Genomic DNA, 144,179 nt, shown 5'->3' on the forward strand with positions numbered 1-144,179 from the left:
TGTTTTTGTAATAATTCAAAGCCAATAAAGTCGATTCATCATCTATTTATAGTGTAGGGGGAGGGATGTTTCAGATTCTAGAGAGCATCTGATTGGACAGGTAGTTTGATGAGAATCTGAAGTGCAGGGTGACCAGATTGGAGTAGACAAAGTTACATAATTTGCGGATGTATGTGCAAATAAATTTGAATACTGTTGTCAAAGACGCCATTTAAAGCTAAACACAGATGTATAAACTGACAGACTATAGATGAAACCTACTTTGATTACCCTACTTTTAAAGCATGAATTTGATTCAAACAATGTCAACATTCTATTCACATATGCAGTTCATAGGGGGGATGCTATATTAGCCCTGCAGTTGCACCATTAAATAGCCTACTATTAAACCAATAACATTGACCTATTTTATCTTTCCATTCTGACTTTTTTTTTTTTTTTTTTGCCTCAAATGCAAGTTTAAATCTCCTAGTTAGGATTCTAGTGAAATAGTGAAAGTCGTGACATTTGCTAAGTATGGTAACCCATACTCGGAATTTGTGCTCTGCATTTAACCCATCCAACTGCACACACACAGCAGTGAACACCCACACCGTGAACACACACCCGGAGCAGTGGGCAGCATGAGTTTATAATATATAGTTATATTATAAACTCATGATTCTGAGCTGAGGGGAAAAAAAAATGACGAGTTGATTTTTCTGATCGGAATTATGAGGAAAAAGGTCAGAATTTTCAAATATGAACCATGACCTTTTTCATTCTTTTATTCCATGGTTTCCATAGACTGCTACTTCTGCCACCAGATAGACTCCGCCCACAAAAAACATCATCAGCGTTTGCAAACACCGAAATTGGCGGAAATTAGAGACTGTAAGTTTTGAATGCTTACATCTTGTAAATTAGATTTTTGTTATTGTTTTGGAGCATACTAGCTTATAGATAACTTTAAAGGGGGGGTGAAATGCTCATTTTCACTCAATCTCCTGTTAATCTTGAGTACCTATAGAGTAGTACTGCATCCTTCATATCTCCAAAAAGTCTTTAGTTTTATTATATTTATAATAGAAAAATAGTTTGTGCCGATTTTTTTCGGAAAAACACGAGCGGCTGTAGGCGTGACGTGTGGGCGGAGCTAAAGAATCAAGAGCGCGAGTAGGCTTTTGCGTTGAGAGCGTTTGGAAGTTGTGACATTACCAAAAACCATCATCCAAAACAAACCATGGCTAACAGATTCAGCCGTTTATTTATGATCCAGAATCAGATCCCAGGCTGAAACTGAACGAGAGCAGCAGCAGCAACGACGTCTCTATGTAGTATGTATTGAAACTGTATATATTTGCTTAGCGGTTTTGGAAAATGACTAAGTTCCACTTTGTCGTCTTTTTTTTTTTTCTTTAAAGGTGTACAAGGTTTACTTGATGTTCTTACGCGCCGATAGCTTAGTTAACAACACAGAGATATTTGGAGCAGTTTTACTCACCGCCTGCGGTTCCAACACACGATCGTGACCCTTTTTCGTTGGGACTGCATTATCCTTAAGAAAAAACGATATGCAAATCCGGCGTCAAACTGGGCCTTGTTTGTAAAACAAGCATCTTCGAAATGCAGGGAACAAACAAAAACACTTGCACAACTCTGTCGATGCTCTCTAAAAATAAACTCCGTCCACTGGACCCTTAATGTTTTTTTTTGGTAATCTGTGCAGAGTTGTCTTACCCTCGCAACCAAAAACACACTTCTTTTGTGACATTTCGCTCTCTCGCTCTGATCAGTGAATGTCTCTGCTCTCAGTGCTCTGCTCTACGGGAGTGCGCGCTCTTCCGGGAGATTTTTTTTCCTGTTATCTCTATTAGAAACAATGTTCGCTTTAAAAGGGGGGGTGAAATGCTATTTCATGCATACTGAGTTTTTACACTGTTAAAGAGTTGGATAAGAGTGAATAAGTGAATACAGTGCAGTGAATAAGAGTTTATTTTTACAGAGCATCAACGGAGTTGTGCAAGTGTTTTTGTTTGTTCCCTGCATTTCGAAGATGCTTGTTTTACAAACAAGGCCCAGTTTGACGCCGGATTTGCACATCGTTTATTTCTTAAGGATAATGCAGTCCCAACGAAAAAGGGTCACGATCGTGTGTTGGAACCGCATGCGGTGAGTAAAACTGCTTCAAATATCTCTGTGTTGTTAACTTAGCTATCGGCGTGTAAGCACATCAAGTAAACAACATGCGATGTTGTCATCAAACTGCACTTTCCACATGTAAAGCTTAAAAAAAAAAAAAAAAAAAAAGACGACATAAAGTGGAACTTAGTCATTTTCCAAAACCGCTAAGCAAATATATACAGTTTCAGTACATACCACATAGAGACGTCATTGCTCAGTGGTGGACAGTAACGGAGTAGCTTTACTTCGTTACTGTACTTAAGTACATTTTTCAAGTATCTGTACTTTACTGGAGTAGTTTTATTTTGAGTAACTTTTACTTTTACTTCACAACATTCCAAAGCATAAGATCGTACTTTTAACTTCACTACATTTCATAAAACATATCGTTACTCCCTATAATATATCACGTGCTCCGACACGCAGAAGCGGTGTCTGATTCATCATGAACGAACTGAGTCTTTTCAAAATAAATTTTAATCAGATCGCGAATCGCACCAAACGATTCGTTTAGGAATTAGAATGATCCGATTGCAGCTGTTCTGGAGTCGACCACTCACTGATTCAAATGAACCATTTAGTGCGAGTCTCCAGAAGTAAGAACCGGCAGATCTTGTGAGCGTGCGTTTGTCTGATGTTGCTAAAAGTAAGTTATTAATGTCGAAATTTAGGATTAATTATTGTAACTGAAAATCATATTTAGGTCAAAATTGTCAGTTGTTTGGGAACTAAATCAGCTGTAAAGAGTTATCTGTTTAAGCCCACTGAAATGCTACAGTGCAAACGATGCAGACACATCAATCAGCGTCTCTGTGTTTTAGGTTAAAAAATAAAATAAAATAACCTTAAACTAACACAGATTAAATAAAATAACTCATGCATGTCCAAATGGTACTGTAATATTAAAAGTTTTATTAAAATGCTACCACGACGTCTGTTTTTATATTGTGTTTCAACAGTAACGTTATACATATGTATATTGTTTGGATTAACTAGACGAGTAACGTTAGACAGACATGAATGTTTATTCATAACCGTACTGAAAATAAGTAAATATTGTAGCTGATGCTAAATGTCTAGCTAACAAGCTTGCTGGTGCTAACTTGAGGTAATTTTTATAAATAAGTTTGTAGACAACCTACATGAACCACTGAGCCACTGCCGCCCCACATAAAATATTTAGTACTTTTGTACTTTCACTTGAGTAAAATTGAAAAAGGAGTACTTTTACTTTTACTGGAGTAATATTTTATTATACGTATCTGTACTTTTACTCAAGTTTATTAATTTAATTGTAACTTTTTATTCATCAAAGAATCCTGAAAAAAGTATCACAGATTCCAAAATATTATTTGGTATTAATAGTTCTAATAATAAATCATCATATTTTCATGATTTCTAAAGATCATGTGACACTGAAGACTGGAGGAATGATGCTGAAAATACAGCAAATAGGTTATATTTTAAAGGATATTAAAATAGAAACCATTATTTTATATATTTTATTTTGATAATTTAGAATTATTACTGAAATACAACCTTTTTTTTTGTTTCAAACAGTTCATTGAACAATAATAAATGAAGTACCTGAAGCTGACAATGAAGTAAATGTATAATAATTAGCAAAGATGATTAATTTAGCGCTGTCAACGCGCGTGTGAGGGGGACGCGCCGCGGAGCGTCAGATGCGCATGGGGACCAAACAGGGGCGTAGCACCAAATTTTGGGCCCTGGGTACAAACCATCTTGCTGGGCCCCCTTACCAAATACCATAGTGATACCAATGGGTGGGATATTTTGAAGGAAGTCGGTAACCAAACGACTGATGGAACCCATTGACTTCCATAGTAGGAAAAAAAATACTATGGAAGTCAATGAGGACCAGCAACTGTTTAATTGCCAACCTTCTTTAAATTATCTTCTTTTGTGTTTAGCAGGAGAAAGGAAACCATACATGTTTGGAACAACTTGAGGGAGAGTAAATGATGACAGAATTTTCATTTTTGGGTGAACTGCCCCTTTAAAGTTTAAATGTGTACAATAACAATGTACCCATTTTGCTTATTTCCTCTTAACGCTTAATTACTAAGTGTTAAAACAGGCAATTCCGCTAAAAGCTCACCTTGTCTCACTGTCACATCCACCTCACTGTCACTGCTTTCACCTGGCCATGATGAGGGGCCTGCTGCTGCAGGGTCTGGAACTGAAATATATGGCTTCAAATGGTTGCTAAAATATCCTTTACTGTCACAATACCTTTTTTAAAGTGTAGGCTAAGTACAAGTTAATTGCTGATTAATTGTCGGTTTAAAATAAATGCAGACTATAGAATCACAGGGTACACTAACCACCAAACTAGACATTCAGTCTTTACGTTTTAAAATAAGTAATTTTCAATCATTAAGATGTGCATTAAACTGATAACAATCATGAGCGTGCGCGAGCTAATTTGCATAACAATGCGCTAAAATAGGCGCTAACGATCTGTGTTTTCGCGGGTGTAAGATTTTGACAATGGAGGGAAATATACAGTGTTTTCATGTAAACTTCTGACTCTGGGGAGAACTCCTCCAAGAGTAGATATTTATGTTAAAACAATGTCAATGCTCGATTATGCATTTGGAGCTCACCTTTCTTTTCAAAAAACTGAGTGAGCAACTGCTTGCCCTCATTTGCCTTTCTCTCTTTAATCTTCGTTTCTTTTCGTTTTTGAGCCCCTGATTTTCCTTTCTTAAGGAAAGACTCTTCCCCTGTCTTCTTAGATCATATCACGGCTAACTCCAGCTCCTGTTTTATTTTACTGTCTATGCTCCTGTCTCATTAACTGATTCACCGCTGGTCCGCAGCTGAAGCACCTGAACTGCGGGTCGTACCATTTACATTGATTCGAGAGGGGTGGTGGGGCCCTGCACAGAATGAAAATGACTTTGTTATACCAAACCAGTGCCTAACTACAAGTTTAGTTTTGCACAGGAGCTTTTTTATTTGTACATAAATGCTATACAAATGTTAGTGCATGTATATGTATGTATAGAAAACTGACTTTTAAGGGCCCCCCCCCCTGCCTCGGGCCCTGGGTACTCGGTACCCTTTACCCCCCCAGTCCGACGCCCCTGGGACCAAACACAGCAGAACGGTAGGAAACTTCACTCCTCTTATTATTTCTCTTTTACTATAGCGATTTATTTTTAGATACGTGATCTGAGTCTTTCATAGATTTGTAGAGTTATTAGAGTATAGAGTTATTAGAGAAATGGAGTTATTTTTTACATTCTTTGGTCGAAGTTTTCAGATCGGCACTTCGGAGCCTGTTCGCGACTCCGTTGATTCAGATCGGGACTTCGGAGCCTGTTCGCGACTCGGTTGATTCAGATCGGGACTTCGGAGCCTGTTCGCGACTCGGTTGATTCAGATCGGGACTTCGGAGCATGTTCGCGACTCGGTTGATTCAGATCGGGACTTCGGAGCATGTTCGCGACTCGGTTGATTCAGATCGGGACTTCGGAGCCTGTTCGCGACTCGGTTGATTCAGATCGGGACTTCGGAGCATGTTCGCGACTCGGTTGATTCAGATCGGGACTTCGGAGCCTGTTCGCGACTCGGTTGATTCAGATCGGGACTTCGGAGCCTGTTCGCGACTCGGTTGATTCAGATCGGCACTTCGGAGCCTGTTCGCTACTCGGTTGATTCAGATCGGGACTTCGGAGCCTGTTCGCGACTCGGTTGATTCAGATCGGCACTTCGGAGCCTGTTCGCGACTCGATTGATTCAGATCGGCACTTCGGAGCATGTTCGCGACTCCGTTGATTCAGACCGGGACTTCGGAGCATGTTCGCGACTCGGTTGATTCAGACCGGGACTTCGGAGCCTGTTCGCGACTCGGTTGATTCAGACCGGGACTTCGGAGCATGTTCGCGACTCGGTTGATTCAGATCGGCACTTCGGAGCCTGTTCGCGACTCGGTTGATTCAGACCGGGACTTCGGAGCCTGTTCGCGACTCGGTTGATTCAGACCGGGACTTCGGAGCCTGTTCGCGACTCGGTTGATTCAGATCGGCACTTCGGAGCCTGTTCGCCACTCGGTTGATTCAGATCGCCACTTCGGAGCATGTTCGCGACTCGGTTGATTCAGATCGGGACATCGAAGCAGGAAGTGTTTGACAAACAGTTAATTGGTGATAAATGAATATTTGGACTTGAGGCTTTTTTTTTACTTTATCTATATATATAGATTACATCTGGGGAGAAAAGAAAGGATGTGATGTTCAGAACATGGTTACTACAGTAATTATCAAAGAGGGGAAGAGATGCACCCCGTTTGGCCAGGGGTGTTTTTACACCCCAGACAAGGTTTGAGAAGGAAAATATAATTATATTTTCCTTAAAATCTCCAGGCCTTATTATCATGTCATATATAACTGTGATGTTCTGTAAAACAACAAACTTTAAAATACTTTGTTCTTACTGGTGAAAATCAGATGGTCATCTCTGTTTTCTCTCAGGTATATCACAGTGTAAGCTTCACAGTGAACATTACTCTCGTCAGCGTAGTCCATATCAACAACAAAAATATATCTTGATTCCATAAAGTAGTTATTTTGGAAAAAATCCCAGGTATTTTGAGCAGTAGGATTATATAAAAAAAAAAAGTGCTAATATAAAATTAAATTAAACTGTATAAAATTGCAAACATCTATCTTTCAGTACTTTTTTACTTAAGTACATAAAAAATGGAGTACTTTTGTACTTTCACTTGAGTAAAATTGAAAAAGGAGTACTTTTACTTTTACTGGAGTAATATTTTATTATACGTATCTGTACTTTTACTCAAGTACTTGATTTGTGTACTTCGTCCAACACTGTCGTTGCTGATGCTGCTCTTGTTAAATTTCAGCCTCTGGATCTGATTCTGGATCATAAATATACGCTGAATCTGACTGTTAGCCATGGTTTGTTTTGGATGTTTTTTTCCTCACGGTAATGTCACAGCTTCCAAACGCTCTCAACGCAAAAGCTTACTTGCGCTCTTGATTCTTTAGCTCCGCCCACACGTCACGCCTCCAGTCACTCGTGTTTTTCCGGGAAAAATTGGTACAGACTATCTTTCTCTTATGAATATAATAAACTAAAGACTTTTTGGAGTTATGAAGGATGCAGTACTACTCTATAGGTACTCAAGATTAACAGAATATTGAGTGAAAACGAGCATTTCACCCCCCCTTTAAAAGGTCAGAATGTTCACAACTCCGTGTTCATGCAAATTAACATACAAACCAAAGCAAAATTCTTGTAGTTCCCACCCTTTATCTCCAGCTACTCTGAATGTGTCTCAAATGATAGCCCCATATTTATATTTGTTTCTCTGGTTTACGTTTTCCTCTAAATGTACCATCCATTATTGCCAAAATTTGCAGAGAGAGAGCGGCACAGGCAACAATGACAGAATGCTTTCGAACAATAGCAGCACACTTGCAACTTCCATAATGGCTGCACGTTTTCAACTACAAGATTGATGCATAGCTTGACAACCATGATGTTTCAGTCATGTTGCATTTTCCAGGGTGTTGCCATACGCTTGCTAATGTAATTGAATGGTTGCTAAGTGGTGGCCTGTCGGTCTAAGCCTGTTTACATTTTCTGTAGAAAATACAAGTGACTTGCCAATGAAAAACTGCCAAGATGTTTGGTGTTGCTATGTGCTTTCTAAGGTGTTTTGGGTGGTGGCCTACTGGTCAAATTTTGCATACACTCTCTGAAGAAATTTAGTTTTTGCAATGCAAAGCTTGATTTAAAATGATGTTACAGTCTTGTTCCTGTTGCCACGGTGTTGCTATGTGGCTAAAGAAATTTAGGTGAAATTGAAAAGTGAAAGTGACGTGACATTCAGCCAAGTATGGTGAACCATACTCAGAATTTGTGCTCTGCATTTAACCCATCTGAAGTGCGCACACACACACACACACAGAGCAGTGAACACACACACACACACACAATGTGAACACACACCCAGAGCAGTGGGCAGCCATTTATACTGCGGCACCCTGGGAGCAGTTGGGGGTTCAGTGCCTTGCTCAAGGGCACCTAAGTCATGGTATTGAGGGTGGAGAGAGCACTGTACATGTACTCCCCCCACCCACAATTCCTGCCAGCCCGAAACTCGACCTCACAACCCTTCGATTGCAAGTCTGACTCTCTAACCATTAGGCCACGACTTCCCCTAGGTGGTTGCCAGCCCATCTCTAGATATGGTTCAGCTCCGTCCTTCAATGCAAGCCTATATGGGATTTTTGTCCACTCCTGTTTAATGTCTGTTGCTAAAATGAAGTTCAATATCTAAAGTGAACAGACTCTAAACATGTGAAACAAAAGTAGTGATGCTTGACCTGGCAAACACCTCTAATTAGTGCAAATCTTTTGTATCTTAAATATAATAGCATGTCCTCCACTGATGGAGTTTTCATAATGCCATTCCTATCTGAGCTTGACATCTTTAATGTTGCAGGAGTGTTATTTCCAGTTTAAAGATTAGCCGTTTATTGCAAATTGCATAGCTGAATTGAATTGAGAAGTGAACCTGATTCTGAAAACAGTGCAGATCTGCATTCACAATAACATTAGGTAAGCCGTAGAGCAAACCAGGACAATGCTGCTGTGCTCTCTCTATTTACCCAGAAGCCCTGAGGCTGTAACAGGCCTGCATATTCTATAGCCTGTGCTGCTCTATGGCTACAACAATCTCTCTCGCCAGACCATCCTTTGAGCTTTTTTTGCCTCTCTTGTAATCCCTCCCCACCCCCTCACCGTCATTCTTTCTCTCACTCCTAACTGATTTCATACAGCATGCATGTCCCCCTTTTTGTACACATGCACACACATTCTCGCTTGTATGTGTGCCATACTTTGCTGCTATACTGACAAAGTTTATTTAATCTTTTTCATGCCTGTTCATTTCCGCTTTTCTCTCGTCTGTCTTTGTTTCGTTATCCCTGCCGGGCAGATGAGCTCAGCTGCCACTCTGCAAAGCGTGTGTGTTTGTGTTTACGGACATCCAGTTACCTTCCCTCAGCCATTGACAGTGATGGCTTTTGTGTGAGAGCAGCCACAATGTTCAGACTCATTTATCCTGTAATGCAGTATTCTCCTCTATGAAGAGCACTCACGCATTCAAGCTCTTCAAAGCTCAGCAACACTATATATTGAAATGCTTTAAACGTACCAGCAAGAAAAAAAAAAGCATGGAGAATCAAATCAGGAACATAATAGAAAAGTCAGACCAAGCTGCTCAAAAAAAAAAAAAGCAGTTACACAATTGCCAAGTTGTACTGGATATGCAGTTATGTAAGTGTGGTTGTAGTCATGTTGATGTAATAAACTGTTGGGCAATCGTTGTTTTAATGAATAATAAAACTTAACATTAATGTAAAATATTAAATAAAGATATTTGTATTTTAGTTATAAATTGTATATATATATATATATATATATATATATATATTTATATATACACACACACACACACACACACACACACACACATATATATATATATATATATATATATATATAGCCTATATACATTTTTATTTTGTCTCTGATATCAATAATGAACAAAATATTTTAAATTATAAATATAATAATTTAATAATAATTAACAATAATAGACATATAATAAAAACGTATAATGCATTTGACTTGATTTGAAATGGTTATGGCACAGATTTATTTAATACATATGTCAGATTCATCGTGTTTTGTTCGCACTGAGCGATGGCTGTTACACCAAGAACTACATTTTAAGTTTGTGTTATTTTATAGTTCCAGTGTGTTAAAGGAACAATGCCCTCTTTTATGTAAATATAATTGACTTCTCTGTCTCTGTGCTCTCTGTTCTAATGGGGGTAAATGAGGAACATTGTCTGACTCATCCGCTTTTACCCACAATCCATCCAAACCTGTTACTGTCCTCTGTTCTGTCCTATCCGGAGTAGTGCTGGGTATTTTGTCTCTAATATTACTGTCATGTTTCTGTCTCATTAGGATGAATCAGTTACTGCATTTCTCATTTGTGAGTTGATTTGGATAAAAGCATATGCTAAATGTAAATGAACTGAGTGTTCAAGCTTTAAGAAGAAGCCTTTTTTAGTTTATTCACAACAGCTGAACATGATAATATTTTGATAACAGAGAATTAGATGGTTTTTTTTTTTCTATTACCCAAATAAGCTAATTCAAAATGGGGTTTTGAAACGTATCAGGGTAAATCATTGCTGTTTCTTTGTGTAAATGGGTTAAAGATCAGCAGTTATGGATTTCTTTTTATATGCATATTGTCAAAACATACACATCATGTGAGTCACTTATATAATGGAAGTGAATGGAGCCAATTTGTAAGCATGTACAATACTAGAGCTTTAGTAATATTGCCACACGTAAACAATATTGTGTTATCACGATTTTAGTATGGAAAATTGCTAACTTTTTCTTTGTAAAGTTATATCAAAGTTTACAATTTGTTACCATGACAACGGAACACCGCAAACTCTAAAAAGACTGTAAAATGATGATGTAACAGCTCAAATAATGCATTTTAACAGGAACATGCTTTTATAAACTTATAAGTGTAATTAAAAAACAAAACAAAAAAATGGACCAATTTATGACCAATGTTTTTTTCCTAAGAAATTATTATCCACAATTTAAGTTATGCACAAATGCACAATTCAGAACAATTCATACTAAACCCAAATTTTCATTCTGAAATGAAAAAAATAAATATGCTAAATATGCTTTCATAATCTATGATGTCCTTTATTAATGCAAAGTCAGCACAAAAAAAACTTAAGGATTTATGCTGATAGTCCAAAAGCCTACTTTGCCTAGGACGTGTATATACTCAATTAATGAGAGAGAGAGAGAGAGAGAGAGAGAGAGAAAAGAAACCTTATCTAAATTTAAGTTTTATGGACAAATGAATAAACTTAAAGTGATGATAATTTGTCAGTTGTACATAAATGAAACAGTTCAGATTTCTGTAAAAGTACTAATAAACTGGAAGTGTTTTAAATACACAATTACCAGGTTTATATATTTAGTTTGTTTCAGTCCTACATATATTTGAACTAAATCAATATTGCTTGTTCCACAGCTAGCCATATTTTAACCATGTTCGTACTTTTTAACTGAATACATTTAATCGTTTTTTTCAGTAACCAAACAGTTTATGGTAGCCATTGACTCCATAGTATGAAAAAATATTCTGTGGAAGTCAATGGCTACCATCAACTATTTGTTTACTAGCACTGATCAAAATCTCTTATTATGTGTTCAGCACAAGAAAGAAAGAAATACAGGTTTGGAATGAGTCAATGCTGAGTAATTATTGACAGAATTTTCATTTTTAGGTGAACTATACCTTCAATAATAAACTTTATGCCATGATTTATTAATGTTTTCAAGTGCAGAAATCATGCCTGTTTTTGACTTCTTTGATTTCATACACTCTCAGGAAAAAAAGGTATAAAAGCTGCCACTGGGATGGTTCCTTTTTAAAAGGTACACCTTATTATATAGCTAAAGGTGCATATCAGTACCTTAAATGTACATATTAGTTCCCAAATGGTAAATATTTGTATACCTTTTTAAAAGGTACTGCTCTAGTGACAGCTTTTTTTCTGAAAGTGTATGTAACTGAGAAATATATATAATTTTTTATGCTAAAACTGTGTGTAGCAGTCGATTCTGTTCCCCTCGGAATGTCTGTTTCCCCTCGGGTTGCCAGTTCCGTGGAATAAACCCAACCAAATAGTTAATCAAACATTTTCCCAAAGTAGCCTAAATTCCGCGGATTTGGCAACATTCCCGCATGCAAATACACCAAACACACCTGGATGTAAAGAAAGCAAAAAGGGACAAATTTCTTGCTACACTGCATCATAGTAAAATGATTCTCACACTCGCGTTTATGTTCTTTTTTTTATCATTATTCATCTTGCAGTTGTTCCGTTATTTTTGTTTTATGTTTTTACATTTCAAGTTGAAAAACCTCTCGTCTTAAATTTATTTTCAAGTTTAAGATTTAGGACGGTATTTTGAACTATTTGACTTGCCATACATCCAGTCACGCTTCTTGCGCAATCTAGTTCTGATCGTACGTATAGTAACTCGGCAACTACGCAAGAATTGTAGTATGTTTGCGTAAAGGGGAACAGACATTCCGAGGGGAACAGAATCGACTGCTACACTGTGTAATCTGAATTTTTATTTGCAATTTAAACAAACAAATCTTAAATTTTGACCGAAATATTTATTTTTAAGTGTATTTTAAGGCCGCAATACTGAGGACGTCTCATTCTGTAAACTGCAAAGAAGCTCCTCAAATCTCAGATACCCAAACAATGTGTACTATATTACCCATCTGTCTGGTGGCAGTGGATTGAGCAATGTATAACAGAGCCTGAATGCCAGTGTAATGATGAACAGGGAACTTGCTGAAAGCTCAGGCTCTGAGGAGCGAATGCACATTTCTTATTTTGCCTGATTGATGTTTTGGCAGCATTTTCTACATACTGTTTGTAGTATAAATCAAGCGCTGGTGTCTATGGGTCACACAGTAGAGCAGACGGTTGGAGAAAGGCTGAGCAGGTTACTTTATGTTAATACCAACAAATTATTGAATAAATTAGTGGGAGATGTAGTAAATATACCGCTTGGTTTCCTCTGGAAATGTAGAAATAAACAAATAGAGCACAGATATAGGGACATGCAGGCTTTTATGCTCAAAGAGAGAGAGATAGCTGAATGTATGTGCTTTATTTATGCCTGAGGGGCAATATTCACATCCACATTCAGTCAGACACATTTCCATTTCAAAATATCTCTCTCTTTCATCTACAATCACATCCCCCTGGAAGCTAATTTCCTGAAACAAGGTTTCGCAATTTTCTTTATCCTGACATGAGATGAAATGTCACTGCCTCACCTTTTGTTTGCCGCTAATGATCTTTTACACTAAACACATGGTTTAGTAATTATAAAAGAGCATTACACGCTCACAACCTGAGAGATATGTGAACTAGCTACTGTAAAGCAAAAGGTTATTTTTTTTATTTGAGTGCTGGTGCATGATTTTGCGATTGAGGCCAGGTTCTCTCATATTTTCTCTCTTATTATTTTTATTACTCATACTCAGTAAACTGCAAAACTAGGCAAAAATGACCTTGCCCAATATATATTTAATTAAAATAAAAATTCTGTTTAATTTGATAGATTTTCAGATACTAATAAGAATGTAAAAGCTCTATTAAATGGAGCTCATGGCACATTACCATGTTGAAATCTATTCTGCAAAATTGCTCTGCAAATAAATAATAATAATAATAATAATAATTTCTTCTCATAATTTCTTGTATAATTTTGAGCTTAACTGATCCCACACAGTTTGTGTTGATGTTGGACTTGTTTCACTTGTATCTGCTATATGTTTTCATAGAAAAATAAATATTATGATAAAAAAATCATATCAGAAAACCATGAAATACACTGTTCAAATGTCCCAATACTTTTTTTCAGCATTAAGCACAATTGTTTTAGTATAATTGAGATATGTTTTGTCTAATTACTTCTATTTCTGTTATTTACGTGCAAGTTAAACTAAATTAAAATGAGAAATATTACTTTGGCAACTAAAGAAACAGAAACATCAGTAGTTTAACCATATGTTAAAGCGCCTGTTACGGCCCATTACCATTTCAAGGCTCGTGAATTCTAAGGACACAGGCCGAACATATAACAAAGAAGAATCACAACCCCTGATGTGAGTTCCAAGACGTCTCTATTTAATTAACAGAATTCAAATCAAACATTCACAAATGATATTTATAATAAAGAAAACAATCTAATGGATGATAAAGAGAACAATCAGTTCACGGGTAGGGAAGCTAAGAAAACAGTTCCCTAACTACACCTGTTCTCGGAGTAAAGTTCTTACCTGGCTACCGAAAAATAAAAAAACAGGTGAGTCTTCCGGACATCTGCTTCCCTCGCTCAGTTCTTACTAAATAAGCAAACGTGAACTAATAAATAAATACATACACTACCCGCAACTGAACAGTAAGAAATATACTAAATATCAAAACACAACTTTATACGTTAAACCTAAGCTTAACATAAAACAAACAAAACCGCCTCCAAGAGGCGATGAGAGACGCTGATGAATGGGAAGCGGAGAGAAAGAGAGCACCGCCATTGCCGTCTCGGAGCCTTTTATCCGGTATCCCCGATGACGTCACATAATTCTCGCATAAGAAATCCTCCCACAACGCCACCTACGGACTCAGAAATAATTAATCACACAGATACACATAACAGCGCCGATAATACTTTTTGTACATGAAGATAACAAAAAGAACGACTTTATTCAACAATTTGTCTCCTTTGTTGCTCTCCACATCACTGTAGCACCATTTTGCCGCGACAAAACGATATGTTTTCTACATACATTTACGCTTTGATTTGAAAGAAAACAGCGCATCCTTGTGTCGCGGCTGACACAGAAGAGTGTTCGCTGCCTGCTTTCAGCTCATATTCTCCAAAATGGCACTATGATGATGCTTTTTGTTTTCTTTGCATACAAAAAGTATTGTCATCACTTCATAACATTATGGTTGAACCACTGATGACAGATGGACTATTCTGATGACCTCTTTCATGCTTTTCTGGACCTTGACAGTGTAATTTACTTGGCAGTCTCAAGCCAAGTCACAAGCCTCCTGGTCTTCATCCAAAATATCTTAAATTGTGTTCGTAAGTTCAAAAGTTCCAATAAAACTTTATTGTTGCAAAAAAATGTATTGAAACTTTCTACTAATCAAAAATGTATCACAGTTTTCACAAAAAAAAATGCATGTTGGTTCATCATGTGATCATGTGACACTGCAGACTGGTGTAATTATGCATAAGACACACACACACACACACACACACCCTTAAAAATGTAAAACACTTATCTGTCATAAAACTTTGAACAGTAGTATAAATGGCCTAGCAACACCCTGGCAACCTTTTTTTTTATATATAACAAAAAGCTCTATACTGTATCCTTAACAGGTCTTCTTGTGTAAATGGGACAAATGAAGAGCTATAATGAATATATAAATGCCCATTATTCTACAGTGCAGATTATCTCTGAGCCTGCTGAGATGAATGGGTTCTGAAAGCAGCTCAGTGAATTTTGATGACAATTGTCTCAATAAGTGCAACTGTTAATTGGAGAAATGTATTAATCATGGAAAGCACCAGGGACGTTCTCAGCACATGCAGCATGTAGAGGAAGCTTCTCCTTGGCAACACGAGGCTATGTTTAGGCAGCGTCTGCCAGCGTTTGTTCTGGTGATGGTCGATTGATTTGGGTCTCACTGGAAGCAGGCAAGACAACAGTTTTTGTCCAGAATATTGTTTATGCAATGATGGATCATTAAGTGCTTGTTTTAGTGTCTTTAGAGGATAAATCAACTAAAAATTTTCTTGAATTTGCAAACTTCTTTCTCTCTGTGCTCTTCTGGAAATTCTTACACAATGAAAAGGAGAGTTCATCCAAACAAGAAAAATTGCTGTAAATTTACTCACCCTTAGGCCATCCAACATAGGTGACTTTTTTTCTTCAGTAGAAGAGTAAAGACAATTTTTAAGCTGAACTGTAGTCATTGGTGATTCATAAAATCAGTGGCTACTCATTTTTTTGAATTAAAAAAAGCATATTAGTGAACAAAATTAATATCCATGGCTCCTGACTTTATATTGAGGTCTTATGAAGTAAAATGATCAGCCGGTGCAAGAAACTAAGCATTATTAGCAACATATATTACCCGTAATCCAGAGCCTAAGGACAAATACACATACAGTGTGTAGAAAAATGGTTTTTCTATGGCATTGCTGCAAAAAAACTTTTGGATCTTTGAGTTTAATTGATCAGCTGTCTGCATTTATGTAAAAAAATAATAGTAAAAGCAATATTCAAGCAAATAATTCTGTTGCAGAAACATACATCCACTTGTGTGAGGGAGAATATTGAGTTGTAAGAAATGCAATTATTGTAAGAATTCCTGCTGACTGGCCTCGGACAGAAATTTTACAACTTTCAAGTGCAGGAAAGGGTTTTTAAAGCCTCCGGTATCAAAAGTGGCAGGAAGTATGGGTCTCACCATGGCAACAAAAGTAAAGGGCTTTCATTATGTCCCAGACAGCTGAAGGAGTTACTTAAATAAAAGAAAATGTGCATTTGTCTCTCAGTAATCGTGGAGAATACGAAGCACCTCGAACCTGTTGCTGTGGGTGTCAAGCAGTGGTGATTAGAATAACCTTAAACAGGTTCTTCGACAGAAACTCTTGATATTAGGAGCTTTATTACTGTCATATCTGGCTGCTTTGATGACTGGATCCCATATGCTCTTCTTTCAAGCAGCAGAATTCTTGAGGCTCAAAATGCTTTTTAATAACCTGTTTGTTTGTTTGTTTTTATGTTGAAGTGGTGATGATGACAGCTGTTGATTGTTAAAAACAAGTCATGAAGAAAACTATCTTCCTCAGCAATGCTGGATTTTGGTTTCTTCCGAACCGTGGCATGTTGCACAATCTTGTAATTGCATTGGCTTCAACTAGAGTGAAGCAGAGTGAAGAGACCACGTCTGTCTGATTTGATAAACATGGGGTCTTGAGATGGGATGCGCCGAATCTGCTCATCCATCCATCCATTTGCCCCCCGGTTCAGAGGGAGAGGTCAAAATAAATTTATTCTGCTACATTATTTCTTTCGGACTATTTTAATTAAGGCGAGATATATCAGATATTTTCCTTTGAGAACGGATCAGACACATTTGACAAAATCAGATATTAGATAAGAGTTATTCATAAGGTCGTCTTTCACTTCTTCAATGATGTTTGTGCAGAATTTAGATGTTGATCTAAGTCTGCATGGATTCAGCGCGTTTTTCAATCCACAGGGGCACCGAGCAGAGTGAACATCAGAGAGGACAAGGTATGTGTGTGTGTGTGTGTGTGTGTGTGTGTTTTTAATTATACCCTTCGTACCCTTATTGCCCCCCTAAAATGAAAATCCTAGAATCACCCCTGGTCTTCACCCTTAAAACTCGTTTTTTGGCTTCACTTTCCAGTTCTCACTATTAACAAACTATTAACTATTACTATTAGATACAACCTCTAATTTACTGTAAATTAATTAAAAATAAGTTTAGATATGGCGTGGATAAAGGGATCTAGAATATGGTCAGGCAGAATAAGGCACAATTAATATGTGCTTTAGAAATGCTAATATGCCAATATGCTGTAATAAGCATGCCAGTCAATGAGAAATGTTTTGTATATTTAGTATATGTGGATACATTTAGTATTTGCCTACTCCATATTTACTATATAATATTGGATTAATTAAAAAAATGTCCTGGCTCTTCCAAGCTTTATAATGACATTGAATGGTGGTCAAGATTTTGAAGCAAAATAAAGTGCATCCATCCATCATAAAAAGTACTCCACACGGCTCTGAGGGGTTAATAAAGGCCTTCTGAAGTGAATCGATGCATTTGTAACAAAAGCATGTATTTTCACGAGAGAGTGGCGTTTCAGTGAATGATAGAGGATAGGCATAAGCATCGTAGATGTTAAAAACACCAGATAGACATCTAAACAACATCATAAATTAGATTTGCACCACAGAGGGTCTTAGAAATTAGAACTAAGCAAAAATAGATTTTAATACAAATAGGATTAAAGTTGTTTTTGTTTTGTTTTTTGGAATTTATTACAAAAGGACTCCTGATGGTGGCAGGCTGGAGGCAAAGAGCAATGATATAAATTCAGACATCAGTGAAATTAAAGAGCCACACAGATGGGAAATCAAAAATTACCTGTATTACAGTGTATGATGTAGCTGTCCATCATTGTAAACAATGTGCAAAGTAATTAAACCAAAAAGTACACGATTTATAAAGTTATTGGCTTCTAAAGTAAGGAGTCGACTCTGAATCGCTGAAACGAGTCGTTATAGATTCTATGTACGTCACTAGGATCACTTTGCATAATAATCTCCGCCTACGGTATTGGGAAAACGGAACTCTGACCTGCCCCCCCCCCCACACAGACGCTCTGGTTGGTGTGAGAGCATCATGTCGAGGAGACAGTGTGTTTTTAATTGTAAAGGCAAGTTTGTTTTATTTTCACTGCCAAAGAATGAAGATCAGAAGAACCAATGGCTAAAATTCACAATACTAGAGCAGTACAACAAATCCTTGTTGTGTTCACAACATTTCACTGAAGACTGCTTTTCTAATCTCGGTGAGTAATGGGATTTTCAAAGCGTTTGGCCATAAAAGAGGGTTCATTAGTGAAAGTGAAAGTGAGTGAAAGTGACGTGACATTCAGCCAAGTATGGTGACCCATACTCAGAATTCGTGCTCTGCATTTAACCCATCCGAAGTGCACACACACAGAGCAGTGAACACACACACACACTGTGAACACACACCCGGAGCAGTGGGCAGCCATTTATGCTGCGGCGCCCGGGGAGCAGTTGGGGGTTCGATGCCTTGCTCAAGGACACCTAAGTCGTGGTATTGAGGGTGGAGAGAGAACTGTACATGCACTCCCCCCACCCACAATTCCTGCCGGCCCGGGACTCGAACCCACAACCTTTCGATTGGGAGTCCGACTCTCTAACCATTAGGCCACGACCACGACTTCCCTTACCAACTTTATTTAGACCAACGAGCATCTCCGAATCACAAGGCGAAGTATGATTATGAAGTTATGTGTTTGGTTTCTCCCGAGCGTCTTATCAGTTATGTGTGCTGTCTGCAGCCTTTGTCTGCGCTGATCTTCATTTACAAACACGTCATTAAAATGAAGTGTAACTCCGTGAATACTCAACAAAGAGACATGAGAGAGATAACTATAGAAAACTTCACATGTCTACTTGTGATAAAGTAATCCATATGAAAACAACATGATGTCTGTTTTTCATGTCACGTTATATCTAATGTGACCACACCCCCACGCTGAACGCGTTATTCAGATTTAAACTGAAGCGCGTGGCTTGAATACACCCACACAGAAGAAAAAGCAGCGAGACTGTTCAAGTTTTTTATTTTACTGTTTGCTTCGCGATGAGAGGAATAAGACATAATTCACCCCAAAAAGATGCTAACGCATTGTTTACCATGAAGTTGTGTGCGGAACAACCAATCAAACCTGACTATGTTAGTTGACCAATCAGAACACAGTATGCTACCGAAAGGTGGGGTTTAAGGAAACTGAATCTTTTGAACAGCTTCGCGCGAACCGTTTGGGGATCTCTGAGAATTGAGGTAATTTTAAAATGATATTTTGACAAAATGACAATGTTTTTTTTAACCTTGGATGGATTTAAACCTAATGTACAGGACTTATAAACAGTGATAGGAAGCTTAGAATTTTCATCTTACTGGCTCTTTAATATATTAGTAAAGCTGCAAATATCTAACTTAAATGACAATAACTTTAATTGTTTTATTTTTTGTTGTGTATAATAATGTAATGTGGACATATGAAATATATAGCTGTAGATTTTTAACAAGTATTCTTTATAATTATATTGAGACAACTTCAGTTTTGTTGATAATATGATTAAATATATTTTTTGTTGGTGGTTAGAAAGTGTATAATGTTGTGGAGTAGCCTTTAAAAAAATGTATTTAAATAATTAAATGTGTGTGTGTGTGTGTGTAGAGAGAGAGAGAGAGAGAGAGAGAGAGAGAGAGAGAGAGAGAGCCTATTCAGTTGACATTACCAGAGCCCCAAAAATCGTTGTCATCATGACAGCCTAGTAACAGCAGGGATGGACATGGCGGCAAGAACATGAACCTTACATCTCACACGATTCTCCTGATGTCTGTCTATGAACGAGCATGAATGAGCATCGCAATAGATGCACCAGAATTCTCAAATAATTACCGATGGTGTAGAGACTGAACCGCTAGAGGTCTCGCCCACTCGCTCGCTCGTGCAACCGGAGGCTTCACGGAGGGCTCCGCTGCTGTCAGACTGACTCCACTGCTCAGCGTTTGCCACACTTGGATAAAAGTGGACGGGGGGACTTGGGTCCGGAGACGGGATTCAGGAGCTGTGTTTTTCTTTTCTTTTCTTTTCTTTTCTTTTGGGGAGACACTCGCCAGTGGATTGTGATCATTTTGTGAGGTAAATAAGTGTGCTGATGCATGCTTTTTTTTATTTTTAAATAATGACTTTGTCCTGGCGACTGTGGAAACCCTTCTGCTGTTAGATGCAGTGTGCATCAATGCAGGTCGTTTGCACATGAATCGTTAGAGTTTAGTGGTCTAAGTGTGTATTGGTTTGTTTTTGATTTTTGTGCTCGTGTTCTACAGAGTAGCTACTTCTGTAACATGCAACGGGAAAGCTGGGTTAAAGCCCAACGGAGTTCATCACACACGATAGATGCGAAACATCAGGCGATGTTGCATAATTTCACCCCCCAAATGATTGCTCTCCTCTGTAGTATAGCCTGGTATTATATTATATTTAGAGACGTTGTCGAGTTCGGCATGTTCAGGAATCTAAACTTTAGCTCACATTAGTTGAGTGCAGATACACTGCTACATATCGAGCATAATGCAAGATAATTTATTTTGAATGGCAGTTAAATGACCAAAGTTTATCTAATATGATTCGTGTCTGGCGAAATCGGTTTCACGCGCGCGTGATCGTCAACTCCGTTGCTCGTTGAAATATTGCGTGGAAACGTAACGCGTTTGAACTGTGTCAGAGCTCTTCAGGGTCGTTGATTAGCGCACAAACCAGTTTAACTAATGACAAATATTAAAAATCTCAAGAACCTAAGCTTAGTAAATCGTTAGAAAAAGTACTTATGCACTGCGAGACATCCGGGTTCGATTCCTGTGATGAAAAATTGCGACTGTTGTTGTTGTATATTTGACTGTTTAATTGTATTTTGTTAGCCAATTTAATTTATTCATAACCTAAAAGCAGCGATTAAGTTGATTTCTGTGGGAGCGTCTGAAAATCCGCGGTAAACGCCTCGCGAACGGGCGCGTTTCCAACGGAAAATCGCTAGTAAAATAAACATAGGAGAAAAAATATATTTTAAGTTATGTTGAATTTATTAAAATATAAGAGCAATAATTTTAAAATTATTTATATAAATTATTTTAATTAAAGGAAACAGAACGCCTCTATTTAAAATAACAATGAGTGCTAGGCCTACCTATTTTCGTGACTGGGATTATGGATAATTTTAGTTGCAAAGATTTACAAACGCAGACTTTGTGAGGGACTGTTTGTGCTATAGAATGTTTTTGTTAAAGTTTGAGTGATTTAAATGAAAGTGAAACTGAATTAAACTCTCAAACATTAAACCGGTTCTAAAAGTAAGTTAATTTCACACTGGAAGCGAAAACATAAAGTTGCTGTGTTGTTAGTTTTCTAAGTGTTTCTTGTCTGCCATTGTATCCAGGTGAGTAGGAACTTTTTCTGAATTAGTAATTATTTAGTAACTGTTCAAAAAGTGTGTTCTATAGTATTATTGTAGTATGAATCTAATTTGGATGTACTACATTCGCCATGTTGTTGTCATTTGACTACTTTTGCCATTCACATGTTCACATTAAAATTGTGTATCTCAACGGTCATCTGGTTATATTTTACCTATACTATTTCATGAATACTCTTTCACATACTGTTTTTAATCTACTGCATAGTAGAGAAGTACACATATTTAGTGCTTCCAATGACTTTTTTGCCCTAGTAATTACTACTCTTAAGATGATGTTTCTTGTCAGATTGCATTGAGTTCAGGTCACTGTGTTGTTGCAAATCATTGATGGTGTGAAAAGGGTTTAGAGGTCTGGTTTAAATCAGGGCTAACCTTTCAGTGGTAATGTGCAGTTATTTATTATCAGTAACGTTTGAACATAAACTCCTTTACAGTGCAGTCTCGAGTCAAGTTCACATAATTGATGGGTGGGTTTTGTGGCATTTTGATTGACACAAAGCTTAATGGTATCTACTCGCTGCAAGTGCACAGACATCCCAGATGCCAGTATTGCTTTCCAAACTTAGTTTTCTTCTTAGCGGGGAACATTTGCCATAGAAGCCCACTAGAAATTCAGATGGGTCGATTGATAATTATAGCCAAGGTTGAGGTTAGAGCCAACTTACTAGATTGCTTCTTCACATAAAATGCAATCAGCTTAATGTGTAAAAAATCTTTTGTTAGTTTTCCAAAAGAGTGAATACAGGAAATTAAGAAACAACCAATAATTATAAATCACAAATTGGTTAATATCCAAAACAACCAGTCAAGATGCTGATTAAATTTAAACATTGATGCAGTAGGCTGTATTTCTGATTACACAATGATTTACAATTATAGGGGTGAATGCAAATTGACAAAAATTATCATTTAATCAGTGACTTTTTATAGTTTCGTAATGATGAGCCTTGATGACAGATGAATTTATGGATGGTGCAAAAATGCAATGTCAAACTTTGCACTCTAAAAAATGCTGGGTCGTCTCAACCCAACATTTTGGTTAAAATTTTAATTAAAAAATGTAACCCAACATCGATATTAGTCCATATTTGATACAAAGTTTGGTTTAAACAACACACAATCATGTTCATGCAGCATTAACTAGAAAACAACAGGACACTCTGTAATGTCAGTGGCTCCAGCTATGGGCTGTTAAGGCGACCCATCATTGATTTTAGTTGTTTACGAGGCTGACTTTATTCCTCTGCTGGCAGACTGAAGTATGTTAAGGATTTTTGCACATTTATATTTATAGCCTCTTAAAGGAATGATTCACCCAAAATGAAAATTCAAACAGCTGATAAATCCACACGACCCCAGTCCATCAATTAATGTCTTGTGGAGCAAAAAGCTATGTGTTTTTAAGGAACAAATCCATCATTAAGACATTTTAAACTTCAAACCACTGGTTCTGGTTAAAATATGAGTCCTCTATCCATAATATTGCTTTAGGAAGTGTTTTTATTACAGTTTTTTTTTTATTCGCTTTGGTACAATTTTCACAAATAAGGTGTACATTTTCAAAACTCTTAGTGCAAAAATCCAAACTGATCACACTTGTAACACAGCTAGTCATTCTTTCAAAACCTGATCTCATGCTTTAATTCAGTTGCACATGTTTTCATTCCATATAATCATTGTTTCAAACACAAGATTATTGTAATATGTAATGAGAACATTTGGTTTAATCACTGAAACACAACAGTATGATCTTCTTTCAGTTTAGTACTTTTAACATTCAGTTCATCCAACAGCAAACAATGCAAGATACTGGTTTCAAATCGGCCTTAGAAGTGCTGAAATTAATTTGCTACAGTACTATAAAAGACAGATTACACAGTTTTCACATTAGTCACGCAATACACTTTTATATACCAATTATATTTAATACATTACCCAACATTTACATAATCTATAATTTCCAAAATATCCATCCTATGTGTAATCAAGTGAAGGATCAATGAAGACATCCTCTACAATAATTTGGGCAAATTATTTTTTATTTTTCAGATATAATTGTAACATAGGTATACATTCTATAATGAAATTCAACTAAATGAGAAAAAAACATAACATTTAGTGCACACATTACATTAATTTGGATCGAGCCTGTCTTGAGCATTTGGCCATAGATTCTCATCCACATCACAATGAATGTTATCATTGTTCAAGCACCTTGAAAAAAAACCTTTTGGCGTGGCGAATCCATGCTTGACATTGGTCTACACTGATGTCATCACATGCATCATCCATGGCCTGAAGGAGGGTAGCATGCTCAAGGGGTTGGCGATCATAGACCTTCCACCTCCATGCTGAAAAAAATTCCTCAATAGGGTTGAGGAAGGGAGAGTATGGAGGCAGGTAGAGGGTCATGAATCGGGGATGGGCCTGAATCCATGCTTGAACTACCTCTGCGTGGTGGAACCTGACATTGTCCCACACAATTACATAGATGACCCCTTCACCTTGACAGGCTGGCTCAATTTCATTGAGAAACTCAATAAGATGTGCAGCATTATAGGAGCCAAGTAATGATCTACGTCCTACAACACCATCTTCAGAGATAGCTGCACACATGGAGATGTTTCCGGTTCTGACTCCCTCTCTCTGTTGACCAACCCTTTGACGGGCCACATGCCCACCTCTTTGACCTCTCTGTTGGGGTCCACCTCTCTGAGGGATACCTTGTCCACAAGCTCTTTCTATTCCTTGCTGTCTATCCTGCTCCATGTTGAAACAAATTTCCAGTGTTTACACCCCCACTTTTATATAGTGACCAATTGTGGTTACTATGTGAAATCAATTAGCAATAACGAGTATTCATCATGTGTGGTTAGACATAATTTATATGTTCGTACAAACACACATTTTTATTTTGTAGTTCTCAAAATCCATATACTGTATATTGCTGACAAACCAATTTAAAATCTATAGGTTTACCAAACGGTTCTGTGATTAACCATTAAGATCAGTTGGATTAAATAATAGACAAATGTATTAAACTGAACGAGAAGAGATGCAAATGAAAAGTTTGATAGTAAGAGATTTATGAAAGGTGGTTACTGTGAATGAAACATTTATTAAGATGAAACACTTATTTTGTGTAGTGAAAAGAATACTTTGTGGTTTTTGTGTATTGTACTAACACAATTGAAAATATGCTGAAATGTTTGAAAAAAGTGCACTTTTGATGATCTGATGTGATATTAGTACTATGAGTTGTGAAAATATACACCTTGCTTGTGAAAATAGTACCAAAGCGAATAATAAAAACTGTAATTATTATTAGGAAATTGTATTATGGACTATGTTTTGTACAGGAGTGATGGAAACTAATGTAGACTGAATCTGCAATTAGTTGGTTTATCATAGACATTTAAACCATAACAATTTTTTGAATTGTGTTATACTGATCATTATTAATGATGAAAGGGTTATACTGTTCTCTAATGAATGCATGCACAGAGAGCTGCAGAGAGTGAGATATATATTATCATGATGTTCTCTAGGTCGTCCTCAGACGAGCCTTCCATCATTGCCTCCAGTCATCCCGATCTAGCTAGTTCATTGGTGCTCTGGGCTCCTGCATCCCTCTTGAGTATGTCCACGTACGTTAGCGTGGGACGTCCTCTTGACCGATGGCCATGTGTTGGTTCCCATAGCACCAGCTTGCTGGCTGGCAGCTCTCGATGCCTTCGGCAATGTCCTGCAAGTCTCATTCTCCTCACAGCAATCTTATTGCTCACTCTTGGTACTCCCTCATACAGGATTTTATTGGTTACATGCTCACTCTTGCTGATTTTAAGCACTGCACGCAGCATCCTGGTGTAGCACCCGTCCAGGGACTTCTCTAAGGTTGGATTCAGGGTCCAGCATTCACTGCCATAGAGGAGAACGGACTCTACCGTCACGTAGAAGAAGCTGAGCTTGATTTGGCGGGAAAGGTTGGAGTTCCATACACTGTTCATGCCGTTCAGGGCCCTCCATGCAAGTGCCTTCCTCACTTTTAGATCTTGCTCAGTTGAGTTGACCCATGCGCCCAGGTATTTGAAGTCCTCAACTTCTTTCAGCACAGTGTCTTCTGCTGTTATCAGAGGTTGATGTTCTGGTGGAACGTTGTAGGTCATGTCCTCAGTTTTCTTTGCATGTTCGCCCCCTCTGAATTCACCTTTATGCTCTCTGTCATAGCTCACATCTGGTGTGATGGAAATAAAGCAATGTCATTTCAGCCTTCCACTGAGACACTTGCTGCTCTTTACAGACAGGGCTTGACAGAGTCTTCTGCCGTGGCATCCCACTGGCCCTGATCCTCTGATTCAGTGTGCATTCATTTACTTTTTAAGGCTCAGATGGCAGAAAATAGCAACTAGAATCACTGTCTGACAGAAAGTAAAAGTTTTTTTTTTGTTTAGTTTTTTTTCTGTCAGAGAATGCATTGTATTCTCTTGTAAAAGAATCCCAGCCTTTGTTTCGCTTGTCTGTTGTTCTAGAGTGAAATAAATGGTTGTGAACTTCGCAATTTTGCAGTTGCATAATCAAAAACAGAATATTCAGTGGGAAGTAATGTAGAGTGGGACTTATTCCAACCCTCAACATTGAGTAAATGTCTCTGTCTTTCTTTCTATCTATAAAATGCACATGCGAAAATAGAAAGTGAGAGTTTTACATTACATTATTTATTCCTGTCTAAATGATGGAATTTGTTTGGAATTATTCATTATTTTAGTACTTCGGATAAAATTACGGCTTTTAGACAAGGCAAGTGGCAATCCTATTTGGTCATAATTTGCAATGTGATTAAAAAGCTAAAAAACAATAACTATAACTGTAGTTTATTGTGTTTGAACTGATAGGAGTGGAAGGAAAGAGAAGGTTGGCACGCTACATTAGACATAATGTCAGTGCTCAGAGATTGCTGCCTCTTTAGTGCCCTTAGCTGCTCTTCATATTCCATTGACCTCTTGTATTTATTGCATGAGTGCATGTGTATATAGCAGCTATCTGTATGTGTATATCTATAATTAATATAAATAAATAAATCCCACTTCTTTTATTTATGCATACAAATCGGTCTGAATGAATAAATCATGCTGTTAAAGGAAAGACTAACTCACCCATAGATATCACGCTTCATGGCATGTCAAAATCAAACCTGAAATGACTTGAAATTTGAAAATACGATATTTGAGGGTATTTTAGTGAGCAATCACCCTGGTGAAATTAAAGGTACATCTTTGTGTCTGTAGCCATCATGACATGCAGTGTTTACAGAGCTTTGATGACCGATGACCTGAAACTAAGTTGAATTAAAATGAACAGCTGAACATCAGTTCACAAATAAAATAAAGATGTAATGTGAAAATATACTTGGTTTTATTCAACATAACATTAATTACATTGTTAATGTAAAAATAAAATATACATATAGACATACATACATACATATATATATATATATACTGTATGTTAGTAATTTTTGTTTATTCAACCTTGAAAATTCCAAAAATGTTTCAACAAAAAAAAAAAAAGATCTCAAAAAGATCATCAGATTTCCACACAAGTCCTGAAGGTAGACAAAGAGAAACAAATGAGACAAAAATAGATACTTTGTCATGCATTTATTGAAAAAAAAAAAGACTTGTGAATTAATGATTTATGAGTGGCAGTAGTATGTGAATCTTTACTTTCAGTATCTGGTCTGACCTCCTTTTGCTGCAATAACTGCAGCTAAACATTTCTTGTAACTGCTGATCAGTCATGTACAACTACATGTAGGAATTTTGGCCCATTCTTCAGTGCAATACTGCATCAACTCTGAGATGTTTTTGGATTTCCTCCAATGAACTTCCATCTGGTCCTTCCACAACATTTCAACTGGATTAAATGAAAAGCCCACCATTTTTTCCATATTTCCCTATGTTCTCCCCACAGATTAGACGAGTTGTTACGTACCTCTCCCGTTTCAGTGCATGCACTTAATCGCTGTAGCGCGTGACACCACTATGTTAGCGTTTAGCACCATTCATTCCTTAGGATCCAAACAAGGATGAATTTAGAAGCCACCAAACACTTCCATGTTTTCCCTATTTAAAGACAGTTATATGAGTAGTTAACAGGAGTTATACGAAGTAAAACGTGGTGATTTTCTAAGCGGATAAAAAATGAATTGATTAATAATTTAATATTTTATATAACTGAATAAGTAAAGAATACATTTATAGATATTTGTATATACAAAACATTAAACAATATAATAAAAGTGTAAACACTGCTTAAATTTTTTGAACATCCCAACTAGCCCAACACAATCAACCAATGGGGCAAGTCCTTCCTATCTTTCCAATCAATGCTAATATTCCATTCTTAACATAAGAATGTTAATTTGATTCTTCAGCGTACTGTAACTCATCATCTGTTCATCTAACTGTTCATTACTGCTTTTGCCGTCTGTTTTCATTCTTCCAGTACATTTAATGTTTCTGTTTTGAAAATGCTCTATTTTATCAGTTTAATGTCTTCCTGTTTCTTTGCTGCTTTGTGCTTGAAAACAGAGTGTCTGTTGTTCAGAATATGTTTGTGAGAGGATTTGAGTGAAGCGGACAGACAGATCTAGACACAGAGGATAAAGTATTTGTGACAGGAACAGAGAGAGCAACAAAGACGGGAACTGTATGGCTGATGATTGTCTGGCCTTATGTATGAGTTGTGCTTTATAAGAAACCACAGAAACCAAGCTATTTATACTACTCTGGTGATCTCAACCAGACAGCGCCATTTACATAATGTAAAAATCTGCTCAGCTTTGGTTCGTGTCCTCCTTGATGGCTGACCCAGTTTTATGTTTGATGGTGTGGCAAAACTTGTCATTATGTGTGAATGAATTACATTCTGACTGCATTATATTTTCTTGTAGCTTTCCATATGAGAAACCAATGTGTTGAGAAAGGGTTGTGCAGTTGCACTTCTTACACACGTACAGTATGCAGACTGACACACACACACACTTACACAAGCGTATATGCAGGGTTCCTGTTATCTCAGGCAATAATTCGGCCCCATTTCTTTTACCATCTCGGTCGTCAGGAACTGAAAGGCAGCCCCAGAAAAGCAATGGATGGGGAAAAAATGGAGAAAGATTACCACAATGGATGGGAAAAGAAGTAAGAAGGTGACGATTACTGAGAAAACTAGGCAATAGAATAGAAGTACTGAATAAATCACTCGGGAACAGGAATGAGAATTTCATGGCAGCCACTGTACATTTTTGACAGGAAATATATGTAGACTTATGTGTGATTTGTAGTTATGACAGTTGCAATCCAACAATTCATTTTCATAAATTATTTTCAACAAACACATTCATGAATCTCGCAATTGCAACTTTCTTTGAAATTGACTTGATAGCTCACAGTTGCAGCTTTATTTCTTGTAATTAGGAAAAAAGAATCATAAAGTTCAACAAGTTTTTGAAATGGAGTTTTGCATTTATTATTATTTTTAGTTTTGTATCTTACAATTGTAACTGTTCCTCACAATTTAACGATTTTTGTTTTTCAAATTGCAATTTATAATTTTTATCTCACAACTGAAACTATTTCTCAAATAATAATAACCAAAACTTTTGTAGAAATTGCAGTTTTATTTCTAGAAATTGTTTATTTTTGTTTTATATCTCACAACTGTAACTCAATGTCTCAAAATTTGACTTAATATCTCACAGTTGCAACTTTTTTTTTGTAATAGTAAATGATTTCTTAAAATTTGAGTCTCAATTGTAACTACTTCTCACAATTTGGGGGTCAACTATTTCTTCAAACTGTGATTTATTATTTTTAGATCTCACAATTGTATTTGTTTTTCAAAGTTTGACTTAATATCTTAACTTTATTTCTCATCATTTTTAGGCCAAAAAAGTTAAAATTGCAACTCGTCCTTGAAATTCGATTACTTTTGTTTTATATATCACCACCGTTACTTACGTCACTTCTTACATTTTGACCTAATATCTCAAAGTTGCTGCTTTATTTCTTGTAATGAAGAAAAAATTATAATCGCAATCACAAATTGCAACTATTTCTTGATATTGCGTTTTGTTTATTTACATTTTTTGTTCTATATCTCACAAGATATAGAGTAAGAGTTACATTATTTGTCTTAAAGGTGCAACTTTATTTCTTGTAATTAGGTAAAAATAATTATCAAATTTCTTCATTATGCAAATATTTCTTCAAATTGAATTATTTTTTTATATCTCACAACTGTAACTTTATTTCAAAAAGTTTTACTTAATATCTCACAGAAGCAAATTTATATTTGCAATTAATCAGGCCAAAATTATGCTTCATTTCTCATAATTAGAAAGAAAAAAATGCAATCATAAATTGCTACTATTTCTTGAAAATGGGTGGGTTTTTTGTGGGGGGGTTGTATCTCTCACAATTGTAACTATTTCTCATAATTTGACAAAGTTGCAATATTATTTCTTGTTATTAATTAGCTAAAAAATTAATAATTGCAATATTTGTGAAAATTGCTAAAAGTTTTTTTATTGCGATTATAAAGTTTCCTCACAATTGAAACTTCGTTTCTTTTGCTTAACATCTCACAGTTGCAACTTTATTTCTCATAATCAAGCAACATTAAAATGTACTCTGTTTGTTATCTTAACAAGTGTTTCAGCTCTTCTTGTGGATGATTTATCAGTGTACTTCAGTGTAAAGAAAACTTTATTTTCATAATATTTCATCAAATAATGACTTTTCACAGACAAATATCCTATTTCACTCTGAAATAAGCAAAACAAAATCCATCTTTATTTAGTTAAAGCTTAAATTAAATCCTAGATCACTGCACAAACTATTATTCAATGCACAAAATACACTATAATTAAATAAATTCCAATGGATGTGAGCTAGTGCAGTGAGACGCATCATTTGAGGTTTTCATGTTCTAAAGTCTACTTTCATATGCCTTCAGCAAAAAAAAAACCCAGAGTACGGCAGAGTGTTGGGTGATGATTAGCGTCAACCAGAGGGCATCTGTTTGCTATAATCTCTTAATGGCCAATGCACTGATGTACGGAAATAATTCCATATGCGAAATCATTGAACGTGCACTCAGTGTGTTTTTGCAAGTACATTTGCATGTTTCCAGGAGAGTGATCTGAATAAAAATGTGGTAGTAGTTACTGCATTGATTTGTCTTTGTCACATCTCTCATCTTCTCTTTTAGTTCTAAACATGCATTTATGCATTTCTTCCCTATTGCATTCTAATGTATTATCTTGTGGAAACTAGGAGTAAATATATCTCTGTTAGACTTTACATTTTGTGCATAGTTTTGCACATCCCTATAGTGGAATGACATGTTTCTCTTTTAGCATCTCTTCATTCCAAAACTCACTCTAGCGTTTGATGCATGCACTCCCCACTTCCTCTACTTTTCTGTCTCAGTGCATCAAAGAGCCAATTTGAAGTGCCTTTTTTTGGTATGGCAGCCGCTGCCTCAGTGTCTCTGAAGCTGGCAAGACCATTGCAGTCAGACAACATGGCTGGCACCGTATGCTAACAGACGAGAGCAGCATGCTCTGCAGAAGGACAGATAATGAGTGTTATTGTCCAGCATGGTGTGTTGCGTCCTTACCAACTTTCATTTAAGCAAATAAAAAGCATCATCCATCTGGTGATTAAACCAATGCCAAAAAATAGCAACTCAATTGTCCTCATCAAGGGGAATGGATAATGATAATTGACCTTTTTATGCCAACAACACACTTCACAGTTTAAAGGCATGGTTAAGGACATTCAATACAGGTTAAGCTCTATTGAATCTGATTTTGGTTACCACAGAAAGTGATTTTATTCAAATGATGTAGCAGGTTTGTTTACATGTACTGAATCTAATCCTAATCCTATCCTGTTTATAAGAACCCTAAACTTTTCAATACGATTCAGATATTTGTTTACATGTGCATTGTTCAAAACAAATCTTTAAGGGATATGTCACAACAAGTTTCTTTCTTCTATCGAGAAGATAAGATGATATTTTGATAATCAAACAGTTGACGGTAGCCATTGGCTTCCATATTATAAAGTAAATAAAAAAATACTATGAAAGTCAGTGGCTACTGTCAACTGTTTTGGATGTTGGCTAACTGTATAGGAAACTTATACAGGTTTGGAACAAGTGGAGGGTGCATAAATTATGAATCATTTTTGGGTGAACTATCCCTTTAAACGCATCTGTACACTAAAAAAGTTATCAAATTTACTTGGGGAAAAAAAACATTCACTTAGAAGGAAAGAAACGGCAAGTAACACATTGACTTAAAATACACTCCAATAATCTTTGTTTTATTTACAAATGTCTGCGAAAATTGGACTGGGGCATTGGAAGTAATTACATATACAGAAAAGTTCTAATTATGTAAAATGCACTGTTAATTTTAACTAATTGCATTTATGATACATTTTTATTTAATATCAGATAACATGCATTGTGTGTCTGAAAATATTACAATTATTTCATACTTTAAAGGTGCTGTAGGGAACTTTTGTAAAAAAATATTTTTTACATATTTATTAAACCTGTCATTATGTCCTGACAGTAGAATATGAGACAGATAATCTGTGAAAAAAATCAAGCTCCTCTGTCTCCTCCCAGTGGTCCTATTGCCATTTGCAGAAACTCCATCGCTCCCGGTAAAAAACAACCAATCAGAGCTGAGGTCCGTAACTTTGTTTGTGTTCAAAATGTAGAAAAATGTATATAATAAGCGAGTACACCATGAATCCATTTTCCAAAGCGTGTTTTTGGCTCGTCCTGAATCACTAGGGTACACCTATAATAAGTGTTTATATTCGGACTATTTTAGATTGCTTCGGGGGTACCGCGGCGGAGTAACCCAGTACCTTTGTGATTCTTCATAGACATAAACAGAGAGAAGTAGTTCCGGCTACGATGTTCTTCCGCAAGACGCAAGCAGTTCTGTTTATTAACCGCTAGAGCGTCAAAAGTTCCCTACTGCAGCTTTAATATATTATTTCTATATTAAGTAATAATCTTCTTGCTCAAATTGTACTTATTTTTCACAAGGGAAAGAAGGCATGCTAGTTTTATGAATACACCTTTGATGTCTTTTGAAGGATGTTTGTTTTAGTGTTTATTTCCTGCCTCTTCACTTCTATTGTAAGTGCCTTACTGTGAGTGTGATTGGTGCTTTTTTTCCTAAACAATTGAGAGACAAGTCCAAATCATTTGTCTTGTCACAGATGCCCATGAAACTCCTTTTAATAGGTTAACAGAGCCGTCATCTCCCCAGGCGCTGTCTCTCAGATGAGCAATGAGTAAATATTGCTTTGAATGAAATCTGTCATGTTAATTAGAGCTGCTCATGTAGGGACGAACTCGTTTTTGAAATATTTTCACTTTAATAACTCTTTGCTCCCTTTTTTCTTTCAATGAATATGTTTGGAATTGATTACTAGCCTGCTTCTCATTCAATACTGCACAATACATAATGTATAAAGCCTATTATTGATTTAAAAAGCACATTTCTCCACAGTAAACATTGTCTTTGAGTACACTGCTGTGGAAACAATTTTCATTCAGAAATTGCTGGTGAATTTTAGAAACAATTCAAACACAAACACATTCGATTAAAATTCTAAGAAAAAATAGGATTTATTCATTAAAATACTGCAATAATCTTTGTTTCTAAGATTATTCAATCTTTATTTCTAAGATTAGAAACTCTTTTTTTACAGTGAAGTATGGTACACTGAAAAAAAAGCAATTTTCACAATTGAAAAAAAAAGATACAAAAAAATGAAAGTTTGAGTTTTCTCTCAAAAATTGCTTGTACATTTCACAAATAATTACAGAAACAGCAGTAACACATTGAATTAAACAATACATCTTGAAGAAAAAAATGTTTTCTTGTAAAACAAACTTCAATACTCTTTGATTTACAAGTTCAGAAGTACAGTACACTGAATTTTTTTTATATAAAAGCAGTTTTCATTCAGAAATTTCACAAATAATTACAAAGAAACGGCAAGTAAAGCATTAAATTAAATGTGAAATTTTTAATTTTTTTTTGTTATTATACAGTGATTACAGGATCACATTATGTTGTATGTGATTTGCATCTAGTTATAATTTTGGACTTCAAATGGGTTATTTTGCATTTAGATAACATCTTGTGTAAAAATGTCTTCATATTTGGCAGCCTGATCAAATACTGTGTCAAGAAAAAGCTGTCAAAGTGCTATCACTTTTATTTGTGGTTGAGAGCACTGCATTGTAGGATACAGTTTTATGCTACTGTATATTTTGCAGTATGGTAGTATGAAATTGCAAACACTGGCAATTACGGCAACAACTGTGCAGAGTTTCCAGCTGAGCTCCCGGGTAACTGATGGATCCTCTGTTTTCATGTTTCTATTTCTTAATAAATAGTCTCATTCTCTTTTGAGTGCGTCTCTGTTTGTTCACGCTTTAATAACTCTTCGCCTGCTCCCTCTGTACTTTCCTCTCTTTGTCATTTTCTTTCATCTTATGTGAACATTTCTATCTCCTCTTCTCCCTCCATCCTAAATCTTTTTAATTCCAAACTTTGCCAAGAAACCCACAGCTAAATTTCATAAGCGGCAGCATCTGCATTATCTGCATTTTCCGTCAGTGCATTACCATAACGCTGATTTTTAGCTGAGTTGGTGTTGGCTGGTTTGTGAGGGTTCATTTGTAAACTCTCTTCATTGACAATGACGACTACTTTATTTTTGGGGGTAGTGTTGTCGGTCAAATGTTTTCGCCGGGCTCAATTTGGAGATTGTCCTTGCGGCTTTAGTGCAGTAGCACGCTAATGTACTGGAGTGAGGAAAGATAACGTGAGCAAGAGAGAAAAAGTAACCTCTGCATCAGCAGAGATCCTTGGCGAGAGATACCGTAAAATTGCCCTTGGCTTTGTAGCTCTAGCAGAGGACCGTGGTGTTTATAGAAAGCCTTTAAAAGTGATAAGAAGACTGGCACATGGAAGACGATATGTATCTGTTAGTGAACTCTTCAAGTGCAGAATTTAAGTGAGAGCTTACACTTCAGCAGACTGGGACAGACAGACAGATGCCCAGTGTATTTCAAGTGTTTGGTCATTCTTTAGATTTTTTTAGTACAATAGTATGTTGTACTTATTGAATTTAAGAAATGTGCAAAAAGACATTTTCAAAATAGACTAGCTCATGAGGCGAGATGGTTAAACCCTGATTCATAGTAATATGATTATATTATAATAATATTGTGAAATATTTGTAAAATTTAAAATAACTTTTTAGAATTGAATTATATTTTAAAATGCAATTTATTCCTTGTGATGCAAAGCTGAATTTTCAGCAACCTCAAGAAACATTATTATTATCAGTGTTGAAGACTTTTTTAATGGTTTTAATTATGTAGATTTCAGTTTTAATCAAATTTAATAAACCTGTATATATACAGAGAGAGAGAGAGAGAGAGAGTATATAGTTGATATGTTATAGTTTATCTTCATTAATATTTATTATTAAAATTAAAATTCTAATGGAAATAAATGTAAAGAAATACTGATATACTAAAAAAAAAAAAAAGCAACAAAAATACCACAAAATTAAAAAATGGAGAATATAGTAATAAAAACCGATACAAAATATTAATAGAAACTAATAAAATCTATAATAATATATCAAGGATACAAAAATAACAACCTTAACCACTCAGATTTTTGATGACCCTTCTTTAGTTTTATGTCCCCTTTTTTATTGGTACATTGAAATGCAGTTGATACTTTATCCACATAAGCATGCAAATATAAGCAGAACTATTGATTTATAAACTTCACTGTATTATATAGACTGAATTTCAGAGCAACTTCATTACTTCAAGACCTTCAAGGTATAATGCAATGCAGTGAAGCAGGAAGAGATGACACTGCTTGGGATTTAATTACAGATAAATAATGCCTTCTTATAATCATTCGGCCTTGTGTGCTTTATTTTGACATTCCTTTTTTAATGAGTATTTGTTTATTCATTTAAATTCCTTCTCCGAGTAGTGCATTAGCTCAGATTTCTGGTAATTGCAGGTCAGTGTGTGTTGTGTAGTGAAAACTGTGACTTCTTCAAAGCACATTGAATTGCACGGATCCCTCAAAGTAGCAAAGAGAATAGTCGTCAGAGCCGTAGTGTGAGAACAAGACATACTATGTTTACAGTAGCCTGGCTTGTCCAATATTATCTGCTTCAAAGTCCACAGTCTCAGCTCATTTTCTGGTCAACAGAAGCAAGGTCACTGAAGTTTGTTCTGTCTGTATCCTCGTGCTACAGCAGTCATATAAGCACATCTGCTGCTCACTTTATCAGCCTGTGGTTTCTTCACTATCTGCTCCTGTCCTGCATGATATCTTCAGCTGCCGGCACCTGCCTGCTCCTGTGCTTCATATGCCGGAGCTGCACTAAATATAGCCGTGACATTTCCATGAGTGATGTGTATGAGTTTGATGAAAAACTTTTTTTTTTTTTTTTTTTTGCAAATCAAAAGTTACTAGTCAGAATTTTATTTCAAATTCCAAAAAGTAGATTGTGTTGTGTTTTTTGGAAGAAGCTTGCCTATAAGCTGCATTTATTTAAAACGGTAAAATTGTGAAATATTGTTATAATTTGAAATAACAGTTTTCAATTTGAATATATTTTAAAATGCCATTTAGTTATTATCGTATATAGTCAAGCTTGTCCTGTTTTTGTTATGTCAAGTTTTAGGTGACTAAATGTCTGAGCATTTTAGTCATGCTGTATAATAGTTAAAATGATAAAAATAAAAAAATAAATCCTCAAAATTATTGTTGTCATTTGAGAATGTATTTTTACATTTTAGGAATGACACTTTCATGAAAAAGTATAAATCAATACAATGTGAACTCATACACGTGGTTTATTTGATCTCAACTAGTGCACTGATTTATTATAGGTTATTTAATATATAAATTGATATCAAAGACTTATATATGCACTCTCTCTGTCTACATTATGAAAACTGGCAAAAACCAACAAAAAATACTTTAACAGTAAAATTCCTAAAAGTAATTCCAATAATTCCAAATTGGAATAATGTTTCTCTATTAAAATAACAGCGGTTAGGTTATGTAAGTGCATTTATTCAGCAACCACAATCACAAAAAAAAAAAAAAAGAGATCTCATGACAGAATACAGACTGTTTGAATGACACTTTCATTTAAGCTGAATATCTCACACAGAGAGCGCTAAACTTCAGTTTACTTGTTAGGCGTGTTTTCAAATCATCATCAGCGCTTCTGCAGTGAAGAATGAGCATGTGTGCATGGTTGCCGGATTGCAAAAAATTTGCAAAAAACTATGTTTTACACTATTTTTAACAGAGAAGCTCTGATTTGCGGATTTGAACTCTAGATATCTGGCAACCGCAAACATGAAAGCTCGTATAGTAGAGATGTGTACAGCAGTCCGCAATAATATTTTGCCTTCTTTTTTTAAAAGAAAATTTTAAGAAAGTTTAATATAGTTTTTATTTTTAAAATATATTTTTATGTGCATTTTCAATAATCCAATCTGCAGTATTTGTTCAGACCAATGTGAAAATCCACCCACATTATACTTTATATTTAAATTAATTTGATGATTTATACTTCTGACTCATCCCTTTTCTAAAAAAAAAACAAAAAAAAAACACTGGTTTAAAGGCTTGTGAGGTTTATAATTTTATAATTTATTAAGTTTTTGTGAAAATCTGTATCTCAACTGTAAATCAATTGCTAATTTGTGGTCTACAACATGAAAGGAAGCCATTATCACATGTGCATGAAACACTGGACACAACTATAAAGCACCATTGAGAAGCAGAAAGCATCACAACAAGAAATAACCTTGAGGTTGATCCAGGTAAATATGTGCAAATTTATTGGGCCCAATTCCTATATTTTGCCTGGTGCCCCAAATGAACTAAATCCGTCCCTGACTCTACACCCATGTTTTCCTTTTTCACCTCTTCATCCCTTTGAATTCCTCATTAAGCTGTTCCCTATAACTATGGCACAGCTGATTGAATGAATGAATTCACCTCATCTTCAGTTTACTTGATCGCGGTTGGCTGCTCACCTAGCTCGATTCTCCTCTCTGATCTCTGCAGTAAGAGGCTGGTGTGACGTGCTGTGCAGAGTAATTGCCATATAGGTTAAGAACAAGGAGACATTTATTTTAAAAGGATGTTTCCATGGGAAACTTTGTGGGCAGACCCAATATGTAGGCCTATATTAATGTGTATTATTTTCAAATTATTATTATTATCCATTTTCCCTGGTGACAGATGCTCATTAAAACCACTCTGGCATCACAAATCCATTTGTTTGGTCAACAATCCCAGCATCTTCACAGGTAAAAGGTGCAGGTAATTTCTCCCTCTGAAATGTAGCTGTTACAGCCAGAATGACAGAAACACTCTTTGGAAACCTAGGCAACATGCTTTCATAGCCCTGTCAAACCAATCAAATGGCCGCGCAGTGCTGTAGAAAATGGCAAGAGAAGTGGTGATGATTTGAGAGCTCCTGGTGTGATCATTCAGCGTAGACCTGGTTTCGACAGATTTGCAATGATGGCGTTCTGTGTGCTTGCCAAACCGGTCTTATCTGGGCTAAAAGAGGCTAGAGACGAGATTGATCCGAATCAGTATGAAACCAGAGGTTGTCTTAGTCTGGTCTTTCGACGTTTGGTTTTGTTGTACATTCAGTTCACTTTGGATGATAATGTTAATAGAAAATATGTTATGCAACAAGCTGAATTGCGTGCTTTTATGGGGATAGAGTTGACATTTAACATTTGAATTTGTCTAGTGCATGTGTTTTTGAGTTTTTTGTTATATAAGGATGCCCAAGTATTATATATTTTTCATTATAAAGAGCCATTTATACTGTATTAGAAAATAACCCTATGGACTACATGCTATTTCTAAACGTAAATAGTCTACTGTTATATTCAACATCTTACTAAACTCAAAACAACTTTATCTGGAAAGATTTTGATATTTTAAGTTGATAATGTAATTATCCTCTGCCCGCTTGCATAAAATAAAATAAAAGTCCCAACAAAAATTTTATGCAAAACACTAAAAAAACTCTTTGGATCGAGAAATGTAAGATTTTCTACCATTCTTTAGAAAGCAGAATGGAACCACGATAATATTAAAAACAATGAAATATGTTAAAACCTTTTTTACCGTTTATAAGTTTGGGGTTAGTAAGATTTAATTTATTTATTTGAAAGAAAAAATAAATGAATATTATATTCAGCACGGTTGCATTAAATAGATGAAAAATGATTCATGTGTCACTGAAGACTGAAGTAATGATGCTGAAAATTCAGCTTTGCTTCTGTAACAGATATGCAGGTCAGCGATTCATGGGTTAAATTCTGTTTTATAAATTCAGACTGTTGGTACTAAATGCCAGCCTGGCTGGACTTAAATTACTTTACGATACCCATGCGAGCCTCAAAGGATACCTGAAAACCCCCCCAAATTCCTCCAACACACTGGAGACAAAGGAAACCTTTTTGTATAAGTTCCTTACTTTCATTTTATTATTAATATGTATTTTTAATTATGTTTTTGGATTGCATAAAATGGTTAATCCTTGTTATGTGAAGAGTATAAGTTGCAAGCTCATACTTTAGGAAATGTCTCTCCTCACTTTAACTTTCTCAAAAAAAGAAATGCTCTGCAACCCCCACACTCCTTGGTAGCTCGTAAAATTTTACGACCACACAGGACAGGAGAGAAGCCAAGTCACTGGCTTCTTTTGAACAATGCATTCTATGGAATGTATTCATTAACTTTCTGTTTTCATGTTTTATAAATGTATTACGTATTCCCTTTTGGTACATTTAGATGTTTCCCAACATCTGCAGTGTTATCATGTGTTAAACAAATCTTTAAATGTGTAATTCGATCTAAAAATTAGATCTTTGGTCATATATATATTATGTCTAGTCTTGTTCTAATCGTCATGCTTTGACAGACCCATTTATCTAGAGCAAAGTAATGAAAAATGTATTTAATCTGGAATAATGAACTTGCTTTAATATTCCTGATGAAATCGGACAGGCCCTAAATCATCAGGGGGTTGTCTCAACCGAGACAAAGGAACTTTCCCTCCGCTTCAGATCGCGGACATTCATTGGATGCTCCCTCGAAAATGGGCGTGAACTATTTCAAGCTATAAGAATTGACCAAACAAGGTCCACCCTCTCTTCTTGCGCTCTTCTTTCTCTTCTTCCCGTTCTCGGACACGTCGCTCCGCGCGGCCTCGGGCCGCGCTCAGTTCACCACCCCCTCAGCACACGGACTGAGGAGAGGAAAGCCATTTTCATGGCTCATTTGGAAACTTTCATTTTCGTTGTTTTCTTTTCTTTTCTTTACTAAGTTTATTCAACTATTCGCCTCTCCACGCAAGGAAGACGAATTCTGGAACAATGTTTGTTGAACCTTTCAAATACCGCGCGAGGACAGAACAAAGGACCACGTGCTCCACGCTCACGCTCACGCCAAGCGCAGCGTGCACGCGCGTCACATGGCCTCCGTTTCATGGCACATGGCTGTTTCAACGGGAACAGCGCACAAAGCTTCACAAAAAGACCACGCTCACACGCTGGGCCATGCAAGTATCACTTTTCTATGGAGATTTAAATGCTGGTTTAAAGTGTTGTTATGATCTGATTTGTTGTTGGTTTCACTAAGGTTTACTGACTGATTTTCATACCTGAGCTCATTCTGTGATCTCTCTCGCTTTCTCCACTTCTCTCTCTCTCTCTCTCTCTCTCTCTCTCTCTCTCTCTCTCTCTCTCTCTCTCTCTCTCTCTCTCCCTTTTATTTGGATTCCGTTATGTCTTGTAAATGTTTATTGTCTGTATTTTCGTACGCATATTTACTCTGTGTGATTTGTAGTTTGATGTATTACTAGTTGAATTATTAAAAACCCATATATAAAATGATTGGCTCTGGACTCCACCCCACTCACATTACGAGTCACTGAAATGTTTTGGTCTTTAGCTACAAGCTTTAAATTTAGAAACTAAATTTATCATAATGATAGGATAATGTTTTCATGGCCAGAGAATATTTTTCCTTGAATTATAAAAAGTGATAACGTTATTGGAAATTGAAATTCAATCTGGTTTGCTGGACAAACCATATGTTTGATTTGCAGTGATTTACAGTAAGAGATATCACAATAATTGATATGAAGGATGGTAGATTGACATATTAATGAGTAAGTTACAGTGCCCTGTGATTAGTTATTAGTATAGGCAATTGAGCTATTTTTCATAATCAATAAATTTAAATGTAACTGTCACCTGAGAGCTAATTAATCATATTCCTGATTAATTATTCAAATTCCCTATATATCATTTGAGTTAATTACTACGTAAAACTCATTGTTGTTACACTTCACAGGAATAAATTACATTTTATAATTCATTCAAATAGAAAACAGTCATTTTAAACTATAATAATATTTAGCAATTTTACTGTATTATTGATCAAATAAAAGCATAAGAGACATTTAAAAACATAATAGACTTACAGACCCCAAACGTTTGAACACTAGTGAATTTTTCATTAAAATGTTAATTCACCGCCTTCACAATATCTCTTCACTTCAGTCAGAAACCAGGTGACCAGGCCATGAAGACAACCTCACCTTTGTGCCATTTAAAACCGAGCCTCATTGTTTTTATTGGCACGGTAGAGTTTATCCTTAACAGCCGGCCTGTCTTGGCGCTCGACTGTGTCTATGCACTATGTTAGTGCTTAGCGCCGCATTATTACGAGGGACTTATGACAGTCTTTTACATGTGTATGTCGCAGCTGCCTGAAAAGATGCCCGCTCTTGTGTTTGCTGGTTATATTCCCATCTAATGTTTGTTTGTTTCTTTAACACGCCGTTGGAGACGGAGCAGGCGATAAGGAAGAACGGCAGATCTCACCAGGCTTAGGCAAGGTTTGCTTTAATTAGCATGTGTCTCTGGCTGTATGCAGACACCGAGGGTCCCCGGTGTGTGTGTGTGCGACGATGGAGAAGGCAGGGATTCTCCTCTGTTTTTTGTTTTTGTACATCCACGGTTCACTGTTTCACAAGCAGCAGCGATGCATCTCCTTCATCCATGTGTCTGCCCTCTACTTTCACACAGAGCTGCTAATGAGAGCGGAGGATGAAGATGAGAGATGAAAGGCCTGTCATTTTTCTCATGATGAGAGAACTTGTGTGTGTGTGTGTGTGTGTTGAAGGTTTAGTAGGTGATCCCGGTGCACCCAAACCGTTTTATGTTAACAGGAGCAAAGGGAAAGCCGATAGCTTTAACCTATTTGCAGGTAACACCATTAAACATGCCCTCGCCCCCTGATCCTGGCTCTACTTTGTATGGATGTGATGCACAGGGTTTTTCATGGGATCTTCAGTACGGTAAATCATCCCTGTGGCTTTTCTGCAGTTGGGATATCTTTTTTCTTTGAAATGAAGAAGCAAGGCAGCGCTGTCGGCAGATGCACGTCTGTCTGAGCGCCAGGCTCCAGCTCTATGGGATTTTAGTTTGTGTTTTTATAGTCTTTAAATAGCATTCAGAATACATTTTCACAGTTTTGCTTAAGCAGCCCAGGAGAGACCAAACCTGCTTTGTGGTGAAAGTGAAGAAAGAGACTTTTAGATCCTCATTAAAGACTGTTATAAACTTCTTTTGGAGATGAAGTAGAATGGAAAATAGTTTTTTTGTCCATGTGTTTCTGTCATGTTTTCCAAGAGAAAGATCTGAACAGACTTAAAGCAAGATAAATTGAGAAGCAAAATTGAATAACATACTGAAACTTGTTTGTTAAGAGAGCGTTTTTAACATAGTTATTTTTCATAACCCTCTGGCAAACTGTATTTCTCTTGCTTAAGCATCAACTGAACAAAATTGAGTGAGGTTTATGAAGAAGAAAACATTATGCCAATAGGGATGAGAAAAATAAACTTAACTTAAGATGCATTCTATGAACACAAATCTTCATAACTTATTTAGTTTTCCTTGCCAACCAATTTTATCTAGCTTAAAGGTTTAGTTATTGTTAATGAAAAAAAGTGTATCTTTCTCTCTCTTTCTGTGTGTGTGTGTGTGTGTGTATGTGTGTGTGAGACTCTGACTTTTTTTATGGCTCAATGAAAAATGACTTGTTGAAATCTCTTTTTGAAATAAACATTAACTGAAATACTGTATGTATGTGTGTGTGTGTGTGTGTGTGTGTGTGTGTGTGTGTTAACATTTTCTTAAATACTTAAATAATATAAACTAAATATTATTACTATAAATTTACTCAAAGTAAAAACAAAATAAAAAATATATATATTAACAAAATCTATAATAGTATATCAACGATATTAATATAATAAATGGCAAATACAAAATAATAATAATTATATATAAAAACTTAAAATAAACAAAAATTAAAATCAAAGTGAAAATAAAAATGTAATTAAAATATTAACCTAAACTACCTAAACAAATAATAAAAACTACATAAGTAGTTATAAAAACTTATAAAAAATTATTAAAACTTTATGTGTGTGTGTGTGTGTGTGTGTGTGTGTGTGTGTGTGTGTGTGTGTGTGTATATTAACAGAAACTACAATAATATGTCAATGGTATTAAGATAGCTCTGCTTCTGAGCTGCTGGCTCTTTATATGTGTCTTTAACCTTGAGCGGTCCTCAGGAGCGCTTCACTTCCTCTGTGCTATTTGAACAGATCTCATTGAGGCCAGACTCAGAGATGGCGTCTGAGTCCGGGGTCGAGGGTCACACCCCGTGATTCCTTCCCTGTGAAGTTTATTGCCATGCTTAGATTTCCAGATATCTCCACCTTCTGCCTTCAGAACAGGAAGCTGCAGCTCTAGTTCCCTGATGATGTGAGTTACACTCAGATGCGTGATAAAGACCCCGCAGCCGGATGAATTTCACAAAGATCTGTCAACATGATCGAAGGCTCTGCACCGCAAAATTTTATATTCTTAAAATGTGCCAGTGCTACAGGACCAAATGAATTTCAAGATTTTTTTTTTCTGAAAACGAGCATAGCAAGGTATTTCTTATTGGTTTTAATAATTTTTTACATATATTTACCAGAAAACAAATGCAAAATACTTATATGATGCTAAAATGTCATACTTTTTAATATAATTTGTTTATTTTTTTTATATAATTTGTCATATAATTGCAGACATTTGAAAACTATATATACAAATGTGTGTGTGTGTGTGTGTGTGTGTGTGTGTGTGTACAAATAATAAAAAAAAAACTGTATAGACATGTTTTTAAAATATCATAAAAAGCTACAGCTTTAAAATCAAGGTTAAAACAAAAATATAAAAAATTAAATATTAACAAAAACTATAATAGCACATCAAGTGCTATTAAAATAAATACAAATAACTTGTATTAATAAATAAAATTAATAAAATGAGTGTGTGTAATATATATATATCAATTTGGATTTATTATTTTTAATATCACTGATATATGATAGACATTTAACTTGTATATGATTGAAATACAATACTTAGTTTTTAATATTATTTTTCATAGATTTGCAGACATTTTAATGAAATATTTTTTTTGGGGGGTACATATTTAAAAACAAATCTGATGTTTTTTAATACAGGTAGTTTAAAATTATATAATTTGCATCATCTTAATTCATATGCGATTTCTGAATTAGCATTCAAAGAATATTAATATAAAACATTTTTTGTAATATAATCCACTATCCACTAGTGCTTAAACTGAGAATTTGTCTGAGGTGCAAGTAGAACCAGAAAGACCCCGGCCCTCAAATCCATTTGAATGAACACACAATATGTTTACAGCTTCTGTTAAGCTTTTTATAAACCAGGCTCTTCAGAATTATGCAAATGAGCCTTTCAGTGGAATCGTCTCCAATTAGAGAAAGCTACTTTACAAGCTTTTATAGAAATATTTGTAAATTATTTAACAATCCGCAATTATAGGCCAATCTTACATCCTTTTAAAGAAAAATTACTGAGAAAATATAATTTTGTTTATTTATTTAATTATTTATTTGGCTCTGGCACTTTTGTCCATATGCACCTTTAGAAAGTAAACTCTACAGAAGTACTCTTTTTCACACTCTTATTGATTTATTGAATTTGAGATGAAATGAAAATGATATTTGTTTGGTCTGAAAAAAGTAGCAGAATTTTCCTAAAATGCATTTAAATCTATATACATTTGCTATAAATTTTTAGAAACAAATGCCATTTTGGTCTCATCTTAAATTATGCATTGTTTTAAATATAATTTTGTGATGAAAATTACATTTAAATATAATCACCTCTTTGCAAAATGCTAGCTAATTTTATAGCTAGCATTTTGATGTATACTAATACAGAAAAATAAACCATATATTTTTTTATTTTTTGCATGATTTAACAATTTCAGCTTTATTACAGTTGATGCTCTATATAAATATATTTGTATCATATTTATCCTTTTGTTTTCCTCACTTCACATCTTCTCTTGCCAAACAAGCCTACTTACTTTTTTATATATATTTTATATATATTTTATTTTATTTATTTATTGCTGACAATTGTTTTATAGTAGGAATGATGATACAATTATGTACAATTATTTTACAAGTAAGATATATTTTAATCAAAAATTTTCAGATGATTTTTGTGATGATTCTCTTCACATTTAAAGTAATAAATATTATATTGCTAAAAAGTTCCCAAAGCATCTTTAATGTAAATATTAGGGATGGCCCGATACCATTTTTTTCCAAACCGATACGAGTACGAGTATTAACATTTGTGTACTTGCCGATACCGAGTACCGATACCGATATTTCTACAGCGAAAGTAATTACAGGCTACCAGAAAAGAAGACAGAAGACTATTTTAGAACACAGGTTAGAAGACTGTTTTTATTTTCTCTGCTTGTTTTAACAAAATAAATAATGAGTAAAATAATAAATGTAGGCAATTTCAAATAAAAAATAAATTATATATATTTCTGTGTAAACAAAATACCTCAAAACTGGCACTGTCTTCACAACTGACAAAATATAAATAAAACGTATTGTACAGTCAACACCGTCAACTCAACAATATATCAATGAAATGTTTGACAACGTCTCCAGCTTTCAATTTAACTCAATTTCAATGTAACTGTTGTGTAGTCTCAATGAAACACTTACATATTTCAATTAAACAAAACATCAATGAAACTATTGCAAGTCTCAATCAAACTACTGCATATTTCAATTAAACAACAATTAAACTATGTGGCACAGTGACAGCTCCCTTGTTTCAATTAAACAAACATTTCAGTCAGCAATGTGATCTGAACTAGCTTAGGTACTTTTTGGGAGAATGAGAGGCAGGTTCTTTTTGATGAACAAAATCATCTCTGCATGATCAGCTGTGATTCTGTTTCTATCGTCATTCACAATATGTCACACTGAGCTGAACAGCCTTTCACTGTCAACACTACTGCATGGTGCTGAGAGGTATCTGGATGCCATTTTGGCCAGAGTAGGGAACCGCACTTTGTTAACTGCCCAGTATTGTAGTGGTTTGTCTTCTCGAGAAATTGTGGTCTCCCCTAGGTATGTCTCTAATTGTGCAGTAGAACCTACTTGAGCTCTGTTTAGAGAGACTGGTGCTTGCTCATCTGCTATTTCATCAAATATACTGTCCAGGCGGCTGCTTGCCTGATCCCTGCGTGATTTTCTGGCAGGAGGTTCGTGCAGGTCATGATTCTCCTCTTCTCTAGACGACCTCAACAACTCACGCATCAGCATCTCCTTGGCATTTGCAGCAGTGTTGGTGTTAGAGAAAAAAAGATTTTTATACCTATAACAGAGGAAGAAAAAAATGAGGCATCTGACAATAGGTATTTATTAAAATAACACAGCCTAATCAAATCATTTATTAATGAACATGAAATACTAAAATGTACTTTTCAGCAAGACATTGGCAACTTTTAACTTGCTATCTAGGACACACACGCACACAGACACAGATACACACAGACACACACACACACACACACAGACAGACAGACACACGTACACACACACACACAAACACACACACACACAAACACACACACACAGACAGACAGACAGACAGACAGACAGACACACACACACACACACACATAGATGCAGACCCACACGCACACAGACAGACACACACACACACACACATACACACACACACACACACAGAAACAAACACACAGACAGACACACACGCACATAGATGCAGACCCACACGCACACAGACAGACACACACACACACACACAGAAACACACGCCCACACACACCTACCTGGGGTCGAGTAGAGTAGCGATGCTGTAGAGGGGTTGTTCTTCCACATCAGAAAATCGCCTCCTGACAGCTGCAGCTAAAGTCCCTTTCATAGTTTTGATGCCATGGTCATCGTCGGTCTCTCTAGACAGAAATCGCTGCAATACAGTGACAGCAGGAATCACATCTGCTGCCATAGCTTCAGAAGAGCTAACTTTTCGTGTTAACTCCTCAAACGGACCCAGAACAGTTACAACCTTCTCCAGCAGTGCCCACTGGTGAGCCGTGAGATTATCAGGGAGTTCATGTTCGGACACAAAAACTCCTAGTGCCCGTTTCTGCTCAAGCAGGGACTGGATCATGTAAAATGTACTGTTCCAGCGGGTCTGTACGTCCTGCTGTAGTCGTTTTGCAGGCTGACCGATCTCTAACTGAATGTCTTCGAGGCAGGAGTAGGCTAGAGGAGAATGTTTAAAATGGCCAACGATTTTGCGTCCAATAGCCAATGCATCAGCAACACTTCTCTGTGACAAAAGTCCTTCGTGGACCACCAGCTGGAGAGTGTGAGCGGCACAAGGTAGGCTAGGGAGTCCAGCATCATTCATGCCCTTAATCATATTTTTAGCGTTGTCTCGTAGCACAACGTGGACAGAGGTTTTCGGAATGCACCAGGTCTGAAGCATCCCATCGAACGCGTCTGCTATGGCTTTGCTGGTGTGCGAACCCCGAAACGGCTTTGCTTGTAAGGTGGCGTGGCGAAGAGTAAAGTTGTCATCAATCCACTGTACAGTTAAACTGAGCAGAGACATTGGGCAGACACTGCTTGACCAAATATCTGTTGTAAAACTGACGGCCGAAACGTCACGCAACAGGCCACTGACGTGCTTTTTCACGTCATTAAACACTTTCGGTAGCATAGCGGTTGTAATGTGATGGCGACTCGGAATTTCGTATCGCGGCTCCAGTATGCCAAGAAGATGTCGAAATCCTATATTTTCAACAGCCGACAGTGGCTGGTCATCAAGTGCAATAAAGTATGCAATTCCCTCTGTTATTTTTAGTGCCCGTGGATTATCTCTGGACATCTTCTCGCGCTTCTGTAAAACCTGTGTTAATGTTGGCTGCTGAGTTGCTTGTTTAGCTTGACTAAACTGTGTGTATTCAGCGCTATGATGCGTCTTCAGATGTTTAATTAGATTGCTGGTGTTAAACGATGTACTTTCTTTTCCTCCTCTCGACACCTTAGCTGAACATAACTTACAGTCTGCCTTGCTGCTGTCATCATCCCTGATCTTGAAATGAGCCCAAACCGCCGACATTTTACGTTCATATGGCGTTCACCTAGACAAAGCGGCAGTTCGCGGCAGCCAGTTTCTTTTCACAAAACGCACGTGGTATCGGTGCGTGGTATCGGATCATTTTTATGAGTACGAGTACGAGTATATGAGGACAGTATCGACCCGATACCCGATGCCAGTATCGGTATCGGGCCATCCCTAGTAAATATCATATTACAAAACCATTGAAATCTGATATTTAAAGATGTAAGTTTAATTTTGACTTTTACTTTCTATTTTAAATGAAATAAACTCTGTTGAAGATCTGGGATGCACTGAAATGGCCCTAATGAAAGCTGTTAATGATCTCAGATCTGCAGAAGTGGACGGGCCGCTCAGACACACAGTTTTTAATTGGTTTAGATCCTATCAGTCCGGCAGAAAGTTCTTTGTCACCTCATAAGAGCACTGACTAATTAAAACTGATATAGCATGTGGAGACCCTCAGGCAATGTTTAGCATTTTTACAACATTTAACGAAATAAAAAGAGACATAAAAGCCATCAAGATAAACCATTAATGTTTGAATGTTAGGGTACATTATGTAATGTCAGAATCTATAGCCTATTTGAATATTCAAGGAAAATAAAACATAGCATGTTAACGAATAGATGACCCATACATTTAAATTAGCTGAAAATGTACTTCCCATCAGGCCATCCAACAAGTAGATTTTGTACTTAGGCAAAATCAGTTCAGATCAAGAAACAAACTCATATACATCTTAAAGCTGCAGTCGGTAACTTTTGACGCTCTAGCGGTTAATAAACTGAACTGCTTGCGCCTTGCGGAAGAACATCGTAGCCGGAACTACTTCTCTTTGTTTATGTCTATGAAGAATCACAAAGGTACTGGGTTACTCCGCCGCGGTACCCCCGAAACAATCTAAAATAGTCCAAATATATACACTTATAATAGGTGCACCCTAGTGATTCAGGACAAGCCAAAAACACGGTTTGGAAAATGGATTCATGGTGTACTCGCTTATTATATACATTTTTCTACATTTTGAACACAAACAAAGTTACGGACCGCAGCTCTGATTGGTTATTTTTTACCGGGAGCGATGGAGTTTCTGCAAATGGCAATAGGAGCACTGGGAGGAGCCAGAGGAGCTTGATTTTTTTCACAGATTATCTGTCTCATATTCTACTGTCAGGACATAATGACAGGTTTAATAAATATGTAAAAAATATATTTTTACAAAAGTTACCTACTGCAGCTTTAAATGGCCTGAGGATGAGTAAGTTTTCAGCATATTTATAATTATGGGTGAACTACTCCTTTAATGTATAGAAACATGTGATGTGGAACTACGGTACTGACAGTCGGATCAGTAGCTTCCTTAGTCTAAGAAAATGTTTAAAAAGTGCATAAACAATATATATTCTGCTCCAGTTAATGTTAAGAGTGGTTTCTTATTGACCATGGCAAATCAAATTCCATCCCACAGAGCATATTTCTCAACTAAATTGGATTCATATCCAGAATCCAATATCCCATTTTAATGTTTTAGTTCAGCAAAGTACATTTCTGCAGTTAATATCACTGCAACCATGAACATGAGAGAGTTGAAAATGACTAGAAATTGAAGCATTGAGAAAAGCGAATGAACTCTGTAGGCTAACACTGAACTGTGATTAATGCCGTTCAGAGACTTTGAGTTCTTCCTGTGAAATTCAGCACATAATCATTGAGATGATCCAGTATGTTGTGTATTTAAGAACAAGAACATCCCTTGACATTTTTTTTGTGTCTTTTTCATGCTATTGAATTACAGTGATGTTGTATTTCCCCCCTGCTGGTAATGTGATGCTCCCGCGTCGTGCTCACTAAAGTTTTAAGGTCCTGTTACAGCCGTGTGGTGGAAATATGAGTGATAATCTTTATGCAACACTTTGTACCGGCTTCTCTGCTGAAAGCCAAAGAGGTTATATTCGACACTTTTGTATCATTTCATTTGATGTAATTGGTCTTGTAATGGGTCTCATTCATTAAAATTGCATGTGGGATTCAAATGTGAAAATCCGGTAAAAATAGGACCCAATAATGGAATATAAAGGAATTTCTATATTGATGAGTGTTTTGGGCTTTTTTTTTTTTTTTTACGTTTAGTTGAACAAGGTCTTATTAATTTGGTCAAAAGTGACAGTAAAGAAATGTATAATCTAACCATCAAATAACGGTTTTCAACATTGATAATAATAACAAATGTTTCTTGAGCTGTAAATGAGCATATTTGAATGATTTCTGAAGGATCATGTGATGGAATATAAATATGTGAAATGGCGAGTATTATTGTGTCACATGACCACACTAATCTCATTATATGCATCTTTAATTCAGAGTGGTGTCCAGTTCAATGTTGGAATTTGTAATTATTATTTTGGATTTGGATTTGTAATTCAATACATTTGAGTTCAAAATCAAATAGTTAAAGTTGATTAACAAGTCAAAAAATCAATCAGTTGAAGTTGATATTGCTTCCAATTCATTCACCGCTAGATTTGGATGGGCATGTTGAGCGCATTGTATTGTGGGATACAGGATTTCACACTGTATACTACCAAGCGGCAACCTTCCCGTCTCTCTCTTGAAAACAACACGGAAGTGACTTAAACTGCAATTCATCGACTGGCCACTAGAGACTGGCCCCAAAAGGGAGTTAATCCCATAGATTTCTTCCAATTTTTTAAACATTTTTCAGTGTGTAAATGTACTTCAGCAATAGTAAATATAGTAGTAGTGTTCTTGAATGACCTGATCAATTTTTTCCAATAAATAGTCTGTTTGAACTGGGAAACCAGCTTTTTGATGCTCACAATTTGAATATGTTTTTTCCATGGTATGGCTCCTATAAATTGGTTCAGAAGCTAATGTGAGGGAATAAGTCGTGGGGAAGTTAGAAGTCGTGAATGTGACCTTTAGGGGAAGTTGTGGCCTAATGGTTAGAGAGTCAGACTCCCAATCAAAGGGTTGTGAGTTCGAGTCTCGGGCTGGCAGGAATTGTGGGTGGGGGGAGTGTATGAACAGCTCTCTCTCCACCCTCAATACCATGACTTAAGTGCCCTTGAGCAAGGCATCGAACCCCCAACTGCTCCCCGGGCGCCGCAGCATAAATGGCTGCCCACTGCTCCAGGTGTGTGTTCACAGTGTGTGTGTGTGTGTGTTCACTGCTCTATGTGTGTGCACTTTGGATGGGTTAAATGCAGAGCATGAATTCTGAGTATGGATCACCATACTTGGCTGAATGTCATGTCATGTCACTGTTATGTGATGGCTGGTTTAACTGCATTAGTGAGTGTATGTTTTCTTATGTGTCAGAATGTTTTCTGCTGTAACGTTAGACTAAAACTTAACTGCATTTACACACTGTTTTTATCCCAACAGATGTTCAATTGCACCGTCAGGTAACTTAGCTCTTGGAATAAATTTGCACGTAACCATGTAGATCAGTCATGGCACCTTTTGTCGTAATAGTCAGTGGTGGTTGGCGTTTCTCTTGACTTCCTGTCTAAGTGTTGGAGTGCGTCGTGCAGGTGACTTTGTAAGTCGAGTCCTGGCGTGAGGTGACTCATGGTATCATCAGCTTTGCTCCAGGAGTCTGGCGAAACCTCGCTGGCTCCTGCAGATCCTCCTGCTAAGCTCCTGTCGTGAATTCGATTCTCTCAGCCCTGCTGAGAAGCTGAAAATAAGTGAACGTGTATAGATCAGCACGGCTCTGTCAAACTGAGAGGCTTTTGAACACAAACCTGCATTTAATTGCCATTTAACGTGGGCTTTTCTTCTAAAGCAACATGCTATCCACTAATTGAAAGGACAATTTGTTTAACTTCTGTCTCAGACTGTCTTTGCAGTCTGCATGAAAACTAAATTTGCCTTATTTACTCACTTAATACATTTGGATATGGATGATTCATTGGTGCCAATGTTTGTCTTTGGAATACTTTATCAAAAATGTATTAATGACATCATGTATCCCTGTTATTTTTCAGAAACCAATTTAGATTTTTTTTTCATTGATATGTTACACAAGTAAAATGGGTTGTGAAAGCTACTTCTCTTGAATTTAATGGTGACATCTGTGACCCTGTGTTCATTGATGTATGGTTTGTTTGGATCTGACAATATTTGTTTAAGTGTTTATATAGGCTACAGTATAGATATAGAGATATCAATGTAGGTATAATTCCAATTTATTGTATTTTTGTTTCAGTCTTAGTCATCATTTTAGTACTAACTTATTTAGCCAAAACTTATTTCACTTAGCTCAGGTTAGGCATCACTTCTAATTTTCGTTAATGTTTTTTTTTAAGTTTATATTTTGATTTAATTCAGCTTCGTTTAAATTGCTGAAAATATATATATATTTATAATTTGAATTAACAATAACAACACTGATCCAGTTGATGTTCTGGAAGTCCCAGATGTCAGCTTCTGGTCAACTAGTCATCCATCGATTGACAAGCCAATCAGATGTAATCTTTCCTTAATTTTACGAGTAGTCCAGTAATTATTCAGGCAACCGAATGATTAGTTGATTTTGAAAGTGTGTAGTTTTGCGCATCATTAGAGCATGCATTATATTTTAACATTTACAGCTACATGTAATGAATTTTATCTTCTGCTTAAATCCTCACACACATTCATTCACATGACTTTCTCTTGCTGATGGACTCTCAGATATGAATCTGCCTCGACGCTTGCATAAACACGACGTACAGCAGTGTGTTGCCAGAAATCAAACAGCAGCTGACAGGTCTGCTGGTGCTGCAATGTTCAGTGTCAAGTGTCCTAAATACAGCAGAGACCTTTAGTTGTATCTGGTGTGTGTGTGTGTGTGTGTGTGTGTGTGTCAGGAACACAGCTATTGTAACACCAGAACAATGGCTTGAGTGTAAACAGGTAGTGTCTAATGAAAAAAACTAAAAGAAAAAACAGACTGAGATCTTCTCCAAGCATTAATCATCATCAGAAGTGTTGTCTTCTGCAGGAAGTGAGTTGTGGAGAAAGAGATAGAGTACACTGACTCGGACAGACCTTGACCTTCCTCAGAATAAAAACAGAGACTTCCTTTCTTTATTTGAGACCTTTCCACTGCAGTCTGTCCCTCGCATCCAGTCTCACATTCTCTTTAAATTTAATTATTATTTTAAATAATTAATTATTTAAATATGTAAATAAATATATTAATATTACAATTTTATCAACAATAACAATAATATATTTTTTTCAGTATTAATATATTATTATTGCAATAGTAATATCATATTTTATTGGTTAAATTTTTTAAATTTTAAATTATTATTATTATTATTTTAAATAATTTAAACCAATACATAAATATTATATTATATTTAATAATAATAAATTCTAATAATAATTTGATTTTATAGAAAAAAAATAAGAGTACTAATATCATAATTTATTTAATTTAGTTTTTATTTTGGTTGAAAAACTGCAGGGAGCCTTTAAAGCTTCACATTTTTTCATAATTCTGCATGTTGGAAAAAGCTGTATATATAAGGAAAAATTATTTATTCTTAATCATAATTTGGAATACATAATTTTTCATTGTTTTGTTTGTTTTGAGCATCCTGACTTTTAACGGCTTTAGTTTGGGAGACTTTCTGTTTGTTCAGCTAATAGCAGGTGTGTTCGAGAAACCTGTTTGAAATATATATATATATCCTGTTTGGTGATGCTAGTGGCAAAGAGATTACACACTTCACCTTTAAATTGATTAATTTTATTCAAGATTTGATGTCAGGAATTTGTCCAGTCCGTGTCATTTTTAATGAAATCTGCACTCATGCAAATTACTCTGAAATGACTCTGCTGTCACTAATAAATGACTGTACAGCGGTTTTTCTCAATGATTTTCATTAGATATGCTGTGAATCTACTGTTGACACATACATCCCGGTAAAGTCACTTTATATGCATGTTCACAAAATATGCGTCACTCAAATTAAATAAGTTTTAGCCTGGCCAGGAGCCTTTAGAAATGAGATGTCACTGTGTTCTTATTAGGATGGTTTTGAGTGAGTTGGAGAGCATTTTTGCTCATATCCCTGAATTTTAAACCATAGTTGGGACCCTGTATGCGACATCTCATTTTTGAGATGAAAGCACTCACGTATAATTTTCTTCTTCGGGGCTGCCGTCCTGATCACATGTGCTAGCTATAAAAACTCAAAGCTCACAGAATCCTGTCTGCATTCATTAACAACGAATTATAGGAATAGTTTCTGTCAATTCTTTCATCCTTTACTTATGTTGATCCAAACAGGGTGACGTTCTGTTTACTTTATATTTTGTCAAACACAAAAAGGGATGTTTTAAAGAATGTTCATGAAGCTTTTTTTTAGTTTTCTCTTCATCTAAAGAGGTATGGAGAAATGTATCAAATCATCACTTGTTCACCAATGGAAAAACACCTTAATTATACATTTGTTTTGTACAAATATGCAGCTTTTCGCTTCTCATGACATGAACTGATGGACTGGAGTGGTGTGGATTATTGTGATGTTTTTATCAGCTGTTTGGACTCTCATTCTGACGGCACCCATTCACTGTCTGCAGAGGATCCATTAGTGAACAAGTGATTTAATGCAGCATTTCTCTAAATCAGTTCAGATGAAGAAACGAACGCATCTACATGATCTTGTATGACCTGAGAGTGAATACATTTTCAGCAAATGTTTATTTTTGGGTGATCAATTCCTTTAAAAGTATTCTGAAACTTTTATATACATTATATATTAACTTTCTAATCTTTTTCTATTCCGTTTTATTTTATTTATTATATTATTTAAAAGCCCTTGCTACGTGTACTGTGTTTAGCCTAACTGAGACTTGTTATAGCTCTTATATATCATTGCTCTTTTGTTGTTTTTGATTGCTTCCATTGTCCTCATTTGAAAGTCGCTTTAGATAAAAGCATCTGCAAGTGACTAAATGTAAATGTAAATATATATATATATTATATATATATATATATATATATATAGAGAGAGAGAGAGAGAGAGAGAGAGAGAGAGAGAGAGAGAGAGAGAGAGAGATAGGAAATGAATACAGTACAATGACTTTCATAATCAACGATGTACAACCTTCATATCAAGCTTTTAATTTTTGGATGAACTGTGCCTATTAGACATGGTAATTTGATGTAAAATTCAGTGGAAAAAAGACAGAATGCAGAATTGCCTTGAGCCTTGTAAACCCAGAACACTTTTTTTATTTTTATTAATCAGTGCATGCATAATTATTGGATATTTAATGCCTACTAGGCTAAATGTTTTTCCGTTGTTGTGGCTGATTATTATTTTTAGATATCTTTTCATCAGTTTTAAGGTTCTTTTTGCCTACTTGAGTGTTGTATCTGACTACAGTTGACCGGGTGGAATCAGTGTGTATGTGGTTTTCTATGTTGAAGTCTATCTGTATGTTGATGTGATTAATGAGTGTGGAGAATGCAGGGCACGTGTGTCATAACAGCAGTTAACTAATCCCCAAATGCCGTATTGAACTGAGGGAGAGAGGCAAACTGTACACACGCTTGAATATTTTCTTAAGAGTAAAGGACAAGAGCGAGATATAGGAGAGAATATTAAACAGAGGCTCCTTTTAAGCTGGATTCGATTTGAATCACAATAGAAGGAAACCAAAAAAAGGAAAAAATAAGATCTTATAAGATGTGGTAGTTCAAAGAGGTAAAATGGATTATACTGCTTTTATGAAAGAAATTGTCTTTTCTCGTTCCTCTTTTGGATGATGCACTCTTGCAGGTGTTTTTATATTCTTATTAAAATTCAGCTCCTTGTCTTCGTTTTCTGCATCACTAATACGAGAGAGGGCATGTAGTTTTACCTACAGTTATTTTTGTGCATTAGGATATGAAGATATTGGCAGTCTGAAATCGAAATGTTCTTTCTATCACAAGGTTTTATAAAGGTCAGGAAGTTGTCATAAAGGCCAATGAATTGCAACGGCTGCTAAAACTATATAATGCCTTCTATAATGCATTACTTTTAGTGGTATTTCATGTGGGGCTCTAAAGAAAGCAACTGTTACACATGATAAGCAATTTCAGTAACACTTTAGTATAGGGTCCAATTCACACTGATAACTAGCTGCTTATTAGCATGTTTATTATTAACATATTGGCTGTTTATTAGTGCTTATAAACTACATCTAATGCATGACATCAATAATCATACCCAATTCCCTAAACTTAACAACTACCTTATAAACTATAAGTAAGCATCAAATAAGGAGTTAATTGAGGCAAAAGTTATAGTTAATGGTTAGTTAATAGTGAGAATTAGACCCTAAAATAAAGTGTGACCGCAATTTCATTCTTTTATAATTGTTATACATTTTTAATTATATAATTGCTGTTAATTTTGGTCTTATTAATGTAAAGACTAATGTAACTAACTATTATAATTAAGCAATATATTTTATCATGTATTTATTAATAATCACTATACATTTTTAAATCACTTATCACAGTGTCAATCATGTAAAACTTTAATAAATATTATAATAAAATATTATATGCAATGTGATGGATTTCAGCTTTAAATGGGGGCTCAATAGCTCAGGTTCAGATCCGATGAGAAATAAAAGATTGTAAATGCTTGAACACAGAACTTTTCTCACTATTTGTTTGCAAAAATGGTGACATCCTTGTGATTATGTCATTCATAATTTTTACGAATTGATTCCATATCGAGTGTTCTCTACCACTAAGTTCATGGCTCAGAGCCGTTTTGAAGGTTTCAGCTTTATCCATCATGCCTCTTGAACGGTCCTTACCTCCAGTCATACCTCTGCCTGTGGTCTGTGCTATGAACACGAACGAAGCAGGTATTATAAACATAAACCTGCAATGAAACAGACTCTTAAGACTCTCAGTCCTTGAGAATATAAACTGTAAACTGTACGTCCCATCAGCTTGCCCTGCTCAGACTGTGAACTTCAAATGAAGCATTGAAATTTCACTTTGGGAAAGCTGTTATGATTTGTGCATTCGTTCTATGCAGTAGTTTTATAAATAGCATTGCCTGCTCACTATTTTTTAGTCCCAGTGGTGCTTTTCCCACTAAACTGGTGCATGCTGTCATTTCACATTGCGGATCACTGCATTCATAGTTCATCCCTCTTGTTCTCTATGCAGTCTAAGACTTTTCATTATGTTTTATCACAGGTTGAATTAAGGCTGGACAGTGGTGATGTCACTGCAAAGTAAGTTCAATCATTTAAGAATTGCTAAGTTTGATGTTTGAAAAATGTACTTAGTTTAATATATTCTCTTTAATTTTCTTCAGGATGTGAAAGCTGGATTTGAAAGCTAGATGTAAAGTGGCAGGTTGATACAATAGAATCCAGAAGTCTGAGAGCACCTGTAAAAATGCTCTGTTTTGCAATTTAATGTGATTTAAAATTAATACAAATTAATAAATGACAATATCAGCATAAAAAAATCAAGTTAATAAAATAAGCATAAGTCTCACTGTCGCAGTGTTTGATCATAGTTAGTGTTGCTAATTTGCTTATTAGTGGCTTAAAAATGTATTTACTCAATGTTTTACAGTTTTATAATTTGTTTAATGCTGTAATTTAATTTAATGTGTAAACCATTCAATTAAATGACATTATGATTATTATTATTACAATTATATAATATATTTATAATATCTTGGATGACTTTATCAAAATAACTATTTTGTTATAGTATTTGTGTGTGTGTGTGTGTGTGTGTGTGTGTGTGTGTGATGAACACCTGCTGTTAACAAACATAAACACGGAGGGAAAGAGAAACACTGACTTCCAGCCTTAGATTAAATAAATGAAAATAAAATACATTAAGTCTCTCGAGATCTCAGGATAATTAAACAACTCCACAAACAGCATTAGCAGCTTCACGCATTACTAACCAGATTGACTTGATTTCTTTCAGAAGCGCTTATTGAGAGTTAACAGAGGCTTAGATGTTGATGGTTTATTGTTTTGTTTTGACACTACCATGATGGTGATCAGTGTTTTCTTTCATCGGGCTCTTAGCCTTGACTTTTCAACATTCAATTTTCTTTGGCTGTTGTAACCATGTGTTTTTGAAGCACATTTGTTGTGGCAAAACAGAGCCACAAGGGAAAAAAATAAATCTGGTATTGTTGGTTATGTTTTGTTTATGACATAATCATCATGTAACTCCGGAATCACTGATCTTATTCAGTGTTTCTTCCCTCCCGAAAATAACTGGACAATTCAGCAGCATCATTTCTTTATGACGATGCATGCTGGGAGTCGTGGATGAGTTGTGTACTGTGCTGTTACTTAACATGCATTGATTGCAGCATGAAGCTTTTGATTGTCACCATTGTTGAGCTTCAAATGCTGATTCTTGATATCTCAAATTAATATTTTGAGTACAAAGTGTTTTTAAAGGGTTAGTTCACCCAAAAATGAAAATTATGAGAGCTCTCGGACTAAATCTAAAATATCTTAAACTGTGTTCCGAAGATAAACGGAGGTCTCACAGGTTTGGAACGAGTTATTAATGACATAATTTTCATTTTTGGGTCAACTAACCCTTTAAATCCATCATATTTTCTGGCTGTCAGAACACTGACATGGTTCTCATGCTGTAGAATCACTGGAATGTCATAATCAGAAAATATAAATCAACACCCATACGATTAGAAATTGAAGGAGATCAGTGAATCAGCAGAGTAGATGATGATCATGACCACTAAAGTAGTAAACATCATCAGATTAATCATCAGATCTTAAATGCACAGTTACAGCTGTAAAAAAAAAAAAAAAAGTCAAGGGTCAGGAGCCCAACTAAAGCAATCACTGATTTCCACAATGCTAACATTAACGAAAACAATAAAACATCATCATCGAAACTCTCTGTAATTATCACTAAGAGCTACTGTAGATGTCTGACAGAAATCAAGTCAATCTGGTCAGTAATGTGTGAAGCTGCTAATGCTGTTTGTGGAATTATCCTCTTTAATGTCTTTTATTTCAGTTGATTTCATCTAAGTCTGTGGCAGAAGTTGTAGTTCTTGTGTTTCTCCTGTTTCTGTTCTTGTTGTGTCTCTTTCCTTCAGTGAATCTGCTTGTTAACAGCAGGTGTTTCTATATTAGTCCACTCATGCAGGGAATAGTGAATGAGGGTATAGGGTGTGGTCTCTGTGTGTCGTTTTTGAGTGCTGTTAATTCATGTTATATTGCAGCAAGCTACTTTCTCGAAAATGACCAATATTACCCTGAATGCATATTTTAGATTTCTGTTTAATTGGAAAGCAGTATGTTGCAAAATTTGTAATTGCATATATATAAGTACAGTATATATGAAAAATTAAGATATATTTGTTCATTTTCATGCTCATCTTCCGCAGTGAGTGAGGCAGAGGGGGCTGTGAAGGTGGAAGAGTGGCAGCAGACGTTTTATGCCTCAGACTCGGGCATTCATTCAGGAGCCACCACCTTTCGAGATGAGGACCAATCTGAGTGCAGTAAGAAGTACAGCGTCAGTGCCAGCGATGGCGAGAGCGCCACTGGTAATATGTTCTCTCCAAAGGTCTCCCTTCGCCTCTCCGGAACATTTTGATGAATTCTATGACCCGAGGGCCTATGAAATTTCACATTAGAGTCAGTGGCATTGAACCCATCCATGAGGCCTGTGTCATTTCACTGGACTTGTGCAACATTCAGAAAGCATCTTTTTTTGCATTAAAGGTGCCATCTGTAATGTTTGGCAAAAAAAATCAAGTCATACTCCACATTCCATAACAGATGGGGGCAGTATGCCTCAATAAAGTGAATTGGTCTACTCTAGAGTAACAAACGAGAAACGGCATAGTCTCTATCAACGGCTCTGGTCTCTATGCTCCGCCCCTACTTTCACAACAACACTACAGCCATAGCCGAAGCCTAACTGTGCGTTCACACCGCCGGCGTCTAGAGCGTCAAAAAACACTCTTACCGCTCTGCTCACGACGCTGCAGAAAGATTTGTGAGCGCTCAGACACTCTAACGTAGATCGAATGCTTATTTTGTATTTAAAGCGGCCGCAAAGCAAACAAGCTTGTTGATCTCGTGCAGACTAACCACAAGGAGTTATAAGTTAACCTCATTAAATATTGTTGTGGACGAAATATTAGGATCCTTTATTTAAAATGAACAATCTCAGACACCTTGGTCCACGTATCACTTTTAATTTATTTTTATATGTCCCTGTACGCAAACAGGGACACATCATAGATTAATACAAACGCTAAACAGCAATAATCAACCTGTCCTGTATTCTGCTTGGGAAATAATGTGCCAACTCTCAAGCATTCACCGTGAGACACACGCAATTGACTCTTTTCACACGCTTTCACGCCACACATCAATTTTTTCACGCACAGAAAAACCACGAAGCAAAGAGGACACGGAGACCAACATACTAGACAGAGCAGGTTAGTTATGATATGATAAAATGGGTAATGTTAAGTTATAGCTAGCTAATTATCAAATGCAGCTACGGTTAGCCATCGCTAACATTAGCACGTTTATCGAACAGCCTTCGATACATTGCTATGTTATAACTTCCCGAAAACAAATACACAAACATATAAAACAAACTTCTAGTGAAATACTAACAGCATCTAACTTACTGTTAGAAATGTTGCAAGTTCGGAGTCGAGCCTCATTTCTTTATGGTCCATCAGTTGTCTCCAGTGATTGAAAAGCAGTGCCGATGTTTACTCTGGGTCGGCTCCTTTTCTTATCGGATTTGATTTGTGATTCCGAGCGCGGTTGTTTCCCTGTAGCGGGTGGTGGTCTCTTGCCAAGGGCTTGAGACATCATTTCTCTCTCTTCCCTGAACTGAAATGTAGTGGGCTGTACTTTCCACACGATTGACATCAGGTTCAAGTACACGCCCACAAGCCGTGCGAGTTATTCGTGTATTGCAGGTTGGCTGGTGGTTATGTTGCCGAAACTGGTATTACGACACCTGTCGGGCCGGGCCTTGTAATGCTAATGCTAATTAAGGTTGATATCTCTGCAGCACTATAACTTGACTTTTTTTTTATGACATCATCGCCCTTATTTCTTCTCATTCTTTTGATGCGTGTAGGTCATGTTATGGATATTTTTACCTCAATTTTTGCATATGGCACCTTTAAAGCAGTGGTCACCACCCTTTTCTAGCCACTATCCCTGACCTTGAGCTATGAAAAACAAGATCTACCGATTAAAGAATTGATAGAAAAAGACATCCCAGATTGTACTTTCAATATGAGGCCTTTTATTTAGTGCTCAATGAGACGCAGATTCACTTTCTGACAGCAGGTCGCGCTTATGGAACAGCAGCGATACAGAATTTCCTTGGATACCGCTGTAAACAAATCAGTGTTGTGCTACATTTTTGTACTTATTTTTGTGTTATTTTCAGGAGCTACTGAGACAGTAGAAAGATCGCGATTGATGGTTTGGTGACCACTGCTTTATAGGAATAGTTAACCCCCAAATTTTTACTTGCTTTTAATTTAGCATTTAGCAATTCAGGCCATCCGATATATGGTGACAGTTTTTTTTTTTTTTTTTTTTTTTACTTTTTTTTTAGATTCAAAAAGCATTTAAAGGAGCACAGAATTAATACCCGTGGCTCCTGACAATATATTGAGGTCTTATGAAGCGAAACGATTGGTCTGTGCAAGAAACTGAACATTATTTTCAAAGTGATTACAAAAGTGATTTCAAAGTTTTCAAAGTTCAAACCATCTGAAGCAGCACAGATCTATAAGTTACTCGATCAAAACTCACATTTGGAAACCTGACAGTCACACCAACTCGAAATGAGACAAAATACTGGCGTAGATGATCTTCTGATCCTGGTTTGTGCCGACTCAAAAGTGCTCCAGTTCCTCCAGCAGTCACTGAACTGAGGAAACGTTTCCGTTTGTTCACTTTATACATGTAAAACATCCACATTTCACATCTTTATTGGGTACTTTAATAGTATAATTATTTATTACATCATTGCTTGATTATGTCAAACCCACTAGTGAATTACACCAGTTCATGTCTGAACAAACCAGTTTGCAGAAAGGAAATCCGATTTTTCCCACTGCCTGAGGCTCTGGATTACAGGTTATAATGTTGCAAATAATGTTCAGTTTTCTGCACAGACTAATCGTTTCCATATATATCGTCAGAAGCAATTGGTGTTCATTTTGTGTTCCTTGAAATGCTTTTTTTTTATTGTCAAAAGCCAATAGCCGCTGAATTACATTATATGAATCTCCAAGGACCATGGTTACAGCTAAAAAATCTTCTTTACTGTTGGATGTTACTACATGTTGGATGGTCTGAAGGTGAGTAAATTAGCAGCAAATTTTCAATTTTGGGTGAACTTTCCCTGTGCCACGGCTCAGAGAATCTTATTGCTTTATCTCTACAAGATGCATATTAAGAGGTTTTCTCATCATTATACCTGGGGTTTTCTCATTATTCTTTGTTGTCATGGTGCATGTTGTTACTTGTAAATATCTGGGAATTTTAAAATAGATTCCTCACCATGGCAGTGTATGTGCTTGTGTAGTTTGGAAGAAAGCTGGAAATTTATTGTCCGCCCAGAGCCAGTGACATTTAGAAACTCATCCAAACACTTAGTTCAGTAGGTTCACTTTTTATGATTTGAGCATTAATGCTATCACAAGAGAACCTCTGATGACCCCTAGAAGATTGCGATGCTTCCAGCCTGGATTGCACTTTAGTTGGAGAGTCACTGACGGGCTCCCGTTATTCCCACCTCTGGTTCTCTGGTGTCAGTTTGTTCTGTTATTAAATGTGACCTAACCCACACCTGTACTGCATCTCGTGGGTTATAAAATGATGATATCTGAAATCTGATTCTACATCAATTTCATATTAATTAGTGTTCCTGTAGCTCAAGTGGTAGAGCATTGTATTAGCAAGGAAGCAAGCGCAAGGTTGTGGGTTCGATTCCCCAGGAACACATGATAGGTAAAAATTGATAGCCTGAATGCACTGTAAGTCGCTTTGGATAAAAGTGTCTTCTAAATGCATAAATTTAATTTTTTTATTTAATTTAATTCACCAAGACTAAATATCTACAATGTTAGGTATAGTCAGGATAATTTATTATATTATTTGGTGGAATAAGTAATTAATATAAAGATAAAAGTCAACATCATCATAACCATTCTAATTATTTTATTATTATGTGAAGCTGAAGTGTGATACAGAAAGTCCCAAAAAGTGTAACACTGGCTCGGAAACATCACTTTCACAATAAAAATAATACTAATAATTAGTGTTTAATGTAATACTTTTAATAATAATAATAATAACAACATTATTATTATTATTATTATTATTATTATTATTATCATCATGTGAAGCTGGAGTGTGTTTCTGAGCCACATTATTACACGTTTTGGGACTTTTTGTCATATATAATATATTTTATAAATATTTTTTATGTTTATTTTTAAAGTTAATTATTTAGTAAACATTTTGTGCTACCTTAAAAAAAATCAGTAAGTTACTTACAGGGTTTATTTATTTATTTATTAAGTTTTAAGTAAAAACACCTCATAACAGTTAATTTCACCATTATTTATACAGCGCTTTATACAGTAGAGATTGTTTCAAAGCAGCTTCACAGTATTTTTTTATTTATTAAATCTTTTACAAAGAAGAAACAGCACTGCATTGAATACATTAACAAACAAACATAATAATGATAATGATAATAAATAAATAAATAAATAAATACATAATACATACATACATAAATAAATAAATAAATAAATAAATAAATAAATAAATAAATAAAAACAATAACTGACTCCTCAACAAGTAGGAAAAAACCGCACATAGTTCTTAAGAAACTTGTTGTTCTTATCTGTTATCAATGAGTTTAAGAGATTTTACAATAAGAGAAATCTCAGCAATAAAGACATCAAATCTAGGCACTTCACAGTATTAAATAGGAAAGTAAAGCAATCAGTGATGCAAACTTCATATATGAGACAAATTTGATAGACAGTTTCAGTTTGCTTCAGCTATAAAGCAGCTCTAACAAAGACAGTTGTGTTTTTCAGTTCAATTCAGTTTCAATTTAACCACAGCAGGGTTTTTTTTCACATCGAATAGTATCAGTGCCATCAAATCAATGCTATTACTGAGTAATAAGTGTTAAAATTACTGTAATGCATCACCTTGAGTGGCTAGTTGGTTTAATATGATTCTTTCTTCATCTGTATTCAGATATAGAGGCTCAGTACAGTCTAACTCGAGCCCAGAGAGTACGTGCGGCCATGTTCCCCGAGACAGTGGTGGAGGGAGAGACGGTGCTCACTGCGCAGAGCAATCCAGACCAGCCCACCAATGTGCAGAGACTGGCCGAGCCCTCGCAGCTCCTCAAAACAGCCATCGTCCATCTCATCAACTATCAGGATGACGCCGAGCTGGCCACACGGGCCGTACCAGAGCTCACCAAACTGCTGGCCGACGAGGACCAGGTACAATGACAGATGCGTACAAATTAAAAATACACGTACAATAATCACAGTAAACCTTTTTGATTAAAAACAAAAAATGATTTGTGGATAAACAGAGCAGGAACAGCGATAAAACATCACAGCTTTGCCAAAAGTTGTTGGTGTCCCACATCAGCTGATGTCTTAAATGATCTGGAGTAAAATTACAAACGTGTTGACTTAGTAGCTGTCATTCTCTGAGAATAAGACGGAGAGTGCATGTGATAATATGAGATGCATCTTTCCATTACCCTTTTCCTTCTGCAAGATGGGAAATAATATCACAAGACGAACTAGAAATGTGGAAGGAGAACGGGATATAAAGTCAGATAAAGGATTGAAATGTGCTACGACATGATATGACAAACAACTTTAGGATAGGATCTATTTTCCAGGTTCAGTTACTGGCTGCCGAAAGCATGCAACCATTTTTAGACATTGGAAACCATATTTCTTAATTTTTCTAATCATGCCATGTGAATAATTTAGCATATTAAAAGAAAAAAATCTGCATATTAAAAATTTACAGTTTCTTATTTGGAGAATACATTTAACGATTATATGTAGATAAATATATATATATATATATATATATATATATATATATATATATATATATATATATATATTGCTTTCTTGACTCATTCTAATGGCACCCATTCACTGCAGAGGATCCATTGCTGAGCAAGTGATCTAATGCAAAATATTGCAAAACTAAATTACATAATGGATGGCCTGAAGGTAACTTTATAATACATTTTAGGTAAACTATTAAATAGTCTGCATAGGTTTAGATGAATAGAATATGCTATACTGCTGTTATGTCATATCATACTTCTACATACCAGAATTGCTGCTCATAAAAGTTTTTTTGACCATTTTACCATTGCAGGTGGTGGTAAATAAGGCAGCGCTGATTGTGAACCAGCTTACTCGGAAGGAGGCATCTCGCCGTGTGCTCATGCAGTCTCCTCAGATGGTGTCGGCTGTGGTGAGGGCCATGCAGAACACCGGAGACCTGGAGACGGCACGCTGCGCTGCCAGTGTCCTGCACTGCCTCTCGCACCAGCGCGAGGGACTGTTAGCTATCTTCAAATCAGGCGGCATCCCTGCACTAGTGCGCATGCTCAGGTCAGTGTGTGTCTGAGGTGTTTGTGCACAGTGTAGTGTGTGCACTTGATCAGCATGTGGGTGTAACAGAATGTTACAGATAAACTAAAATAAAAATTAATGAAAACTAAATAGATAAAAAATCAAACAAACATAAAATACCAAAATAAATGAAAATAATGTATAATATAATAATATATAAAATAATTGTAAAAAAAAAAAAAAAAAATATATATATATATATATATATATATATATATATAATAGCAAAAAAAAATATATATATATATATATAAATATATAAATATTCTTAATAAAGCTTTTGACTAGATTTTTGCATTAAATATCTACTTTGCAATAATCGCTACCTGGCCCAAATGATGTTTTTATGTAAAATGTTAAATATTAAAACCATATTGAAGAATAAATAACACATTTTTATCTGCAGTATATCAGCCATCTCTGAAAATGCATATTCCCAGTGTTGACTTCTGTGTCTGTAATATTAGATAAACGATGACTGACAGATGCTTGCCGGTCTAATGCTTTCATGTTTTAATTAGTCCCTTGACTGTACATGGACAGACAAAGGGTTTCGGTTAAATAGTGGCAAACATTTGATGGATGCTGCATTTCCTAGACGGACTGTGCTAGATCACAACCAAACTAGCACTAACCAGCCTGTACCAGCATGGAAATTCATGCTGGTTTTAAGATGGTCAGCAGGGAAGCCATAATCCTTCCGTTGCTGGTCTGGTCAACCTGGCGTTTTCCTGAGCATCGTATTAAGCTTGGTGAGCGACTTTAGCTCTTCTCTCATTGTGGTGCACATTAATTTGTGCTCACTTTATCTCCTAACCTCTGGTGCATTTTAATGAACGCTGTGACTAAGCAATGCTAAAGCCAGAGTGTGTCCAGTTTCTGTATATGAAAGCGTCCACTATACTGCAACGAGGGCTATAGCAGAGCTGCATTTTTAGAGATATATTTGGACTCTGATGGGAAATTTGCTCTGTCAGAAAGCCCATTTGCGGCAGATGTTGAGATAATAGAGTAGAGCAGGATCTTTATGACCGTGCAACCAGGGCCGCTTCAACTTTGACACGGTATCACCATATTAAGTTACAGGGACGGTCGGCTTGCTGCAGTCTATAGTTAAATGTCTTGCTCAAGGATGATATCTTAAAGACTGCTGCATGCAAGAACTTGACAGCAGTCTAAATCTTTAAAGGTGGTGTGTGTCATTTTTCTGGTTTTCTTTTATGTTTTAGTTTAATATGCATAGACAACTACGTTAACCATTTGTAGGCTCGTTTGTAGCTCTATTGATATCATCAATAATTGTTAATAGTTTTATAGAAATTGTTATTGAAATGCATCATATTCTAATATCTATAATAATAATATATAATTTGGATATTTGTTTATTATTATTTATTTGTTTAATAAATAGTATTTTATTTATTTTATTAATAATAATCAGAATTGTGTTAATAATGTTCATCTTTATTATTTTATCATAATTTTCATTCTGTTCTATTCTATTCTATACTATTCTGTTCTATTATATTATATGTAAAATAATATAATATAATATGTTTGATATTTTATTTATTTGAATAAGAAATCATATTAATTAATTATTTATTAAATGAAATTTTATTATTTATTGTTTATAAAAATGAATAATAAGTAGTGTACATGTATTATGTATTGTTAATAATGTTAATCTTTTTTCCACGTGTTCAAGAATTTTATGTGTTGTATCATCCAACCGTTTTTGTGCAACAAAGTATGAAAGCATTACATTGTGGAACTTTTTAATATCATGCTTACTACTACACAATATAAAAATGTCTGTATACATGTAAATATGGGGATCATCCTATTTTTTTTATTTGAAAATTTTATAAATATTTCATTCTTTCTTCAGTTCCCCTATGGAGTCAGTGCTGTTCTATGCCATTACCACGTTACACAACCTGTTACTGCACCAGGAGGGAGCCAAGATGGCGGTGCGTCTGGCCGATGGACTGCAAAGGATGGTCCCTCTTCTGAAAAAGACTAACCCCAAGTTCCTGGCCATCACCACAGACTGCCTGCAGCTGCTGTCTTACGGCAATCAGGAGAGCAAGGTATCGTATCATCACTGAGAATGCATTGCCTTAGAGACTGATTGCACTTAAAGTATATTTGTGGCCTTAATCTGTGTGTTTTTTCTCTCTTCACAGTTGATCATCCTGGCAAATGCTGGGCCAGAAAGTTTGGTGTTCATTATGAGAAACTACAACTATGAGAAGCTCCTATGGACCACCAGCAGAGTCCTGAAGGTGCTTTCTGTCTGTCCAAGCAACAAGCCGGCTATTGTTGATGCTGGTGAGTAAATGTGTGTGTTATGTTATTCATTTAACACTCTTTTCCCCTTTGTTTCACTTTTATGTATTTTTGATTTCAAGACCCTGGAGGAAAATTCTTTTCTCTTTTCTTTCATTCTCAAGGTCTGTTCTGATGGGCGTTTTTGTATAATTTCCCTGTAATATCACAAGCTCCATCTCTTTTTTTTCTGCTTCAGATTTTGTCTGAGGGTGTTGTGGGCTTTTTTGCATATTTTCTGGATGAATTTGCATGATTTTTATAGTCATTAGTGATTATTACATTATGAATTATTTCTAAGATTACTGCAGATGATAACCATTTGTTTGTTGTGTAACAATTTGTCTCTGTTACATATGGTAACCCTCATTCGTTGATGGAGGGAACGGAGACGCCATGTCGGTTACCGACGCAAAATGGGATATCGCTTAGATAGACCAATCTACTTCGAGTGTAAACTAAACGAGGCAATGTACATTGGCATGCAATTATTGCATCCAGCTGCCGCTGATCACAGCGTGAGTATAAGAAGGCAGCAGGTGCAATGCATACCAGGTTTTCGCTGAGGAGCCAAGCCGGAGACCCAGCAGCTCAGCGGCGATACAGCAACCATGGCGACGGGATGTGGTGTCTCCGTTCCCTCCTTCAGGAAACGAGGGTTACCATACGTAACTGAGACGTTCCCTTTCAGTCTGTCACTCTCGACACCACGTCGATGACCAACGCAAAATGGGATCCCTACCAAAGCGCCATGGGTGTTGCCCCTTCCAGTGCCCTGTGCGAGCTGCCTGCGCCCCTATAAGGTGTAGGCCGGGGCTCGGAACAAGTAATTCCACTCACCATTGTCAAAGCACTACCTCACTGGGTGAGATTGGTTAACACTGGGAAAACGTACCCATTCCGCTTGGAACAGGGATGCTGCGAAAGCCCCATCCTTCCCGAAGGAGGTCTCGGGAGCAAATACACATATAGCATCCATTTAGGTGTATATGGAGAAATTTGAGGTGATTAAACCCTCTTGGGAAGGCAGAATTCTGCCGGGGAAACATGGGTCTAAGGCTATACCGTAGACTATACACAAACACGTACCGCTTAGGTCTCAATATGGAACCCAGCCTTCCATGGTTCTCACAGATTCATCATGATGGCCTGGCGCAAGACATTCCGCCGCGTCCAGCTGTCTAGGGTGATGGAGGATCTCAACAGTGTCTACAGTATGGTCAATCTGGAGCAGTTTGAGCAAGCCGACACTAACCAGAGCCTCTCAGTGCGACTATCCGTTTGAGGTGAGAACACAGGAGGATACCGGCTCTACACGGAGGGTATAGAACCTAGCGAATGTGTTAGGGGTAACCGAGCCCGCAGCTCTACAGATATCTGTTAGCGAGGCGCCACGAGCCAACGCCCAGGAGGATGAAACACTTCTAGTTGAGTGAGCTCGCAACCTGAATGGGCAGGGCACACCCTGAGTCTGATAAGCCAGGGTTATGGCATACACAATCCAGTGGGCCATCCTCTGCTTAGAGACCGCCCTCCCCTTTTGCCATCCTCCGTAACAGAGAAAGAGCTGGTCTGAGGTCCTGAAGCTTTGCGTCCGGTCTATGTAGCATCTCAATGCTTGGACCGGACACACCAAAGCCAGAGCTGGGTCTGCCTCCTCCAGGGGCAGCGCTTGCAGGTTCACCACTTGGTCTTTGAAGGGTGTAGTGGGAACCTTGGGCACATAGCCAGGCCGGGGCCTCAGGATTACCTGGGAGTCAGCCGCAGGTCCCCTACCCTCTTGATGGAGGCCAGTGAAAGCAGGAGCAGAGTTTTTAATGAAAGAAACTTTAGCTCAACTGACTGCAAAGGCTTGAATGGGCCCTCCTGTAATGATTTAAGCACTAGAGTCAGGTCCCAAGAGGGTATAGAGGGGGGTCGGGAAGGATTTAACCTCCTGGCCCCTCTAAGGCACCTGACGATGAGGTCATGCTTACCCAAAGGCTTACCCAGAACCTTCCAACTCCAAAGGAGGAGGTTGTGGGTGAGTTGTGACATATGACGGGAGCACAGACCACCTTGTCTGTTGATGTATGCAACATTTGCTGTGTTGTCCGTTTGGACCAGCATATGCTTGCCTCGTAAGAGACCTTAGAGACAGTTCAAGGCAAGGTGTACTGCTACCAACATTAGGCAACTGATGTGCCACTGCAGCTGCGGGCCTGCCCAAACCCCTGAGACTGCATGCCCGTTGTACATGGCCCCCCAGTTGGTGGTGGAGGCATCCGTGTAAACCACAGCATTCCTGGATATCTGCTCTAGGGGCACCCCTGCCTGGAGAATCAATCAATCAATCAATCACCTTTATTTATATAGTGCTTTAAACAAAATACATTGCGTCAAAGCACTGAACAACATTCATTTGGAAAACAGTGTCTCAATAATGCAAAATGATAGTTAAAGGCAGTTCATCATTGAATTCAGTTATGTCATCTCTGTTCAGTTTAAATAGTGTCTGTGCATTTATTTGCAATCAAGTCAATGATATCGCTGTAGATGAAGTGACCCCAACTAAGCAAGCCAGAGGCGACAGAAATGCAAGATCTGACCACGGGGTGAGGGTTTGGCGACAGGCCGGTGTAACTTGGACCCGGTGAGTGCCGCACTTTCATGCCCAACTCGGGACTCGGCCATAAAGCCAGTCCTGGAGTGGTCTCATATGTAACAGGCCGAGTGGTGTAACTGACCGGCAGTGCCTATGCGGCTTGCGGATAAGCTGCTTCTGCCTTGTGGAAAATGCTCTTTTAATGCTGAGGCGCACAGGTGAGATGGCCGCTTGCAACACGACAAGGGGAAGTGCAGCCTGAAGTGTGCAACACACTCGACACTGGAACGACCGCCGCTGAAACGCTGTCTCGCCAACACAGGAAGCTTCTCAGAGTGTGCTGATCTTGCAGTTCACCGTAGACACAGTTGAGGTAAGCAGGTGCTCAGCTTTGAAGCGAAAAGCTGGTATGCATTGCACCTGCAGCTGCCTTATACTCATGCTGTGATCAGCGGCAGCTGGATGCTATAATTGCATGCCAATGTGCATTGGCTCGTTTAGTTTACACTCGAAGTAGATTGGTCTTGTGACGAGTGGGGCGGGGCCGAGAGCTGTGGGAACGGGGAGAGGTCGGTAAAGTGATTTGGAAATGAGCAACACCTGCTCGACCCACTGGTCTCGAGTCCCACGGAGGAGATGGAAAGATATAAAACAGGAGCGATGACAGTGAAGGAGGAGAGAAAATGCGAAGCGATATCCCATTTTGTGTCGGTCACCGACATGGCGTATATAAATTATTATTATTTATTAAAAACATTATACATTTATTTTTTGTCACTTTTTATCAATTGTATGTCTCCTTGTTAAATAAAATGATTAATTAAAAAAAGCCAAACCCAACAGTTTTGAAAAAACAAACAAAACAAAAAAAAAAACTGAAATTTGACTGCAAATCAATGGATGATTCAGCTTTCTGAGCTCCTTTGCACAGCATGACCAGGAATCAGTTTTTATGACCGTCAAAGACAGTGGAGGGTGCCAAAAAAATCTAAGGAGAAAAAGGAAATGTGATCAGGAAACGTTACAAGCTAAACTTGAGTCTGTATCCTCCACATTGGCACTATGAATCAACATAACAGTAGCATATCATTGTATGATGGTCATTGTATAGGTTTTACCATATTAACTCTGACCTTTTAGCGAATTAATACTTAGAAATAAAATGTCGAAGCATTCCAGAGCTGATCTCATAAAAGTCTTCACAGTTATGGCATGACTATGTCCTCCTCTCATATGACGTTTTGACACTCGCTTGGATTGGGTAGTTACAACAGTGAATGAGAGACAGTTTTCAAGGATGTCTCCTAATCTCCTTCCCTCTTTTTATCTTCCTAAGCCATGTGGCTTTTAGTTTATCTTTGCAGAGTCTGAAAGACATTTCTCTCTCCTTGGCAGATAATGCTTAATCCATGGAGTAATACAGCCACTTTCTTTTTAGAGCAGGTTGTGTAGCTGGATAATTTTGTCCTTTCTTCCTTTTTTTTGTGTGGCTAAGTCCGATAAATATGGACTCTAAGCCTTTTTCTCTCCGTTTGGCAGGAGGTATGCAGGCTCTGGGCCAACATCTCACAGGTTCGAGTCAGCGCCTGACACAGAACTGCCTGTGGACCCTGAGGAATCTCTCTGACGCTGCAACCAAGCAGGTAAAATGAGCTGTTCCTCTCTGTAGACCATGTGCTTTTACAATGGTGTAATGTACTTAAAGGAGTAGCTCATCCAAAATAGAACAGTAAAGATATTTTTTTACTGAAACTCTGGTCCTTGGTGATTCATAAAATGCAGCTGCCTGTCTTTGGAAATAAAAAAAGCAAATCAAGGACCACTGAATAGCCTACCTGTGGCTCCTGACGATACACTGAGGTCTTATGAAGAGAAATGATCAGTCTGTGCAAGAACTGAACATTATTTACAACATTATTACCTTTAATCCAGAGCCTCAGTCAAACGGAGTGATGTCCGGTTCACAAACAAATCATTCTTTTGAAATGGTTATTTTTGGTGACTGAACCGAAACTTTCAATTCAGGCAGCACAGATCTACAAGTTACTCAGTCAAAACTCACTACAGATGCCTGTCATTCACTCTGACTTGAAATGAGCCAAAACACCGGTGTATATGATCCAATGATGAAAGAAGTCATTTAGTGCTCCATTTCCTTCAGCAGTCACTGAACTGAGGAAACTGAAGACTGATGAGCCGCTGAATGAAAGGGCAAAAGGAAAGTTTTCAAGTTTTAAATTTTTTTGTGTAAAAAGGTGAGTTGCTGAAGATTAATTGATTCACTTTATTGAATTACTGAAACTGCAACCTGAGACAAACAAAGCATCATGGAGCATTACCGGTTGAAGTGACTAATGCCTTAGTTTTATTGCAAAAGGCTATTTTGAAAGTGAAGTAGCTTCTAATATTTTGTTTACCTCGTCAGCAGCTTGTTCAGTGTTGGTTGTTTGGTAACAGACCTAAGAGTGGATTGTTGAACTTGATAATGCAGTTTAAGATTTTCTAACTAGAGTTGAGATACCATTTTTTAAGATAGGTTTAAGAATCCCAAATCAAGTTAAGGGGGGGGGGGTGAAATGCTCGTTTTCACTCAATATCCTGTTAATCTTGAGTACCTATAGAGTAGTACTGCATCCTTCATAACTCCAAAAAGTCTTTAGTTTAATTATATTCATAAGAGAAAGATAGTCTGTACCGATTTTTCCCAGAAAAACATGACCGGCTGGAGGCGTGACGTGTGGGCGGAGCTAAAGAATCACGAGCGCCAGTAGGCTTTTGCGTTGAGAGCGTCTGGAAGCTGTGACATTACCGTGAGGAAAAACACATCCAAAACAAACCATGGCTAACAGTCAGATTCAACGTATATTTATGATCCAGAATCAGATCCAGAGGCTGAAATCTAACAAGAGCAGCATCAGCAACGACGTCTCTATGTGGTATGTACTGAAACTGTATATTTTTGCTTAGCGGTTTTGGAAAATGACTAAGTTCCACTTTATGTCGTCTTTTTTTTTTTTTGTTTTTTTTTTTAAGCTGTACATGTGGAAAATGCAGTTTGATGACAACATCGCATGTTGTTTACTTGATGTGCTTACGCGCCGACAGCTAAGTTAAAAACACAGATATTAGAAGCAGTTTTACTCACCGCATGCGGTTCCAACACACGATCGTGACCCTTTTTCGTTGGGACTGCATTATCCTTAAAGGTCCCCTTCTTCGTGATTCCATGTTTTAAACTTTAGTTAGTGTGTAATGTTGTTGTTAGAGTATAAATAATATCTGTAAAATTCTAAAGCTCAAAGTTCAATGCCAAGCGAGATATTTGATTTAACAGAATTCGCCTACAAAAAACGACCCGTTTGGACTACATCCCTCTAGTTCCTGCAGTAATAACGTCACTAAAACAGTTTTTTTGACTAACCACCACCCACATGAATTCATAAACAGGGGGCGTGGCCTTGTTGCACTCCGACGGAGAAGAAGGAAGAGCTGTTTGTTTTTGTCGCCATGCCGTTGAAACGCTGTTTTTTTCATCTCTGAGTCCAATCACCTTTGTTTGGGCTTCCCAGGAACGCTGTACTTTGAGATTAATGGTTACAATTGATGTTTAACTCGGTTCCCGAGTTAAATATGCACATGTAAAACTATGTGCAGCTCATTTTGCTGAGGACAGCTTGCTGAGGACAACTTTCTTAATCTCAATCAGTTTAATGCCGGATTTGCACAAAGATTATTCTTGAAAGATGGAGCAGTTCCCTCTTTGTCTGGACCACAACTGGTAAGTGTATTTTATTATTTAAGTTGGTGCGTTTAACAGTTTCTGTAACTTATTACACAAAGGGCAACGCTGTTTAGCTTTGTTAACTAGATGTTAGGGCTGTGCAAAAAAACAAATGCGGTTTTCATGCGCATCTCGTCAGTAAAAACGCTCCTGTGACTATAAATACATCTCCAGCACGTGCGTTCTAGCCCAATCACGTTACCAGGAGGGCAGCCTGCTCTCAGCTGCTGTCGAATCACAGCACAGGAACCGCTGGCCCAATCAGAACTCGTTACGTATTTCTGAAGGAGAGGCTTCATAGAACAAGGAAGTCATCAGCCCGTTTTTGTGACAGTGAAAACAGCAGTATACAGATAGGTGAATTGTGTGAAAAATACTGTGTTTTTTTACACGCGAAACATGAACACATATTATATTGCACATTGTAAACACAATCAAAGCTTCAAAAAAGCGCGTAAAATGGGACCTTTAAGAAATAAACGATTTGCAAATCCGGCGTCAAACTGGGCATTGTTTGTAAAACAAGCATCTTCGAAATGCAGGGAACAAACACAAACACTTGTACAACTCCGTTGATGCTCCGTAAAAATAAACTCCATCCACTGGTCCCTTAATGCTGGTGTTTTTTTTGGTAATCTGTGCAGGGTTGTCTTGCCCTGGCAACCAAAAACACACTTCTTTTGTGACAATTCGGTCTCTCGCTCTGATCAGTGAATGTCTGTGCTCTGCTATACGGGAGCGCGCGCTCTTCCGGGAGAAGTGCCCTTAGGACCCATATAAGGAAATTCCGCTCCATTTAACGTCACACAGAGCCATACTCGAAAAAAACTTTCAGGTACTTGTGACAAACCAGTTTTTGGAACAAAATACTCCTTCAAACGTACAACTTAATTTTTGAAACTTTGTCCATGTTTAGCATGGGAATCCAACTCTTTAACAGTGTAAAAAACTCAGTATGCATGAAATAGCATTTCACCTTCCCCCCCCCACACACTTTAAGATTTGCTTCTGTAATACGAATTTATGAAAAATCTTAATTTAACATTGTATCTTAAGTTAAGACCTGAGATAAGAAACTTTCTGTAATACACCCATAAGGAGGAAAGTCACCTACATCTTGGATGGCCTTGGAGTGGGTAAATTAACAGCAAGTTCTCATCTTTGTGTGAACTATTACTTCAACATCCTAGCATCCACCTAGAAAAGCCTAGCAAACACCTTAAACACCCAGAACATCCCATTTACTGCCTAGCAACTGCCTAGAACATCCTAGCAACCACCCTAAAGTTGTTGTTTGAAAGGAAAAGATGTTTTTGTGTTTTGCCTTGTTATTGTTTTCTGAATAAAGAAAAATGATCCAGATTATTAGTCAGTCATGAATTGATACTGAATGTGAAATGGCTTTACGTTTAGTCATTTAGCTGACACTTTTATCCAAAGCGACTTACAATTGCTAAATCTGTCAGAGGTCGCACGCCTTTGGAGCAACTAGGGGTTAAGTGTCTTGCTCAGGAACACATTGGTGTCTCACAGTGGATTCGAACCCGGGTCTCTCACACCAAAGGCATGTGTCTTATCCACTGCGCCAACACCACCCCTTTATAAAGCGGATAACTGCACATGTTATGAAAACCACGCATTATGAAAACCACCAGTTGCGAATGACAATCACATGAAATGTATTGTGCAGCTTTGTTGATCACAAAGTACAAAGTAGATGAGGAAAACTAGGATGCCGGGTGTATTCAGAGCGCCGCCATGTTTATAGTGCGTAGAATGGTGCGCTGCGATTGATTGAGGGGATATATTGCATTCTGCAGTACAGGGGGACTGGTGTTTGTTACAGTTTGGGAAAAAAAGGGAGAAAACGTGACCTAATAACTCTGCGAATATCGCATTTTTCGGAAATTAAAAAATTGACTTTTTAGTACTGACCAGATACAATACTGATTATGATGAAAACATATTTTTTTTTAATGGTGTTTATTGTGTTTTGGAACCAAACGCTTCATATGTACACACACACACATACTAAAATAACACTGATAAGCTTAGGAGACTTTTTTTCTAAACATTACAAAAATCTTATAGACCCTGAACTTTTGAACAGCAGTGTAAAGTGAAATGTATTGCATTAACTTATATTATTGTTTCATCTCCACACAGGAAGGCCTGGACGGTCTCCTGCAGATCTTAGTGAGTCAGCTGGGTTCAGATGACGTGAACATGCTGACCTGTGCTACTGGCATCTTGTCAAACCTCACCTGCAACAACGCACGCAACAAGGCCCTGGTCACTCAGAGCGGTGGGGTGGAGGCCCTCATTCACGCCGTGCTCCGGGCTGGAGAGAAGGAGGACGTGGCCGAGCCGGCCGTCTGCGCCCTGCGTCACCTCACGAGCCGCCACATCGATGCAGAGCTGGCCCAGAATGCAGTGCGTCTGCACTATGGCATCCCAGCCATCACCAAGCTCTTAGGCCAGCCGCACTATTGGCCTGTGGTAAAGGTCTGTAAGTGTTATTTTGTGTGTGTGTATGTGGGTGTGTCTGAATTGCTGCCAGTTTGAAAGTCCTCTCCGCCGTTTAAATTTAAAGGTCAGATTTGAATCGTCTGGGGGCAGTTCTTGCATGCCTTTGATGTCGATGAGTGCTGAGGCTTGCCTCTCGCGTTAAGCTTATTTGCTGCCGGATCTTAGTCATTGAGAAGCACTCCTACACTACTCTGGGGCTTAGGTGTAATTTTGAGGACACTAGCTGGAACAATAAAAGAGCCCTCAAGTATCATATGCAAGGAACCGCTGCCATACACAGACTGAGAGCTGGAAATCATTGTATCAGAATGCCTGAAATAATTTTGTGTTATATAGAAGAAAAATTGTATGGAATTGCTTGATGGTGAGGAAATTAGGACAGTCTCACTGATAGTGTTTTGGAAGCAATAAGGCATCAGGAGTCACTGATTTTCATGGAACGTTGAGCAACGGAGACCCTTTGTGATGCAATAAAGTTTGTTAGAACTTAACTTGTAAATTGTAAATGTGTAAATTATTATGGCTCTACCAATGATGCGAATTTGGTGCGGGACTCTTTGTGTTGGGGGAGTGGCAGATGGGGAGTGTGCATGATCAGGCAACTTAAATATATATATATGTATATGTATATATATATATGTATATATATATATGTATATATATATATATATATATATATATATATGTATATATATATATATGTATATATATATATATATATATATATATATGTATATATATATATATATATATATATATATATATATATATATATATATATAGACACACACACACATAGATACATGCAGTGTTTACAATTTTATTAATATTTTAAAGTAGCTTTTATTTTTGTACTTTCAGATTTCATTTTAATTTTTGTAAAATGTTTAGTAATGTGCTTTTGTCATCTTTATTAGTTTTCTGGTGGTGGTGTTTTAAATATAATTATTTTAAGTTTTAATTATTTTAAAGTAGGTTTAAATTCTTTAATTTCAGTTATAGTTTTTCATCTAATAATTTATTTTTATATTATTATTCCAATTAACAAAAATGTTTTAGTTAAAGATAATAACCCTGGTTTGGTGTTGCAAAAGGTCCAGAAATAACCAGTTTTGAGCTTCATGTTTTGTTTTTTAGGAAATTAATACTTTTATTTAGCAAGGATGTGTTAAATAAATCAAGAGTGACAGTAAAGACATTAATAATGTTCCAAAAGACTTTTTATTTTGAATAAAAGCTGTTCTTTTGAACTTTCTATTCATCAAAGAATCCAGAAATCAAAGTGTCCACCAAAATATTAAACAGTACAACTGCTTTCAACATATTATGAAATGTTTCTTGAACAGCAAATCAACATATAAGAATGATTTCTGAAGGATCATGTGACATTGAAGACATTTAAATTATGCTGAAAATTCAGCTTTTCCATCCCAGGAATACATTACATATTAAAATATATTCAAATAGAGAACACTTATTTTAAATTGTAATAATATTTCACAATTTTACTGTTTTTACTATACATTTGATAAAAAAAATGTTTGCCTTGGTGAGCATAAGAGATTTGTTTCAATAACATAAAACAATTTTACCAACCCCAAACTTTTAAATCATAGTGATTACATTCCAAACATTTGCCCTTAATATTTGTATATAAAAATGAAACATTGCAGATGGTCAGTTTTCCTCTGCACTTCTAAAATAACCATCAGATGCAGTAACCAACCAGTTGTTTTATCTTGCCTCCATGCCAGTCAAAGCCCTTGAATCTTGGGGAAATCAGGAAGGTCGTGCTGGATGTAATTGGCTGTCCTCAGCTCTCTGATTTGTGGTGGGCCGGACTCTGATTGTCTGTCTGTGGGCACGGGCTCCCGGCATGCATGATCTCCCACTTAATCGTATCAGACCGCTGGAGCAGAAACCTGTGTGTGTGTGCGTGTGTGTGCTGTGATCTGTTCAGCATGTGTGTATTGATCCAGAAGAACAAGAATACCAGGTTTTCATTTTCACTCACAGTCTGCATGCGGAGATTCCTGATTGAATAGGAAATCTTGAAAATATAAGCATTTGCATTGATTGTGTACTCCGGTGTTTTGTGTGTTGCTCTCCACTGTTTCATTCAGTGATTAGTTTGTGTCGATGTTGAGCTGACCAATATAATAGTGCTTTTAGACTATATCGACATCATCACACTGCCGAGTTTTTACGTTTTCACTATCATTGCCGTTGTTTAAATGTAGTCAGGTATTACTTTATTGCTTGAGTGGAAGTGTCCAATAAAAGGTATATTAACAATGTAAAAATCTAAAAATCAAATTGCTTTTATTAGGCTACAGATACAAGTTCATCTCATATGCATGTACATAATTTGACACATTTTTCAAAACTACTATTAAACTTTTTTTTTTTTTTACAGTAAAACATTTTAAATGTGGTACATACTTTGTGAAGCTTTAAATAATGCAGTAAACTACAAGACACAGATTTTACTAAGAATTAAAAAAAAAAATTCTAGTGCTGTCAATCGATTTTTTTTTTTTTTTTTTTTTTTTTTACAAATCAATTAATTGCGATTAATCCCACCTAACAAGTTATTTAATATATTTTTTATATTGGAATATTTTCACGTTTAATCTTCAAATTAATGAAGAAAAAACATGAAGACAGTATATTTTTTATATTTGTTTGATGGCATCTTTTTATGACTGAAAGCAAGTATCACTGTTACCAATTATACTGCTGTCTCTATGATTTTTTTTCCCCTAACATTTAACCATTGACTTTAGCCATTCAACATTACAGTATAATTGCTATCAATTTTAACATCTATTAGACTTTTAAAAATAACTTCTAATTTAAGTGAACCTAAAACAATCTTTACATAAACCCAGTATAATAAATGTCATATTTAGCTACCCGTTCCCTTCAGCAAGCTGAAAATTAATCATACAGAAATGTATAAAGTTATCAATCACTAAATTCTAAATGAAATATAGACAAATCAATAAAGCTGCAACTGTGATTGATTTCCTATTTTTTCTTGTGTTCTTTGATGAACAGACATCATTGCAGCTGGTTATTTGGTTATTTTTGGCTGCTATTACTTTAAGAGCTGCCGCTGCTGAACAAGACGCAGATCTGACATGCATCATATTTTCTCACAGCCCTTTAACTTTTCTGACCTACTTCAGCTCTTAAAGTCTCTACTAATGAGCTGACGAGTTGAATCAGGGTATTGTAACAGTATGGCCCAATTTTATGCATTTTATCACTGATCTGGACATGGTTCATTTAAAGCCAAACTATTTATTTTATAATGGCTCCTATATGGAAACCAGAAAACTGTTCAACGGTTTTACAAATGAGATTCATGAAAACCTTATGTACTACAGTTGGACCGTCCCAGTTTGGCTGATGGCTTGGGTTGCACCCAGGCGGGTTGGAAAAGACAGATCACTAATGCAACACACATGAGAGCCCAGTGTGTGGAATGCATTGCATCATGTTTATTTGCAGCATTTTCAACACTTGACATGGCTTTTCGTCCCACCCTGCAGAGATCTGCTCTATCAGTCAGTGTTCTCTAATCAGCAGAGGAACATTGTTGACTAATAATGTGTTATGAAGGAGGCTGGAATTAAGCGTTTACCCAAGGCTCTTTGTGCACAAATGGTTGGGCAGAAGTAAAATGACAGACACTTCACATAAATGCATGACATTTATTTGAACTATATCGTGGAGTGATATACAGGTGATTTCACCAGCAAAGACTCACATGTGCATTGATGCCTCCAGAAACATTTGAGATTGCATTCAATCTTACACCCCCTAAATTTTATAATCAGCTCAGATTTTTAATATAAAAAAAAAACATTATTGCTGCATGTAACATTGCTCGGTTGCAATCAAGTTGATGTCAGTGCCTGGGCTTCAGTCAACAGGCATCACTTTGGGATTTACAAGAGTGAGTCACTTGTTAAAGACGATGAAAGCTTTGAGGAATGGACTTACAATGGAGCTGCACTGTGATGAATTTACAACAACTGAGTTAAGGCTCAGATTATGTCTTTTTGAAAAGGTACAGCGGTACAAAAGTGGGGCACGGTTTATTGAGTTGAAGAGAATTTAGCCGTCACAAAGAAAAATCCCAAAGAATATCTTTTTTAAATTATTTTTTCATAGGCTGCAATAATTCATAGTGCAGGAAGTGTTTGGAGCTCAATGGGCTCAGCTTCGGCGAAATACAGAGACGATCTAAAGCACGCATCTCAATATAGAATATAATAAATGTTATAAAAATATAGAAATAAAATATAGAAATAATAAAATATATTTTTCATTAAATTCTTCCAAATTATCTGAACTATTCTATTTTAATGTATTTATTTACTTACTTACTCTGTTTTAGGTATTTTAAGAAAAATGATCAGCTAATGTGATATTTATATGAAATTCAGTATATAAACTTTCAGCTCATTTCAATATAATCTCAAATTTCACATTAAATTCTTCCATGCTATTTATTTCTATTCATTTTTTATTTTTCAGAGTTTTTTATTTATTGAAATGAAATTCAAATGAATATTTAGAGTAATTTTATTTACTTTGGAAACCATTGCATTAATCCATTTGTGAGCATAAGAAAGCAATAAGAAAATTCAAACAAACAGATGAAAATGCTCTAAACACTCTTAATTATATGCATTTTTCGCACTATAGGCCACAGTGGGTTTGATTCGTAACTTGGCCCTGTGTCCGGCCAATCAGGCGCCTCTAAGAGAATCTGGCACAATCCCTCGACTGATCAACCTGCTATTGAAAGCTCATCAGGAAACTCAAAGACATGGCTCAGCGGCCCAGCAGACCTATCAGGTGCGTTTGGAGCTTTTTATACCGGTGCATGGATTTGTCGTATATGCTCTTTATTCACCCTCACATATAGGCCGAAACCCTCAAAGGGAGGACAAAATACAGTCAAGTTAGCATCAAGGTCCCAGTCCCAGTATATGGCATGGACCAGATCCCTTTAGCATTAGAGTTAATGTTTTCTTCTCACTTTTTTTATTTCCACAGGATGGCGTGCGAATGGAGGAGATCGTGGAAGGCTGTACAGGGGCTTTGCATATACTGGCCAGAGATCCCATCAACCGAGGGGAGATCGCCAGCTTGCAGACCATTCCTCTGTTTGTGCAAGTACTGAACCAACTTATGGCATTTTTGGCAGTGAAAGCGGTTCACCTGTGTGTGTTGTGATGTGTGGGTGTTGCGGGCGATGGCTGCTGTCTGTATGTGTGTGTGTTTGTCAGGGTTTATATATTATGATACCAGTATCAACAAAGCTACATTTAAAGCTTTCTTTTAAAATAGAGTCAAGCTACTCTTTTAAGAAAGAAGTTAGATAAGCTACAAGCAAAAATAAATAAATAAAATAAAATAAACAATATACCATAAGGGATATATTTTTTAAATACATAACTATCAGATGATATCTTTTATATTTAGATACACATTTTTCTGCCACAACAACAAGCAATTTGAGTAGAGTCATCGTATTAAATTTGAAGACATACATACTAAATAATAATGCCAAATGTATATAATTTATATAGAATAAAACATAGTGATACATGATAGCATTTAACAAAATATTTCACTTAATTTTTTTTACAATTTTTTACAAACGGACTTATGTGCAGTGTTATAGCATTTATTTATTTTGAAAACATTTTTGTATATTCTTTTATTTACTATACATTTAGTATTTATTATAGTATAGTATACTATACTATATATTTTCATCTAATTTGTGATCTAATATTTATATTATACTGTATTATATTATATGTTGTTTTATTTCGGCTTTATTTCAACTAACGAATAAGATTATTAATAGTTTTAGCTTTAACAACACTGCCTTGTGCAGGAACTCAGTGTTGTTCTGAGTTGATTCATATAGATGAATCTGCTAAATGAACCAATTCACTAAAATCATATTTCCTCAAACTGACAGAGTGTTAAAAATTATGTTTGTAATTATCTGTGCAAAATAAAATATGACATTAAAATAGTGATGAAGTGGTTAGTTGCTATATGTTGGGAAAAGTGGTTTGTTACTGAAAAAAGCGACAGAGTTATGTTACGATATCGGAAAAATACTATTGTCACTCATTTTAGTTGCTTCCCAAAAAACTGTGCATTATTATTATGTTACATGTTTTTACGCTAAGTCCAAAGTAACTTAAAAAAATAGGAAACAATTACATAAGAAGTGCAAGAAAAATACAACCTTGTAATGAGATGGAGGTGTTAATGAAGCATTATTGAAACGGCACAGTTTCGTTTTTTTGTGTGTGCGTATGACCCCTCTCATTCTTTGACTTCCTGTTTCCTGTTAGCTTCTGTACTCCTACGTGGAGAACATAAAGCGTGTGTCCGCTGGTGTTTTGTGTGAACTGGCTCTGGATAAGCAGTCTGCTGAGATGATTGACGCAGAAGGAGCATCTGCACCTCTAATGGAGCTCCTGCACTCTCCCAATGAGGGGATTGGTGAGTGATGCCCATCCAGAGGAAGCTGTTTGGGGGCAGTTGTGGCCTAATGGTTAGAGAGTCAGACTTGCAACCTGAAGGTTGCAGGTTCGAGTCTCAGGTCCAGCAGGGATTGTAAATGGGGGGCAGTGAATTACCGGGTGTGTGTGAACTTGGATGGGTTATATGCTGAGCCCAAATTCCTAATATGGGTCACCATACTTGGGCTTCACTTCCCTTTTAACACTTTCTCCTGTATCTGCTCGACAATGACAGTCTGTGGTAACACAGTCAGACACAACATGACGTTACACTGACTTAAGTGCCACACATCAGCATCGAAAAGAAGCAGAATACACGAAAGACCTAAAGTTTGCAAACAAATCTTCAGCTCGGCACATAACGTGTTAAATGGCCATTAATCTCACAAGCTGAAGATTTCACTTTCAGGAATACATTTAGTTAAAAAGTCTGTTTACACTTCACTTGATTAATAGACCATCCATTAAAGTCGTAGTCCAGCAAGTGTATTTTTTATACGTATGTGTATATTTTATTTGTTATGTACATTTATATTAGATCATAAATTAATGTTAAATATTACATAATAATCAAGTATACATTATATATTTATATGTGTGTTACATTATGATTTTTTTTTCAGAATTCTTTGATGAAAAGAAAGTTCTAAAGAACGCATTTATTTAGAACCAAGAACCAAGAGAAAACATTACCGTCTCCAGCCGCGAGGGGGCGCTCTATGTCTTCAGTGTAGACTACAGGAGCACTGAGCAGCATAGAGCGCCATCCCGCGGCTGGAGACGGTAATGTTTTCTATTGGTTCATGTCAAATTAATTTTGATAAATAAGTCGCACCTGACTATAAGTCGCAGGACCAGCCAAACTATGAAAAAAAGTGCGACTTATAGTCCGGAAAATACTGTATTTTTTTTTCACTAAATATATTCCATGCATTATAAAAATTACATAATAATAATAATCCATAATAATAAGTTAATAATGTTATGTATCATATCATATATAAAAAAATCAGGTTGTAATCCTTCTCTCTTCTTCAGCCACCTATGCTGCAGCTGTTCTCTTCCGGATCTCGGAGGACAAGAGTTCAGACTACAGGAAGCGTGTGTCGGTGGAGCTCACCCATTCCCTCTTCAAACATGACCCTGCAGCTTGGGAAATGGTGAATATAGTATTTATTCAGGAGTCACACACAGAGGTCACTCAATGAGTTCATTTCAATGAATGATTGTATGCAGTATCAATTTTTTGCAATCATAATGTAATAATTACATTGATACGGCATAAATGATGACATACCTTTCAGTTATTGAAAATGAATGCAAACCAAATTGCTAATTCAACCCTGATTTGAAACAGTGTGATTTTTTCCATTAATTCAGTGTGTCGGTTTCATTTAGGTTTCTTATACTGCAAACGGTTATATGACTGTCACATGCACTTGGATATTTTTAGCCATTTTTAGTGTGTAGATCAGAAAAAAATGGCTTAGAAAAGTGATGTTAGTTATCAGAGAAAGTGTCATGTTTGCAGATACAACTTAGTTTGATATTTTCCAATGCAATAACATTCAAATCCACGTACGTGTGACTTGTGTCCAGAATGTTAGAAATTCTTTTTGGGGCCACTGTGTAAAACTGTAAACAGTTATAAATGTAAATGAGACTGATAGGAGACGTATATGTAAAGGAGATGCATATGTCCTAATGAAAGTGAATTGGTGCCCACAGCATTTATTTGATCAAAAATACAGTAAAATCAGTAATGCTGTGAAATAGTATTAGTATTTAAAATAGCTGGTTTCTATTTGAATGTTTTAAAAAAGTAATTTATCCCTTTTCAGCATCATTACTCCAGTCTTCAGTGTCACATGATCCTTCAGAAATCATTCTAATATACTGATTTGCTGATCAATTAATATATATATATTGGATATTTCCTGATATTTCAATGGTATCATATTTTTTGTTGTTATGAAAGAAACGTTTAATGAATGGGTTTGCATTCATATTCTTTCAGGCACATGCCGCCATGCCACTCGACCCTGGATATATACCAGATGGTGAGTTGAGAGCACAGTCCTTCTGCTTTAGTACACAACACCACCACACACTGCTTATTTATCTGGCACATCTCGCTGCATTAAAGTGAAGGGCATTACAATAAAATGCCACATGACAAATGAGTTATGGCATGCGTATGCATGTGAGAGAAGGGTCAAAGACGCAAAGATAAAGTGAGACAGTCATTGAATTCACATTTTATCAAGCGCAAGAGTGGTTTGATTGTGTTGTCGTCAGTCCGTCCCACGAACAGACAGAATAACATTTATGGGTACGTTAGGGATGCGATGTGCTGTTCACTCGTTCGCCAAAATTGGAAATAAAAAACAACCTACTGAAACCTGATCGACCTGTTTGATCCTGTTACACAAATATTTCACACACTGATACTGTTCAGCCATAAAATATCTGAAGAACACCCCACAGTTTGTAAAAATTAGCAAAAACCACTTTGAAAAAATGCACTTACAATGAAAGTCTAAAATAAATGCATCTGTATGGAAACCTTAACTTTTAAATTATATGTCATGAAAGCAATAGACTATAAACGAATTCAGAATTAGAATGTAAGAATGATGTTCAATAAATTATTGTTTTATGATGAATAATGAAGATGCTGCTTCATATAATGATTAAAGATCTTCAGAATAAGAATGTTTTGTTCCCTGCAGGTCTATATAAAAAACCTACTGAAAAAAAAAAAAAAAAAACATCTGTAATATTTTGTCTTGTACAAAACAAACATTATGTTCCATGCACTATTATACATATGACGTGAAGTTTGAGGATTAGGGGTGTTTTTCCATCTGATTCTTCAGGCATTTCTGCTCTGGCCTCAGGGTGTGTGTGTGTGTGTGTGTGTTTCTGCCTGAATGTGGCAGTTGGATTCATTGAATTAGTTCATCTGAAATCCCCCTCGGTCACTTAAACTTTATTAACCAGCACTCAATCAATGTCAAGGGTCCTCCGTTATGTGAAAATGCTTGAAGTACTGTAGATGTTTTTATTCTTTTCACATTTTCTATTCAAGGCAATGATGCATGCTGTTTACACTGATTTTACCATGGTTAAAGGATTTCAGGCACTCTGCTTTACTTCTGTACATCTCATTAGTGAACACGCATGACCTTGAGCAGCTTAGTGCTTTTATAAAAAGGCAGCAAACATATTGTTCAATGAATAATTAAATGTATTATTAATAATACTACAAATATTCAAATACCTTGTAATAATTTATTTAGTTGGACTGTCAATTTAATGTGTTAAAATATAATTAAAAAACAACAGACTGAGAAATTTACACATTTAACCATGCTGTTTTTACAAACCTATAACTATAAAAATAATTATCTATATATAATTTGTTCTATAGTATATAAATATAAATATTATATAGTGTGTATATATATATATATATTCAACAATTTTTATAAAATTACAATTTTAACCATTTGTAATAATGTCAATATTTTATATATTTTTTACAAAATATAAAATATATTACATTATATACAATATTTCAGTGAAATTGTATAGTGTGATTTACTACAATGTTTATATATCATTACATTTAATCTGTATTTTATTATAATATTCATATATAATTTATACAAAATATATAGCATTATTCACAATTATAATAAATATACACTATAATATGTAATATAAAATTCTTTATATATGTCACATTAGTTAGTAAATGCATCAAACTAACAATGAAATAAGTTTTTATTAACAATGTAACAAGTAATTATTATGATTTTTTTTAATAATAAATATAAACAACAAAGACAAAAACAATTGAAATATGTTGTGTTTACACATAATAACTGTAACTTTAGCTGATCTCTCTCTTTCTCTCTAAGATCTGGATGCAGTTTACCCTCCATATGGTTACTCTGATTTACACATGGACGGCCTCCCGCTGGACGCTGAGCTCCATGAGCAATACATGCCAGAAATGACCTATGACCCTCGACAGGTGTACCCAAATCCCCTCTAACAACACTGCCAGCAGGTTAGTGTGCACGCGCTTCCCTGACGTACAATTCAGAGTCTCTAGTTATGAGTCAACACAACATTATCCTGTTTGTGATTTTCTGAACGTGTGATTCCTGAATAAAACGAATCTCATCAAAGATGTTCCTCTCAGTCTTCAGGTCAAATGAAGTGGATGATGATGAAGACCCCAAACCAGTTTGTTCCCTGCAAAAAAAAAAAAAAACATGGAGCAGGGCCTGAACTGTGCAGTGCTTGAACAAAAGAAAGAACAAAACACACAACTTGCTTTAGTTCACCACCGGTCTGTTTGTGATGTGAACTCCAAGCACTGCCTAACTCATCTTGTCATCTTGTGCTGCTAACAGAGTGACAAATCCTGAAAGTGTGGTGACGCGATCAGCATGTGATCATAACATGTACATTTGGTACTTTATATTGTTTTGTCCAAAGATAACCAGACAACTCCATCCTAGAAATGTAGCATTAGCTAGCTAGCGGCTCGGCCACACGAGGGTTCGTTTTCCTTTGCGTTCTGTGTATTTGTGGCATTGCTACTGAGTAGAAAAAAGTATAAAAGCAACAACAAAACATGCATCTAAAAACAGAAACCTGTTTGTATTTTCATAATCTCACTATTATACGAAGACGTTTGTCCTGCCTTTTTTCTGGTACTTAAGAAAACTGCAAACCTCTACTAACAGGTCAAGGGCAGGATTTCTTCTGTTTTCATTTTTTCTTGGATTTTTTTTATTATGTTTAAGAGACAAACTGATATTCAGTTGGAAGAGAAAGTTTGGGGTGTATGATTTCATGTAAAGACATTTTAGGAGGCATTAATGGATGACAGATCTGTAAACGTTAATCTCAGCTATAATATACAAAAGTGTTTGGACACAAATTCCTAATAAACCAATAAAATATGAATGCCAGTGGTTTTGAAATTAAAGTCTCAGTAAGCACATACAAGTGTCCAAATACAGTCGGTCAGTTTATTTTCTGTAGATTTTGTTTTTTAATGACTGCTATCATGCAACAACATTGTAAATCCCAAAATAATTGTAGGATTCATACATTTACAGGTATGTCAGAGTTGCTTAATTAAATAAGTACAATGTATGGCCACATTTGTAGTATATTTCAGAGAAATCTAATACACAGTGACTGTAAAATGACCATTTGTTTTTCTTTCAGTGATATTACTGTAATAGGGAACATGATGTCATTATCCTGAATTTTTTTTTGGCACGATGATCATTTAGCTTTGTTATTTTAATTATACTCTAAAATGATGGTATATTACTCTTTATTAAGACCATATACAATGTACTGTTTAACAAATGAATAATTTGCATTTCAGTGATTGCTTTTCCCACTTTGCAATCTTGAGTCACCCTTAAAGTTTCAATACAAAACAGTTCCATTATTATTACACAGCAGTCTGGAACACTTTATTCCGATTGGTCAAAATATTGTCTGATGATGACTGGTTGAATTCATTATTCTTTATTTGTTTACTCCATACTCTCTTGTGCCCTCTTTAAATAACATCCCTTAGACTTTAAATATTTTTTATACAAAAACTATATTGTTTTACATCATTGTACATAGATATAAATGTGCTGATCTTGTTTTGAATGAGATTTTTGTGGTCAGTTGACTGATTATAAACATGAATTTGAAAGGCTTATATTAATTTTAAAGACATTACAATCTGTGTGAAGTGTGATTGCTGATTGATCAAACTGCAGTAATTATCGAGCATTATTCATTAACTGTAATTATAATGGAGAATTTAGCTTCTTAAGTACAAATCTGCCTGCCATCTGTTGGTATATAAGGAACATGTATGTGCCAAATGTAATAGTAGTTATTGATAAAGGCTATTCTGGTACGGTTACCCCTGTTATGCTCAAATCTTTTACAGCAGCAGTGTTAGTATCAATCATCTTAAATGAATAGTGCTCCCAAAACTTATAATTTGCCCCCAGGTCATCAAAGATATGGATGAGTTTGTTTCTTCGTCTGAACAGCTTGGGAGAAATTTAGTTTTTCATCACTTGCTCACCAATGGATCCTCTGCAGTGAATGGGTGCCGTCAGAATGAGAGTCCAAACAGCTGATAAAAACGTCACAGTAATCCACACCACTCCAGACCATCAGTTAATTAAGTGAAAAGCTGAAATAAAGTCATCTTGTCTGAATCAGGAGAGAAATATGCACACATAATAATAAAATAAAAAAATGGTTCTAAACAAACATGTTGGTGGATTTGGATGTCAGAGGAGAACAGAAGATGGACTTTTTCACTGAATTATTATAGGATCATATTTTGGCCAGGAGAAACAGTTTAAAGTTAAAAACGTCTTGATGGATTTGTTTCTTAACATGCAGCTTTTCCCTTCACAAGACATTAATAGATGGACTGGAGTGATGTGGATTACTGTGATGTTTTTATCAGCTGTTTGGACTCTCATTCTGACGGCACCCATTCACTGTAGAGCAAGTGATGTACAGTAATGCAAAATTTCTCCAAATCTGTTCTGATGAAGAAACAAATTCATCTAAATCTTGGATGGCCTGAGGGTGAGTAAATATTCAGCAAATGTTCATTTTTGGGTGAACTAGTCCTTTAAAATTTAATCAAATATTTTGCAATTGTCACATCGATTTGCCTTCTCTTCTTCTGCATATTTAGTGATAATTACACTCCTGATGATGCTGTCATCATATAGTTAAAAAAAAAGTAAAAATAGTTCACGGAATGTCAACAGGAAGTCACAGTGAATATGCATTTTTACTGAAACATTTTTAGTTTGACTGTTTTTTGTTTGTTTTCAAATAAATAAAATGAATTATATTAATCGTCTCAGTTACTTGACTTTTATCCAAGGAGAAACAACTGGACTGTGTACAAAAAAAAAATATCGTTTCATAATAATTTGAATGACTCCTTTACTGGTGATCTGTTAAGCACGTCTGGCCAGAGGCTGCAAAAATGTTGGATACCATCTTAATAAAATGTAAATTGCATGCTTATCCAGGCTTGCATTTACTATTTCATTAAAGTAGTTATTTGTATAGACACTCAGGCTTAGGGCTACCTGGTGCATTTGATCTGATCACCTCCTTTAACACACACACCATTTAACCTGTTATCTGAAGAAGGTTTGGTGTTCTCCCTTACGAAAATTAACCATGGTTTTACTACAAATAAAACCAAAAACCATGGTTACTATAGTTAATCCATGGTAACCACAAATTAACCATGTAGTTTTTTGTAGGCTAATTCTGTTAAATCAAATATCTCGCTTGGCATTGAACTTTGAGCTTTAGAATTTTACAGATATTATTTATACTCTAACAACAACATTACACACTAACTAAAGTTTAAAACATGGAATCACGAAGAAGGGGACCTTTAACCATAGTATAACCATGGTATTTGTAGTAAATCTGTGGTTATACAAATGGTAGTCAATACGCCAAAAAAACCACGGGTTACTACAGTTTTACTATAATAAAACCATGGTTATTTTTCGTAAGGGCTGAGAGTCTTTCTTCATAGTCCAGTCCAAATGAAGAAAATGCATTTGTGAAAAAAGTACTAAATAAAAACGTCTTGCTCTGTCAGTATGTTATATATATGTTTACCAGCCAAACTGTAATAGACAATTCGCTGTGTTTCCTGTGCAGTTGATGCTCATATGACACAAATAATGAATAGAAATTCTTATGAATCAGGATAATATAAGCCACAGAATCCATGTAATTTAATGCATCCTATAGCACCATCACGTGGCAGAATTTGGCATTACTGGTAATAACACTCCTGGGATTGAGTTCGTATCATAAAATAACTACATTTGAAATTCCTGCATGAAATATGAAGCAAACGAAGCAAAACTGCTACTGAACTTGACAGCCGTATTTTGTATATAAAAGTCAGTTTCAGTGACACGATGTTGAGTTGTTAAGTATTTGAAACGTTCAAAACATTCTCACAAAATCATTAAGTAAATGAGGGGTTAATTTGATTAAGCGTGTGAGTGTGTGTGTGTGTGTGTGTGTGTGTGTGTGTGTGTGTGTGTGTATTTGCGTGCGAGCGTTTGTGAATGTGATATTTACGCACCAAAATGACCATGTTCAGAAAACTACTAATCTTATACTAATCTTGTATAATATAAAAATTATATATATATATATATATATATATATATATATATATATATATATATGAATAATCATATTATATTATAAATTACAATTACAAAACATATATTAATAAAAAAAAAGATATCTTAAAGATCCATGCGATACATTTTAGCGGAGTATAATTATAATAAAATTCTAGTAGAAACTCTAATAGAATAAACCCAAGCACTCAGATTTTAGCTGCTTTGCGTGCTATTATTCAATAAAAGCTCCTTTTTTTTATCAATAATGAAAATTTTCACGCCGAGGTGTACAGTGACGTAATTTCCGTTATGTACGGGGGAGCAAATCAAGGCGATTGACGCGCGAGATCATGTATGACGGGAGCCCGGTTTGCAAAAACATCGGACATTGCGGGAAAAAAGTAGGCACACCCATCGTATTATTTCATCACATAATCACGTTATGTCGGGTTCACACGACGGAATATTTTCTTCACGCGCAGTCGGCTGGAAGCGTCCTGACGCGATGGACGCACCTGGAGGCCAAGCTAAGCTAAGGCTAAAGTCCAGCTAACTCACAATCAAATACATGTGCAAATAAAATACGGGATGTGCATTTAAATGTCATTTAACGATTTTCTAGTCAGTGAAATGATTTGAAAAGAGTATGTTATACGGGTTAAATGGCCTTAGCCTGCAGGCCCTGTTGTTTACATACTAACTGCATGTTATTATTATTTTTATTTACATTTTTACATGGATGCTACATTAATTCATTGTACAGTATACTGCTAACTTTATTCTATCAATCATGCGCATCATAAATGCGGACATCCCGTATATATTTTACGCTTGTAATTATAGTTAAAATGATTTCCATTCATTTTTTTTTCCTAAAGCAACAGAAAGAAAAAAACACGGATGAGATCTGTTCAGATGTTTTATATCTGAGCTCTAGTGTTTTGTCTACTTATTAAATAAGAGGTTTCTGATTAAAAACAGTAGAGTATGGATCAGTATCTTTTTCACAAGGTCAGAAAACTGCGGATTCGATATAATCTTGTATAATATAAAAATAATACATGTTTATGTAATGATAAACATCGGGGTTGTCTGATTTATTACAGAAATGTGAAACATATTCTCTATATAAACACCACTGTTCAGTCTATTTATTTTTCCAAATATTTGTTTGGAATTTGGAATCGTAGTAAATTGATCAAAAGTGACTGTAAATACGTTTGTAATCTTACGAAGGTTTTCTGTTTTACATAAATGCTGTTCTTTTTAACTTTCTTTTCATCAAAGAAAAAAAAATGTAGCACTGTTTTCACATAAATATGAAGCTGCACAACTTCAACGTTGATAATAATAAATATTTCAGCTTTGCATCACAGGAATAAATTAACTAGACAACAGATATTTGAAATTTTAAATATATTTCACAGTATTTCTGTTCTTACTGTAGAGCCTTGGAAACCTCCTTTAAAAACAATATATATACATATATAAAGATGGCTGGAAACATGACCTCATTTTTAAAACGTTTGATTTATGCTTTAATTTGCTGTTTCTTTAGGTAGCTGTCTTCATGAAGTTTTATGTGTCACACTTTCAGCTGTAATCACCGGACAGAGATCCAAGATGCCCATTCCTCCCCCTCCACCTCCAGGTGGACCCCCTCCTCCGCCCACCCTTAGCCAGGTAAGGACTCAAGTTGTCTGGTAACTTTATTGGGAACTGCACAGCTTTACCTCAAAAATATTCGCAGCATGCTTAATTCCTTTTTAATTCGCTTTCCTCAGACAAGCACAAGCCCTCCCAAGCTGAACCGAGATGAAGCGAAGGGCCGAGGGGCGTTGCTCTCTGATATCTGCAAAGTGCCCAAGTTGAAGAAAGTTGGCATTGTCAATGACAGGAGTGCCCCTATGATTGAGAGTAAGTGGAAAGCATAAGCCCAAATATTTTTTTATGTGCTGCTGAAGTGAAATTGTTTTTTTTTTTATTTTTTAATTCTAGTGATCTTTGGATAAGGTTCAGTTCAACTCATAAAAATCATGCAAAGCCAAGGCACTCGAGGATGAGTAAAATATAAAACCCCTCGTTTCACCCTGATGAAGGCTTCTTAGCCAAAATGCATTGGTGTGCGATCATAGGTGATACATTTACTTAAATGGATAGTTACAAAACATTTTTTTTTTTATATCTACTTGCAAAACTGTTCAAAAGTTTGGGGGTCTTTATATTCTTGAAAGAATTGTCTTCTGCTCATCAAGACTGCATATATATGATAAAAATGCATTAAAAACTGTTTGTTTGTCTGTTTTTTTAGAGGCGAAAGGAAGTGGCGGAGGTGTGTCTGGTGGTGGAGGGTCTACTGCACCGGGTCAGCCAGTGGGAGGGCTGTTTCAGGGTGGAGTCCCAAAATTGCGATCTGTAGGAGGTGTGTTGATTGTTAAAAATGTTTGGTTTTTAATCTATTTAAAGGAAAACTTTTTACATCCTCTGTTGTTTATAGTTCATATAGTTCGCACTCCTAAATATTTTTCCCAAAGGATCTTTCAGTGAACAGTTCTTAAAAGAAAAAATTCTTAATGAGGAACAGCGAAAGAATCTTTTTTGACTATAAAGAACCTTTTGTGGAATGGAAAGGTTCCAAGGATTTTAAACCGATAGTTCATCCAAAAATGTTGATTATGCGGTGATTTACTGACCCTCAAAGCCATCCTAGGTGTAAATCTTTTTTCAGACGAATACAAACTGAGTTATTAAAAAATGTCTTGGCTCTTTCAAGCAGTTATCAATTATAAAGTAAATCCATCCATCATAAAAAGCACAGCTCTGGGGATGAATAAAAGCCTTCTGAATTAAATCATTTTTATTTTTGGGATAAGCTACCCCTTTAAAGATTATTCATGGAAACATAGATCCCAATAAAGAAACTTTTCAGATTTCCAGTGTACAGATTTCCCACTGTAGGGTTTTCACAAAAATGTGTTTGTTCATTCTGCAGTGATCATTGCCTACAAAATATGATTCATATTAGAGTATTGTGCCAGTGTTTCTCAGATACGCAAAGGGTGTTTCCTCAAATGAATGCAAGCCTTGTAATTATGGTTGGTTCTGATGTTGAACCGGTTGTGTTACAGATGGTTCTGCAGGCAGGTCTGCGTTGCACCATCCTGGGACTCGTTCTGCTGCCCCTCGCCCACCCAGCGGTCACGATGACCCCGACAGTCCCTCTCAGCAGGCCTCCCCCCCGGAGTCTGGCCGTTCCCAAAGACCGTCCCTCCCTGATCTCTCCCGTTCCCCCAGTGGAGGCAGCAGCCCCTCTACAGGCATGAGGCACAGCTCCTCTGCCCCCCCTCCGCCACCCCCAATGTCCCGGCGTGGAAACGCTCCTCCTGCCCCGCCGCAGAAAGCCACAGCTCCCTCATACAATCGTGAAAAGCCACTTCCGCCGACTCCAGGGCAGCGAGGACCCTCTCCGGCACCGATGCGTGAAAACGCTCCACCTCCACCTGTGAAACCTCCTCCGTCTCCAGCGAGCAGCCGCTTGTCTTCATCTTCTTCTTCCCTGGCCCCGCCTCCGCCCCCGTACCGTCAGCAGTCTGGGGTTTCCAATGGCCCCTCCAGTCCTGTGAACGAGGCGGCCCCCGAACTGCCCCAGAGACACAACTCACTCAGCAAGAAGCCTTCAGCGGGTGGACACACACCGACACGAGGACATGCTCCTCCTCCACCACCGTCACCCACCCCACAGGCTGCCAGACCCCCGCCTCCGGCGAGAGAGCCCCCGGGACGAGGAGCAGGTGAGCTCTACTTACAGTCTGTAATCTGGATCCAGAGAAAATGATTACTCTGTGACTTTTCTCTAATTTACTCAAATTAATAATTTTTGTAGAAGATTTTTTGGTTTTAAAAAAGTACTGTACGTTCACCAAGACTTCATTTGATCAAAAATACAGTAAAGACAGTAATATTGTGAATTGTTGTTACACATATAAATGAACTCTTTTCAACTTTAATATATTATAAAATGCAGAAATACAAAGCTGTATTTTCAGCATCATTACTCCAGTCTTCAGTGTCACATGATCCTTCAGAAATCATGCTGACTTGCTGCTTAAGAAACATCTCTCCTTATTATCAGTGTTGAAAGAGTCATATTTTTGTGAAAACCTTGAGACTTTTATTTTTCTGAGTTATTTGATGAATACAAATTTCAACTTAACAGCATTTATTTGAAATGTTAATATTTTGTAACGTAATAAATTACTTTTGTTCAATTTAATGCATCCTTAAGTAAAAGTATTGACATTACTATTATTCTTAAATAAAAAAAAACACCAAATATTTAAACCATACTGTTCTTCTAGAGCTATTCACACAAAATAAATAGTCATTAGGTCTTTTTTAATTTGCGTAATTCACAAGGAGTATTTTAAAGCTGTTCGTTGTCTCTCTTCTCATATGTCTATCACTGTGACCACGTCTTTCAGTTTCCACCTAGGACAACATAAAAGCACTACACATGCAGTCTATGATTCAGGCGCTTTATTCTGAATTATGATGACTATTGTGTGAGGAAGTCCTTCATAATTTAGCACAAAGCTGTTGTATGGCTTCAGAAGAGTTGAACTATGGTGCATGAGAATTGTATTGATATTTATCTTTCTGTTATTTGCTTGACTTTCTCAACATGACTTTCTTTACTAGCTCCTCCAGTTCCTGGGCAGCCGTCACGAAACGGCCGTGATGCCCCACCTCCGCCTCCACCTCCTTACCGGACTCACGGCACTGCCTCGGATGTCCCGAGCCGAGGCAAGCCCCCACCTCCCCCCTCCCGCACCCCAGCCGGACCCCCGCCCCCTCCCCCGCCCATCCGCAATGGACATACTTCCATTTCCCGTTCCTTTGTAGGTGAGTCATTCATGCTCGCTCTCAACCCACACCTGCCCTCACATCCTCATTTCAACATCCTTCCCTCATATAGAGAGGATGGTGTTTTCTCCAAATTGAAACTAGCACTGCGCTTGTCCTGTAGGGCAAGAGATGGTTTGTCATGTGGCCAGAAACTCTATTTAGCTGGCCAATCAGAGCACACCGCACTTTTCAGAGTGACGAGCTTTGTAAAAATCGACGCATTTCAGAAGGCGGGGCATAGAGGAGCAACAATAATGTACATTATGTGGAAAATAAGATTTTTTGTTGTTGTTTTTTTTACCTTAAACCACATAAACAAATTTCATTACACCAAATAATGTTATTTTTAGCAACTTCATATGACCCCTTTAATGAACAAAAATGTATGTCATTTACATTTGTTCAGAAATGAAGATTGTCCAGAGTTACATAAAAACGAGGAAAGATAAAAAAAAAAAAAAAAACTATTGATCATAAATAATAAGACGTGTTATTAATAAATAAATATTTATTAAAAATACATTTTTGTTAAATGCAAGACAAGTTTCACTCTTTTTCTTACATAAATAGTGAAGCAAATTTTGTAAAGACCTACATTACTTTTGAACTGTTTGGGTCAAGTAGTTACCTACAGCTCCAATGCAGCAGGTATTTGATCAAAAATACAGTAAAAACAACAATATTGTGAATTATTATTTATATTTAAGCCTTCAGATTTGCTGCTCAAGAAAAATGTATTGTTAAACATTAAACTTTTGCGGAATAAAATAATTTCTTGAAAAAAATCTTACTGACCCCAAACTTTGCATGGTAGTGTACATTGTTATAATCGTTTAGAAAATTCTATACAAATATTCCTTTTTATTTGTCTCTTCCAACAGATGATTTTGAGTCCAAGTATTCGTTTCATCCTCTGGATGACTTCCCTCCTCCAGAAGAGTATAGACACTTCACTAAGATATACCCAAGCAAAGCTAACAGAGGTAAGTCCCAGCAAATGAACCGTTAGACCTAGCAGTTTGGTTCAGAACCACACAACTTCAACAAATGCTTGTAACGCATCTCACAGTGAGCACAAAGCCTGCTTCGATCACTCGTATGCTCTCATGTGCTTGTGTAAAGACAGCTGCTGCATGCATTTCATCTTCAGTAGGTTTATCACACAACTTTACCATGATGGCTTCAATTCTAGTGCTGTTCACCAGGGAAGAATACAGTGATTTTTTTGATCTTGGACTCATATGTGTTTCTGTTTGTTTGGCAGTAATGAGAGGAGCCCCTCCTTTGCCACCTGTTGGGAGGTAAACACTGTGACCGGTCGCCCGGACTCCACCATCGACGAGGGATCCTCATTCAGACCCATACGCTCATAAACAGACAATCTCACATGCGCATCTAAAGACACAAAGCCTGCACCTTATTAACAATCATTCCCCCATCGGATAACGTTCCTCTACATCAAGCAAACTCCATTCTATCACTTTTGTCTGGTGCGGAAGGTCACCGTCGCTCAGAAAAGAGTGAGATTAGGGAAAGTATTGCATTCCATCATCAATAACGGACAACTTTTCATTTTTTTTTTCTCCTTTTGAAATTTTAAGTACCCTTAAAATGGTCATTGCACATTTGGTTGGATATGCACTGAGAGCCGGAAGTGGCCGTCAGAGCCTGTATGTAGGTAAAGCATAGCACTTGAGATGGGAACAGAAAGCATGTCCCTGGAAAATGTCTTAACTACTGCGTCAGGCAACATGTTCAAGGTTTTGTTGTTCACTTTACCTCTCAGTCGCCACCCCATGTTATGCACTGTGAATAACGCGTCACTCAGAGTAGAACGTGTCTGAGTGTGAGCTGAACTGTACTAACTGTTACTGCTTTAGATGTTTTTGTCTTTTGTCCTGGTTTCAGGGAACAGCCATTACCTTTAAGTTCTCTCAGGGGGTTTGTTGGGACTTCATTACCCTCCGGTAAGGTTGTGAACAAAAAAGTCAGAAAGTGCCAACAGATGCTCTGCCATTAATAAATCAGCATGGCTCCTTTAGTTGTGACACGCATCCTCCTTTGGGAACCGGTTGGTCGATTGCTTTTTATCGTTTGTCCTAAAGATGGACCATGGGATTTTTTTTCAGGTTCGGAGTTGTCGTCATTCAATATGCATCGCACTTTGTGCCGTAAACTTACCTGCATTTTGAATCCTGGCTTTTCTGTCATTTTCCCACTACAGGACGGCACATCTATATCGCTTGCGTTATGTTTGAAAGCAGGTCATGTCCACATGCTGTCTACAGACTGGTTTTGTGCAGCGTTGTGTCAAAGACAGCCTTTGGTGGAGCATTTCAGCCATTTATGAAGTTGATCTAGGATTTTTATCACTTTGCAAAAATCAAGTTCAGTGCATGCTGCTGCTTGGGACAGACCTCCAATATAAACGTTGGGTAAATTTGCATGTAAAGCCGTGAAATTGCTTTCTGTATTGCTTCATTTTCTTCTGTTTTTTAACAGTGCATCTGCTGTTCAGATGACAGGACCGTGACCAAGGGTTCTTGAACGGTTGTCTTATACGTTACAGTATTGCTGCAGAAATGTGGCATCTAGTCATTTCATTACAGTCATGTTCAACTAACTGATGTTTGCATTCAGCCAAGCCATGCATGCAGACACACACATCCCAGTTTCTCCACACCTTGTTCAGTGACTAACTTTCAGTGACTAGCAGAAAAACAACTAACTTTCTCATAAATGGAGTGTAGATTAGACGGACCGTTTTTTGTCCCTCTTTGTTCTTCTGCCTTACATTTACTGATTAACGTGTCGGTACGGGATTTGTAAAAAAAGAAACTTGTGTATTTACAAGTACATAGAGAGATATGGTAGTGATAGTGATTAATCTATTTTTAAGTTGTAAAAAGCTTGTAATATAGTAAATAATTTCAGGCAAACATAGGTTTCAAATTAAGTCTCGGACTAATCGTTACTTGATGGAATGTCCTCATACATGAATATGAATATGAGGATGTTTTCTTAGACTAATACTTGTCTCTACTTGCCTACTGTCTGCCAGCAGGGGTCAGTGTACATGTCTTTAGACGAGCATAACTTACTCACATTGAGAGAGAGAGAGAGAGAGAGAGGACTGTCATTGTCACCATCCCATGCTTAACTAAAGTCTGTCCACACCTGTTGAAATAAAGCTGAGGAAAAAACACGCTCAAAGAATGTCTGTGTCGTTTTTCAGGGGCAGACTTTGACATAATAGAGGTTTTACCAATCCTGAATAAAACAAATACCTTCTGTATGGAAAAAAAGGAAGACTACGAGCAGTTCTTACCAAATAAAGCCTTCATCCATGTGATGACTTTCTATCCCCAAAAGAACTGGTCTGTCATCTGAAAATCCTGGACCAAAACGAGGACCTGTACAAGCAGTACTTCACCTGGAGAGAACAGTTTGTTTTCAACGGAAACATTATTTGGTCTTGAACAGGCCTGTTGGATTTGAAATATTAGAAGGAATAAGCGATACAAATCAGAGATGCTGAGTGAATGGGTGGTAAGGGATGAGTAATAACAATTTTCAAACCATTTGGTTTTAAAATGGCCAACCACAACCGACACAGTAGAAACTGTGGGCCTTAAAAAGAAGTGAACCATTTTATTGCATTGTGTCCTCATGTCATAAAAAAAGAGTAAATTCATAACTATTCAGAAATAACTCTACAGGACATTCTTAGTTTTTAAAGTGAAAAGCTAGTATTTAGTCCGAAACATTTATTAATTTTTAGTTTTCAAAATGTATATGCCATTATGCCTCATGCCTTAATGCCAAGATTTCATCACTATCGCTGCTCGTGAATTGTTCATTGATCGCTGGATGACAAGTTTTGTGCCTATAGTCATTCATAAATTTCTACTTGCCTGAATGGTTTTACACATAGGCCTACACATAAATAATAATAATAATAATAGGGTAGTTATATTGTCCTTGGTTAAAACTGCCTATGTCTTTAACCAGGTCATATCTATACATTTGTGTTAGTCCCTGAACAGCATACAGCCTACAATAAAACCACATAAAACCAATTGTTTTGAGTAGCAAAAAAAAAATGTCGAAAAGTGGAAACCATCAGATTAATAAATGGAGATGCGTTTACTTAAAATTAACCTACTTTTCAGGGCTCGAAAGAATGAGCTTACGTTTATGTGACGCAGCTAGAGTTGAAATTTGACACATTAGTTTGATGTGACGATTGTAGTTTTCCAGTCCATCCTGACTCGCGGCCAGTGTAAACTGGTTCTTCCATAGGATGGTCGCTGGTTGTGCACCTGGCAGCCTACAGACAAACATATTGACACATAACTATCTACTGTACCTGTTCCAACCGCCAATGCAAGCTTTTTCAACAGGACACCTTTCCTCAGCTCAATGCTAACTTTTGTTTTCTCTCCGGGATTTGTTTTAAATCACTTCTCTTGTGTATTGTGTTTGTGTGTGAGCCTCCTCCAGGAAGCAGTCATGAGACGTTTAGTTTAGTTTTAATGCTTTTTTTAATGCAATCTCAGTTGTCATGTTTACTGCTCTGTTTCACATCTCAAATGTCACTTCAGTCTAGTGATTAAGATCTTGTTTTTTAGTTCTCCAATAAATAATTGCCTACCTAGACCTGATATATATATCTATCACATGCATCTGAAGTGACTTCATCATGGGATGTCAGATTCTTAAGCTCTGCAATAATAACAACGACCTACTCTTATCAATTTGACCTATTACCTTAACATATGATTGCATATTGCACATTTCTAAGATGCATAGCTGCATTTAATAATTGTTTTTTATTGTGCATTTGCCATACTTTTGGTAGGGTTTATTTTCTTTATTTTTCTCTCTCTTTTTTACCTTTACGTGTTTTATGTGTGGTACTTTGCCAATGCCCCATGACACATTACTGTTCTCGAGTCCAACTGGGTGATGATGGGTGACGCTTGACCTCATGATGTCCAGCTATATCATCTTTTTATTTGGCGACTTGTTGCACTCGCACAAACCTTTATACAGTCCATGGCACAAACATTACGCAGATGCAAGCTTGTTGATCGCGATTCCGAGAATTGACGTGTAGCCTACCGGTCCCTGTTTCCTCTCTCCAATTGGTCACCATCGATATGGGCGTATCACTGTGCAAGAACCCAAACTTTAAAAGAGTTGTCAACAATAGGGGTCTCAAGTCAAACCAACGCGAGGATATACGGAAAACTTCTCCAGAGAAAAGCTACGGCTTTGTTTTAATCTCTGACAACATACAACGTTTTTGTTTGGAGTTTCGGATATTTAGATCTTCCAAGATGAAGTTTGTAAGGTATTTAATGAGGAATGCTGCTATGCTAAATGCGCCAAAGCATATTGATTATTACGCGAAATTTTCTCCATCGCCCTTGTCAATGAAACAGTTCCTGGATTTCGGTGAGTTTAAGATTTTAATGCAAAATATGTATGCATGCATGCAATCTAGTCAAGGCTGACAGTGCACACTGGGCATTAGTGTATTTCACCAAAACATGCAATATTCTTTTATGACATTTTTTTGTTTGTTGTTGTTGTTTTTTGGGGGATTTGCTTATTCATGTAGAAAATAAAAACTATAGAAATGTTAATGTTCGCTCAAACAAACTTTAGCATGTTATATTTTTATATTTATTCACAAAGAGTGTAGGGTTATATATATATATATATATATATATATATATATATATATATATATATATATATATATATATGAAAGTATAAAATGCTAAATTAGTGCACACAACAAGCCTCAGCAGAAAACAAAACGTGTAAGTCATTCTGTAAATGCTGTTTGCTCAAGTCTGTTTTGCTTAATATTAGAGTTTTAGTTTAACTGTATTGCAGCAAAGTGTGAGGATTCACACTGTGTCTTTTCAGGATCCACAAATGCGTGTGAGAAAACATCCTTCGCTTTCCTCAGACAAGAGCTCCCAGTCAGACTAAGCAACAGTTTGAAGGAGATCAACCTTTTACCTGACCAACTGATCAAGACTCACTCCGTTCAGCTAGTTCACAGCTGGTGAGTTCATGCCCAAAAGCTATTAACTAACTTTTGAACAGTCCCATCTGACTTTGAGTAAACAGACGCAAACGAACAAGACAAATCATGTATGTGTATGATTTAATACATTGCTGAAAACACTAAGCCAAAATGGTTTATTTTAGACATGTGCATTATGTAATGCGTCTCACGCCTCCTGACTGAACGATGAACTTTGCCTTAGTTCCGCAGCCTGATGTTTTCGAGGTATACTGTAGGCTACTGTACATGACGCACGCGGCAGTTTAAAGTTCATCCGGTTTCCATTCTAAATGTACTCTAAGGATCAACGTTCTAATCTTAGGAATATGGAATGTAGTCTCGTGTTGAAATACCATTGCAGACCCTCGCTTGTTTACTAGACTGCGGATAGGTTCATGTAAGGGATCCTGCGGTTCACTTCAGAAAGTGTAATATGAGAAGGAGCGGCGTGGCGATGACGCGCAGACTTGTTTTCGAGAACTGACTTGGAACAAAGCTCCAGCAGAGCAGCAAGGAGGAAAACACAGTTTACATATAGAAATCCAGTTAGGGAAAAATCTATAGTTAACATTAATAGCTAATATATTTAAAAAGTACGACAATAATCAGAAATAATTATAGCCTAAAATAGTTTAAATACTATATTTGATATATTTATACTGTATATGTGTGTTTTAATTTTAGTAATTGCATTTTGTGCTTTTGTAACATTCTATGAGTTTTTGTTTTTAAATTTAGCTTAAATTTAGTTTTTATTTCAGATTTATATAAAAAATAGTAATAAAACAAGTTGCTAAGGCAATATTAAGTTTATAAGTTTAAAATTTTAATCTTTATATTTTTATTTTGTTTCAGCTTTATTTTAATGGCCCACTGAATTTGCTTTTATATTTTAATTTAATGTAATCTGTTTATTTTTATTTCAGATTTAATTTGAGTGATTTTAGTACTTAAACATATTCAAGTTCCTTGCCCAAGCAAAATTTTAGATTTTAAATGTAACATTTTAATCTAATAATTAATATTTCTATTTTATTTCAACTTTATTTTAAGACAATTTTTTTATAGTTTTAGTTAATTTAGACAGTTTGTTTTTATTTTAGATTATTTTTAGTAATTTAAGTACTTAAAATTAAAAATGCTAAAATTTTTAACTAAGTATATAATTTTTTCCCCCAAGAACGGTTTAAGTTTTTTAAGTCACCTGTGAGTGTTTAAAAATTGCTAATCTTTCCTGTAAGTGTAAAAACATTATTTAGACTGAGGGTGTTATTGGAGATGAAAAAGTGTAATTGTAACTCTACAGTTGTAAAAAAAAAAAAAAAAAAAAACACCCTTAATCTATAGTGATTGTACAATCTTTCATTCCCTTTGTCTTCTCTATATTTCTTTCTCAGGGTTGTCCAATGCCTGATGGACATACTCGAATTTCAAGACAAGAGTCCCAATGACCCCAGAGTTCTTGCTGAGTAGGTTTTTCAATCTACATGCATCATCTGTCAGAATATTAAAGAAGTATTTTTAAACCGTTCAAAACAGCAGGATTCATTGAGTGGTTTTGCTGTTTGTCCCCAAAGGTTTCTGCACACTCTTGTGACCATCAGGAACAGGCACAATGATGTGGTACCCACCATGGCCGAAGGTGTCATCGAGTATAGGGATGCGTTTGGGGCAGATCCTTTGACAAGTCAGAACATTCAGTACTTTCTGGACCGCTTTTACATGAACCGCATCTCCATTCGCATGCTCATCAACCAGCACAGTAAGTCAATCTTGTCCGTAATCTTTGCTCTTGTCCATATACCTGGACTTGGCATCAGCAGTCACTTTCTCAGCACTTTACAGGTCATTAGATCTTGAATAATCTGGCCGCTCTAGTTTGAGTTAATTATTCACTGAATAAGAGAGAAAGATTAGCTTGTAGTACACCTCAAAACCTCTATTTCCTGCTCTATCTTTAGCTCTGATCTTCGATGGCTGCACAAAGCCAGGACATCCCAGCAGCATCGGGTGCATTGACTCCTGCTGTGACGTCACAAATGTAATCCGTGGTGAGTGCATACTGTTATCGACTTGGGATGCAAATACCACCCTTGTGACAAGTGCAAATTCAATACTAATGTCCTGCGTCCTGCTTCAGATGCATACGAGTGCGCTAAAATGCTCTGTGAGCAGAATTACCTCGGATCCCCTGAGCTGGAGCTTAGAGAGATGAACGGTGAGGAACAGACACTCGATCATGCTTCATTTCGATTTCATTCACAAACTACATGGTGTTTTATAATATTTGTTTTCTCTGGTGCAGCAAAGAACAAGTCCCAGCCAATCGAGATTTCCTACGTGCCCTCTCATCTCTTCCACATGGTTTTTGAGCTCTTCAAGGTAGGCATGGTGCTTTATTTTTGCATACTACAGACGCATATGATAGATAAGTCATTCTTCTGTCTCCTCCACTCCAGAATGCAATGAGGGCTACTATTGAGAATCATGAAACAAGCAGCACATTGCCACCGATCGAAGTCATGGTTGCTCTAGGCGGAGAGGACCTGTCAATCAAGGTACATGAAAGTTTACATATGATTGGGTTGGTAGCAGATTAACCGTCAAAATTAGCATATGAGGTCACGCTATCACCGCCGCCTTGTTTGAATCATTCTTCCCAACCACCGGTTCCTTCCTCACACTGTTACATTGCCCTAGATTCAACGATAACTGATAATAATGTTATATAAACTGTCCTAAAGATTAATATTCTAACCACCCTTAATCAAGATCATTTGTTGCCATAAACGGAAACTGGCTTTGACTAGTATTACCGATATTAACCTTTGCCCTGCTGGTGGCTAAATCGTGCAACAAAGCAGACATTGAACTGCAATGCTATATTCATGCAAGATTATAGTTATCTTCTTATACATATATAACAGTCTTAACATTCCCATTTAATGTTCCAGATCAGTGACAGGGGCGGCGGCGTTCCTTTCAGGAAGATTGATAGACTTTTTAGCTACATGTATTCAACAGCGCCCAGACCTACTATTGGTGACCATCAGCGGACCCCAATGGTAAGAGTACAGGACACTACATAATAGCAGGAGCATGTTTTTTCATAAAAAAAACCCTGAAAGTTAAACCAGTATGTTATTCCCTCAGGCTGGCTTTGGTTATGGCCTTCCCATCTCGCGCCTGTACGCACGCTACTTCCAAGGGGATCTCCAGCTTTATCCCCTGGAGGGCTATGGTACGGATGCTGTGATTCAGCTGAAGGTAAAGAGATCCCTTAAAAAGTGTTACAGTAGCTTCCATAAAATTTTTTATTCTGATCCTAATCCTCACCGACATTAGGATTTTGCCTTGTTATCATTAAATGGGATGTGTTAACATTATGCTAAACTTCTCCTTTTGTGTTCCACAAAAGAAAGTAAGTCATTTGGGTTTGGGAAAAAGATTAAACCACGACTTTGCTCTTTTAAGTGAAGTTTTAGGAATTGTAAGAATTTTGGGGTTTCGCTTACACTAACCTTATCCGTTGAGCTTGTACCCCTGCAAAACATCCTGTCAGCTTTGGACATTACATCTGTCAGTCTTCAAATCTTTAATCTACAGTTTTCTTCCTGCAGGCTCTGTCCACAGATTCAGTAGAGAAACTTCCAGTGTTCAATCAGACTGCCTTGCGCCATTACAAATTCAGCCAGGAAGCTGATGACTGGTGCGTCCCGAGGAAGGAGCCGTTGAACTTAACTGCATACAAGGCTGCAAAGTGAGCCATGAGAGCTGACTGCCTTAAACACATGACAAAGGCTTGCAAGAGATTGCCAAGATAGGCTTCCTTTGTGAATGCTCGCATTCTCTACTGAACTGAGGACCAGTGACAGCATTTCCCAATGCTCTTTGAGTACTGTTTCCTGGGAACTCTTAAACTGCATGTGGCCAGAATTGAAGATGCAAAACAGTAGATTCCTTAGTGCTGGTGAAGTTAATGTTTTTTAGCAAAAGCTCAGGGATGAGAAGGCCTGGCGGGGCGACAGGTAATCAGATGCATGTTAACCTGACAGAAGCAGAGTTAAGTCTAAAAACAGGTGGAGAGAAGTGTATGTATTGCAGAGGTGTAAATACTGAAGCAGAATAAATGTAGCTGGGATGAGAAGTGAGACATGAGACATTTCTGAAGTCAGAAAGAGTGTCAAAATAAGGAGGATGTGGCCAAAGTTGTCTAAAGAAGCTGGAGCGTTTGAAATCATACTTGATGTAACACTTATTATTTAAGAAAGCATTTATGTAAGCATATATTAATAGCACTGTATGTTTGTGTTTCTTTGCATTATGACCACTAAATGTATATACTCAATGTTGTGTTCACAATATTTATCTTTTTTTTTTAAATGGACCTTGCTGTTTGTTTTTTCAGTGTTAAATAAATCTGATATTTTCTCATCAATATGCATAAGCTGTTATTGCCTTCAATCCGAGGAAATGTTTCGGTGAAATGCATACTAATGCACATGTGATTATGTAATCGGGAACATGATACCCATAAATGTGCACACAATAAGAAAACAAGCTGATGTTGCTACATCAGTGTTTCCCTGGACATTTTCAAACTCTTCAAATTAACCAGCCCTGATTCATTTCATTAGCTCATTATAGTTGAGAAATTGATGGGTCAGTCAGAAAAGCACTGTCCAGAGAGTCGCCAACTCTCACGCATTCAGCAATTGCCACTGTTCCACTATTACAAACAAATTATTACATTGATTTTTTAAGTCAGTTAGATAGTGTATGTATATTTTCTAACGTATGATCCTGTTACTCCTGTAATTGAGCAACAAGGGTGATTTGAATCACGTCTCTTGCATTGTTTGCCACTGAATGAACTGTTTCAGTGGTAAAATCACATGTTCTCATTACATATTACAATAGTCTTGTGTTTTTTAACAATGATTGTGTGGATTGAAAATGTGTGGCTGTAATGAAAATTGTAATGGAAGCATGAGATCTGGTTTGGAAAGTTGTGTTACAAGTTTTAATACAGTTTTGTATTAAGATATTTGAAAATGTACTCACTTGAGAAAATAGTACCAAAGTGAATCATATTCATGTTCACAGTTTACTCTCTATTCTTGTACTTTTTTTAGGTAATGGCTAATGATAGATTTTATAATCTCAATCTAAATGGCCTGGTGCAAAAGGGATGAGCATAATTCATTTTATAGGAAATTTAAAAATCATGGCTATCATGGCGTTAAAGTGACTTTAAGAAAGTCATATCCGTTCCATAAGCCCGATCAGAGTTGATAAAGGTGTTTTGCCATAACAGGGCTTAAATAATGAGCTCAAAACACAATGCTACGTGCCGTTCTACTGCTATCTAACATCTCTGTTTATGGGCTGTGATTAAGATTAATCTGATGTACGTCAAATACAGCACTTTGATTAGACTGCGGGCCTCAGTATGAGTAACAGCACTGTCATAAAAAACAGTCAGATGGGACATGAGAGGACACGACCCAAAATGCATTCATCTGTGCACCTTACACAAATGCTTTAATCTGTACAAGACAAGGATCTGTTTTGCTTGCCAAAAAGAAATAAGAAGATAAAAAGATTGTTTGTATTGCTTTCTTTCAATTAGGCATTTGGTTTAGTTCGTCACATTCTGAACTAGTGTGGCTTATGATGCTCATAATTAAATAATCTTGTTTGTTCTTAAAATGAATCTTATCTAAAGTGATGCACATAGTCTGGAAAAATAACAACAAATTTCTGTGATTATTGTGATTATTTATAACATTCTGATGACAGAGATAGGTTTGTCAATTAATGAAGGAAAGAGGAAAAGGAAGAAAACAAAACCAAGTATTGACTGATCGTATTGTACAGTTATGGTCCAAACTTTGACTCAATGCTGCGCTCTACTGAGTGTAAGTGGAACTGCCAGAGGTTCCCAAATTTATAAGAAAAAAAAAAGTATTTATATGAAAGGACTATTACATTGTTATTGGTTTCCCCCCAGAAAATGCAAAGAAAACATTTATAAGGAATTTGTTAAGGAAAATACTAAATACTATATATATATATATATATATATATATATATATATATATATATATATATATATATATATATATATATATATATTATATATTTTAATCAGCCTCAACAGATTTTTTTATATATAAAATTAGAGCAGGTAATGAATTCACTAAATTGTCCAGTGTTAAAATGCATAGCTAAAGATTAATGCACATATGGTGTCAGATTATAATAAAAAAAAAATGAATTGCTTTTTTTGGCCCATGACTGCAGACATTCAAAATGCTATGAAAATCTCATTACAGCTTGTGCTACTAATGATCAATGAGCGTCTGTTGATGATGGTGGTGAAGATGAAGTTCAAGAGGACTGCAGCTTCTCACAGATCCAGGGCAAGGACATAACGCAGGGCGCGTCATACCAGCTCTTTGTAGCCACACGGCTTAAAACATTTGTTTTTACAATGTAGCCACAGTCTTCATTACCGTGATTGTTGGGCTCACCTTCTTCCCAGAAACTAATGAAGGAAACACAAAGGTGATTCTAAGGGTGTTGAATGGGTTAAATAGTCACACAGCCTGGTTTCCTTAAGATATATAGGCTTTTAACAAGTGGAAGGAGCATCATTTTTAAAATGACAATGGCAAATCAAAGTAGTGATAAAATACTTTAATCATTTTTATAATGTCTTTCTGAAGCTTTTAAAAGGGACATTGCATTTGGGAATTTTCTATTCCCTGTATAAGATAACCGTTATCATTTTATGACCATTTTCTACACTGATTAATTTGGTTCAGTGGGTAAAAAAAAAAAAAAAAAAAATATATATATATATATATATATTTATTCACTCCCTTTAAATTAATCACATTTTCTTGCTTTGTAGCCTTAAATGAGGATGGACATGGTTTTTATTTTATCTACCCAGCTCATTCAAATAAAAGATATAATACCGACATCACTGAGTTGGAAAAAGGCTAAACCCTCTTGTGTAAGTATTTTGTTGAACCACCTTTTTCTTTAATTACAGTTTTTAGTCTGATGGGATTTGCCTCTGTCTCTGCTAACTTTGCACATTTAGACTTTTCAATGTTTTCCTGCTCTTCTTTGCATAACTAAGTTCAGTTCAGTTTGATGGTGAGCGTTTATGGACGGCAGTTTTCAAGTCACTCCACAGATTTTCAGTGGGGTTTGAGTTTTTCTCCTTCAGTAACTGTGTGTCAGTTGCTGTGTTTTGGGGCTTTGTCATGTTGGAAGGTAAACCTTCTTCCCATTCACACCTTTCCTGCATAGGGCAGCAGATTTTCCTCAAGAATCTGATGGTATTTTGCCACATGCATTTATCCTTCTACACTTTTAGAAAAAAAAGAATATGACATATCATATGGTGTTCAATTTTGATCATTTGCTTAAGTTGCACTATCAAGGACTGAAAAATGCTCCAGGAAAGCCATTTTAAAAGTCAAATGGATTTGTGTGCCATTGAGACCTGATTTAGTTTACAAGTCATTTTTAGGAGGGGGTGATTATTTTCCCAGCTCAGTGATTCTGCGATTTTGTTTTATTTCAGATAAATTGAAAAAGCTGGATAAAACAAAAACTGTGCCCATCTTAATTTCAGCAAAATGTGATTATTTTAAAGTAGGGTGATTTTTTTCTACACCTGCTGTAATGCATTGACCAGGCTTTCATAAGACCTTTATATGTACATGACCTCATAAGAGCTTTGCATAAAAAAATAAAAATAAAAAATGAGCACAAAAAAAGTTTCCTGTAAGATTTTCCCTAGAACAATTATATATGTAAATGGTAAAATATAAATTCCTTACCATTAATGAATCTCAAATGACCATGAAACACTGAGCATATATAAATCATTTTGAGGATGTATTTAAATAATAAGAAAATTGCTTTATGCAAGATCCCTTTTTTCTGTTTTTATTTTTTATTTATTTATTTTATATGATTATTTTTTGTAACAAAGAGGAAGAAAAGACAGGAAGGATGAGACGATTCAGTGTATAATCACAGGACATTCACCCAAAATCGAGAAATGAAAAAATATGATTCTATGTGAGATGCATCATAATTCTGAAATGCTTCCAATAATCTGTAGCGATCTGGATTCCAGCAAAATAGTTTTAACTTGTAAAGATTTTAAATGTGATATTCTTACCTTTCTACCAGTTTAGTTCCATCCACCCAGTACCACTCGTCTTCTACTTTTTCATCACTTATGCCGAACCAGTAAGATTTCCAGTATCCACGGGGCAGCAGGTTCCATATGAATGTCTTCATCAGGTCAAAAGGTGAAATATCAATAAAATCAGTCAAAAAATCAATTTTAATGAATCATGTTTCAACTAAGATACCTTTTTCTTTTGCACATTCCTAACAGTTCAGCAAACATATCTGCAAACACATACAAAAAAAAGTGTCTTTACCTGTTCTTCAGCTGTGAGGATGATGGCCAGGTGTCCTCCTACTTTTTGGCAGTACTGCTGACTGTCCGACCAGCTCCTTCCGTATTCTGAGACGTAGTAACAGCTGTCGTTAAAGTGTTTCCAGTCTTCAGGACAGGGATTCTTCACTGGTACTGGAGTGGTTTGTGGTGCAGGGGTTGCCTCTAAAAAGACCAAACATTTTAACACCATAAAATGCAACAGATATTGTTTGTTGATAGCACAAATGCATGCACTTGCACCTCACTAACCAAGCTCGGCGATTGTTTTCTTCAACTGCATCCGTTCTTTCTCCAGTTCACTCTTTTCTCTCTTCACAGCCTGCAGTTCTTCAGTCAGTGCCGTTACGTTAGCGCAGCTCTTCTGCATGTGTGATACAGCAGCGCTGAACGGGGAATCCTGATCGGATGAACGTGCCTTATCTAAAACACAAGAGAAGAAATGAAGGCAGATGTGGGACAATGATAGGATAGAAAGAGAAACAGGATTTTAAGAAATAAAGATAGAAAGATTCTGTTTATAACATAAGTTCAAAACTACATACTAAATTTCTTAATTATTACAATTTATTAACTCAGAAATTGCTAGTAGATTTTACAATTAATTACAAAGAAATGGCAAGGAACACATCAAATAAAATGAAGTATTTTGAAGAATTTTGAAGTAGAAAGACTGAAATAGAGAAGAGAAAAAAAATGTGTTTTAATGCAAGAAAACACTTTTTTACGTCTTTAAGATAAAAAAGCAACTGAACAGTGTAGTTTTAACAATTTTGAATGAATATTTTTTTGCAAAGCATCAAGTGCGAAGTTTCCTTGTATAATTTACAGCAATAGTATTTGAGGGAGAAGTAATTTCATATGCATGGACATCGTAACTGAATATACTGAATCAAATCTAAACTGTCAACCAGCATTTTATTAAATCAAATTTTTTATTTCTTTCAACCAGAATTGAATCAAATCAAATGGAATCTGGAAATGTGTTTTAATATGCAGATCTACTTGTTAATGAACACATTCACACCAAAGTCATGTAAGTGAGGAAGGAGCAGTACCCCTGTGAACATTTGTGAGCAGCAGGATCATGAGTAAGACGAGGCAGAAGGCAGTCAGGCATGCTGTGGCCACCTTGAAAGGATCCTGGCAAAACTGCTTGCTTCGTTTATCTGGGTTCTGAAATACTGTGAAGAAACAAATAATCAACTGGTTTTACTATTACTATAAAGTAGGCTATGCTCACCTAACATTTTGTGACAAGAAATATAGACTTTTCTATATGCTTTCTGGAATACATGTGGCACGTTTCATTTACTGTATTTTGCCAGGTTAACTCAGACTCTGAGAGCATTGAATCAGTATATTTTGCAGTAATGGTGGATGGTTGTCAAGCTGGAGTTTATAGTGTAAAACTTCATAAACATTCACATTTAACTGCAGCATCCTTAAAAAAGAAAAAAAAGAGATAAAAATAGCTTCTCTAATCTTTACTTTATCTGTTTTCTTTTTATTCATTATACTAAGCAAAAAAGTCCTCTAACACTAGCTTACTCTGTTGTTTTTCTATTCTATCTGTTTTCATTTTATAATATAATTTAACAAATAGATAAATAAATAAACATGCTACATGTACTGCATGAAGCTAACTGAGACATGTTATAACACTTGCATATCTTTGCTCTTTTGTTGATTTTGCTTATACATTTATTTATTAGACTTGTTTTTTTTTTTTTTTTTTTTTTTTTTTTACTGAATCAGCAATAGCTTTTTTCAAAGCATTTGCCAACATGTCTATAATTTATATATATTTTACTATTTTTCTATATATTAGAGGTGGAACCAGAGCCGGATTATCCATAAGGGCACTTGGGGCCAGTGCCCAGTGGCACCAACCATTCACAACAAATAGGGGGGCACCACATGACACAAGCTTTAAAAATATTTTCATAAATTGTTTTATTATTTACTTGAAATTCTTGAAAGGCCATAGCTACATAACTCGTTTATGAACACTAACTTAACAACAACATAATAATCAGAGGTGGGTAGAGTACCCAAAAACTTTAAGTAAAAGTAAAAGTAATTCTAGAAATATTTACTCAAGTAAAAGTAAAAGTACTAGTCTTGAATAGTTACTTGAGTAAGAGTAAAAGAGTATCGGATAAAAAATCTACTCAAGTAGTTAGTTACTAGTTACTTTGGGTCATATATACGGAGCCTATTGTTATTTAGATATATAGATAAAATGTATGTAATGTATGTGTGTGTGTATAAATGTATATATTTCATCAGCCTTTACTCCAATTTATTATAAAAGCCTGTCTGTTTACTTAAAGAGCCACACAGATGGGAAATCAAAAATTACCTGTATTACAGTGTATGATGTAGCTGTCCATCATTGTAAACAATGTGCAAAGTAATTAAACCAAAAAGTACACGATTTATAAAGTTATTGGCTTCTAAAGTAAGGAGTCGACTCTGAATCGCTGAAACGAGTCGTTATAGATTTCAAATCTTTTGCCCATCTCTATGTACGGCACTTTGCATAATAATCTACGCCTACCGTCCTGGGAGAAACGAAACTATTCTGACCTGCCCATTTTCATTTTTCATTTTTACCACAATACCAGAGCAGTACAACAAATCCCTTTTGTTGTGTTCACAACATTTCACTGATGACTGCTTTTCTAATCTTGGTGAGTACAAGGCGGGATTTTCAAAGCGTTTGGCCATAAAAGAGGGTTCATTACCAACTTTATTTAGACCAACAAGCATCTCCGAATCACAACGCGAAGTATGATTATGAAGTTATGTGTCTGTTTTCTCCCGAGCGTCTTATCAGTATGTGTGCTGTCTGCAGCCTTTGTATGCGCTGATCTTCATTTACAAACACGTCATTAAAATGAAGTGTAACAAGTGCTGCTAACAGATAAAGTAATCCATATGAAAACAACGCGATGTCCGTTTTTCACGTCTCCCTTCATTATATCTAATGTGACCATGCCCTCGCGCTGAATGCGCTATTCAGATTCAAACTGAAGCGCGCGGCTTGAATACACCCACACAGAAGAAAAAGCAGCGAGACTGTTCAAGTTTTTTATTTTACTGTTTGCTTCGCGATGAGAGGAATAAGACATAATTCACCCCAAAAAGATGCTAACGCATTGTTTACCATGAAGTTGTGTGCGGAACAACCAATCAAACCTGACTATGTTAGTTGACCAATCAGAACACAGTATGCTACCGAAAGGTGGGGTTTAAGGAAACTGAATCTTTTGAACAGCTTCGCGCGAACCGTTTGGGGATCTCTGAGAATTGAGGTAATTTTAAAATGATATTTTGACAAAATGACAATGTTTTTTAACCTTGGATGGATTTAAACCTATTGTACAGGACTTATAAATTTGTGATAGGAAGCTTAGAATTTTCATCTTACTGGCTCTTTAAGTAACAGATATAGGTGTCATGCCATAACATATTTTGAATACGACTGACTTCATATTAAATGTGAATTTAACATTGAAAGGTAATGTGATATAAATATTGCTACCAAGCTTTCATTGTTCAGAAAGAGAGCAAATAACATTTACATTATTAAAGATCATTTTCACTGACAGTCTAGATTTCAATCACTCTCAGAAATTCCCATTAAAATCACTGAAACTGTTAACATTGTGAAATCAATATCTTATTTATAGATTCGTACAAACATCTGCACTTTGTTGTTTCTGACGAGAGAATTCGGCAGAAAGAGGTATTCAGTTAGTGAGCGAGTGAAGGAAGCACGGGCATTTCAGCGATGACTCATCAGAACACCTCTGATTGGCCTGATTGCATTCAAAAGCTCAACAGAACCGTGTGTGATTGGTTATAATGCGCAGCGCTGTAAAAACGCGTCTGTCTCTGGCTCAGCGCCATCAAGCGATCACAGATCTGAATTTAGCAGCTGATGATATGACTTGCTGAACGTACCCGCACCAGTGTGATTGTATTAAAATTAATAAAATCTTAATCTGCTATTTTTTGTCTTTTGGAAGCTGCATTCAACTTGACTCCCCTCTGTTATAAGCCACACACGTACAACAAACTAAAGTAAGAGTATAAAGTACCCATCTTTAAATATACTCCGAAAAGTATTAGTTACCCCGAAAAATTACTCAAGTAAATGTAACGAAGTAAATGTAACTCGTTACTACCCACCTCTGATAATAATAATAATAAATTATAAATAAATAAAGATTACATGACCACTATCAGTACCCCCCTTCCGTCCCCAATCTGTCAGAGTTGAGTTGGTCCACAACAAGTACGCACAAATGTGTAATTTTTTCAACGGCTACAGAAAATGAATCAAAGTGGACAGACGTCAATTGAGTGGTTTTACAAAAATAAAGTTAAAGAAAGACAAGGATGCTAGACGTTTAGCTACAATTCAAAATGTTCCAGGGATCGAAAGTTTTTTTCTTCTCTTCCGTGTCTGTTGTGAGAGAGAGTTCAAATCAAAGCAGTCTGGATATCTGGTTCGTGAACGAATCATTCAGTTCACCAAATCGAACTGAATCGTTTTAAACGGTTCACATCTCTAATACGCATTAATCCACAAATGAATGAGGCTGTTAACTTTTTTAATGTGGCTGACACTCCCTCCCTGAGTTCAAACAAACCAATATCCCGGAGTAATGCATGCACTCAAACAGTACACTGACTGAACTGCTGTGAAGATGAACACCGAGCCGAGCCCGATAACGAACAATAGACTGACTCGTTCACAAGTCAGTCTATTGAACGAGCTTCAATGGAGGGACTGAGAGCTCTCGGACTAAATCTAAAATATCTTAAACTGTGTTCCGAAGATAAAAGGAGGTCTTACATGTTTGGAACAGCATAAGGATGAGTTATTAATGACATAAATATCATTTTTGGGTGAACTAACCCTTTAAATTTAAAACATTACCGTCTATGCTGCTCCGCCCTTTCGCGGCTGTAGACGGTAATGTTTTCTCTTGGTTCTTGGTTCTAAATAAATGAGACTTATAGTCCAGTGCGACTTATATATGTTTTTTTCCTTGTCATGACTTGGGGGGTATAGTGCCCAGGGGCACCACACTGTCTTAATACGGCCCTGGGTGGAACAGTTAAATTTTTCTTTTTTCTTTTTTTTAGGTAGGTCGCTAACTTTGGTTTTAAGGTACAGAAATTAAATAAAGTGATGAAATGCAAAATAGCATTGCATATTTGACTGTATAAATTAAAGATCTTTATTAAAGTTACAAAAGCTATTCAATGAAGAGCAGTGCGTGATTTCTTTGTTATTGTTGTTTGGTTAACATTAAGAACGTGCTGTCACTTTTAAAGAATGCATTGATGCAGTGCAGCTATGTCTGCTATAAAATACTTCCCAAGAAGGCATTTTGACATAATTTTTGTGTGGATTTGTCCATTTTAAAACAATACTTCACAGAGAGCTTAATTTTTGCGCGCTTCGGATGAGCTCGCGCATGCAAATAAGCTCTTTGTGAAGTATTGTTTTAAAATGGACAAATTCACACAAAAACGTGTCCTCTGGGTCTTAAATGTTTAGACTTGAAAATCTTAAATGAGTTAAACTTAAACATATTTACCCAGGTGATGACGGAATAAATGCTCATATTCCAGCATAGGGCATTTGCACTGAACAAGAGTCTAAGGTGTTTTTTTTTTTGTTTTTTTTTTGTTTTTTGTCTGGCTGTTGTTGTATTTGAAAAAGCCAGATTGCGCATCCATCAACAGAAACATATATTAGCCGAGCTCTGATTCTTTTTTTTTTTTTTTTTACGTGTTATTTATACCAAACCGTATTACAGATGCGTTGTTAGAAAGTTAAAGTTAAACCGCGGTCCCGGTGCATGCGGAACCGTGTTAGGGGAACCGTTCTATCCCTATACATTATATATATATATGTATGTGTATATATATATATATATATATATATATATATATATATATATATATATATATATATATATATATATATATATATATAGGCTATATATATATAATGTATAGGGATAGAACGGTTCCCCAAACACGTTTATATTTATATTTATATATATATATATTGTTTACTGCAAGGATTGGAGAGAGGTAGATGGGTCTCGTTACACACAGTGTAACTGTAAACACCAGGCTAGAGAGACCGCGCATGCTGTGATTTACCTGAATATCGCACCTCTGGACTGCTGCAGTCATCGTCAGGTTCGTCGATGAGATTGGTGTGTATTTCTTCTCTGTTTGCAGACATTGCTCACGTTTGCACACTTACACATGAAAGGCACTGGGGTATATCTGTCCGATGCAGTGCTTGCTCAACAGCAGGCGTGGTTTAAAACGATGTGAATTGAACGATGTGGATTGGTTGACATTTGTAGTTCTTTGTATCGTGACTTAATCCAGATGTTTGCTCAGTCAGAGAACATGTCACAACTCACCGTTTCCCGAAAGCGCTTTGAGCTGTGCAGTTTTCATTAAACAAGCAGCTTATGACTCACCATTGATCTTTTCTCACGGTCATTCGTTGATAGCCACTTAGATATAGCTGCAGATGAGTGTTTTTTTTTTTTTTTTTACATTCTGAAAGTTCTGTTTATGTGTAGGGTAAAGGCATAGTTCAACCAAAATACAAATTCTGTCAACATTTCTTCACCTATGTCGTTTCTCATGTCATATCTACATACTCTCTGCTGTGAAACACATGGTGGTAAACAATCGTTACCATTCGGTAAAAATGCTATAGAATGGGACCAGAAATTGTTTGATTTGCAGTAAGGTTGCCAACAGTTCAGTATCGTCCAGTATAAGGCATCACAGAAGCGTTCCGTATGAAAGCCATTCGGAATGCAGTTTTTTTTTCAAGGAGCCCTATTCGCAGGCATGTGAAGTATGACCACCTTTAACCCTACGAATAAAAACTCTTAACGGAGTTTAACTGAGTTTGCGCGAGAACCGTTCGAGGAAGACTTTAAGACCAAGCAGAATCTCCTGCCGGCTCTTGAGCGGGACTCGCACTTGGGGGTCATTTTTGGTAAATGCAAACTGAATTGTTCACGAATCCAACATCTAGCCACGCAAGAAAACATGAGGGAAGAAGTGATCAAAAAGCAAGTCGTCTTTAGTTAATTTTGTTAGACAGAGGGGGAAAACATAAGAAGAATTAGAATGAGCTTTATAACAATTACTCTTAAACAACCATTAAAACATTAAAAAAAATATATAATAAAAAAATTATTTATTCATACAGTAATACAAAATTTTGAGTGCATCGTTTAAAAAAATGCTTTATTGACAGACGTTTCATTCAGTTTTTTTTTTCAAATGTTATGCCATATGTGTGTATCTGTCTGTATCTTTTAAGGGGTCACATGAAATTTTCCTTTCTCTTTGAAGTGTTAAGCTATTGGTGCATAAATAAGATCTGAAAAGTTGCAAAGGCTAAAGTATCAAATCCACAGATATATTATTTATAAAAAATTTAAAGTCAACCACACCATCCTGAAATGGCTTGTTGTAACATGCTCCCACACAGGTCCGGTTTGATAATCGGGAGAACCGGTGGGCCGGTCTGTTTTTGGGCCACGAGGACCTGACTGCCTGCACTCACAGAAGCACTAGTGGTGTAGTCCTAAAGAAAAAAGTTGTTTACTGTAGTATATGCAATGAGTGGTTCTGTCCACTACAATTTACCGCAGAAACAGACGTCACCTCAGGCCTGAAAGGTCAATCAAATGTGACTCACTGTTCCATGGACACTGACAATGACTTGAGCACGACTATGTTCCAAATTTTGCTCCAATTGAGCGTCCTCAAGATGTGAAAAGGAATGTATAACTTCCGGAAAACACAAGAGCTGGACGTATTGTCAGACAACCAGGACAGTTTAAGGATTATGTGGTTACTTAAGTATGCCAGATTAGTGTTACTATTTATTTTTCATAACAAATGTTTATTTTATACACTGGTGATATTTTCAGCATACTTTCCTTGCTTTATGTATGATTAATATTTTGTTTTTAGCTTAAGAAGGGGGATGTAGTCTATGCAGTGAGTGGTTCTGTCAAGTATGCCCCCATACAATTCCTGTAGTTGGTATGATCCACTGTTGTATGCTGGTAGCCAACGTTCTGAATAGAGTGTGAATAAACTTGCTAGTAAAGAAGCTCAGCGTGATAACTCCTGTGTGTACTTGTCTTAATGCCAATTAAGGCTTAACAGAGACCACAACATTTACTATTACCCGGAGGTAAGAAGTGGATTATCCTTCATCTGAAATGTTTGTCTTTTCATCCTGAAAAGTAAGTCAAATGTTGGATCACAGTAATTAGGAACCAGTTTCCCCAAATCCTTTCACTCGATTGGGATGTTGTCTTTTATTCTTGACGGGAAGGGCAGGGACTGTAACATTGAGTGTATTTGCAGTAAACACATTTATACCGATTTAATTAGGCTCCAAAAATTCTTTAAAAAAAAAAAACCCCACAAAGAATGGCCTTCGCAGCTGCCATAGATGCAACTCTTGCATCAACACAACAGGGTGTTCAATGCACCACCATTTCTGTTTCAAAAACTTTTTGCACCATTTTGTTGTGGCTGAACGCAGCCCTGAGTGCCACTGTCCTGGAGAGTTTAGCTCTAACCCTAATCAAACACACCTGAACAAGCTAATCAAAGTCGTCAGGATTGAGACCTATACTTGTCAGGACTACTGAGGCTACAGACAAGTGAGGTTTTTATTTCAGGGTTGGAGCTAAACACTTCAGGACATTGGCACTCCATTACCATCATTGCCTACCTCTGGCACATAAAGCATGCAAAGAGCGCTGACTAAAAACCTGTCACCCGTCTTAGTTGATCGCAATCTCACAAAGTTCAGTTACAATCAATGAATCCCTCTGTACTGCACAATTAATCTTTTATTTACATCATTATAATAAGATGGATCTCAAGCTTGCAGAACTGAGAACTGGACAAAAACTCTGGGGTTTTAAGCGTTGAATAGATTCTAACTTTAACTGCTCTGACTGTGGTCATTGCATTCAGTAAATCAACAGATATTTATGCCATTGCTACTTTGCTGAACGCTGTAAAAATGTAAATAGAAACCAGTTATGCTCTCCGTAGAAGAAACACAAATGCGCACTAGATAGCTTTGACTATCATCTCCTTAAAACCAGGCCTGAACTAAGGGCAGGGCCGGACTCGGACACAATTTCAGGCTGAGAGATCTCACACTCATCCAGGTCATCCTTTACACCCACAACAAATTATTTAAAAAAAAACCAGACTATTATTTGTATGGCCATCACCATTGTCCAAACCCTTAGGCTGGAGCCGTGCATAATAATAAAATGTTCTTGAACTGCACTTTCACTTCCATTTTCCTTTTTCTTCATTTCCCCCAATAGCTCTGTCCAACCCTTGAGTATAATATGTGTTTTTTTTTCTTGTACCTGTCACCTATTGACCAGTATACTGTAATGAACAGAACTGTGTCCACCTAGTTGCAGAAAACATTGTATGGTAATTTGTTTGCACAGAATGTTGTTATTTATCTTAAAATTACTTAGGTAACCACAATTTTACAAACCTATATTTAATATAAATATATTAAAAACATTTGTATTTAAAGTGAATATTTAAATTAGTACAATAATAACTTTATTGAATAATACATTACATATTTTTGTGTTGCTGTCTGCTCTCCCTCCCTACCTTAACTATAAATCCATGTGAATATCTGTCTGCTAAATGTAGCCTATTAATGTAACTTTACAGTAAATGGTGTGCTTTAGCGTACAGTATTCTGACTTATATTTGGGGATCCGTGTCATTAATTGTTGGACAGTTTGGTGTCTCTCTTATACACACAAAGAATTCATCAATAAAATAGTTTTGGGAAAGCCAGTCAAATGTGAGTAATTGACATTCACGCACTCTCTTCTGCTCTCTCTCTCTCTTTTCAGTAACTGCATACTGCTCAATCCTCCTTTGAATTTATGTAACGGAGGCTCGGACTGTTATTACAAACATTCAAAAGCATTTTTTTCATATTGGGCTTGTTTTTTTCAATTCTAACGATAGAATGTCTCCACTCAAATCAGTGCACTCACTCACTACCATATTTCCCTATGGCTTGTGTCCACTGTGGCATCACAAGAACTCCATTCAGTGTAGCTCAAAACACAGAGGGCTAGCGGAAATGAGAGGAGTTCTCTCGCAGCAGCGGACACGCACTTGGTCAATAATGGGCAGGAAAAGGTAGAATGACAGAAGTGATAATGCACCAATTACAAAGAATCTCAAATTTCATTCAACAGTATGGGACACCATTAAAGTGGAAGCCACATGACAGTAGATTATGGACTTAAGTTTCTAAGCAACAAAATAAGCGGTTATAGGGTATAGACCTACACCAAATATCGGTCCCCAAATATCCACAAAAATATAATATAATTTTTAATTCAACTGGAATTTTATCAGCAGAAGCAGGAAAAACAAAATTAAAAAGTAAGTATTTGTTTCATAGGCCAAACCTAAAAGAATTTTAATATTAGGTTTCAGTTTTGCCAACAGAATGAAAGCATATTAACAAAGAATGCATGATTTGATGCTTAAATGGCACTTATTTTGCCCTTTATAGGTCCTGCTTGTAACTTTTTTCTGCTTGGTGTAAAATGTATGCTGTTTGCATTAACACTACCAGAATGGTTTAAGAAAAAAAGAGCTTGCACATTTAAAGTGGCAGATGACAAAACTGCAGCACAGACTTATAAACAGAACATTACTGTGCATTGGTGCGTATGCCAATAGTTGTCATTCTTGATATGAACTGGCTTTAAGTGTTCTTAGCGGTTTTGTTTGTGTGCTCTGAATATAGTGGTTTCATTTCATTCCATATTTTTCAGATGATACTTATCAAAATAGGATTTTCCTGTCACTGATTTAATCCTGGTACTTTTAATCACTCAGATGTGTACATCTTTGTGTAAAGCATTGGGCGTGTTACTACTTGTGTAATCACTTGACCTTTAGTTTGAATTAACGGTTAGAAAATCATGTGCTGAGGTGGATTGTTGTCTTGAAGGTCACATTTTTACCTGGCTCAATGAGGTAAAGAGAAATCTAGATTAAAACACCTGTATTAATTCTTGCCATTATTATGGTTGAATTTTTTTTTCCAAATATATTGATTCAACTTGCACCTTGAGTACATAACAACCGGTTTTCTTTTCACATGACAACGTTTTTGTTATGCCACACTGACTCTGATTTGACAGACATTTTTAAATAAGAAATAAATTAATGAATTAAAACTGCTTTTAAAAAATAGGAAAAATAAATAAATAAAATGGTGCCAAACTTCCAAACTCCCAAATTACTGTCAACACTTCTGTTTTTTCAGTATATTAGGATTGTTTTTAAATTCGAAAATGAAAACGCACAGAACCATGGAAAGGCCTAAACCAGAGGTTCATTGTCAGTTCATTCTAGGGCTGTGTGATTTATAGAAATCGTTATAAAATCATGATTTGAGTGTGTGCGATTTCTAAATTTATAGCACGATTTTACGGCCCTGACCTCCTGCAGTATGCTTTCTGATCCAATCAGAATGCAGCTCGCCTAGCGCGAGTACAGAACAGACCGGGCATATGTCTACTCCAGGTTTACACACTGTCTGTGCTGCGCCTTTTTTCCGAGCCCATGTTAACGGATCAGAGCGTTCACACTGCACACGGTAAAAGGCTAGAAATAAAAACGTGCGAAAATAATATCTAGCACATAAACATAGAGAGAGTTGATAGTGTACATGACGCAGTTTGAGTGAGAGGAGACGTTTTAAGTGCACACAGTCTCTCCGCGCGAGAGCAGCATGTATCTGAGCAAGCACGTCTGGTTTGGTGACAGAGCAAAGGAAATCTGCTTGGGAGTGGAAAGATTCGTGCTGGCACATTATTTTAATGTGCTTTCGCATTACATTAATGCGCTCTCGCTGCTGCTTCTGCACTGCTCACACAAACTGTATACTCACTGCAAACGGAGTCATGTGAACCTGTATAATGTATAAAAAATCTATTTAAAAACAAGGCACTGCTACAATTAATGAGCTCTATGAACAATGCATGGCAAAAAGAAAAAAATTCCCTGGACACCGGATTTATTTTTTTATTTTGCCATAAGTCTAGAAATTTTGTTACACCTTTACTACAGGTCCTTCTCAAAAAATTAGCATATTGTGATAAAAGTTCATTATTTTCCATAATGTAATGCTAAAAATTAAACTTTCACATATTTTAGATTCATTGCACACCAACTGAAATATTTCAGGTCTTTTATTGTTTTAATACTGATGATTTTGGCATACAGCTCATGAAAACCCAAAATTCCTATCTCAAAAAATTAGCATATTTCATCCGACCAATAAAAGAAAAGTGTTTTTAATACAAAAAAAGTCAACCTTCAAATAATTATGTTCAGTTATGCACTCAATACTTGGACTGCTTCAATGCGGCGTGGCATGGAGTCAATCAGCCTGTGGCACTGCTGAGGTTTTATGGAGGCCCAGGATGCTTCGATAGCGGCCTTAAGCTCATCCAGAGTGTTGGGTCTTGCGTCTCTCAACTTTCTCTTCACAATATCCCACAGATTCTCTATGAGGTTCAGGTCAGGAGAGTTGGCAGGCCAATTGAGCACAGTAATACCATGGTCAGTAAACCATTTACCAGTGGTTTTGTCACTGTGAGCAGGTGCCAGGTCGTGCTGAAAAACAAAATCTTCATCTCCATAAAGCTTTTCAGCAGATGGAAGCATGAAGTGCTCCAAAATCTCCTGATAACTAGCTGCATTGACCCTGCTTTTGATAAAACACAGTGGACCAACACCAGCAGCTGACATAGCACCCCAGACCATCACTGACTGTGGGTACTTGACACTGGACTTCAGGCATTTTGGCATTTCCTTCTCCCCAGTCTTCCTCCAGACTCTGACACCTTGATTTCCGAATGACGCAAAATTTGCTCTCATCCGAAAAAAGTACTTTGGACCACTGAGCAACAGTCCAGTGCTGCTTCTCTGTAGCCCATTTCCTGCACACGCCTGTGCACGGTGGCTCTGGATGTTTCTACTCCAGACTCAGTCCACTGCTTCCGCAGGTCCCCCAAGGTCTGGAATCGGTCCTTCTCCACAATCTTCCTCAGGGTCCAGTCACCTCTTCCTAGTTGTGCAGCGTTTTTTGCAACACTTTTTCCTTCCCACAGACTTCCCACTGAGGTGCCTTGATACAGCACTCTGGGAACAGCCTATTCGCTCAGAAATTTATTTCTGTGTCTTACCCGATCGCTTGAGGGTGTCAATGATGGCCTTCTGGACAGCAGTCAGGTCGGCAGTCTTACCCATGACTGTGGTTTTGAGTAATGAACCAGGCTGGGAGTTTTTAAAAGCCTCAGGAATCTTTTGCAGGTGTTTAGAGTTAATTAGTTGATTCAGATGATTAGGTTAATAGCTTGTTTAGAGAACCTTTTCATGATTTGCAAATTTTTTGAGATTTTCATGAGCTGTATGCCAAAATCATCAGTATTAAAACAATAAAAGACCTGTGCCCGGTTGCATGAAACTCCTTAAGTGAGAGTTTCCCTGAGGGAGAAAAAATCCCTGAGGTAAGGGATTTCATTAAGAGCATTGCAAAAAACCTCTTAACTGTCACCCTTACCTAAGTGTTTATACTAAGCGTTTCACAGTAGTTTCTGACAACATACGGCAAAGATGCCGCGGTTGCTATAGTTACTACCTCTAACAGTAAACAGAACATAACGAACCACAAAGTCAAACCCTTGCTAAAATCACACTTTTATTAATATATTTTTGCTATGGAGAGTACAAACATAACAGAAAACAAAAAAACTTAAACCAAACTGGACAGAGGACGCGTAGGAGCTTACTGCATGAATCAGTGAGTAGGCTACAGTTTACAAATCCATGGGAACGGATTGCGAAAGTGTGCACGCAGATTATGAATTCGTGGGTACAGATTTAAAAACCGAGGGTACGGTTTACAAAATCTGAGCGCACCGATTGGAAATTCGTGGGCTAGGATAGGACATTTGAATCATTCACACGCATTCATAAATGCATTTGAATACACCAAATAATGCAGTGAAAGAACACACTCAAAATGCACACGTGCACTAGTATGACTTCATCATGTAACTTTACATTAGCCTAGATGCTTGCACTTTTTAGGCACGATTTGTTTAGTTTTTGAATATACTTGATACCCAGTGGGCAATTGATGTCAAATAGACATCAAATTGACGTCAAACATAGTCATCAAAGAACTGGTCAAAAATGCAAATCAAATCGATGTCAAAACTTGACATTAAATTGCCGTCAAGTTTTGACATTCATTTGATTTGCATTTTTTAAAAACATTTTTAACACATTGATGTCCTATTCTAGACCACAAGAATAATGACAAAACAGTATTAAATGCAAGACGTGTTTTATTAAATCCACTGGTTTATATCAGAATTTTGTAAATTTTTCTTAAATGAACATGTAGTTGTAATACCGTATACACTTGGTATTACAATTTCATTTAGCTGACACTTTTATCCAAAGCGACTTACAATTGCTATATATATGTCAGAGGTCACACACCTCTGGAGCATCTAGGGGTTAAGTGTCTTGCTCAGGGACACATTGGTGTGTCACAGTGGATTCGAACCCAGGTCTCTCACACCAAAGGCATGTGTCTTATCCACTGCACCAACACTTACTTAATGTGTGGTTACAGCAAAAATGCTGCATAATTTTTTTTATTTGTAATTAAGCAAATCAGTATATTTTTGGTAAAATATAATATATTCACCTCTTTCATTGTCAGTAATTTATGCCTACATTTTATGAATAGTTTTTTGTTGTTGTTGTTTATATGTTTTTAACCACAGAAGTCCCAGAAGTTACAAGTCATGCAAAAATCAAACAACATATGACATGCCGAATGGATGCATTTTGAAGAAAAAAAAAAATTATTTGATGACTATGTTTGATGTCAATTTGATGTCTATTTGATATCAATTGCCCGCTGGGTTGATATCAATGTGATGTCAATATGACATCAACTGAACGCCTATAACACGATGTTGATTTGATGTCAACTCAATGTCAAACATGTTGGCCCATATACTTACATAATCAATTTCAGTATGGGATGAACCTAATATTTTCACCAATTAACCACTGGAAGGACTTGATGTATAATCTGACTTTGAAATTATGTTTTGCAGCATCTTGATCAAATCTTGTCTAATATTTGACGTCAAATTGACATCAAGGTGCCCACTGGGTACTGTTAAAAGGCACTTCTTTAAAACAAAAAACACAAATTCACATATCACACCTAAACACGCGTGGAAAACGTAATTAGAACTAGCTACTAAATTAGTTAAAAATGCATATCCATATACAGCTATGATTCGCGAACCCCAAACTGAATCAAATGATTCACGAACCCGCTTTGAACTCCCGAACTGACTCAAATGATTCGCGATGCCGCTACGAACTCCCGAACTGATTCAAATGATTCGCGATCCCCAAACTCATTCAAATGATTCGCGAACCCGCTACGAACTCCCGATCTGATTCAATTGATTCACAATCCGAAGTTCCCATCCGAATCAAATGACATGGCCAGCGCTATTGGCTTAGTTCTCTAATTTCATAACATTTACTGAAATTAAGGTACGAAAAGTATGTTGTTAACAAATAAAATATCAATGTTTCCATTCCGAACTGCTTTCCACTTCGAAACATCCACGAACATAACCAGGTGAGTAGATCACTCTCTCACTATTTGATAGCTCTAGTCTTTATCCACTCATCATCATCATCATCATCCAACAATCAGAACACACGAGAACTCTTTGACCACAGCTGCTATGCTTCAATGCTGCTATGCTGCTATGTGTTGGATCACATCAGATTGTGGTTAATCTTGCAGATCATGACTTATATCTACTCTTCCTCTCCCTGCAGTTTGGTAATATTAAGATTCCTCCAACGAAAACCGGAAACGAACGATATTTTGACAGGAACAGAACCAGAAACGAATTTTTTTTTTTTTTTTTTTTTTTTTTTTTTTTTTTTTAGTTCTGAACAGAATCGAAAATTTGAAATGGACATAAACCGGTTAATAACGTTATTTTATCCTTCCGTTTAATATTTGAAATTTGCTGTCAACCAATCACGAATTCCAGCAGTACAGCATACGCAAATGTGACTTTGAAGCCGGCCAGTGAAATGCCCGCTCAGCTGTGAACTCAGTCAAGTGTCAATGGCAATGCGCCGCCTTCAGGGCCGGATTAAGACCAAATTGGGCCTGATGACGCAGCGCAAAAGGGGCCCCTTTTTTTCTAGGCGTTGGTGCATGTGCATTCGACACTCAAGTAGAGACCTGGGACGGGACCCAGCGCAACCGAGTGCGTCGGGGGACAATATTTGATTGGTGAATGCGGGATATTATTGTGTGCGGGTTGCGGGAAAATAAAGTTATTTGCGGGACTCCCGCAAAGTGGAAATATCTAGCAAAATAAAATTACTAAAAACAGATACACCTTTATTTATAATAGACTAAAATAAAATAAAATAGACTTTGCGGAATTGGAGGATGCTGATGAAACCATGGACAGCGACGTGTAATTCCATTCCGAAATAGCGAGAGATCCAGTGGTGGAAAAGGCGATATCAAGAGTTTCCGAGATTAAGCAAAGTAACACGCCATGTAGGTTACTTTGCTCCCAGCGCACCATTGGCTTTCAGTATTTGCATAAGTGGGCAGAGACGGATTAATATGAAGCCCTCCTCATCAATGAACGACATGCTATTCCTGCACAGACTACATTAGTAGTCGTAGTCTACAATATTTTTTTAATTCCGTTTATTTTTTATTATTTATTTTATTTTACTAAATATTTAAAATTGGTCTTTTGTTATTGAGGAATTTATTTTATTTTATTCGTTTAATGTTTGAAGAAAAGAAGGCATTCTTAAGCAGTATAGGCTAATTTTCCTTTGAACATGAAATAAATCCAGATTTATTATTATTATATAATTCATTATACTATAGCCTAATAGGTATATTTTTTATTTACATTTCTTAATTTTTTACTGTATTTCTATGTTCTATGTTCTAAGTTCCTTGTTCGTTCCTTTCATCCATTTAAATAAACGCAAATAAAACGAAACATTTGTTTCTTTTTCAAATGTATATTCAACAGGGGAGCAATTGAAAAAATAAGAGTAGCAGGCAGAAAAATTATACTTTACCCGCGGGATTTTGCAGGCGGTAGAGGGACGAAACTTGATTGTTTGCGCGCGGGGAGCGGGAGAAAATAACATATATTTTTGCGGGAGCGGGACAGGAAAATCCATCCCGCGCAGGTCTCTCAAGCGCCAGCATGCTTAGCCTTTCCTGCCCAACGAGGACCGCAGCTCTCCTTCAAATACATTGCGAATAAGGAAACTTTGATTTTGTGTTGAATGGGAAACCCAACCTTGGTTTCAGTTTCGTTTTAGTCTAAATTAATTCGTTTTGGTTGGTCGTTAATATTGCTATAGCTTCTTATATTTGTAATTCTTGTTCTTTTCTAAATACTGTTAATTGGATTTTTTTTGTTGTGGAGTGAGGGGAACTAAAATAGCCTAGCGGAGCTTCACAAATTTCCAAAGAAGCTGAACAGTTTTCATTTGCTATTAACCTCAAAATAACTATTTAATGAAATTTGGAGTCCGACTGTCGGACGCATATACAGTGTTACTTAATATTTACTATTATGAAATATTCTTCATATTAAATAACATTTTAGCATCCAGATACATCGGGAACATGAAAACATTTGGATTCGTGCCGAATGAGAGAGGTAGGCGTCAGCTTCAGCTTACATTAATTTGTTTTTGGATTGAGGTTTTTATAGCCTAAACTTTAGAGGATTTGATTTAAATAGAAACTAATAACTGTTTTAAAATTATGTTTATAAACATTTTGCTTTAGACTACAGGTATTTTAGCCTTCATTATTTCGGAAAGTAATAGGGTTAATACACTGAGCCGCGACTTAGGTTTGCTTTTTTTTAACTCTCAAAATGCAATCTTATACAAGTGTTTTTTTTTTTTTTAAAACAATGCAGCAAACATTTGTAAATATCTTAAAAATACTTTTAAAGTGTTGATAGATTTTTTTTTTTTTTAAGTAGGCCTAGCTTACATTTGGACAAAATCTGGTGCAAGCTGTAAACTGTAAGCGTTAGAGCTCTATTTTTTCCTTTTTTGAGTAAGGAAAAAGCTATACTTTATTATTATCATTAAATTGTTATTATTAGGCAAATTATAGGCAAATAATATTGTTTTTAAAAAATAACGTTATTAACCGGCATTTCTTCCTCCCAAACCGCTTTGGGAACGGTAATAATATCAGAGGAACGCAGAACAGAAACGTTAAAATATCGATTCTGCTCGGAGTGAACCAACTGATTTTTTTTTTTCGTTTTCAAGCCCTGCCTTTTGTGCTAAAAAGTTTATATAATGACAAGAAAGAACCCTTTTGGCACAAAGGTTCTTTAGGCTATTATTCATTTATATATTACATTATTCTGCAACATTTTGTATTTGTAATTAAATTATTGTTTGGAGTGACTTAATATCACATTTTAATCATGCTGATTTTTGGGAAAAAACTGAAATGGCACTCTTCGTGTGATATTGATTAACTACATAAAATGATATAAATATATACATTTTCTAACCCCCATATATTGAATTTTGTGATCATTCACACGCATTTATAAACAGAGATGTATAAAGTACTAGAGACCCATACTTGAGTAAAAGTACAAGTGCTCTATCAAAAAAGTGACTTGAGTAGAAGTAGAAGTGCTCTTTAAGCACCACACTTAAGTAGAAGTACTAAAGTATTCAACATTTTTTGTACTTAAGTATTGCAAGTAGTCTATTTTAAAATGTACTACTCAAGTACTGAAAGTAAAAGTAGAAGTATTGTGTTATGTAGTTATTAAAGAAAGTAGTCAAAAGTTTGAACATTTTTGTTCAAAATAGTAATTGTTTTTTACTATTTCAAATGATTAACCTAAAGGACAATCACAATTCCTTTGACTGTAACTTCTTGTAAACAAAAAACGGTTACTAGGGTTAGTTAGCCCAATTTGCAAAATGATGTCATTAATAACTTACCCTCATGTTGTTTCAAACCCGTAAGACATCAGAGGGTCATTTAGAATTTTTTGAAGCATCGAAAATACATTTTGGTCCAAAAATAGCAAAAACTATGACTTTATTCAGCATTGTCTTCTCTTCCGTGTCTGTTATAAGACAGTTAAAAACAAAGCAGTTTGTGATATCTGGTTCGCGAACGAATCATTCGATGTAACCGGATCTTTTTGAAACAGTCCACCAAATCGAACTGAATCGTTTTAAACAGTTCGCGTCTCCAATACGCATTAATCCACAGATGAATTAAGCTGTTAACTTGTTTAATGTGTCTGACACTCCCTCTGAGTTAAAACAAACCAATATCCCGGAGTAATTCATTGACTCAAACAGTACACTGACTGAACTGATGTGAAGAGAGAACTGAAGATGAACACCGAGCCAGATAATGACTCGTTCACGAGTCAAGAACCGTTTCTGTCAGACGCGTCCGATTCGTGAACCGAGGAGCTGATGATACTGCGCATGTGTGATTTAGCGTGACGCAAACCGACACACAGAACGAACTGATTCTTTTGGTGATTGATTCTGAACTAATTCTGTGTTAATGTTATGAGCCCAGGTGCAGTCAACGCCAATGACGCCATTGCATCGAGCGCAAAAGAATCGGTGAACTGTTTTCTTCAAGTGGTTTATTGAATCGAACTGTCAGAAAGAACTAACGTTACTGGTCATCCGAAAACCGATGCAACCGGTTCTTGACTCGTGAACGAGTCATATCTGGCTCGGCTCGGTGTTCATTTCTCTCTTCACAGCAGTTCAGTCAGCACGCGCAGTCTTCTTAATCGCTTGATTCGCTCAATGATGTGCCAGCTTCATCAAACCTGCCATCTACAGTTCTGGCAGTGGTTTGTAATGGAATTATTCGTAACATTATTATAATTGTAACGAGTAACGATGCAGCACATAAAAAAAATATCGGAGTAAAAGTATTAAACTCAGCGAAAATATGTACCGAAGTAAAAGTGAAAGTAGGAGAAAAAAATAATACTCTAGTAAAGTACAGATACCGCCTTTTAGTACTTAAGTACAGTAGCGAAGTAGTTCTACTTCGTTACTATACATCTCTGTTTATAAATGCATTTGAATACACCGAATAATGCAGTGAAAGAACATACTCAAAATGCACACGTGCACTAGTATGACTTGATCATGTAACTTTACATTAGCCTAGATGTGTGCACTTTTTAGGCACGAATTGTTTAGTTTTTGAATATACTTGATACTGTTAAAAGGCACATCTTTAAAACAAAAAACACCAGTTCACATATCACACCTAAACACGCCTTTTTAAACTAATTTATAACTAGTTCTAAATTAGTTTAAAATGTCTATCCATATACAGCTATGATTCGCGAACCCCAAACTGACTCAAATGATTCGCGAACCCGCTTTGAACTCCCGAACTGACTCAAATGATTCGCGATCCCGCTACGAACTGCCGAAATGATTCAAATGATTCGCGATCCCCAAACTGACTCAAATGATTCGCGAACCCGCTTTGAACTCGCGAAATGACTCAAATGATTCGCGATGCCGCTACGAACTCCCGAAATGACTCAAATGATTCGCGAACCCGTTACGAACTCCCGAATTGATTCAGATGATTCGCGATCCCCAAACTGACTCAAATAATTCGCGAACACGCTTTCAACTCCCGAACTGACTCAAATATTTCGCGATCCTGCTACGAACTCCCGAACTGACTCAAATGATTCGCGATCCCCAAACTGACTCAAATGATTCGCGAACCCGCTTTGAACTCGCGAAATGACTCAAATGATTCGCGATGCCGCTACGAACTCCCGAAATGACTCAAATGATTCGCGAACCCGTTACGAACTCCCGAATTGATTCAGATGATTCGCGATCCCCAAACTGACTCAAATAATTCGCGAACACGCTTTCAACTCCCGAACTGACTCAAATATTTCGCGATCCTGCTACGAACTCCCGAACTGACTCAAATGATTCGCGATCCCCAAACTGACTCAAATGATTCGCGAACCCGCTTTGAACTCCCGAAATGACTCAAATGATTCACAATCTGAAGTTCCCATCCGAATCAAATGACATGGCCAGCGCTATTGGCTTTGTTCTTAGGTGGTCGGATCACATCAGATTGTGGTTAATCTTGCAGATCATGACTTATATCTACTCTTCCTCTCCCTGCAGTTTGGTAATATAAAGATTCCTCCTTTGAACTCCCACCTCTTCTGAGGGTTTTATTTCTCTGGGTCTGAATTTGGGCTCCTGGGGTCTCAAAAAAGAAACATTTTCAATCTCCAAGGTGAATGTTATGACAACACCATTGTTGTGCTAGTTACTAAGAAATATTAACTAGCTGCAGTTACTAATTACTTAATTCAAAAAGTAACTCAATTAATTTGTTGATTACTTACACCAAAAAGTAACGCATACTGTTAACTTTTTAGTTACTTTTTTAAAGAACTTTCTTTAATGTTCCCATTAATGCGCTTTTATGCGTTATGGTCTATACAAACACAAAAGTAAAACAAAGTAATTTTTAAACACTATTTTGATTAAGTCAGACCAGCACAAACTGAATATTGTATATCACAAGGATTTCTGAAATAAATAACAAAACACCTGAATAATATATTCAGAATCAAAAACTAAAGTGGCTTTTGCATCATAAAAGCTGTTGTGTTGAGCCCTCAAAAATGTTCCTTTCACAGCTTAAGTATGAAAACTATAAACAATGGACAACATAACACAGAACTTTTTGAAATAAATAAATGAAAGCAATCTGAATTTTTCAGAATCAATTTCAAGACACACACATACATACACATACACACACATACATATACACACACACACACACATACATATATATTGATTCTGAATATATTATTCAGGTGTTTTGTTATTTATTTCAGAAATCCTTGTGATATATATGTGTGTGTGTGTATGTGTGTGTATATATATATATATATATATATATATATATATATAAAAATGCTGTTTAAAAATTAAATCTATGTTATCATGCTAAGGAGCTGACTGCAAGCCGGCGACTCCACAGTAGAGACAGGCTGCATGTTTTTAACAATGTTTCACCTGTATGAGAAAAACATAAAGAGAATCACTTAAGACAATTTGCGTAGTATAGTGATTACTTATGCCTGTTGTAGAGGAGTTACAACTTTTTGATAAAGCTCTAATTGGTTTTCCATTCATCCTGAATGAGTTTATGTAAAGCTGTAAAGCATATCTGTGTGTGTCAAAATTGTGATTAAAATCGAAGTAGCAAAACTGATCAAAGATATCGAAATTTTCTCCATACTGCACATCCAGTTCATTCAATAAATACAGTTTATTAACCCAACAATAGCGGGGTCAGTTAATTTATTTGCAGTGGGCCAAGCAAACATATGTGTTTGGTTGTGTGGGCGGCGAGTTGAAAAAGGTTGGGAACCACTGGCCTAAACCATAGATCGACTCCCCGATAACGCCGTTTCGTTTTGTCGCTGAGAAGCGGACTGCCCTCCGAGCAGCAGAGTCGGATCTACGAGGTAGCATAGACTGTATCACTGGGATGCAGTCTTGCCACCCCATTTATAAAATCACATAACATTTTTTAAGTATATTTTATGATCATAGCCTACACTTTGAAGGCCAAGAAGACCCGCACCAAACTCCCCTCAAACAGAAATCGCTTTAGAATCCTCTCCCCCTCAGAGTCACAATGGTCTCATCCATCACCAGCCCGGCAGCGACCCCCGCGAAATTTCACCAGTCAATGGCAGCAGGGCAGGCTGCACACTGCATCAGTACGCGGTACGTAGTTTCTCGGAGAAGAGACGTTGATAAGCAGTTAGCAGTGAGTCTAGAGGTTAGTTTGACACCAAGTCGGAAAAAGTCCATAAGCAGACAGTTAAGTTAACCCTGTTATTTACATCCTTTGTTGTCTCATCGATTTTTTCTACGATCGTCAGGTCAGATAAGGGTCTAACGTTAGTCTAGCTCTCTGTGTGTAGTGTAGAGAACAAAACACATTCAATGAAAACAGAAGCATTTTAAATGATGAATGTCCATGGCCGCCTTCCTGAAACCTCATGCCACTCCAGGAAAAAAATCTCTAGATCCGCCACTGGAGCAGAAAAAAAAATAAAGTCATCCATACAGGTTGGGAACGACATGGAGTAAACGATGATATTATTTTATTTTTGGGTGAGCTACTGCTTTAATACGTTATCAGCATAGATGTTTGAAACATTTTATAAAGAAGGAAGAAAATATCTACTTTCACCATTAGATGGAGGCATATTCATGCTCCAGAACAGTCAGAGCTCAGCCTTTCAATCTTATCAAGGAACGCTCCACATCAGTTAGGAACCAATTTGTAGGGCCAAGAAATGTCTCTGACACGAACTTAGGAGAAAACACACCCAAACAGACTAGTTTTTGGTCACTTTTTTTAATATGCAAAAAATTACATTTGATTTTCCCCCCAAAAGCTTTAAAATGTCAAACACGTATTTTAAATACATATATCCGAAGTACTAGCCATCCCTAAATGTAACTTATATTGTACTAAATGTAGCATTTATATTTTAGCCTTCATATACAGCTCATGTAGTAGATGTCGTCCTGGTTGTTTTGCTGAAATATGAGTGTATTTCAGGATCATAAGAGGAGGTGATATCTCCAGAATTTATAAACGCTCACATTGCTTTTAGTCTTTATATCAGAGCTGTTCTGAAGGACAGATCAACGGTTTAAAGAATACAACCATTACATCATTATGACAGAGTTTCTGTGTGTTTTCATTACGGAAACACAAGGACGAACCAAAGTGTTCTCATATGATAGCCAGTGAAGATACTGGCATCCAGCAGGTCTACAAAATAACTGGAAAACGTCATAACTAAAAAAAAAAGAGGTTTAGATAAAATATAATTAAGATAATGTGTTCACAAATTCAGGATAATTCATGTTTATATATTCAAAACATACTAAATATAAATTCTAAAGGGAACAAAGTCATGCATCACTATTACTTTTGCTGATACTAAAGGGTTAATTAAACTCAACTGACATAAAAATATAGTCTTGAAATCTTGATTTTGAAAATCATGTCGTCATATTTTAATCAAGGTTTTAAAACGATCAATCAAATGTCAACTACTGTAGCATGATTATTAGTTCTTTAAAATAATATCTTAAGGCCCATAAAATGATGACCATAACTTTGTTGTATTAATGTTTCGCACCGAAGAATGATATAGTTGGAATCACTCTCAGAATGATTTTTCCAGCTTATAAACTATAAAAACATATACAGCCATCCGAATTGAACCCTTCTGTGTCGATTTAAAAAAAGTTGCATAGGGGTTCAAAGCTTCAATTATAATAATTATTATAACTTTTATATAATTATGCTTTCCATACTAAATAATAATCAGAATGTATTTTGGTTTAATCCCTAACATTAAGTATGAGCAATAATAAAAGTGTATTTATCTTATCAAGCAGAGTCTATTCGCCCCTGCAGGAGGTGCTGTAATATCCTTGGTTTCATCAGGCTCTCATTCATACATGCTAAAACCAACAGACAAATGCATACTGTAGCTACCTTTACAGTATAAAGTTTATGAATTAATCTAGCTTTTGTGCCTCATAAATAATTATCATGAATGGTTACAGAAAAACAACACATTTCATCAATCTGACAACAACCAACCTCAACAGTGAAATAAGTGATTGCTAAACACATAACCTTTGTCCTTAATGCAAAGCTTCAAACTATAATGGACAGTATCACAATATATGACCATATTCACTATTGAAATAAATGAAGCTGTTTCATTCTAATGGAGGCTAACATTATTTCCTCGTGAAACATTGATTTAATCTCTCAAAGATGGCCAAACAAATCGAAAGTTGTCTGGAGTGTGGGCAGCATAACCTTTTGAAACTCGACTTATCTAAGACCATATTTACCAAAAGGGGATTTTCCTGTAGCTGTTTTAATGCACTTTTGATATACATTTGTATGTAAAACACTGTTACTGGCAGGGCTCTGATTGCTGACCTAAAATTTAAACTGTGCCAAATCAAACTTTCAGTACTATATACAGTGTTCTGCTTCTCACCAGTAAACCACACTGTGTCTGCAGAGATGAAGGCTGTTTGCATGGCAGCAACATCAGACCAAGGCGTGTGAGAAACGGTTTTGTGGGTAGAGGTGGAGGAAGTTACAATTTTGTGCAACCGATTTATATACATATGCTACTCTTTACACATTAAGATCATAAAATACCAAAGATGCACTTTATAAAATGACACAATGTTTTCTATAAATCAGTGTGAGGTTAAACAATTGGGGAATCATGTCCGATTTAGTCGACAAATCTTTTTGTGTGGTTAAATGGTATGCAAACTGGAACCATATTTGTCAGGGCGTTATTAGTGATTTGTATTTATTTGTTTAATAACTTTGACTGATGCAAAATTGGACAGCTCTAGATTGACAAGAGTTAACTCTCTATTTCTTAACCCTATAACTGTCAACGATAGTAATCATTTGAAAGCTTAGAAGCCCAAGATTCATCCTGTGAAAACCATTTAGAAACCGGACATTGCCTTACCATAGAAATGGTACTTTAAAATCCAATGGCGGTCTCCTCCCCCTTAGTGGGCGGGGTCAAGTGTCATATTACAAAATTCATTACGGCTTTTTAGAATCAAAACTTTTTATAATCTTTGCAACAAACATATCATTGGAAAGGTCTGAGTCTCAGGGTTTCATATTTGGTGGTTATTTTGAGCTAAAAGTAAAATTAAAAGTAAAATCTAGAGAAAAATTCATTAAGCAAAATTAAAAGTAGTTTGTTGACTCCCAGAGGCTGTGTGTGGTATGACGCTCTAAATAAAATCTCACAGGATCCCCAATTTCTTTTCATATCAACTTCAAATTTGTAACATAACTTATTTAGACACAAGGCTTTGATGTTATACCAATTTTAGAGTAAAACCTGTTATGTAAAATATTTATAATAAATAAAATATAATTAATATAGCGCATTTTATTTACAGTACATTTAAACTTCTATAACTTCTTGATACTAATTTTTTTTGAAAATTCCACTTTTGCCAAAATTTGCTAATTTTCTTAGGTTTATATTCCAAAGTGTTCATAAATTACAGAAATTTAAGTTTGGATAGTGCACTTTAATGCCTATTTAAAAAATGGAGAGTGACAGTTAAGTGGTTAAAGTGTTTTTCTATAATACAGTCCCACTTCTAATACAACAATATAAAAATGGATCATTTAAAATGAATAAAAACAACTATATTGCATGCTATATATTATAATGCAGAGATAAATTCACTTATTAGCGAAAGCTAGAGATTAAGGTTTATAAAGTTTTAAATATGGATATTGTTCGTATCAAATGCATTGATTCACTTCAGAAAGCCTTTCCCCAAATAACTGACAAAATAAATAAGTGTACAAATATTTTTTCCATGCTGCATACTATATATTGATGCTTAAATTTACTTTTATATATTTTTTATTCAATATTTTTTTATTTACATTTCTGAAATGTTTGAATGTTTCAAAATTTCATTGCAAACCTATGAGGATATAAGTCACTGGACATCTCATTTCAACATATTTCCTATAAACAGAAGTCTAACTCCTCCTCATTGACTCAGCATTGATTCAATTTCTATTTTTGTGGATGAGAAATGCATAGACAGTTTATGACCTGCTCTCCAACATCACCTTCTTCAATTACCACATTATTCATCTTACAATATAGGTCAAAGGTGACTGTGGTGATGTTCAGTTTCAGCTGAAAAATGACTGGTGTCAGTTTCTTGTGACGCAAAATACACAACTGCAGTCCAGTCTGAAGTAACACAACACAAACAACACATACCAGCTAAAATACAGCACAGACGAAAGAGGAGTGTGCTGTCATTAGTGTGTGAGTCACGGCTGTGCTAAGAAGCATTACACAATGGTATTGAGAACCAGTGATGGCATTTACCTTTCAAAGACTGGGTTATACCTGCTATTTACATGACTGTGCAGTCACCATCTAGAACATATGATCAGGATTGTGCGGTTTCACAAATAGTATTTATTTCTTTAGAATCCTTCACATTACAGCGCATCCTATCAGACTTATGACGATTTAAAACAATCTGACCACAAGATCAAGACTTTGATAATTCCACATTGATGAATAACATTCATTCCACGCAAGGCCTTCCGAAGAAAAGCGTGTCCTTTCAGTACCTGTTCGCATAGTTGATGCATGACGGTTGTTTTGTGTTGCACTCGTGCTGTTGGCATGGTGCTCAAAAAAAAATAAAAAAAATTATATATATATATATATATATATATATATATATATATACATATAATTTGTTTTTCAATTAAATGCATGTATTATATTTTAGTTCATTTTTTATTTAATATATTGTATTTTTAGAGGATCCTATGGTGCTAAATTATATTTATGCCCGTTAGAATTTTGCCTTATATTTATACCCGTTTTTTAGCTCCACTTTTTGAGAGTTGAAATGAAAATGAAAATTCCAATCTCAAGTAACAAGTAAATAAAGTGAAACTGAATAGTTATGGAAGTTTATTAAATTGCATATGAAATATATATTTTCCAAAACATGTTTTACTCTAAACTCTTAGAAATTTGTTTTCAGTGCGGTCATTTTTTACCACAAGGAGTAGAAGCATGACTATTTTTTTTCCAGACCATTTAACCTTTTCTAATCTGTGTGTGTGTGTTTGTGTGTGTGTGTGTGTGTTCACATAGAAAGTGCAAACAACTTTAAACAAGCTTTGTACAATTCTGATGAAGTAAAAAAATTCTAGAAAACAACAGCTACAAAAGATTTCAGTCAAAAATGACCAAAGAGGGTTAAACTACTGTACATATAAAAGCCAAAGTAGCTTCGACTTAAGAGCAGCACTTAAACTACTACATGTGTGGAAGGAAAAAACAACAGGCCCACAGGGAGTCTGTGAATCATGCTGTCTTGTTTAATGAGCTAATGGGTTAAAGAGTAAAGGAGTGATCAATAATTGGGAGTATGCTTTCAGTTCTGAGAAAAAAGCTGTGTGCTTCTCTGTCCATTGTAACAGGCACAAACACCAAAGAAGCAGAAGAACATTAAACAGATTTTGTGTGGTTTTAAGTGTATTTCCCGCAAATTGACAAAACACCGGAAACTCTAGCATGTTGAGCAATGAGCATACAAGTCATACATGATGTGTTCACTGCATTGACATGTAATTGTCACACACACACGCACACTGAAGTGCTATCTCTGTGCTGTATATCTCATTTTGTTTATTGCTAGTGTAAAAGAGCTGCTTGCTCTCTACTGTAGCATTCCTCTGTAATTACCTACAGCATGTCCCGTCCTGCTGCCGACTGTGTAACACACCGATCATCTTATGGAAAAGATGCTCACATTAAGCTTTTAGGCAGCATCTTCTATTACCGCTTCAGGTCAGGGATCGGCGTGAGGTTTATTAAATTGGTCTTAAAAGCAGACACTGGTCACAAACAACAACATACCTTGGATATACCAACACCAACACTCAAATACTCATAATCTTGAGATGCTTTGGGATGAATTTTGGTTCTGCAAATCAACTACGCCTAATTAAGCAGCTGAGAGTGTCTCTTTAAAAATCACTAAGCAGTGTTGTATAAGAGCTTTCATTACTTGAGTTCACCACAGTCTCACAGTTTGAATAGTGGCTTCAGAGCGCTACAACACAACAGGCACATCATCACAAGGCTTATGGATGTTTTCTTAGAGATGATTATTTGGCACGATCCATCAGACTCCCACCTAAAGCTTGATTTTTGGATGTTTCTGAGGGATGTATTTTCCAGTTCAGAGTATCCATAAAAATATCGACCAAATTCAGGGCAGACGCAAATGTTATTTTAATGCAAAAAGTTTTAAAAAGAATTAAATAGATAAAAAGAATAAATCTAGAATTTTGCTTTATATATATATATATATATATATATATATATATATATATATATATATATATATATATAGTTTCTTTTGCATAATTCAACAATGTTAACACAGGACAGGATGACCCCTAAAACTGAATTCCCAATAAAAGACATGCATGACCAAGATGTTTTATGGAATAAAGGATGGGTAAACCATTTCCAGTAAATCTGCTGATCTACTCAATCCAGTAATCTTTAAGATCATTACACAACGACTAGCAGAAAAATGGATCGGCTTCCTTTTATGAAATTGACAGTAAAGGGAGCTGTTTAGTCATGACAACAATTTTGGTGAATCCGAAATGCATTGGTTTCATAACAAAGAGCATTTTTGAAGAACAGTTTTGGATTTCTTAAATAGTAAACATTAAAAACTAGCTGCTATCAAGTTGATAAATAAGGACTACAATTTCCATAAGGATGTAAGTTTACTGTAGATGCTTAATGAATTTGACAACCATTGTAGTCCTTATATAGCATTAAATGTTTTCAAAGCACACAACTGTTTACAAAGTTCACATTTGAGACTGACTGTGTCTAATTTATGTTGTAGAACAAAATGAAGTATCCAAGTAATTTTCACCACAGACCTTATTTTACTCATAAATCTTAAATCACATTACTGAGGGAATCCATAGCTTGAAAATGTTATTTCGCTTCCATTCATACGGCCAAAAAATAAAAACAACAATAATAATAATAATAATAAGTAATATGTTTACTTTAAGCGCGAGAAATAAAGGTTTCCCCAGTAACAGCTGTAAAAGCAAAGCTATTCTCACAAACGCTGCTTTATCAGGCATATAACATGCAAGTCTTCCTTCAGAAATACAGTGATATAAAAACACCTGTGTCTCGTTTTGATATTTAAACATATAAATGTAAGGATTTTTTATTATTATTATTAAATGTGCAGTACGTGCTCATGTTTATTCAACAAAGCCTTTTGGAAAATCGATCAGTTTTAAAATCGTGGCGAGTCTCCACAAATAAATAAATGTATGGGAAACACATCCCACATCACAACCACCTGAGCCCAACTTCAGTCTACACATCACCTTGACTTTAACTGCGTTGGTAGACGCATACTGATACCTAGCCATACTGATATACACAAAACAGACCGGAAGTTAACTTAGGTCCAGGCGCGTGCGTCCGATGAAACCGTCTATATATACTGTACGCAAGAAAATACCTATGTCTTATGCTGACGTCAATTGATCACTCTAGTCTGGTGGTCTATTAACTGAAAGTGTTGTCAAAGTGGAGTCTCTCTGTGTCTAAGAAACGAGTTTACCACACTCTCCTTCGTGATAGGAAGTCAATACATTTTCAGACAAATATATCATACACTGAACAAACATAAGTAGTGCCTATACTCGTACAAACCGCCTGAGGTGTTAAAAGCTGGAAATATGTCGTCACCACTGTTGAATGAGCAAAACTGAAACTAAGATAAGTTATTCTGTCAATTCTAACACAATAGATTATTTTTCCAGTTGCCACATCTAATCATTAATTAACTGTTTTTTTGTGTAATTTTAAAAATGGAGGCATTTTCTGTAAATTACCATGCGTTTGGAGAGTTGTGTAGGCTACAAACTAGACGTTTACGTGTCCTTAAATGGATAGTTCACTGTACTTGACAAGCAAAGTGAAGATTTGAAGTCTTGTTTTCTGAGAAACGTAACAAAATTAAGTGAATTTATGTGTAAAAATAGAACAAATATGTACCAATAGGGTTAAAAATAATCTTGTTTTCCTTTTGCAAAGGTAATCTTGTTGACCCCATTGGCAGACACTTCTTATTTCTTATCTTACATTTCTTATTTTAAATCTTTTTTCTTCTTTTTTTTTGTCACCGATTTGGTTTTGGTTCCTTGTCGCCTCTGGCTTGGTTAGTTGGATACGTTTGACTGATTGCACACACACTACTGGAAGAGAGCTGAACAGGATGATGTCATCACTGAGTCATCAATGAACTGACTTTAACTTGAAAAATGACTCTTTGTTATTGCTTTATTGGCCAGCTAATTTTCCTATTTGCCACTGTAAAGCTACTTTTACACAATCTGTATTGTATAAAGTGCTATAAAAATAAAGCTGACTTGATTATTATTTTAATTGTCTTACCTCCCATTTATTCCTTAAAATGCCTTTATTTAAAATCTTAAATTTACCTTCACAAAGGTGCTTCTGTCCATGAAAGTCAGTGGGATTCAAAACAATATTGGACCCCATAGCTGTTCATTATATGGACAAAATCGCTTCAATATTTTTCTAAATATATTATTTTGTGTTCCACATAAGAAATTGCAAAAATGCCATTAAGTTGATCTTTTTAATGCTTTCTTTTAATCAGAAAAATCTTACCATTCAAATCAACTGTAATATACATTATTTAGACTTAAGTGGCTAAAGGTTTACCAATCATGCATTTAATAGATGCTTAATACAATAATACATTTGGATGAAACTAATGCAGTTATGTGCTAAGAAAACTAAGGTAATGATGGTCTTTGGGACTTGCACGAGCAAGCTGGTGGAATGTTTTTACAGTAGAATTCACAAAACACACAACTCTGTCATGCACTACCTCCTTCTTTCTGTTTCTCACACATGCATGCGTTGGAGCCACTACAGCTGAATTACTGGTTCACATAGAATACTGCAGACAAACAGGTTTGTAACACAGTGGAAGGAAATCTCCTCCCCTAAAAGCTTGACTGAGAAAAGGCAGCGACTGATGCGACAGACACAATGAGAGCGTGTCAGAGGAGGGGAGGCAGGCATATTGTAAGAAGCCCAGGACAAGAGACAGGTGAGAAGACAAAAACCTGAAAGACTTCATTCAGAAGCCTCAGGCTGTTTACTGAACCATGAGTGACCACACATAAACTGAAACACACAGTACATTCAGGGCCAAGACCATTCGTATTGGTGGATCTGGGCCAAATGAGCAGACTACAACTTAAAGGACCTGAATGAGTCCCTTTCATCGTACCCTGCTGTCACTGTATCACAGGAAGCGATTTGTGTTTTCATTTTAATG

At 36.4% G+C, this 144,179-nt stretch overlaps 5 protein-coding genes across 6 annotated transcripts; 3 read left to right on the forward strand and 2 right to left on the reverse strand.

Annotated features, from left to right (window-relative positions):
* The first annotated feature begins 19,979 nt into the window (after positions 1–19,979).
* On the forward strand, positions 19,980–88,324 carry LOC113062647 (junction plakoglobin-like). The gene is made up of 16 exons (XM_026232645.1): positions 19,980–20,403; positions 57,750–57,787; positions 59,953–60,114; positions 64,841–65,094; positions 66,005–66,243; positions 68,156–68,357; positions 68,454–68,598; positions 72,719–72,822; positions 77,127–77,465; positions 82,209–82,361; positions 82,563–82,682; positions 83,885–84,035; positions 85,094–85,215; positions 86,073–86,115; positions 87,982–88,133; positions 88,269–88,324. The coding sequence occupies exons 2-15, from the start codon at positions 57,775–57,777 to the stop codon at positions 88,116–88,118; spliced, it is 2,184 nt and encodes a 727-aa protein (XP_026088430.1). The 5' UTR covers positions 19,980–20,403; positions 57,750–57,774; the 3' UTR covers positions 88,119–88,133; positions 88,269–88,324.
* LOC113061967 (zinc finger BED domain-containing protein 4-like) lies at positions 46,339–48,557 on the reverse strand. Its single transcript, XM_026231472.1, has 2 exons — positions 47,220–48,557; positions 46,339–46,738 (listed from the first exon to the last, which is right to left on the reverse strand). Exons 1-2 carry the CDS (start codon positions 48,515–48,517, stop codon positions 46,339–46,341), a joined length of 1,698 nt encoding a protein of 565 aa, XP_026087257.1. The 5' UTR covers positions 48,518–48,557.
* A 4,258-nt stretch (positions 88,325–92,582) lies between the features above and the next one.
* On the forward strand, positions 92,583–100,031 carry LOC113062649 (WAS/WASL-interacting protein family member 2-like). Of its 2 annotated transcripts, none has more exons than XM_026232646.1 (8): positions 92,583–92,693; positions 93,851–93,975; positions 94,077–94,209; positions 94,604–94,714; positions 95,421–96,083; positions 96,991–97,194; positions 98,079–98,180; positions 98,462–100,031. In XM_026232646.1, the coding sequence occupies exons 2-8, from the start codon at positions 93,916–93,918 to the stop codon at positions 98,500–98,502; spliced, it is 1,314 nt and encodes a 437-aa protein (XP_026088431.1). In that variant the 5' UTR covers positions 92,583–92,693; positions 93,851–93,915; the 3' UTR covers positions 98,503–100,031. The 2 variants fall into 2 exon arrangements, with proteins under 2 accessions (XP_026088431.1, XP_026088432.1); XM_026232647.1 differs by having other exon boundaries at positions 93,890–93,975.
* Positions 100,032–102,415: 2,384 nt separating this feature from the next.
* Positions 102,416–107,322, forward strand: LOC113062650 (pyruvate dehydrogenase (acetyl-transferring) kinase isozyme 2, mitochondrial-like). The gene is made up of 11 exons (XM_026232648.1): positions 102,416–102,657; positions 103,138–103,279; positions 104,680–104,751; positions 104,860–105,044; positions 105,244–105,333; positions 105,423–105,500; positions 105,588–105,664; positions 105,742–105,840; positions 106,237–106,347; positions 106,436–106,549; positions 106,903–107,322. Exons 1-11 carry the CDS (start codon positions 102,540–102,542, stop codon positions 107,044–107,046), a joined length of 1,230 nt encoding a protein of 409 aa, XP_026088433.1. The 5' UTR covers positions 102,416–102,539; the 3' UTR covers positions 107,047–107,322.
* A 2,226-nt stretch (positions 107,323–109,548) lies between these two features.
* On the reverse strand, positions 109,549–118,211 carry LOC113062026 (C-type lectin domain family 4 member E-like). The gene is made up of 6 exons (XM_026231523.1): positions 117,972–118,211; positions 112,835–112,960; positions 112,029–112,199; positions 111,760–111,941; positions 111,492–111,607; positions 109,549–109,832 (listed from the first exon to the last, which is right to left on the reverse strand). The coding sequence occupies exons 1-6, from the start codon at positions 118,054–118,056 to the stop codon at positions 109,676–109,678; spliced, it is 837 nt and encodes a 278-aa protein (XP_026087308.1). The 5' UTR covers positions 118,057–118,211; the 3' UTR covers positions 109,549–109,675.
* Between the last annotated feature and the right edge of the window lie 25,968 nt (positions 118,212–144,179).

Source organism: Carassius auratus, chromosome 44 (genome assembly GCF_003368295.1).
Source record: "Carassius auratus strain Wakin chromosome 44, ASM336829v1, whole genome shotgun sequence".
Lineage (NCBI taxonomy): Eukaryota > Metazoa > Chordata > Actinopteri > Cypriniformes > Cyprinidae > Carassius > Carassius auratus.

Excerpts from the sequence above, each read along its gene's own strand:
- LOC113061967 (XM_026231472.1), bottom strand. The coding sequence starts at position 48,517 with ATGTCGGCGGTTTGGGCTCATTTCAAGATCAGGGATGATGACAGCAGC. Across the intron at positions 46,739-47,219 it reads GCTACTCTACTCGACCCCAG|GTATAAAAATCTTTTTTTCT; the intron begins GTAGGTGTGTGT and ends CCTCTGTTATAG.
- LOC113062647 (XM_026232645.1), top strand. Across the intron at positions 68,358-68,453 it reads ACGGCAATCAGGAGAGCAAG|TTGATCATCCTGGCAAATGC; the intron begins GTATCGTATCAT and ends CTCTCTTCACAG. Across the intron at positions 77,466-82,208 it reads ACTATTGGCCTGTGGTAAAG|GCCACAGTGGGTTTGATTCG; the intron begins GTCTGTAAGTGT and ends TTCGCACTATAG.
- LOC113062649 (XM_026232646.1), top strand. The coding sequence starts at position 93,916 with ATGCCCATTCCTCCCCCTCCACCTCCAGGTGGACCCCCTCCTCCGCCC. Across the intron at positions 93,976-94,076 it reads CTCCGCCCACCCTTAGCCAG|ACAAGCACAAGCCCTCCCAA; the intron begins GTAAGGACTCAA and ends CGCTTTCCTCAG. Across the intron at positions 96,084-96,990 it reads GCCCCCGGGACGAGGAGCAG|CTCCTCCAGTTCCTGGGCAG; the intron begins GTGAGCTCTACT and ends TTTCTTTACTAG.
- LOC113062650 (XM_026232648.1), top strand. The coding sequence starts at position 102,540 with ATGAAGTTTGTAAGGTATTTAATGAGGAATGCTGCTATGCTAAATGCG. Across the intron at positions 102,658-103,137 it reads GAAACAGTTCCTGGATTTCG|GATCCACAAATGCGTGTGAG; the intron begins GTGAGTTTAAGA and ends GTGTCTTTTCAG. Across the intron at positions 105,501-105,587 it reads GGAGCTTAGAGAGATGAACG|CAAAGAACAAGTCCCAGCCA; the intron begins GTGAGGAACAGA and ends TCTCTGGTGCAG.
- LOC113062026 (XM_026231523.1), bottom strand. The coding sequence starts at position 118,056 with ATGTCTGCAAACAGAGAAGAAATACACACCAATCTCATCGACGAACCT. Across the intron at positions 112,200-112,834 it reads GCTCACAAATGTTCACAGGG|ATAAGGCACGTTCATCCGAT; the intron begins GTACTGCTCCTT and ends CTTGTGTTTTAG. Across the intron at positions 111,608-111,759 it reads TCCTCACAGCTGAAGAACAG|ACATTCATATGGAACCTGCT; the intron begins GTAAAGACACTT and ends GACCTGATGAAG.